The following is a 103,271-nucleotide window of genomic DNA, read 5'->3' on the forward strand; positions in this document are numbered from 1 at the left end:
AAAACACTACAACTTCAGGATTCCTTTGGAGAAATACGAAGTTTTTAATGTTTGTATTAGAAAAAGGAGAAATGTCTAAAATTAATGACACAAATGTCTACCTGAAAAAGTGAAAAGAAAACCAAATTAAACAAGAAGTAGAAAGTAAAATATAGAGAAAAACTAAAATTTTATAAAGACATAACAGAAATACAAAAGGAAAAGATGAAATTTAAAACGGATTCTTTGATAAAAGGAATAAACTGAATTAAATTCTAGATAGTCTGAGAAAGATACAAAGACAGAAATCTGTCAGCAAGCACTTTCAGGAAATAAAGTGGGCAAGGTTGGGAAGATGGTGGGTGTTGTAAAGATACTACAAATATCTAAATGATAATAACTTAAATTATAAAAACTTTATGCCAATAAATTTGATAATGGTTGAATAAATTGTATGGTTAGCAAAATAATCTTTACAATTACTCTAGAATAAATAAAATTTCTTCATATCTTTAGATTTATTAAAGATACTGAATTTTAATTTAATACCTTCTTAGGGGAAACAAATTCCAGACTCAGGTGCCTTCACTGTTAAATTTCATTCTTTTTAAATAGGTAAATGTTACAGTGATTATTACTCAAGTGTATATCCTGAGAATTTTTACAATAATTTGTTACATAGATTAACTTTTTTTTCTTCAAAATACAACTAATTTACTGATTATACTTTTTGGGTCTTCTATTAACATTATTAGCAAAATTTAGAAAATTTATTCATTTATATACAAAATTAATAGATACATTAAATACTCTGTGCCACCCAATGCCCAATTCACTGAGAGCATTTTACTGGATAAACAAAAAATTTTGACCCTTGATTACCTTATTGTTGGAGGTAACAAACCATAGAAGATAGACAATAGTCAATGTAAAAATAAATAAGTGGTTTTGACAATGGACAATAAGCAAAAATACCTGTTCACTTGTTGTATTGGTCCGTTCTCACACTGCTATAAAGAGCTGCTAGATGCTGGTTAATATATAAAGGAAAGAGGCTTAATTGACTCAGAATTCTGCAGGTCTGGGGAAGCCTCAGAAAACTTACAATCATGCCAGAAGGGGAAGCAAACCATGTCCTTCTGCACATTGTGGCAGGAAGGAAAAGTGCAGAGTGAAGGGGGTAAAAGCTTTTTATAAAACCACCAAATCTCATGAGAACTCACTCACTATCACGAGAACAACATGGGAGAACCACCCCATGATCTAATCACCTCCCGGAGATCCCTCCCCCAACACATGGGGATTATAAATCTGATTATAATTCAAGATGAGATTTTGTGTGGGAATGGAGCCAAATTATATCACTAGAAAAGATAATATATATAATACATAAGTAAATTTTATAGTATACTAGCAGATGGTTAATTCTACTAACAAATACAGAAAGGTAAAGGATGAAAGGGATCTCTTGCTTAAGAAAGGGATACACATTTATATGTGTTGATTTTAAGGAATCAACAAGGAATGATTAGCAAGACTTGAAGAGAAAGGAGAAGCCATGTGAGTCTCTGGGGTGGAATGTTACAGGCAAAGATAAAAGCCAGGAAAAAGCAGACACTTCCTATATTCCTGTATTCATCCATTTTTATGCTACTGATAAAGATATACCCCAGCCTGGGAAATTTACAAAAGAAAGAGGTTTAATGGACTTATGTTTCCACATGGCTGGGAAAACCTCACAATCATGGCAGATGGCCAGGAAGAGCAAGTCACATCTTACATGGATGGCGGCAGGCAAAGAGAGAGCTTGTTCAGAAAAACTCCCTCTTCTTTAACCATAAGATCTTGTGGGACTTATTCACTATCATGAGGATGGGATGGCCTGCCACCATGATTCAATTATCTCCCACCTGGTCCCTCCCACAACACATGGGAATTCAAGATGAGATGTGGGTGGGGACAAAGCCATACCATATCACCATCTCTGTGCAAATGCTCTCTCTCTTCTATTTACCTCTGCAATTCTAGCTAAATTTTCCTTTCTAAGCCCCAATCTTCAATTTCTCAACATACAGGGAGAGTTATCCTTTCTTTGGATTATCCTTTCACTGTGTCTTCTGGAAACTGAGAGAAAGCTTGGGATAAGTCAGATTTTATTTTTTCTTTTGTCAGGGATCAGCATCCTCAGCTTCTTGTCAATGGTTAAAAAATCATTGTTGATTATATTTTGTCTGCAGTTAGTTTTTATTTGTGTGTGTGTGTTTTTGTTTTTTGTTTGTTTGTTTTGTAAAGAATTTAGTTTAGTTCCTCTTACTGTATCATGGTGAAGTACAGCTATCTTCAACCTATTTTTTCTGACCAATCTTTGTCTTTATATTGATTTAACATTACTTTTTAAATTTAGTCTTAAAATTCTTACTTTAAATAGTAGTTTTAGACTACTTATATTTAATATTGTTATCTATATTTTGGCCTTAAATCTACTATCATAAAATTTATTTTCCATAAAATTTAATCTGTTCTTTATTACTATTTTCCACTTTTGATGCTTTATCTTGGATTAAGTGTTTAATTTTGAATTTTATTTTATTTCAATTAATAAGATTATTAGTCATATGTTTTTGCTTATTTTGTCCTGTTAGGTGCTCTAAGGTTTATACTATGTACCTTAACTTTCCAATAACATTAAGGTGACTGAATATTTTTGCCCTGATACCTAGAAAAAGACAAGCATGCTTGCTCTGATAAATTCTTTTGAAGCTTATACTACACGTCTTAGCAATGCATTGAGAGAGGTAAGAATACATACAATTTAGAAAGAAAGATGTCTTTCTTCACAGATATTATTATATTCTGTGCAGAAAATAAAAAAGATTTGCAAAAAAGTTAGTAAAATTGTGTGTTTATCTAGATCACAGGATATAATAATAATATACAGAAATCCATTATATTTTGATAGATTTGCAATGACCATTCATAATCTGAGATTTAAAAAAAAAAACAAGGAAAATAAGGGAGTGCTCAAATGCTAAGAAAGGCATGTTAAAAGAGCTGAGAAACTTGAATAGTTCCTACTAGCAAAATTAGCAAAACTGAATCAATAAAATAAGTAAAGGAACAGATCATGGGCCACTGAAAGAAATAGGAATCCATGGGTCCACGTGAGATAAACCCATGAATTAATGAATGAATAAAAGAAGGAAACACTATTATTTTCCCACAGAGTGCCAACCAATAAAAGGAAAAGGGTTGATATTGTATGTTAAAAAATTATCATTTGAAAATCTTCACATTGTAATTTGATTGAGTGTTGAGGCATCAATGGATGCTAAACCTAGTGGGTAAATGTTGGAGAAGAAATGTATCTCTCCACAAAACACTTAATTTTAGATTAATTACATGTATATATACATGTATACAATAGATAGTCTATATATAAAATATCATTTCATGTCATGTTATATTAATATAAAGAAAATGAGGAGTACCTCTGCAATAGAGAAATCTGGAAGACATTACCTTTCAAATGATCAAAATTAAAATCACCACTGATGGGAAAAATTAATTTCATATATAACCTGAAGAAATATGATAAGAAGAGCATAGCACCATGTTGGTGATTTTATTGCCAATAATGCATGTCTTGACACCTCATTATGAGAAAACACCAGACAAATCGAAATTGGGAGACATTCTAAAAATAGAATCCATTGGAATATTACCTTCAAAAAATGTTTAGGATGCTATGAAGGGTGAAGAAGGACTATGGAATGCTTCTGATTTAAAGAAGTTAAAGAGACATAGAAACCAGGAACAACACATTATCCTGAAGTGGATTGTTTTTTATAAAAAGCATCAGGGCAGTTTGTGAACTAGAATGGGTCCTCTCTTGGTGATTGTTACATGACAGCTGTTTGCATCACCTTAGCAACTTAAAGATAAATTGTTTAAAGATAAATTGGCGTCGTTTCATACAAACATTAAAGAAAATGGTAATGTCCAACAGGCACAGAGTGCCCACCTAATTACTGTTCCAGGGGTCCTCAGAGGCTGTTTTCCTACTGTCTTCTTGATTTTTAAAATATATTTTAGTTGATTGGTTTTATTCATGCCATAATTGGTGGAAATTAATCCTTGATTCTATAAATTTTTACCTAGTCCGTTTCCAATGTTTTTTGTTTGTTTGTTTCTCTTTCCTTACTTATTTATTTATGCTTTTCTTTTACTTTTTTTGTAAAGTGGAATAAGTTAGGAATGAGTATATTATGACCAACTAAACTGAGTAGTTTTATGTCAAGTTGCAAATTATGTTAAGTATCAAATATTTGATTTTTTTAGATTTCAAAATAGTCACGTTTTCAGAAAAAATCATTAGTAGTTTTCTAAAAATAAAATCCTCTTGATTCAACAAAACATACTTGATGTGGTTTTTCCTCCCAAAACAGGCTCCTCCTTGAGTTATTGGGAATAAGTAATGCTTCTCAATAAAGCTTCGTGTCAACAAATCTGAACATATAACATCTCAGCTAGAGCAAGTTACTAAAAATAGGCTCAATTTGTAGCTTGCAGTCATGCCTTCATAACCACTTTTCAATTAATCCTGCTTAATTCAGAGAATGTATAAATATGTAATTTTGCATGACTTTTAAGGCAGCCATTTTATTTTGAAACGCAACTAACGTTATATGCATAAATTCAATAAATATAAAGCTGTTTTCAAAAATTGAATGTTTTTACTTGTAAGTTATTCTTTCAATAATAATAAAGAGATGATCACTAGTCAGTTTATTTTTCATAGTTGAATTGATTTAGTTGAACTTCATTGGGTGTTCTTATGTTTTAGTCATGAGTCCATGCTCTTTAACAAGCTAAAGGAAACCATATTATATGCTAAAAGATGTCAGTTTGTGAACAATTTAATGAATATATAGAGTTACAACATTTTTCCCGATTGGATGTTGGGGTTTACTATAATTCTTTGTTACTTTATATGTGAATATACTCACTACTCACTATGTTTATGTATGTAGGAAACATGCTAGTGATGAAAATTCAAGCAGTTATTACCCTAGTTTTCTTTCATTAACAAAATACAGAATAGAAATTATCTACTTATTCTTGGAGGTCTTAAAATATCTTTTCAGTTGACTGATAATTCTGCTATCAAGAGCTACAAGTAGGTGCTCTGGCCGTCTATATCTGTATTTCCATATATTCAATTCCTTACTATATATTTCTCATTTGATATTCTATACCCAATTCAAACAAAACCATTTCATGTATACAATGTACTTTTATTTATGCTTTTCTCTATCATTAAGTAGAAAGCCATTTGCACCTTAGTCTAAATCTGAAATGTGCCTCTACCTAACCTTTGTAATACATTTTCACTATTTCTTAGTTATTAGAATAAATTTACATAATTTCTGAAACAACTTTCTCTATGGAGTATTCCCTTTAGTTTCTTTTCCCTTCCAAACAATTTAATGAATTACAAATATGGGGGAGATATTTTTTCAATGGGTAAGACTTGACTTCTACAAATACATGTTTAATTCCTTCTCAAAATTATTTCTACTTCCTCTTATTCAACACTGTGCTAGATTTTAGGGATATATAATAAGACAATATATGAGGTCCTTGCTGTTGTGAAAGGTACATTCTTATCTTTGGCAAATTGTAGAATCTTTAGCTTTGGTATGCAAGGGCATTGGTGTTTGGTACATGCTTGGCTCTTTGCCTTAAGAATTGCCTCTTTCCACCATGCATATTTCACCTGTGTGGGAATTCTTGCAGATCTCTATATTATTGATAGCCATTTTGCTCCGACATTTTATACAAAGCTGAATCAGCAACAGTATGACTAAACACAACCAAAAAAGAAAGCTAGAAAGATTATATTAGACACTTACATGTATGGATCATTATGGTGAGGACTGCTAAAAAACAAAACAAAACAAAAAAAAACACCTTCAGCCAAAATAAATTTACAGTTTAATTGAGTAATGAATGATTGATAAATTGGAAAGCCCCCACAATCACAGCAGATTCAGAGAGACTCCAGGGGTGTCTCATGGTCAGAATGAATTTATAGACAACACAAAGTAAAGTGACGTATAGAAATCAGAAGTGAGGTACAGAAACAGCTGGATTGGTTACAGCTTGGCACTTGCCTTATTTGAACACTCAGCTGTACGCCACTAGTTGAAGTATGGCTGCTGGAATTGGCCAAGACTCAGCGATTGTTACAGGCGCATATTCCTAAGTTAGGTTTTAGTCTTGTGTACCTATTGAGTTAGGTTGCAGTTCATTCACAAGGACTGAAATATAGAAGTATGGCATTTTTCTCAGGCCATATTTAATGTGCTTTAACAGGACTTTGGGTATGTCATTGTATTTTACTAATATATTTTACAAACACCCCATGTTATCTTAATCTATTTAAGTTCACACTTTTTAATCAAATTTTACTTTAAATGTATCTAACCTCCTAAACTTCTGCCTTTGTGAACCAATAATACTTTTTCCAAATTCTTATTATAGCACATATCAGACTATATAGCTATAGACACTTTGGCATCATTGTTTTCCCATACAAAACACAATACATTTAATGAATTAATGAATGATGCATCAGCAAAGAAGGTTTTACTGAAAGTAAGAAAAATTATAAGCCAGTTTGGGTTTCCCAAGAATCAGACACCAACATGGAATTACACATATAAGAGAGTAACCAGAGAAAACACCTTTGAAGAATAAAAAGAAGATAGAGCAAAAGGAGGCTGCAAGAGCCTCCAGATCATGATGCAAGCCTGGCACCTCAAAACAAGAGAGAGCATGAAAGATAATTGGAAAGGAGGAGCCTCAGAGAAGAGTGCACATCTGAGAAATTGTCAGCCACACTGAAAGAGCACCAAAGTGAACTTTGACCTTTAGATGAGTCCATGTGGGACAAGAATGAAAAGCCCTATAATATCTTCCTTGCTCAGCATTGGCAGGGAGCAACCTAAGGAGAGCATGGCACCTGCATGTAAGCCAAAAATAAAATTCAATGTCCGTTAACCAACTAAATGGGCCCTTTATCTTGGCCAAGGGCATTTTAAACTAAACCTGAAACAGTAATGGCCATGATGGAAATGGGTGGTTGAACATGCCTCGTTATTTACTTTCATCCTTTCGGAATTCATGCATAGCTGAACAGTGTTAACATTAAAGTAGAGACTTAAGAATGACAAAACAGACTCTTCGTAGCAATAAGATATCAACATGACAGATAGCAGGCCTTGAAAGAAATCAAAGTATTTCACCACAAAAATACATTTCTTTGACATATTTTGAAATGGCCCTACAAGGCTGTTTCTGTGGGGAAAATCTCCATTTTGTAGAGAATCCCCTTCTCTTTCCAAGTCTTTTTCCTGATTTTTCCTGATTCCAAGTCCTTTTTCCTTTTTATGTCTGATAAAAATCATTTACAATCTATTCTCAGTGAAGCCTGCTACCTGCAAGCTTCATCTGCATAAGAACCTTGGTCTCTAAAACACCTTATCTTAACCCATACACTCCTGTCTATTGATTCCGGTCTTTAGATAAATTATTTTAGCCACTTGTCAAATGCCAATCAGAAAATCTTCGAATTCACCTTTAACCTGGAAGCCTTCACCCACCCCACCCCCACCTGCTTTGAGTTGTCTCACCTTTCCCAATTTTACCAATGTGTATCTTAGGTATACTGATTGATGTCTTATGTCTCCCTCACATGTATAAATCCAAGCTGTAGCCCAACAACCTTGGCACATGTTCTTAGGATCTCCTGGGCTGTGTGACAGGCCGAGGTCACTCATATTTGCCTCAGAATAAATCTCTTCAAATATTTCACAGAGTTTGACTCTTTTCTTCAACATGCATTACCACTGTAGTAGCTCTGAAGTGGTTGAGTTGGAGGTAACCCACCAACAACCCTCCTCATGGAAATTTCTCTTGAATGAAAATATGGGAGGAGTAAATTCTTCACTGCCAAATACTATTTCAAATTCTTTCAAGCATAAGGTAAATTCATTATTTAACATAAAAGTCAATCAAGAGGTAAAAAGAGGTCACAGTTTGCTTACGTATTTTCTGGCACTTCTTTGCTATTGGCTGTGTCACTTTTACCCTTAACATTTCTGCAAAAATGTCTGCAGACATTTAGGGTCATCATATTCAGATACAACCTTACCCAGAAGACCAAGAAAGAGACACCAAGAGAAACATTTATCTTAAAAACTCTTAAGGTAATTTGCCCTGATTTGCCTTTGTACTGAATTGGGCCATATGCGTATTTTTGTTCTTATTTTTGGCAAAGAATCAGGCTATACTTAGAGTAATCACATCATACCTGAATCTGAAGACGAGACAGTAAACTTAGAGAAGTACTGAAGCCTTGGAAGCCTTGGATATATTGAATATGTTCTATTTTAGAAAGAAAAGGTGAGATAATGTATGCTGGCAGTCAACCAACAGCATATGCTCCTAATGAACAACTGGAGAGTCATTTAAGTTCAATGTTGGGGATTTTATTAGAAACTGTAAGATGAACACACAATTCATTTTCTCTTTCCTTGTAAATTTGGACAATATTTGCTATATTCGCCTATATTTTGGCATAGAAATTTAGGTTCTAAGTATATAGTAGTGATGTAGCCTTCTTACAGGGTCACATAGACCCAGAATTAATAATTTTTAACACTCTTTTTATTCTCTCTGGTTGGCTAACATTAAAACAATCCACAGAAAACCCCCAAGAGCTATGTATTGAGGATGGCAAAACCACAGATGGGAAAATAATAAATCTTTGAATGACCCTGCAGGAAATCACAGATAGCATTCCTATTATTTAAGCAAGCAATAACTTTTATTGTTTTAAGAGTTGGAGGTTTAATTTTTTCAGCATTACTGTTACCACAATTATTACAGGAAATGAAACCAGTAAAAAAAAAAATAGAGGGAACAAGGTTTATTGACATCTATGAGGCATTTTCTTTCCCCTAATATTACATACTCTAGATTTTATTTCTGCACAAAAAATATTCTCTATGTCTAGCCTAAAGAACTATGTCTTATTCATATTTATACTCTTCATAGATCAAAAGTGTGCTTAAAATACTGTACATTTAATGAGTTATTTTTGAATGTAAGCAACTTTGAATTCATCTTTGCATTTTTAATCTTATGTTTCTATTAAATGTATTATTAAATTCTACTAACACTTTCCTCAAAATAATTCTCAATATTTTGGTTTTTAATTTTTTACTGCCTTTGCATTCTCCTGGCAGAGACCCATTTCACCTCTCCTATAGATTATTTCATAAAGATTTTATCGTCTGTATCATATATATTTACAATATTAAAAGTTATCTGTAGCACGCTCTCATTGTTGCTTATAGATTAGGTTTGCTTCTCTATGTACTACTCTGGTAGGCAGTGGTTAAATATACTGCTTTAAGCCTTTTCACAGTACCTTCTATAATATCATCATGCACAATTTTAGGCACACAGCAGAAAATCAATGAAACATATTTAACTGACTAAAAATTGAAAAACATTGGTATATATGTAGGACAGATACTGATATTTTTATAAGCCCAACTCTGAAATGGTGATGCATAAAAAGTTGATAATTCCTTTTAGCAGAAACTATTAATAGTCATTTTTCAACATAATGCAAAATATATTTGAGATTGATAAATATTTTAGAACTCAAGTGCAAGAAAGCCATTAAGGGAATCCCACAATTTTTGTTGTTTCTAAAACCTAATATAATTTAAGATTATGAACAGCCTTCTTTCTCAGAAGAAAAACATATCACCAACCCACCACATTAAAAAAATGCATTATTCCAATCAATCTTGTTAATATACCATAGAAATTGAATTTTTTAAAAAAATTCAGAACTTTAAAAATAAATACTAACCATAATAGCTCAATTAAAATTATATCTATATTCTTGGAGGTTTTCAAATGCCATATCTAAAAACAGGATATAGTAAGGTATATCCAGGGATAAACTAGCTGTTAAAAAATAATTGATTGAGACCTGTTATTATTGGCTAAGTAAACTTCTCTTACCTTCCAAAACATGTTCCATTATTTCATAAGATCTAGAAATGATATCAAGTTTGAAATTTGTTGAAATGTTTTCCTATTGACCTACTTATAAATGGGTTATTTACATATTCAGCGTAATTACTTGTGCTTAAAACTGTTTTCAAGATAAATTTGAACTATGTCATTGTTCATATAAAAGAAAGATGCTTCTTTTCAATTAATTTCTATTAGTTAATAATTCTACAAATTGTGTTTATTTCAATGGAGATTAAAGAATATAAAAAGAATAATGTTTCTGTTTTAGACTATACTTTATTAGTAAACCATTTGGGGGGTGGGGCAATGAGGATAAACTCCATCAAAGGAACATAAGTTAGAAAAGCTGTAACATAAACTTAGGTTATAAGTCTGAATTACCCTAGACAGTTAGTCTATGGAATATGAGACTGTATGCAGCCTCAGCTGGAAGCACTGCCCTTAAGCAAAGACCATGAAAGAGATGCTGAAATAATTATTCAGGCAGAAATTTAGTATAATATTTCTTTGGGAATGTTCTCCAATAGTTGGAAGTCAAAATAACAAGTAATTCTCACTTCCATTCTTTGTCTTCTCAATATACATCCCTATATCTTGCAAGGCATTTAGCAAATTAAAGTACATTTACCAGCCTCTTTGCACTTTGATGAGTCAATGTAACTAATTTTTGGACGATAACGTGTGAACAGAAGCAATATTTGCAGCATCTAAAAGAAATGTGTGTGACCTTTTACCCGTTACCATGCTTTAGAATTCATAGCTGTTTTCAGCTATTTTGTATATAAAATAAGCATATAAAAGCGACAAAATAAATCAACATCGTAGAGCTATCGTGACATCACTGGACTTCTCCTAAAACTTTTACATGAAAAATATGTGAATTATTTCAAGCTGCTCTACTTGTTTTTCATAGACTCTGTCATTAATTAATTTTTTATGTACCACTAAAAAGCATTTTAAAATGCCTCTAAACTATGGCACACTGCTAAATATTTTCTAGATGCCTCAAAAAAGTTTTTATATGCAGTAATTTTGTTTTACATACACATGCACACTTAACTGATTTCAAGTTTTTTCAACTTTCATATGAAATTGAAAGTTGAAAAGGCACATGAAATGTCTTTTTGAAATTCCTAACTCAATTTAATTTTTTTTTACATTTAGGTTTACCATACTGTTTTAACAAAATGCTCCGTATTTATTCTAATATTTTTAAAACTTTAGGAATAAATTAATATTTTGGATTGTTCTACAGTATTGTATCCTGAACTGGAACTTTTTTACTGATTTATTAATTGAAATATGAAATATGATATGCACATGTGAAAGACACAGATCTTGAGCATATAGCATTAAACATTTTTAGAACGTAAAATACTAATGTCATCACAACCTACATGAATATGAATTGAGTATTACTAGAATCCAGGAGTCTCTATTGTGAACCTCCAATCATTACTATAGGCAACCACTGTTCTTACTTTTATCTTTATAAATTACATTTGCTTGACATTGAACTTCATAGAAATTGAACCATACAATAGATATTAATTTCAATCTGGTTCAAAAAAACACAACCAACAGCGTGGGTGTCAGTGTGATATTCTGTGCTGCTTCTCAGCTGAATCAATGGTGCTGACAGCTGCAATAGCAACAGCAGTGTCTTCAGAAGTTTTACTGAGAGTTTGGAGTCCAGAGTTTCTGCCTAACGGCAGCTGCGCTCAAATAGGGCCAATGGTCAGTCTGGAATCATGGGACCCAGAATGCACCACCTTCTCCTACTCATTTTTCACAGTTAAGGATGGAAGTGGCTTCCTTCATTTGCTCATCATCTGGAGTAGCAGGCCTCTTTTGCTCTTTCAGTGTTTCTAACATTGTTGTAACCACGCCCCCAACCCCTGTATTATATTGTCTATGCTTTAAAAACTATTTTGTGGACTTGAATAAAATTTATTTTCCCATTCCCGATATAAAATAATTGGGTCATTCTTTACTCATGTATCAATTCAAATTTCTAAGACTCTATTTATCTCTTCTCCTCAATAATGTTTCTTTTTTCTTTTGCTTTTTTTTAGACAGGGTCTTGTGCTCTCACCCAGGCTGGAGTGCAGTGGGTGGAACACAGCTCACTACAGCCTTGACCTCTTGAATTCAAGTGATCCTCACACTTCAGCCTCCAGAGTAGCTTTGATGACAGGTGTGTGCCACCAGGCCCAGCTACTTTTCTTTACTTTTTGTAGAGACATGGTCTTGCCATATTACCCAGGCTAGTCTCAGATCCCTGGGCTCAAGTATCCTCCTGCCTCCACCTCCCAAAATGCTGGGATTATAGGTGTAAGCCACCATGCCCAGCTAATGTTTTCTATTTACCATCTCTTTTCGCATACATATGTTATATATATATATATATATATATATATATATATATATATATATATAATATAGTATGGATGTGTATATACCATATTATTAACAATTAGATCTAAAATATAGAAAGAATTTTAATACCTTTATTTTCTGTACCTTCATAGTTAATCTCATATTTTCCAAATCTGTTAATGTGGCACTGGTCACAGTTATAGCTCCAAGGAATGAGCATCTGCTTAGTCTCATAACCAGGACCCAACCTGCAACATTAGTATTACAAATTACTTTCTAATTCCAGTCTCACTCTTTCATCACCAGTTCTATCTCTGCACACTTACTAATCCCAATTATTTCAAAGCAAGTTGCTTAACCTGCTGTGGCAGTTTTCCCCTCTCCTTCAACTTTCTCTCTTTTTTTCTCCTAATAATACCTGCCATGTAAGAATCCCTTTCATTACATACATCAAATAGCCACTTCTTCCAACAATTTTATTCAACCTAAGTATTCAACCTAAGGGCTTAGATTCATGGTCTGTCCTTACAATGCCGTTCCATCTTTTTAAAGCTAATTGCGATGCACCTAGTCATTTTTATTGCGCACTATGTATGATAGCCAAGATACAGAATAAGCCTAAGTGTCTGGCAACAGATGAATGCAAAAAGAAAATGCACTATCTGTATACAATGAAGTACTCTTTAGCCATAAAAAGTAAAATCTTGCCATTTATGACAATATGGATGAATCTAGAGGACATCGTGGTAAGTGAAATAAGCCAGACACAGAAAGACAAGTACAGCATGATCTCACTCATAAGTGGAGTCTAAAAAAAAAAGAAAATACAAACATTTTAAAAAGTTAATAGCATAGAAGCAGAGAGTAGAAAAATGTTACCAGAGACTAAAGACAGGAGGACAAAAAGAAGGATGAGGAAACTTTGATTGATGGTATAAAATTACAACTAGATAAGAGCAATAAATTCTGGTGTTCTGTTGCATGTAGAGCAAGTATGGTTAACAGTGAAATATCGTATATTACAAAATAGCTTGAAGAGTTGTCTTCGAATGTTCTCACCACAAAGAAATGACAAATATGTAAGATAATAGATTCACTCTGAATGGATCATTATACAACATGGATAGGTATCCAGGTATCAAATTGTACCCCATGAATATGTACAATTATTACATGTCAATTAATAAATAAATAATAAGATCACTAGATTTAATCAAGAGACTCTTATTGACTTGTTCTCATTTTAGAATTTTAAAACTAGTCTGCCCTATTGCAAACTACCTATTTTTAAAACTACTCTTCTCCTGCACAAAAATCTCTCAAAGTCTCCTTTCTCCTGAAAGAAAAATGACCTATTTAATTTACAAATATTTCAAAAATTAGTACACAACATTTTATGTATGAAAATAATGCTGTAGACTGACTTGCAAATAACATTCTAAGATTCCCATTACCTTTAAGAGGAGTCAGCTGTCATTTTGGAAAAATTAAGATTTCAACAATTTTACACATATTATGAAAATATTTTTGATAACGAAAAATGTTCAATCTTAAATCGTGTAAATAAGTAAATAGAGAGGTAAAATAAAAAGCTTAATGTTTATGTGATATTGAGAAAAAATCTTTTTTAAAAATAAAATACAGATTAAAATACAACTTGGTGCTTTAACTGAAGGGTGTCCCTACTCCCTGATGCGTTTGAGACTGTCACAAACCTGAACCCATTTGGACAATACATGAAATAATCATTTTGCATCATTTCACTATTGGGGAAATGATAACTTCTTACATTAAATGAAAAAAAAACTGAAAAAGTAGTATTACTTTGTCTTTTAAGTGGCAAGATAGGGTTGATATGATGCCGAAGTACAAACAGTAAGGACTAAGTGAGGATGGAGGATATATGAATAAAAGTATCAAAAGTCAAGAGAAATGATAAAACAGACAATTCTGGGGAACACTAGTAGAAGCTATGCATGGAATATGGTTAGACAAACAGTGATATTTACTTTTGAGTTTTGCTTACATATTTCTAACATTTCTTGATAGGACTGGCATTCTAACAGTTATTCTTATTGTTATAAATTCTTTCTCTGGACTCATTTCAACTGATAAATGCCAAGGTAGGCAGTTGGATGCTAGGATAATCTGGCCATAAATCATGATTCAGGGTTATAAACAAAGTGTATGCTTTATTTTGTTGTGGTGGTGGTTCCTTCATAACTAGGAAAAGGGAGACAAGCTTTCTTACTTTTCAACAAAAAGTTTCTCTGTAATCATTTACATGCTGACCTTCTTATATAAATACACAAAGTGACTCTTAGGAACATGTAAGTGATTATAGGAAGTTAACATATACCAATGACTTATTTGCCACCAACTTTATAAGTAGGCTTCTAGTTACTGCAGCATATTAAATAATGGTATCATTTGTTTTTCTGAAACAGATGCAAAACACTGTGTTCAATTTTTTTTTTTAAGATGGTGTCTTGCTCTGTCGCCAGGCTGCAGAGCAGTGATGCAATCTTGGCTCACTGCAACCACATTGCTACCACTGTAGCCGAGTTGTGGTCTCTGATGTCACCAACAGCTGCAGCGAGGTAAGCCACGGAGGCGCAGGCTCTGGCTCCAGCCTCCAGCATGCAGCGGTGTCTCTTCCTTCTCCTCGTCTTCCAGCCCGGCAGGAGAAGCTCCCGCTGCTAGCCTCCCTCCTACCGCTCCGTCACCAACACAACCAACAGGGAGGCAGCGCCCCAGGCTCCAGGCTCCAGGCTCCAGCGGGTGAAAACTAATGGACCCTTCTAGTTCTCTAACCCAGGTACCTAGCAGCTGAGCACACTGACACAGAAGACCCAAAAATGACGCACCACTTCCTCAGCACGCTTTATATACTGAAGTTACGGATCCTGGACTACATGTTCTGATTGGATGAGAGAAAAACCTCTAGGCCTACTCTGATTGGACTTTATTTTCATGCTGTGATTGGTTATTTTAAGACTTGCTCTCATGCAATCAGAACATGAAGTCTAGGAACCGGCATGCGCATAACCTCCGTATATAAATGATGCTGAAAAACTGTTACGGTTTTTTTTTTTTTAGGGTTCGGTGTTTTACTGTTGAGCTGCTCAGTGCCCAGCTTAGAGGACCAGGAAAAGGAGTCACCGGCCGTATGCTGGAGGCTTGAGACACGGCACAGCGGCGCAGCTCGCCTCGCTATGGTTGGTGGTGGCAGTGGAGATTGCGATTGCCGCGCGGCTGGAGGGATAGGAAGAGGAAAATAGTTTTGGGATAGATAGAGGGGTGGGTAAAGAGTTTGGTTATTGCCAAAGGGAAAAAAGGATAGCGAGGAGGAGAAGGCGTTGCAAAAAGACGATGGGGAAAAGATGGTGGGGAAAAAAGGTTTTGGGTAGATGGAGGTGGAAAGACAGGGTGTGGAGCGGGAGTGAGGGAAGGTTTTGCAGAAAGACGGTGGATAGAAAGTTTATGGGTGGATGAAGGGGGAAAAGATGGTGGCAATTGGGGAGAGGAGAGAGTGGTGAGGTGGGGGAAATGGGCTAGCAGTAGGGAGAGAGGGTTTTGTGAAAAGACAGTGGGGAGAGAAGTTTTTGGGTAGATAGAGGAGCAGAAGAAGATAGCAAGTGGGAGAAGGAAAAAGGGTAACTAGCGGGAGGAAGACAAGGTTTTGCGAAAAAACAGTGGCAGAAAAGAAAGATGGTGGCGAAAAGACGGTAGGTAAAAAGTGTTTGGGTAGATGGAGGAGGGAAAGAGGGTGACGAGGAGGAGAAGGGAGGGTGGCGAGAAGGGAGCAGGGAAAGAAGGGTGGGAAAAAGACGGGAAAATAGTTTGGGATAGATGCAGGGCAAAAAAAAGGGTGACAAGCAGGATAGGGGAGAGAAGAGGACGAGTGGGAAGAGGGGGCAGACTTTGTGAAAAGATGGGGAAATTTTGGGGGGTAGATGGGGGGAAGAGAGAGGTGAGCAGGAGTGGGGAGAAGGCTTTGAGAAAAGATGGTGGGGAAATGTTTTTGGGTAGATGGAGAAGGGAAAGAGTGGCAAGGAGGAGCAGGAGGAAAGACAATGAGGAAAACAGTTTTTGGGTAGATAAAGGGGGAAAAGAGGGTGGTGAGCAGCAGGAGTAGGGAAAAGGCTTTGGGAAAAGACGGGGGGAAAATGTTTTTGCTTAGATGGAGGAGGAAAAGGGCATGATGACAGCAGGAGGGGGAAAAAAGAGGGTGGCCAGGGAGAAGGGGGAAAATACGGTGGGAAAAAACGGGAGAAAGTGTTTGGGTAGATGGTTGGGGAAAAGCGTGGTGAGCGGGAGAATAGAGAAGGCTTTGCGAAATGACGGGGGTGGGGGCGGGGAGAAAACGAAATGATGGTGGGGAGAAAACGATGAAAACGGTGAAAACGTTTGGGGGTAGATGGAGGAAGAGAAAGGGTGGTGAGAGGGAGAGAGCGAAATGCGGTCGGGAAAAGAAGGTGGGGAAATAGTGGGGGACAAAAGTTTTGGGTAGATTTTTAAAAATAAGATTATTTGTATTTTCACTTTTGAGTAGTTTGAGTTCTTTAGATATTTTGTGTATTAACCTCTTGCCTGATGCATAGCTGCAAAGACTTTCTTCCATTCTCGGGTTCTGTCTTCATTATACTGATTGTGCTTCCTCTGCTTTGGAAAAGGTTTTAAGTTTAATGTAATTACATCTTTGCTTTTGTTGCTTGTGCTTTTGATGTCTATTTGAAAATTCCTTGTCCTAACCAATTTCATGAAGCATTTATCCTATGTTTTCTTCTCTGGTAGTTTCATAGTTTCAGGTCCTGTATTTAAATCTTTTATTTTGAGTAGATTTTTGTATATGGTAAGGTAATGGCCTAGATGTATTCTTGTACATGTGGGTGTTGGGTTTTCCTAGTACAGTTTATTGAAGAGATTGTCCTTCCCGAAGGTGTGTTCTTGGGGCCTTTGTTAAAAATGAATTGACCGTAAACGCGTGAATTTATTTATGATTTCTCTATTCTGTTTCACTTGTCTATGTCTGTCTGTCTCATTCGTTCATCTCTCTTGTCTCTCCCCCGCCCCTTTTATTGAGAGTACCATACTGTTTTGATAGTACCATCCTTACTATAAATTTGTAGTATATTTTGAAATCAGGTAGTGTGATGCCTCCAGCTTTTCTTTTTATTCCAGATTCTTTTGTCTATCTGAGGTATTTTGAACTTCCATGTGAATTTTGAGATTCTTTTTCTATTTCAATGAAGAATGTCTTGTAATTGAACATGGATTGCATTGATTCTGTAGATCACATTGGGTGATACACATATTTTAACATTCTTCTAGTGCATAGAGATGGGATATCTTTCCATTTACTTGTGTCTGCTTTAGTATCTTTCATCTATGTTTTATGAAGTTTTCATTTTGGGATCTCTTGCCTTTTTGGTTAAGTTTATTCCTAGATATCATTTTTTTGGTAATGAAATAGCTTTCTCGATTTCTTTCTTAGATATTTCACTATTGGTGCATGGGTGTAGTATTCATTTTTATATTTTGATACTGTATCTTGGAACTTGACTAATTTATTATTTCTAGTAGGTTTTTTGTGGAATCTTTAGGGTTCTCTCTATATATGTTCATGTCACCTGGAAACAGACAATTTGACTCCTTTTTTCCAATTTGGATGCCTTTTATTGCATTCTCCTAATTGCTCTAGCTAGGACTTCCAGTATTATGATGAACAAAAGTGGTGTAAAAGTAGCCACACTTGTTCCAGATCTTAGAGGAGAAGAGCTTTTAACTTTTCCTTCTTGATTATGTTAGCTGTGGGTTTGTCATATATGGCCTTTATTGCACTGAGATATGTGTCTTCTGTACTCATGTTGTTGAGTTTTTATCATGAAGGAATGTTGACTTTTATTTTTTTCAGCGTCTACTGAAATGATTATATGGTTTTTGTTGTTGATTTGCTGAATGTGATGTTGCATATTTATTTGTGTTTATTGAATCATCCTCATATTCCTGGGTTGAATGAAATCCACTTGATCATGGAAGATGATCTTTTTATTGCATTGTCAAATGCAATTTTCAAGTATTTTGCTGAGGATTTCTTACACCTCTGTTCATCAGGGATATTTGCCTGTGGTTTCCTTTTTGTGTTGTGTTCTGGTCTGGTTTTTGTACCAGGGTCATGCTGTCCTCATAGAACAAGTTTTGAAGCCTTTCTTCCTCTTCATTTTATGGGGAATATTTTGAGTAAAATAGATATTAGCTATTTTTAAAATGTTTGGTAATTCAGCAGGAAAACCATGATTCTTGTGTTTTTCTTTGCCAGGAGACTTTTTATGACTGCTTTAATTGCATTCCTCATTATTGGTCTGTTCAGGTTTTTTATTTTTATTTTTTATCATTCTATCTTGGGAATTCGTTATGTGTCTAGAAATGTATTCACTTCCAGATTTTTCAATTTGTTTGTGATGTTTTTAGTAATCTTTTAATGCTTCGTATTTCTGGGTTACCAGTTCTAATGCCTTCTTTATGACTTTGTTTTCTTTTTATCTAACTTCATCTAGTTAAAACTCGTCAATTTTGATTTTTTTTAAAACACCCCAGCTTTTGTTTCATTGACTTTTTGTATTTTTTGTTTCTATTTTTAAAATTTCTTCTCTAATCTTTATGGTATTTTTTCTGCGAATTCTAGCATTTGATTGTTCTTGTTTTTCTCATTACTGGAGGTGTACTGTCAGGCTATTTGAGATCTTCCTACTTTTCTGATGCAGGCATTTATAGCTATACACTTTTCCTCTTAGAATTGCCTTTGGTGCATCCCACAGGATTTATGTTGTGTTTCTATTCTTACTTGTTTCAATAAATATTTAATTTCCCTTGTATTTTTTTCATTTCTTTTATTGGTTGTTCATGAGCGTGTATTTTAATTTCCATGTATTTGTACAGTTTTTAAAGTTCTATCTGTTACTGATTTCTAATACTATTCGACTGTGGTCAAAAAAGATACTTGATATGAATTCAGTTTTTAAAAATGTGTTGGGTGACCGAGGCGGGATCACGAGGTCAGGAGATCGAGACCATCCTGGCTAACACGGTGAAACTCCGTCTCTACTAAAAATACAAAAAATTAGCCGGGCGTGGTGGCCGGCTCCTCCGGAGGCTGAAGCAGGAGAATGGCGTCAACCCGGGAGGCGGAGCTTGCAGTGAGCCGAGATAGTGCCACTGCACTCCAGCCTGGGAGACAGAGACTCCACCTCAAAAAAAAAAAAAAGTGTTGTGACTTGTTTTTTGGCCTAACACAGTCTGTCCTGTAGAATAATCGATGTGCCACTCAGTAGAATGAGCATTGTGCAGTTGCAGAGTGAAAAGCTGTGTAAATGTCTGTTAGGTCCATTCTGTATAGAGTACAGTTTAACTGATGATGTTTTGTTGTCTGGATGATCTGTCCGTTCGCGATAGTGGGGTGTTGATTACGGTGGAGTGTTGAGGTACTCTATTATTGTATTGCAGTCCCTCTGTCCTTTAAAGCCTGTTAATATTTGCATCTATATTTAGGTGCTTCAGTGTTGGTTGCATATGCACTTAACGGCTGTTTACTTGTTTCTCATTATATAATTATCTTTATTTTTTCTTTTTTTGAGTTAAAGGCTATTTTATCTAAGTATAGCTACTCCTGCTTTTTTTGTTTCCGTTTGTATGGAATATCTCTTATCATCCCTTGACTTTGTCTGTGTATGTCTTTATAGGTGAACTGAGTTCCTTGTAGGCAGGACATAATTGGGTCTTTTAATCCATTCAGCCACTCTGTCTTAATTTAATTTACATTCAAGATTATTACAGATAAAAACATACTACTGCCATTTTTTACTTTTTTGATTGTTTTGCTTTTTCTTTTGTTCTTTCTCCCTTCCTCTTTTCTTTCTGATCTCTTTTTATTTCTTCTCTTTCCTCCTTGCCTTTCTTCCTGTCTTTATTTGTAGTGAAGTAATTTTTTCTGGTAGTGTTTTAATTCCTTGGTTTTTATGTTTAGAGTGTCTGTTGATTTTTGTTTTCTGGTTACCATGAGGCTAAACAACATAACAAGTTACTTTAAACCGAAGAAAACTTAACTTTGATTGGTCTCAGCTACTCAGGAGGCTCAGGTGGGAGGACCGCTTGAGCCTGGGAGGCCGAGGTTGCAGTGAGCTGAAATCGCACCACTGCACTCTCCAGCCTGGGTGACAGAGTGAGACCATGTCTCACAAAATAAATAAATAAATAAAAATGCAATAGCTTTATAATGAATTCTGATTGTAAATTTGGAGATGATATATTAAGGTATAAAGAGGAAAGTGAAAATCATAATCTCATTACCCAAGGATAACTACTTCTAATGTTTTGGTACATACGCTTCCTAATTCATAATCCCCTCTCTTTTACACACACACAAATGTACACGTAAAATAGATAGACTTTACACACATAAAATTTTATTGTAACATTTTGAGAAACACGGTTTTGTAATTTTTTCTTTAAAAATATTGCAAATAAGTTCTGTGAATAACATATAATAACATACATCTTAGTTTTCAGATTTTGTTTTTTGCTCTTTGGGGTGGCAGGTTCGCTTTTGGCTAAAATGAATCGTCTCAGTATCTTTGATTTTCCTTCTCTCCTCTAAGCTGTTGCTTTTGGAAGGGGCGCCTGGATCTCCCTCCTATTTACTTGGGGGCAAACACATAGTATCAAGGGGTTTTGAAGACACGTTGCCTGTGGCAGATAGCAACACTGGCTGTAGTTCTGAAAATATTAGCGTTTTTGTCCTGTGATTAATACTAAGATGTAAATGAAGTGGTTTAGATCACTGTAGCAAATGACCTAGATATAACTGTGTGTGTGTTTTAGATCATTGTAGCCAATGATTTAGATACAACTCTGTGAGTACCTTTTAATTAAGGGCTCAAGATTTCTACACAGTATGTTCATTGTCTGCTTTATTTGTAGAAGTGTAAAAGCTGATACTTGGGTGATGTAAGAAAATGGATAGGTTTTACTATCACAAGGAAAAGGTAATATCCATACACTTTTGCCAAGGAGGCATGGGTTACTTAAATTGGCTTCTGGATATTGGAGTTTGGGTATGATAGCCTTACGTTGAATTTTTTGGTTACTGCTTGATAATATTTATTTCAGTAATTGTGTTTAGTAATTGATTGTGTGTGTTAATGAACAGTCCTGTCCTAAAAGCAAAAATGAAGTGGTTCAAGGGAGCATGAATTGTTAACATCTCCTTTAAACAAATAGGCTAGGTTAAAATTTTTTTACAGAGCTTTACAGTATTACGTGTGAGTTTATTACACTATTACATGTCAATAAAAATGGCAGCAGAAGCTCTCTTAACTGACTTGCCAGATGGATTAGATCTCTCCATTCACTCAATAAAATGTCCATTTTATTGAGTTTTAATCCATTCAGAATCCATTTAGAAATACTATCTTATTTAACCTGTACCCTGTTTCAACTAGCAACTGGATTATAAGAGATGTGTATTAAATATTTTAGAAGACAGATTCTTTTAAATAAATAAAAATTATCACACAGGCTGTCTTAAACTTTTAAAAAAGAGATCTGATTTTAGATTTGGTTAAAATACTAGCCTACATTAGTATTCTTTCTAGGAAATAAATATTCACATAAATTGTTTTTCCAGAAATTGGCCTTGAATACAGATTTCAGATCGTTGAAAACGGAACCATTTGAAATCTGCATTTCCTTTCCTTTTCCTAATTTATTTCAGTCGCTCAATAGGATTTTCTCATGGAATTAACTTTTCCCTCTCAGCGTAGTTACATAAGCTTGCTGTTGTAATCATGAAAAATAATTACCCATTTCAGCACTTACTAACGTGGACTTTACTTGAAGGGTCTCTGGTTTTAAAGTCAGAGCACATGGCTAGAGGCAGATGAAGAGTACCTCATCATTCATAGCCACTGAGTCTCTATAATTTTTAAATGCCTTTGGAAAGCTAGATCTCATACTCAAAAGCATGCTTTTGTGTTACAAATCTTTTAGTGAACTACTTACTCAGGTCATAATGCTTTTAAAGCCCTGTTTTTCTTTCCTCAGAATAAACTGAATTACATGTTACCAATAACAATGCCACATCATTTCAAAGGAAACTGAATTAAGTAATCCAAGTCCGGGTTGCTGAAAACTAGATGACACAGGGTAGGCACTGTTTTGGTTACCGTGCAAAGGATCTCTATTAGTCAGCTTGGGCTGCCATAATAAAATACCATAGAACTGGGTGGCTTAATTTTCTCACGGTTCTGGAGGCTAGAAGCTGTAGATCAGGGTGCTGCTGCTTCGGTTCCTGATGAGGGCTTTCTTCCTGGCTTATAGGTTGGCTGGCATCTTGTCCTCACATGGCAAAGGGGAGAGTACTGTAGTCTCACCTTGTCTTAAAACGACACCAGTTCTATCAGATTAGAGTCCCACCCCATGACCTCATTTAACTGTTAGTACCTCCTCACAGGCCCTGTCTCCAAATTTAGCTATATTAGGGATTAAAGATTCAACATATAAATTTTGAGAGGGCACAAACATTCAGTCCATAAAAGAAACTAGTTGTTTAATTAACAAGGATTGTTGAGCCCTGATATCTTGTTATACCTGCCTGTGTCCTTCCCCCATTCCCCTCCACTCTCATTTCCTCAAAAACACTCAGATAAGGATTTTTTTCAGATACTGTTATTGTTACTTATCAAACTACGTAGTAACATTATGAATTATAAATGTTATTAGCCATTGAGAAAGTAGCTGTGCACTGACTGACCCCAATTGACTGGGAGGGCTAGATGGTGCCTTCTCTGTGGTGGAAGATAGGTTGGAGAAATGTGGTTGGTAGCAAATGCTGTCTGATTTGAACAGCTTTGAAGAAGGCTGGTTCTAGTTGATTTCAGTTCTCTCCAGATGCCATTTGAATCTAAACCAATTTTCTAGTTCTTATCATTACAGAATTGTCTTCTGGAACAATTATTTCTTTTTGTGACTTGGTAGCAATATGGATGTAGTTTTCTGAATCATTAAGGCATTTTAACTCATCTTCCATTCTCTTATTTTTTAAGTCCTTTAGGTTGTTTGAGGGACATTCATCAAGGAAACCGGAGAAACTTAAAATGCTCTTCCGCTTCTTTGGAACAGTCACAGAGAAAAGTGAACTCCTTTCATTCTTGCAGTAATTTTTCTTGCTGATGGGAACAGTTCAAGTCAAGTGACATGTGAGTAACATTTTGTGTTTAACGTAAACCTTCCTGTCCCAACTACATTGAAACAGTAATGATGCGACAAGGTAACTTCGGTTTTATGCTTGTGTTGTGTATAAGCATAAATGTGTGCTATAAATGTAGGGGGGCGGGGTTTACATACTCTGAAATCGGACACATATTCTATACATCAAAACATTTTCATGAATAAAAACCAGAGAAACTATATTGACCAGGAAATAAATTTTGGATGCTCTTTATTTAAAGAAGCATTCACTAGTTTATTTGTATAAGTCAACTAACGCATTGCTTTTCTACCCATTCCTCTCTTTTGCGCCCCCCTAAGCCCTTTGTGGAGTTCTCATAAAACTGTTTTGTACTGAGTTTTATATCCATCTTCCTCTATTGAACCTTAACATTCTTGCTTCCCCAAAACCTGAAAGCAGCTGAGGCAGTAATAGTAAATGTCCAACAAATACTGGTAATGACCAACCGATAATAGATTGGTATTGCCACTCTTATCTCAGAAGCTGAATGACCGTGGTCAAGTTTCTTGACACCTCTAAGCTTCAGTTTTATCACCTATGAAATAATATAATAATGGTTATTATCTTACAGGGTAGTTATAGATATTAAACAAGGAGATACATGCTTAATAAATGTAAGCTATTATCAATGGGTAGCCTTTCCTACAAGTGGATGTAAACCAGAACACCTTAAAAGTTTCTTTGTGCTAAGTAGGTAATGTCAACCTGGTCAAGTGAAATGGCTTTTTTTCAGTTCTGGGTTGTAGGATTGTCTTAAAACATGTCTTTGAACAATTTTAAGGTCATTTTTCTCATATCCTTCTTTTACTCTTGCATGACAGTGTACTTGGCATCTTCCCCCTTGAATGTATTGCTATTGGACATTGTTAAATTTTTAGAATGAAATCAATTATCAGGATTTTAATATTTAAGGGAACATTATATGCTTCTCTGATACGGAATTATTTATCTCATAGCTTATTGAATTTCAGTTTTGTGCCCTGTACTGAATGAAATATTAAAATGCAGAATCATTTGGACCTATGAGACACAAAATCAAATTAGAATTTGTAATGACTTGTTAAAAAGATGACTACGTAAGGCCAGGCGTGGTGGATCACGAGGTCAGGAGTTCCAGACCAGCTTGGTCAAGATGGTGAAACCCCGTCTCTAATAAAAAATAAAAAAATTAGCCAGGCGTGGTGGCAGGAGCCTGTAATCCCAGCTACTCGGGAGGCTGAGGCACAAGAATCACTTGAACCCAGGAAGTGGAGGTTGCAGTGAGCTGAGATTGTGCCACTGCACTCTAGCCTGGGTGACAGAGCAAGATTATGTCTAAAAAAAAAAAGACTACTTTTTTTTGGCTATTCTAGGTCTAAGTAGAATTATTACTGTTGGTCTTTTTTGTTTTGTTTTTACAGTACTTTGAGTTGCCGTTTTAAGTAGAATTGTTATAACTAAGTAGTACAGAGTTTACTTTTTTGTCCTGGGAGTCAAATCATGTATGTCTTCTCTAAAAACTAACTTGGCTTTCTACATTTTAGGATTTCAGATACTTTGAGGAAAAAGCTAAAAGTTTGTTTTTTAAACTAGAAATGTATATGCCATTATAAGTATTTGGAATTTGAAGAAATAAATTATAACTAGACATTTTATTTTCTGACTTTTTTACTGTACATGTTAATTAAGTTCTTTGTAGAAATACAGTACAACATTGCTCTTGGTCTGCAGTATGTAAAGCTAACGGTTTAAAGAGGAAATCCTAAAGAGAATAAAAGAGGTTGCAGTATAATGAGTCGTTGTGTAGAAGTTCTGGAGCCTACTCAATAGACTTGAGAAGCTTATTTAAGGTACCATATTTCATCGAATCTAAGATGTCATAGATTATTTTTAAAAAGTGCTATTACATTATATACCTCTAAGAAGGAAAAAACACTCAGGACAGGGAGTTTAGTAGGAGACCTAACCCACAAGGCTGGTACACCTAGGGATAAATGAGAAATTAACTTGACCATCCAGAAAAGGGACCATAAAGAAGCATGCAAGTCTCAACCTTGACACTAAATAGAGAAAGAAAAAAACATTTCTCTGAGAATTTGAACCACAAGCCCTAAGCTTTGGGTGTGCAGCCTTACCACCAGTGTGGTCCACAAAGGCCTGCCACAAAGGATTAATTCAGATGGTGTTGGGCTGATAGTGTTCCCAGATGACAGCAGAAGCAGATGCACATCTTCTCTGGGAAAATTCTCCTCTAGTCTAGACCTATGGTAAGATACCTCCATTATAAAAGATGTATTCCAGTTTCAGAAATGTAGTATGTGGAAAAACCCGCCTTTTAGAATTGATAAAATAGAATTCCATCAGGACCAACTTTTCAGTGTTGTTAAACGTGTATTTTATATTTGATGAGGATCTTGAGACTGAAATGTTTTAAAAAGCCTTCTGAATTAAATTACTTTTTATATAGTTTTAGATAAAGTATCTTATAGATCAGATTTTTGAAAATTTATGACCTGTATGTAGTATATATTGTGATTTTATTATGGGAAGTATTTGATTAATCAGAGTATCCTATTCTGAGATGAAAGTTGCCTTGTTATGAAAAAGAAAGCTAACAGACATGCTCTCAAGGCATTTTTTGTTAATCTGAGAAACCATGTTCTTCTGCCTTTTCTTGCTTTGCCAGCAGTGTTTACGAATTTCTCTTAGCATCTCTTAGTATATATGAAGGACATTTGGTGTTCTTACTTCTCTGCTAAGTTACCGAATGACAAGAGAGATGTTTTCTATTATATTCATGGAATTGCATCTCTAGTGTTAGAGTTGTTTGACCACTTACTCGTGAGTTTTAAATATGTTATCCGTTTATCTTAAAGTTAGATATCTAAAGAATGTAAGACCTATGTTAACAAAAAATTTTGTTTTCTTCTGCAACTGTTCCGTATGGTTTTTGAGTGGTTCCTGCTTTTGACTGAGAACAAGGAAATGTGGAATTGTGCATAGGAATGAAATGATGGCCAGGCTTTCACTGGGTTATACACTGTCATCAGTAATAGTTCCTGACATCTCTCTCTTTCCTTAAGAGCTTTTTTCTATTCAAGAAAACAGAAATGGCATGGCCTTTTTAGTTTGCTCTTTGATTTGAGTCAGACAAATTACTTCTGGCCAGCTGATATATTTGTTTCTTTTGCTACTAGCTTTAAAAAATAAATAAATCTGACTAGAAAAGGATCTCATCCTCTTAAAATTATTGACTACATTAATACTACTCCATTTTGATCCTCCCAAATGTATTGCTTCTTGAAAAATATGTCATCTTTATTCTGTAAACTCTTAGAACCAGTAATTTCTTCTCTGGCTAAGACTGCTACTAACAAGTAGAGTGATTGCCCACTATCTAAGCCTGAAACTTAGCTTTACTAACTTCAGAGGATGTGCAAATGATTTTCTTTTTAAAGCTGTGGCATTTCACTTTACTACAAAGTACATAAATGTGTCTTTATTCACCAGTCTTTGAATGTAGGGTTAAGTCCTTTCTTTGTAAAGGAGTCTACAAATTTGAATTCAGTTTTGTCTTTACTGCATAAGCTGTACCAGTTATACATCCTTTTTTCCAATGGTTTTGTTTTTAAAAGTGTATTCAGCTTCAAAACTTTACCAAAAAGTACCAGCACTCAAATCCTACTGTTGTGCTGTTATTTGTATAGTTTCGTTTAGTGAAGTCTTACTGTTTTATAGGAGTTTCTACTGTAAGGATAATATTTTCAATCAATATTCTGTTATTTTCCAATGCTAGGCTTTGTATTTCCTGGTTAGTTTTATAGTCAATGTTAGACCTATTCTTTTATCGAGTGTGTGTGCGCGCGCATGCACGTGTGTGTGTATAATGTTTTCAAAATTGAAACTTATTTTGGGTATGTTTTTCTTTTATTGCTTCTGTAGAACCTACTGGGTTGGTGACATTTACAAGACAGAGTCTTGAGGATTTTCCAGAACGGGAAAGGTAACAATAATAATAAAAATAATCCTAGACCCCTAGAATTAGAAGGACTCTTGCACTATGAGAGGATTCTATTTTAGAGCACCTGGAAAGATGGTTTTCCAACCTCTATCCTAGTGCCAGGGAATTTCTTCTCAGAAGTGATCCATCGATAGCTCTCATTTTTGAAAAGGTTATGCCTTTTAAATCAAAGTCTGTAACCCTTTGATTTCTACCATTTTGTCTTGGTTTTGTCTTCTGAAAGAAAGTGGTGTTTAAAATTGAGGAGTGTTGTATGTGAAGACACTAATAAAAGGAACGCCAATATATAAACGTTTCTCCTTACCCTTTTTTTGGTTAGTGTTTGAACTTTATGGCTTTTCTTTCTGGAGGACAAGATTGAGAAAAGTCTTTTTATTATTTACATTTTAGTAAATAGTAACCGTCTAGAGTTTGAGTGGCAAGAATTTTGAAGTTTGGCTGCCCTTGTGTACTACTGGTAGATTTTCTGCAAGTTGCTATTTACTGTTTGTTTCTTATTTATCAGAAAATAATTGAGGAGATAGCAGCCAATCTGAGCTAATTCAGATTTGTAAGGTCCTTAGTGTCCTGAAATAGTTAACATATTTCTTAATCTAAAGCAAGTCCCCCAATGCACTTAAGTGTGGATTAACTTTTTAAATATGTTTGAGGACATGGTGAAGCATACTAAACACATATTTAACCAATGCTTCCCATTTTCACTTTCTAATAATTTTATGATAGTTTGTAATTGTTTTGTTTGGAATTAGTGATGAATGGAAATCACTTAAAAAAAAAGTTGAGAAGTCATATCTGCTTAGGTGGCTTTCCTGCGGTGTTTTCATCCATCAAAGATGTTTATTTGTGAAGGGAAAGATAAAGAAATTTACTTCAGAAGACTGAGTGTATGGTTTAGGTGATTATTAATAGAGGGAAGTAGATAAAAGGTTAAGAAACCTGAAGAGAGAAAAAAAATGAGCCAGAAAAAGATGAGAACATGTACAGCATTTTGGCATCATGCCATGTCAGATCTGAAAGGAACCCCAGCCGCCTACTAAAACTCTCAATAGCTCTGTAATACCTGCAACAGTTGGAAACTGGATAGCTTCAGTGACGGCAAATCCGCTGTTGCACATCAGTTTGTTCCATTGGTGGCTGCTTGTGTTATCATCTCATGCTTTCATTCACTAAAAATGTTTTCTACATTCATTCTCCACTATTCCTGGTTCTTCCTTCTAGAGCTATGTAAATAAATCTGAATTTCTAGTTTTCTTTAAGATTTGACCTTCCTTCATGTATCTTAATGGCTTCTTGACCTATTTTCCTCTCCAAAAGTGCATACAAGTTCATACTAAACTGATTCATTTCTTCTATTTCACATGTAATATGGAGTCTAAACCCTTTATCTCTGCTCTTAACAGAGTAGATTGGTTGCAGTTTCTTGGGTGCAGGAATGAAAAAATGAGTACATTTGCCTCAGCCTCCCATATAGCTGGGACTGTATAGGTGCATGCCACTACACCTGGTTAATTTTTGTATTTTTTGGTAGAGACGGTGTATCACCCTGTTGGGCCAGGTTTGTCTTGAACTCCAGACCTCACTGCCTGCCTTGGCCTCCCAAATTACTGGGATTACAGGCATAAGTCACTGCGTCTGGCTTGGGGGAGTTACTGTTGAAGTATTGTCTTTGTATCCCAAAGCAGGCCCTTCTGAAACTGATGATGTTGATGAAAAACTCCTTCTACTGAAGTCTTTGCAATGTATAATCTTTTCACTTCCATTTTCCTACATACTGTTTCTATTGGTTCTTTGTATTCCACAGACTGTGTTTTAGTATTTATAAGTATAGTGTTCCTTTTCTATGTGGAAAAGGGAAAATGTATTGGCCTTTTTTTAACATATAAATGAACTTCACAAGCAACAATTTTTCAAATCAGTTTTCCCTGTTGTGAATCTCGAAGTGGGTACATGATGCACTTTCCCATTTAAGGTAAAGTACACATTTATCCCTTATCTCAGAACAGTCAGAAGTCAGGTTCTTATTGTATGGTTAGTAATGCAAATATTGATAAGGTCATGTCAATACTTAGTATTTAGAAGAATTCTGAAATAGCACTTGTTACTCTGTAAGTTTTATGCATTTATTACTTTTTTTGAATTTTGTATAATGTTCCCAAACTTGACTGCCTTACTTCTATCTCTTCTGGCCTCAAGTACAACAAGATGTATTTTCTTTAGATTTAGCATATAATATAAATTCAATTGTTTATTTCAGATTTTGAAAGAACAAAGAGGAACTACAGAATCATTGCTTACATTGACACCGGCCCTGTTGTCCCAATGGATGGGTTTTTTTTGGATGAACGTCAAAATTGACCCTGCTGTTAAAGCTTGAAACTTGGATCTGTTGTATCTGAGTTCTCTCCTCAAAAAAAGACCTTCAGGAAGTATCAGATAACTGAAACATACCAGATCACAGCACCACATGCCTCCTGCCCCTCCCTAATTTCTGTTCTCTTATACATTGTTAAATTTTTTTCCTGCCCCTATTAGTCAAGCCCATGGATTTGAGACTGAGCTCCCAGCTCCTGGGCCGCAGCACCAGGTTAAAGCTTTCTTCCTTGGCAGTACTTGTCACCTCAGTGACTGGCTTTTTCTCCGATGAGCAGGAGGACCTGGACGAAACCCCTAGTGTTTGGGTAATAACATGAACGACCATCTTAACTGTTATTCTTTATTGAAATTTTACTTTTTAACTACTGGCCTCTTGTTCATTATCTCCCATTCTTTTGACTTCATATCTCTTTTTTCGTTGACTTTACAGTCAAGGAACTTGATGCTCCCTAAATCCAAATATTACGGTTAAAAGAAGAGAGAGGAAATGTGTGCAGAGAAAGTGTATTTTACAAATGAATTAAAGGTGGATTCTGAGATACAGGTTTATAGATTTACCTAGAGTTTTGAGTTCAGGTGAGTTTTCACAATATGCAGTAAGTGGAAAAGAATCCCAAAATAATTGTGACATGAAAAAGCTAGATGTTGAAAACCAAAAAGATTTCACTTTGGTATGGCACTTTTAATTCAAGAATACTAGCCACCAAATGAGTTTTTCTGACTGTAATCATTGCTCTTTAAAAATTGAGATGTATTTATAACTTTTGTTTGACTTTTAGTACAGCTTCTGAATTTAGTTATCAACAGATAGGACAAAATAGATGAGCATCTGCTTCCCTTCCCCCTAAACAATGTATTCTTACCGAAATGTAATATATTTTTATTTATACTTGAAGACAGTGTTTTTCAATCTTTTCCATGTTAGTAGCTCAGATCTTTAAGGACAGAGGATGTGTACTGGGGGCAGTTTGTGGTCTTAATCCTAAGTGGCACTCTGATATTTTAGATTATTTCTTTCATATTTGTGAGTAAAACTTCTGCTCCAGTAGGATGAGCCTGTTTACCTTGTGACTGCCTAACAGATCTGTTGCTTTATATGCCAGTTTTTAGAAGCAGGCAGATTACGTTACTTGGATTAAAATGTTTTTGACACTAAAGGTAGTATCTTAAATTTTTACATATGAGTTACTTTAAGTACAACTTTGCTTAAATTATGGGGATCGAGTTTCCATAACTTTCACCATAGTGAAAATGGAAAGCAGGGAACATTCCACAGCAAATCCTGAACTTACTTACAGAGTTAATTGAGCAAAGCAGGCATTCACACTTGTGTGTGTGTGTCAGTGACAGATGAGCATGGTACTTGAAGCATAATTGTGCTGCTTCAGATTCCAATATCCAGTAATTTTATCATGTAGCTAGAGTAACTAATATTAAGTCCCCAAGCCTACTTGGGTCTACTGTATTTGTATTTTAAAAGAATGTTTTTAAGCTACCAAATAGACATGTTATATATTTCTTCTGAATTAGAAAACGTTATTTGGATTAATAGAGTTAATAGAATCATATTTTATGTTTATTATGTCTTTTTTTCTTTTTTCATGAGATGGAGTTTCACTCTCGTCACCCAGGCTGGAGTGCAGCAGCGCGATCTCAGCTCACTGCAACCTCCGTCTCCTGGGTTCAAGTGATTCTCCTGCCTCAGCCTCCCGAGTAGGTGGGATTACAGGCCCCTGCCACCACGCCTGGCTGATTTCTTGTATTTTAGTAGATATGAGGTTTCACCATGTTGGCCCAGGCTGGTCTCGAACTCCTGAACTCAGGTAATCTGCCCTCCTCAGCCTCCCAAACTGCGGGGTTTACAGGTGTGAGCCACTGCACCTGGCCTATTATGTCTTAAAAGTGCTTGCATCGTCACCTAGATTATTTTTTATCTTTCAATGTGAGTTTTTATTGGTTTATATGTTGTTTGTTTTCTTTTTAGGAAGCCATCATTCTTTAGAGGGCAATGACCAAACAGTACCAGCAGAAATTGAAGTACCAGCAGAAGGCTAAGAAGGTTAGGAGAAAAAGACATTTTGTATTTTACTGTTATTTTCTTTTTTTTTTTTTAGACGAAGTCTTGCTCTGTCACCAGGCTAGAGTGCAGTGGCACGATCTCGGCTCACTGCAACCTCTGACTCCCTGGTTCAAGTGATTCTCCTGCCTTAGCCTCCTAAGTAGCTGGGATTATAGGCACAGACCACCACATCCAGCTATTTTTTGTATTTTTGGTAGAGACCAGGGTTTCACCATGTTGGCCAGGATGGTCTCAATCTTTTGACCTCCTGATCTACCCACCTCGGCCTCCCAACATGCTGGGATTACAGATGTGGGCGCTTGGCCACCTCCTCTTGGGAGAAATGCACTGATTCTGGTTGCCACGTGGATTTATTTTGGGAGTGATATTCATCTAACTTCATGGAAATAGTACTAGATAGAAAGTTAGCGGATGAATTCTCTATCTGATGAGAGTTTTGGGCAAATCGAATACCAAGTTACCAAGTTTTGTTTTTTTCTCTGATGCAAAAAAACAATTTGCCAGCCAGTGAAAAACTCTCACAGCTCTGGATGTGAGTTTAGGATACTGGATTTCTACCATTCAATTTCTTACTACTTTTCTTGCACAGGGATCATGGCACAAGCTGCAGTTTCCACCCTGCCCATTGAAGATGAGGAGTCCATGGAAGATGAGGAGTCCGTTGAAGATGAGTCTGTTGAAGATGAGTCCGCAGAGAACAGGATGGTGGTGACATTGCTCATATCAGCTCTTGAGTCCATGGTGAGACCTTCTGTTCTAACATTCTGTAATTGGGTAGTACTGGGTGGTAGATAAGGTTGATTTGTTTTTGTAGAATTTATAATTTTATGATTTATAGTTCTAATGAGTAGATCTTTTTCTTGAATAGTAGTTACGGTCAAACACTTCTGACCAAATGTGCCATGTTGTCCAGCCTGGTCTCAAAATTCGGGGCTCAAGAGACCTGCCCACCTTGGCCTCCCAAAATACTGGGATTACAGGTGTAAGCCCCTGAATCTGGCCAGATATTTTTCTTTTTATGGCTGAATAATACTCTGTGTATGTATATATTACATTTTCTTTATCCATTTACCTACTGATGGGCATTAGGGTTGGTTCTACCTTTTGGCCACTGTGAATAATGCTGCTGTTAAACGGGTGTACAAATACCTGTTTGAGTCCCTGCTCTCAGTTATTTTGGGTATATACACTTAAAGGGTGTTGGTGGATCATATAATTCTGTGCTTAATATTTTTAAGGAGCTGCTAAACCATTTTCCACAGTGGGCTGTACCATTTTACATTCCAAAAGGCAATGCATACAGCTTCCAATTTCTCTATAGCATTGCTGACAGTTAATATTTTCTGTTTATGTACTGTATTTTTATAGTGTTTGAAATTAATCTGAGGGTTTTTGCTGATACCAAAATATTAGGAAAGGTTTTCCAAAAATAATACTGCTTATTATAAAGAATTTTATGTGTTACTTGATGCCCTGTGATCCATTTTCTCAGTAAGAAGAGGAACTACTCGGCTGGGCGCAGCAGCTCATGCCTGTAATCCCAGCACTTTGGGAGGCCGAGGCAGGTGGATCACAATGTCAGGAGTTCAAGACCAGCCTGGCCAACATAGTGAAACCCAGTCTCTACTAAACAAACAAACAAAAATTAGCTGGGTGTGGTGGCGGGCACCTCTAATCCCAGCTACTTGGAAGGCTGAGGCAGAGAATTGGTTGAACCTGGGAGGCGGAGGTTGCAGTGACCGAGATTGCGCCACTGCACCCAGCCTGTGTGATAGAGTGAGACTCCATCTCAAAAAAAAAAAAAAATGGAAAGAAGAGGAACTTCTCTCCATTCAACCTCATTCCACTGCACCAACTCTTCTGTGTCGGGTTGTGCAGGGGAGAAAGGGAGCTTGGCACCTCTTTGCTGTGTTGAGTTGTGGTAGCCCATCACTGGGTTGTAAAGTGCCTTGCCTCCTCCCCCCACCTTTTTTTTTGAGACAGAGTCTCACTCTGTCACCCAGGCTCAGGTGCAGTGCTGAGATCTCTGCTCACTGCAACCTCAGCCTCCTGGGTTCAAGCGATTCTCCTGCCTCAGCCTCCCAAGAAGCTGGGACTATAGGCACGTGCCACCACACCTGGCTAATTTTTTTTATTTTTAGTAGAGACGGTATCACCATGTTGGCCAGGCTGGTGTTGAACTCCTGACCTCAAGTGATCCACCCACCTTGGCCTCCGAAAGTGCTGGGGTTACAGGCATGAGACACTGCGCCCATCCACCTCCTCTTTTACTTGGGAGAAATGCGCAGATTCTGGGTGCCATGTGCATTTGTTTTGGGAGTGATACTGATCTAACTTATGGAAATAATACTAGATAGAAAGTTAGTGGATGGATTCTCTATCTGATGAGAGTTTTGGGCAAAACGAATTCCTAGTTTCTGAGTCTTATTTTTCCCCTGATTCAAGAAAACTGTGAATTATCCAGCCGGTGAAAAACTCTCACAGCTCTGGATGTGAGTTTAGGACACTGGATTTCTACCACTCACTTTCTTACTACTTTTCTTGTGCAAGGATCATGGCACAAGTTGCAGTTTCCACCCTGCCCATTGAAGATGAGGAGTTTGTTGAAGATGAGGAGTCCTTGGAGAGCAGGATGGTGGTGACATTCCTAATGTCAGTTCTCGAGTCCACGGTCAGACCTTCTGTTCTCACATTCTGTAGTTTGGTAGGACTGGGCAGTAGATAAGGTTGATTTATTTTTGTAGAACTTACAATTTTATGATTTTCAGTTGTAATGAGTAGACCTTTTTCGTGAATAGTAGTTATGGTTAAACACCTCTAACCAAATGTGCATGTGGAGTTTCTACACTGATTTTCAGACAATCTGGATCCCAACTGGGTATCCCACAATTCCATCCTGACACTCCCTGGAGTTAGTGCAGACCCCGCAGGATGGGGGCTCAGTCCCAGGAGTCTACCCTCACTCCACATGCCAATTGCAAGTCTTGGGTTGTCACATGTAGTTTTGACCGACCAGTTAGAAAACAGGGTTTCATGACCCCGTTGCTGGGTGGAATCATTTGCTCGGACAGCTTGCAGAACTCAGAAAAACAGGTTTTTTTTTTTTTTTTTTTCTGAGATACAGGGTCTCAGTCTGTTGCCAGACTGGAATGCAGTGGTGTGATCAAAGCTCACTGTAGCATGGGACTCCTGGGCTCAAGTGATCCTCCCACCTCAGCCTCCCAAATAGCTGAGACTACAGGCCCGCACCAGCATATCTGGCTAAGTTTTTTTATTTTTTGTAGAGAAGGGGTCTTGTTATGTTGCCCAGGCTGGTCTCAAATTTCTGGGCTCACATGATCCTCCCACTTCAACTTCACAAAATGCTGGGATTATGGGTGTGAGCCACTGCATCTCACCAATTTACTTTCTTTTACTGGTTCATTTTAAAGGCTATATCTCAGAAACAGCCGGTGAAAGAGATGTACATGCTGGGCACAGTGGCTCATGCCTGTAATTTCAGCTCTTTGGGAGACTGAGGCGGGAGCATCGCTTAAGTGCTCAGGAGATTAAGACCAGCCTGGGTAACACGGCGAAAACACATCTCTACAAAAAGGTTTTTCTAAAAATTAGCCAGGTGCAGTGATCTATAGTTCTAGCTACTCAGTGCCTATAATTCTAGTTACTCAGGAGGCTGAGGTGAGAGGATGAGAGATGGGGCTTGAGCTAGGGAGGCATAGGTCGCAGTGAGCCACGATTGTGCCACGGCACTCTAGGCTGGGGGACAGAGCCAGACCCTGTTTCAAAAAAAAAAAAAAAAACCACAGGGCAAGGTGTGTCGGGAGGTCGGGAGGGGTGCAGAACTTCCATGCTCTCTATTGCGCGTGTTACCTTCCTGCTATCTCCCTTGTGTTCAGCAACCCCGGCATTCTCCAAATCTGGTTGTTGAGGTCATTTATGAAGGCTTCTTTAGGCAGGCATGATAGATGAAATCATTGACTATTGGTGATTAAGTCAGTCTTCGGCCACTATTTCTTCCTGGAGCCCAGTGGGTGAGGCTGACAGTTCCAAGCCTCTAATCACATGGTTTGTTCTTCTGGCAACCAGCCCTTTTTCTTAAGCTGTCTAGGAGCTTTCAGTCACCCAGTCATCTCAGTAACATCACCAAATGCATTCTTACTATGGTGATCCCAAAGGTCTTAGAGGCTCTTCTGTTAGAAACCTGGGACTAAGACCAAATATTCAAACAAAAGATGGTCCTATCACCTTTATCACCAAGGCCTTTATAAGAACTTGAGAAGCTCTGTGCCAGGACGAGGGGCAGAAACCAAATGTGTATTTCTTTTCTTTTTCTTTTGAACACAGAGTCTCTGTTTCACCCAATCTGGAGTGCAATGATGCAGTCGTAGCTAACTGCAGCCTCAACCACCTGGGCTCAAGCAATTCTCCCGCCTCAGCCTTCCAAGCATCTGGGACTACAGGTGCACACCATCCATGCCCAGCTGATTTTTGTATTTTTTTGTAGAGATGGGATCTTGTTATATTGCCGAGGCTGGTCTTGAACTCTGGGGCTAAAGCAATCCTTTCACCACAGCCTCTCAAGTAGCTGAAACTACAGATGCATACCACCACGCCCAGCTAATTTTCTCTTATTTCTTTTTGTTGTTTAATTGTGGGGGGGGATCTCACTGTGTTTCTCAGGCTGGTCCCGAACTTCTGGCCTCAAGCATTTCTCCTGCTTTGACCTCCTAAACCGTTGGGATTATGGTTGTGAGCCCCGGCCTCTGTGTCCAGCAATCACAAGAGGTCTTTATAAGTGAAAGAGGGAGGTAAGAGAGTCAGAATTGAAGGAGATTTGATGATGGAAGCACAGGTCACAGAGGGAGATTTGAATATGCTTTGCTTCTGGCTTTGAAGATGCAGTTAGGGGCCATGAGGCAAAGAATAGGGGTGGCTTTCGGAACTGGGAAAGGCAAGGGAACACCTTCTCTCTGGAAACTCCAGAAGGGATGCAGTCCTGCTGACACCTTGACTTTAGCCTTAATAGACCTATTTTGGACTTCTGGCCCCCAGACCTGTTAGGTAGTAGATTTGTGGTGTATTAAGCCACTCAACATAGGGTAGTTTGTAACAGCAGCAAGAAGAAATGAACATGAAGCCAGGGGTAGTGGCCCACACCTATAATTCCAGCTATTTAGGAGGCTGAGGCAGGATGGTTGCTCTGGCCCAGGAGTTCAAGATAAGCCTGGGCAACAAAGTGATACCCTGTCTACATGGGGAAAAAAAATTAGCGGGTGTAGTGGCATGCACTTGTAGTCTTAGCTACTAGAGGCGCTGAGGCAGGACGATTTCTTGACCTAGGAGTTCCAGGTCTCAGTGTGTTGTGATCGTGCCATGGTGCCCCAGCCTGAGTGACACAGCGAGACTATATCTTAAAAAAAAAGTAAAAAGAAATGAGTGAGCATGGCAGGAATGGGGACACATAGCAATATTAAATAGAGTGGTCAGGGTTGGCCTCCTAAGTGAAAATTGAGCAAAGACTTGAAGGAGGGGAAGGAGCTGGCCAAGGTACTGAGGGAAGAGCATTGTAGGCAGAAACAACAGAATAAAGGTGCTAAGAGGGAACTCCGTGGTGTGTCTGAAGCTCAGGAAAGAGGCTTGTCGAGCAGAGAGAGGGAGAGAAGGTAGGGGAGGAGGCCAGGGAGTTGTGGGACTCAGATCAGTACAGATTGTGCAAGCCCTGGGAGGCTATTGCTGGGGCTTTGGCTTTTATGCTGAGATGGGAGATGCGGAAGGGTTCTGAGCAGAGAGGTGACACGAACTGTCTATTGATTTAAAAGCATCCCATGGTGGCTGAGTTGAGAAAGATTGTGGGAAGATTTGGGTAGAAGCACGGAGGCCAAGCTGTGGCAACATCCAGGTAGGAGATGATAGTGGTTCTGACCAGGGTCCTGGCAATGGTGAGAGATGGTTGATTCTTGTTGAGATACTAAGTAATTAAAAAAAAAAAAAAAACATTACTGCTTTTCCTGATTATATGAAGTATGGGATGCTAGATTAAAGACATCTTAAGTCGGGCCAGGTGCAGTGGCTTATGCCTGTGGCGTCAGCACTTTGGGAGCACTTTGGGAGGCACAGATGGCACAGATGGGAGAATTGTTCGAGTCCAGGAGTCTGAGACCACCCTGGGCAACATAGCAAGACCTCCTGTCTATGCAAATAAAAATTAATAAAATATAATTATCATGGGATAGTGGTATTTTCCTGTAGAACCAGTTACTCTGGTTGTCGAGATGGGCAGATCTCTTGAGGGTGGGAGTTTGAGGCCAGCTTGGGCAACATAGCAAGGCTCCTCTTTCTACAAAAAAAAAAAAATCATCTGGGTGTTGTGGTCCCAATGAGGGACAGCATTCCTGAGACTTTTTAAGTACTTTGTGTGATGGTCTAATAATCATAGCCTTAAAACTTTCTGGCTGGGCATGGTGGCTCACACCTGTAATTCCAGCACTTCGAGAGGCCGAGGCGGGTAGATCATCTGAGGTGAGGAGTTCGAGACCAGCCTGGCCAATATGTGAAACCCTGTCTCTACTAAAAATACAAAAATTAGCCAGGCATGGTTGCAGCACCTGTAATCCCAGCTACTCGGGAGGCCAAGACAGGAGAATTGCTTGAATCCGGGAGGCAGAGGTTGCAGTGAGCTGAGATGGGCCACTGCACTCCAGCTTGGGCAGCAGAGTGAGACTTGGTCTCAAAGAAAAGTTATTGTGATATGCTGTACACATTCACAAATTCAGTGTCTCCCAGAAGTGTGAGATTCTTTTTTTTTTTTTTTTTTTTTGAGACAGAATTTCACTCTTGTTGCCCAGGCTGGAGTGCAATGGTGTGATCTTGGCTAACTGCAACCTCCACTTCATGGGTTCAAGCAATTCTCCTGCATCAGCCCAAGTAGCTCCTGCCTCCCAAGTAGCTGGGATTACAGGCATGTGCCACCATGCTCAGCTAATTTTTTATTTTTAGTAGAGTTGGGGTTTCTCCACGTTGGTCAGGCTGGTCTCGAACTCCCGACCTCAGGTGATCCACCCGCCTCGGCCTCTTGAAGTGCTGGGATTACAGGTGTGAGCCACCATGCCCAGCCAGAAAGTTTTAAGGCTATGATTATTAGACCATCACACACACACAAAGTACTTAAAAAGTCTCAGGAATGCTGTCCCTCATTGGCCTGGTATGACAAAGATAAGAAGTCGGTCGTGAAAATTTCTGAATGTGGTTTAGGACAAGGAACCCCAGTAAGATTCAGAGACAACCTAGAAAATTGAAAGAAAATTTTACTACTGAAATCATCCTTCTATAAAAAATAATAGAAGATGTCAAATATGAAAATAAAACTGTCCTCTGGGCCCTCAATTTTCTGTGTTATGGGAGAAGGCAGACAGCTACTCAGCAGTTATATCCCATAAGAATGGATAATACTAAAACAACTGACAGCGTCAAGTATTGGTTAGAAAGTGGAACTGATTCTCTCATTTTCATTGTAGTTTAAGATGGCATAACCACTTAGGAAAATGTCTCCCCATTTCATACAATGCCAAATATATACTTATTTTATAACCCAGAAAATCCACTCTTATGTACTTAAACTCAAGAAAAGTGAAAATATTATTACAGAAAAAAATATGTATATCTGATTTGTTCGTAGCAGGTTTATTCATGATAGCCTCAAATCAGAAACTGCTTTTGTGTCTATCAATAGTGGAATGGATTAAAAACAAAACAAGCAAAGGCCTCAAACCTGTGGTATAGTCATAAAATTGAATATTACAAAATAATGAATAATCAATAGGAGCAAAATGATGTGTCACAAGCATGTTTAGTGAGTGAACATAAAAATTATATAATTTATAGTTTCACTTACATAAATGGTGAAAACAGACAAAACTAACCTTTTGTGGAAAGAATCAAAACCGTGGAAGCCTCTGTGTTCAAATACTGACTGGAAATGGGCAGGAGAAAACATGTTTCTGCCAGATCTTCTATATGCCTGATGTGCATTCACTCGATGTATTTTGCGTATACTATTTTTGCAAATAAAACTGAGATAAAGGCAAAATAACTCAAGAGAAAATAGGTAGAAATAGGTAGAGTTGGGATAGAAGCCTTTGAAGCTACCCCCGTACCTTGCCCACCTGGCACAGGCCGAGGAAGTCCTGGGACAATGCTGTGAGCGACCTGAGGGCCGTCCAGGGGAGCCCCGCCAGCCCATGCTGGCGCCCGAGCTGCCCGCCGCCATCTGAATATGTTGCAAAGACAGTGCTGGCCTGGCAACCGGTGACGCTCCACGCCCCACCCCGACCCCCACTTCTACCCAAGTAGTGGCTACGCTAGAGACAGATTCCTGGGCGGCAGCGGTTAAGTCTGGCAGTTGGCCAGGTGGCCAAAGGACGGGAACTGGCCGTTCACCCCATCCCAGTTCCACAGAGAACTCAACCACTATGGCCCCTGAGCGGACCTTCAGGCCTGGTGGGCTGTGCTCTGTGCCCGCAAACCTGACGCCATCCAGGGGAGCTCCGCCTTCCCGCGCCAGCGCCTCGGCTGCTGCAGAAAACTGCAAAACTGCAAGTTGCACACGGGCAGAGATGACGGAGCAACCCCCGACCCTCCGCGCCACTCACCCTACCTGCACACCTGCCGCGCGGACCCTGGGGCGGGTGCCTGGGTGCCCAAGTCAGGCAGTCCGCACAGCAGTGGCACCAGGGTGAAAACCTGCTGCTCGGTACCATCCCGGTTACCACGAAGAGCCAGTCCCGGCGGCCCCTGCGTTCTTGGAGGAGGCCAAGTCAGAGCAACCTCTCAAGTGGGAGGGCGATGCACTTGACCCTGAGGACATCAGGTACCAGGCCCGCCAGCTCACGCCGGCATCGGAGCCGCAGCTGCAGTCTAGACGTGGTGCACCGGCAGCAAGTGACTGGACACTCCAGACCAGGCCCGCCCCGCAGTAGCGTGGATCCTGAGGCCAGACCCCCAGGCGGCAAAATCAGGCAACCGGCCCCGCCAGCAGCCGCTGTTTCATCCGTGTGGACACAGAGTGCCCAGCGCCAGGGCCCAGGATCCAGAAAGATGTCCAAGAGGAGCGGACCTTGAGGCCAGGTGGGCTGTGCGCTCTGCGGCCCTGAGGCCATCCAAAGGAAGCTCCGCCATCCTGCGCCAGTGCCAGATCTGCAGCTGCAAACCGCGCGTGTGGCACTGGCAGCAGTGAGGGCGGGTGGGGGAAGGAGCAGCCCCTGACTCTGCCTCCATCCCTCTCCAGCTACCTGACACTAGCCACACAGACTTCAGGGCCAGAGCCTCAGCGTTCAGCCAATCCGCGAAGCCACTCAGGTGGCCGCGGAGTGCCCTTGCCAGCACCCTATCTCCCTTCTGAGGAGGAGCGGGGCGGGCTGCAAGGCCAGACAGGCCCTCTTTCTCAGGCCGGGCTGGCTGCGCGCCTGCGATCCTGGGGCCGCCCGGGCGATCCCAGGAGAACCGGCGAGCCCATCGGCGCACGCCCAGAGCTGCAGCCCCACCTGCTGGCGCGCGCCGCCAGGGAGCGTCTTCCGGGAGCCCGGCAGCAACCGCGGTGCAGGCGCGCTCCGCCAGGGACCGTCTTCTGGGAGCTCGGCAGCAACTGCCGTGCAGGCGCGCGCCCAACGGCTTTGCGAGGCTCACTCGGTCTGAGAGGTCGGAGGCTGCGAGTGTCGCTGCTGAAGGCTGTGGTGGACCGGGCTGGATCGCGGATTGTGGAGTAGACCATAGATTTGAAATAGCGGAGTTGGGGTTGGATCGGGGCTTTGGGGTTGGATAGGGGATTTGGGGCTGGGTCGGCCGGGGTCGGGGAGGGGGGTGGTGAAAAGGTGACAGGGAGCTGCCCCCGCTCAAGAGCCGGTGGTTGGGGGTCTGAGAAGAAGTCACCAATATGAAGTTATTCGGCTTCGGGAGCCGCAGGGGCCAGACGGCCCAGGGCTCCATAGACCACGTCTACACGGGTTCCGGATACCGAATCCGGGACTCCGAACTGCAGAAGATCCACAGGGCAGCTGTCAAAGGCGACGCCGCGGAGGTGGAGCGCTGCCTGGCGCGCAGGAGCGGAGACCTGGACGCCCTGGACAAGCAGCACAGGTAGCGGGGGCTCAGCCCGGGGTGGGAGGGGGCCCCCAGGCCCGGCTTCCCCGCAGACCCTGGGACGGGGCCTTGCAGGGCGCCGGGCACCCTCGGAGCGGCGGAGCCAAACGGACTCTCAGCTGTTTTCCATCCCTCATAATTCCCTGGCTGGAGCAGTTGGAGAATTTGAGTGATTTAACTCACAAAGTTAAGCATATACAGCGTTGTTATTTTTAACGTACACGTTTAAAACATGGTTTATATACATTATAGGAGGTGCCTAATGAGAGAACTCGTTCCCCTATCAAAAATAACCGTGAGTTGTTTCAGTGGGCGAAAAGTTCTCAGATAAGAGAGCTTACTTGAAAAATATTTACTATATTATATATATATATTTTTTTTTCAGATGAAAAGTATGTTTTCATTTTATAGGGAATTCATTATATTCTTTTTTTTTTTTTTTTGAGTCAGAGTCTCGCTTCTTTGCCCAGGCTGGTGTCCAATGGCACAATCTTGGCTCACTGCAACCTCTGCCTGCCGGGTTCAAGCAATTTTCCTACTTCAGCCTCCCAAGTAGCTGGGATTGCAGGCAGGTGCCAGCATGCCTGGCTAATTTTTGTATATTTAGTTTCACCACGTTGGCCAGGCTGGTCTCGAACTCCTGACCTCAAGTCATCTGCCCGCCTCCACCTCCCAAAGCGCTGGGATTACAGGTGTGAGCCACCGCGCCTGGCCTATGTTGTTTATTATATATCATAAGATATATATATATTACTGATATGTATACATATATAACACATATGTTATATATATCAGTTATATATACACATTAGATGAAAAGTACCTCTTCATTTTACAGGGAATTCTTTCAAATCAAATCATCAAACACTCTAAAAGTGGGCAAAGTACCTTTTTCCAGATCTACAAGTTACTTATATACATAGGAAAAAATCCTTCGCATTTCTGGTATAAGAATTTAAACTAAAAGAGGAATGAAACAGTTTTCTATCCACAATATTTGTGAGGATGTTTTATACTGCTGCTTAAAGTTGCTGATTACTTTTCAAAGTACTCATTTGAAAATGGTAAGTACTACATTTAAAAAATGTGTATGCCCTTTACCCACCAATTCCATTATACTAAAATACCCTTAGGAAATAAAGATACATGCACTTTATTTTTCACAGTACTTACTTTAAAGAGAACCCATAGAATGGATCCTATAAATAAATTTCAGTTGCATCCATAGGATGGAATAATATGTGACCACTGAAGGTGGCAGTAGATACAGAAGTACGTTGATGTGCAAAGATGTATTTTGTTATAGCTAGCAAGGAGAAAAAAATTAGTTAAATTATACATACACAAACATACTATGGTCTTGTTTTAGCAAAAATATGTACAAAATATAAAATTTGTAATTTCTGAGCATTTGTATTTTAAGTAAAGTTTTTTTCCTTTTTCTTATCTGTGATTGCTGCAGTGAGTACAAAACTTCTAGTAAAAGTTTATTATTAATGGACTAATCCTTGGGAAGAGAGGAATATGAATCTTGCGCTGATGAAAATAATTTCTCACTTTCTATTCTTTATCATTATTGTGTGTGTTGTTATCTTCTTTGAGCTTTTAGCCTCTTCAGAAGTAAAAAGGGAATGTTTTTATCTGTTTCAGATTTTATTATCTATATATTTTATTATGTACATATGTTTTGCTTATATACTCATTCCATTTATGCAAACATAATCATTTCATTTTAATTGTGTTCTTTAAAAATAAAACAACACATATAAATAATTACTATTGCAAAAATATTGCTTTATAGGAGTTTATTTAAAAATAATGAACTCCCCAACTGTATTTATCCATTCTTTCATTCCATTTATGGATCAAGCATAACCTGAGTACCTGCTATGTAGCAGACATATTCTGTCATCTCTCAGGACCCGTCCATCCTTAAACACTTCATGTTTACCTGCCCCACCTGCACAAGCTGAGAGATTTAAAATAGGAATATTGGGACTTAATCTCCTTGAAACTTTATCTCCCACCTTTCAAACAAAAGCATTTCTGAAGTTAGAAAATAGTAGAAGATAACCTTTAACTGCTCTTTCGAAAGTTTATCAGTCTTAAATACTAATATTAATCATTGGAAAGTCTTATTTGCATATATTTTCTAAGTATAAATATTGAATACAATGAGCCATATGTATTCATTTGAATCATGAGTTTCCTTTGGTTTCAAGTTGTTTGAAAATCAAAGAATTAATTTGTTTAAAAAATGCATTATTGTTATTTCAGTGCTCTTTCCCCATAGTACCTTTAAGAACTAAAATGTATTTAAGTTTCAGTTACATGCCTAGAACTGCCCTAGACCTGCTGAGTATACCATATTCTACTTAATGTAAGGTCTCATGGATTGCGTGATGCCCCGATATTTTATATATCAATAAGATAATTTTTAAAATGCTACCAATTATAGTTATAACAAATCATGAATTATAAGTGGCATTCCAATGTCAGAGGTGTTAAAATGTGACCTACTCGTTAAGTCATCTTGCAAAGTAGGTATAATTGTATCATTCTACCTAATTAAAATGGTTTTGTTAAGTAGTAGTAATAGTAATAATTATAATATCTGGCTGGGTGCAGTGGCTCACACCTGTAATCCCAGAACTTTGGGAGGCTGAGGTGAGAGGATTGCTTGATGCCAGGAGTTTGAGACCAGCCTGGGCAACAAAGTGAGATTCTTACTCTACAAAAATTTTTAAATAAATAGCTGGGCATGCTGGTGCTCATCTGTAGTCCCAGCTACTCAGGAGGCTGGGGATGGAGGATCATTTGACCCAGGAGTTCCAGGTATAGTTACACCATTGCACTCCAGCCTGGGCAAAAGAGTGAGACTTTGTCTCAAAAAACAAAAATCTTACAATTATTGAGTTGTCGTAGGAACTGTTCTACATACTTTACATAGCTTCTCATTTAAGCATCACGATGGTGTCCTATGAGATAGCTACTATTGTCATCTTTATTAATGAGGAAGTTGAGGTACAGAAAGGCTAAGCAATAGTTGGTAAGTGTCAAGGCTTAAAGTAGGACTCAAGCCCTAGTTGAACCGAATCCAAAGACTGAGCTCTTTCTACTCAAATAGGCTGCTGTTTTCATTAAGGCAGTGAGCAATAAGAGCTAGTAAGTATTGTACTTTCTTCAAAAAATTTATTTGTTTTGAAGGCAGAGGAAAAACATGCTATTCAGTTTTTACATTACATGAATGATTGTATGTTTTGAGATATTGTACTACAGTTTCTTAAAAAATCCTCTTACTCTCATAGAACTGCTCTACACTTGGCCTGTACCAGTGGCCATGTGCAAGTGGTCACTCTCCTGGTTAACAGAAAATGCCAGATTGATGTCTGTGACAAAGAAAACAGAACGCCTTTGATACAGGTATATTAGAGCCAACTCTTTTAGCATGACATGGATTTGATTTACATATATAGAATTAAAATAAATTGATCTCATTTACATATAACTAGTTGGTGAAACCTGTGGAATGTGTATTTTGAATTCTTGGAATTTACAATCTGTTTCTTGGTCTAACACGGACAGGCTGTCCATTGCCAGGAAGAGGCTTGTGCCGTTATTCTGCTGGAACATGGCGCCAATCCAAACCTTAAGGATATCTACGGCAACACTGCTCTCCATTATGCCGTGTATAGTGAGAGCACCTCACTGGCAGAAAAACTGCTTTCCCATGGTGCACATATTGAAGCACTGGACAAGGTATAGGTCAATCAACTTTCTTTCCAAAATATTTGTTTTAACATTGACATAGGTAAGGGTCAATTTTTTATATTTGGAAGATCAACCATTCCCTGAATGCAAATACAAATTAAGTTATTTTGAAATAACTTGTCTAAGATTTTATTTTAAATATTGATATTTTTAAAGAAGCATTAAAGGGCACAGCTTTATAAAATGCACTTTGGAAAATATTTGTGAATTTGTTAAAGGTAAAACCTTTTCAACTTTTTTTCTACACAGGCTTATTCTTTTTTTTTTTTTTTCTTAATTAGTGTAAAACAACACAGGAAATAAAATATTCCCCGGAAATAGGCTTTATCTTAAAACTCAAACAAAACTAAAGCAACTTACAATAAAGGGACATGTTGCTGTTGCTGCTAATTTTCTGAAAAACTGATGTATCATCTTTCAGTGGCAAGGCTTAAGAGGGAAAAATGGGAGGGGAGAAAGAGAGCAATCAGAAATATGCAGGTCACTTGGATATTAGATAATGAGGGAAAATGCCAGGAAGAGGTTTTTTTTTGTTTTTAAGTTTGTTTTATGTGTTGAGACAAGGTGCTGTTTAGCTTTGGGTCTAATAATTTTTGGTTTGAAAAAGAATGAGTTGCAACTTGCCTAGAGATGAATTTTAGGAGGACTCTGAGGAAACCAGATTGGCAGTGAATATGTGGTGACGAAGTGAGAAACACTTCAGCAGAAGGTGGAACAAATTATTAACTGACTTATTGCTCATCCTGGCAGAAACAGCCACTTAGATAAGAACCTAAAGCCTCCTCTCAAATCTAGAATGTCTTAGTGGGAAGGTGGGAGATAAGGAGCTTGTAAATAGCAAAATCAAGTGGGATTTTGAGTTTACTTGTCCCTGTTCTACCCATAGCCAGGAAACTTAACTGGAGTTTTAATAAATGACACTATCTCTTACTCTTTTCTCTTTTTGGCCACATCTCCAACTGATAAAGGAATTAGCCATGTGGGTGAGAGGTGAGACTGAAGTGATTGTCTGCTGCACTGATTCTCAGAATTGTGCATTACAGTGACCTGAGGACATTTTGTTAAAAATCTACAATTGTAGGCTTTCCCCTGAAGATTTTGATGTAATAGACCTAATAAGGCCTGAACGTGTTTAAAAATGTTTTCTTGAAGCTGGGCACAGTGGTGTATTCCTGTAGTCCCAGCTTGAGCCTAAGAGTTTGAATCCAGCTTGAGCAACATAGTGAGACTCTTGTCTCTAACAACAATAATAGCCAAAAAAAAAAAAAAAAACCCCAAAAAAACAAAAAACCTTCAAGGTTGGGATACACTCTTGATTAAAAACCCCAGAATAGATAAGTGCAATATATAAATTTCTGTATCTCAAAAATGTAAGAAATCTCTAGAAGAGTTGGCATTTGATAGTTGCCACTTCCTTCAAAATTCTCCTTTTCAATTATATTAGCCTGACTTATCTGTCTTTCTCTACATCTGTGACTGGGAAGTGAAAGGAAATATCATTGGCAATATCTCTCAGCTTGCAGAATAACATGTTTTGCTTCCCACCATGAATCATTCACTACCATTCAGAGAGTCTTCAGAAATTTGCTTATGAGTAATCTTTCAATAGGTAGAGGCTGACCCTTTCATGATTTCATGTCCCTTTGTCACCACGCAGGTGATTATGTGTCAACAAATGTTCATTACAAGTTTGGCTTTCTCAATTAGAATAGTAGCAAATCCTAAACTATTTTTTTTAGTTGAAGTTTTATTATGAACTATCTCAGTATGTTTGTTAAGTTTATAGAACTTTAGCATACCCAAAATGTCAGTTTTAAACACTGAAATCCATGAAGTTAATAAGAATATAGATAGGAATTCTTTTAATAATTTAGTTTTAGCAGTCTTGTGAACCAATTATCTATTTGGTTAACAATCTGGGAAAATTATATACAAACATATTTTAAATGAATACATGTTGGAAAAATTCTTGAAGCAGGTATTGTGAGTCTTTTTAGCAATTTTTATTATATATGAGAGCCTGAATTTTTGGTAGAACATATGATACCAGAGAAAGAAAATATTTTACATGCAAATACTTGGATTATACACAACCATTTAGTAACACATTAATAGCGAATATAAAAAAAACAAGGGCTATATTCTAATGTGGTACACAGATTTGTTTGTTTGCCTCTATAAGTTGAATCAACATGTAAAATTTAGAAGACTCGTGAAGAAATGTGGACTTCAGGCATATCCTAAAAAATCAAATCTGGTGTCCCCTGAGTTTCTATCATTGTTTGGTCTGCTGTGCAGAAGTTGCCCCTTTATAGAAGGCAGGTATTCTCCAGTTTGCTACTGTGCCCACCTTAGTACTTCCCTTACTCAGGCAACCTTCCTTTGTCCTTGTAAGTATCTGAGTTTACAACTCCTATGTTATAGTATATTTTGATAAAAATTTCAAGGTTTTTAAGTCAGCATGTATTTGTTTATAATATATAGTCTATAGAGTATATAAATCCCTCAGTTATGGAGTTGAATTTTAGAGTTTAGAAGCTTTTAACTCTTTTCTTTATATATACCACAAATAATTCTCTGCCCATAAGAATGCCTAGAAGCCTTTTTAGGTTATTCCTGGTTATAGTTGGATAATTTATGAATATTGCAGACAGTACATCTTTCTCCTCAGTGCTCTTCCTTAAGGATGCAAGTGACTTATTGGCTTGTATTATGCCAGAAATAATCCATATGGATCAGTATGAGAACTTCTATTGATAAACCATTATGTTTTTATTTCCGATTTATATTTTGTCTAAAATAAAAAATAATTTTAAGTAGCCATTTAAGTGGAAGCCAGTAAAAATGGATTTAAAAAGTAGAGCTGCACTAGGGTCCCGGGATTACCATTATAATTGAGAATAGTATTTCTTACTGAGTTTTGGTTTTTAAAATATTTGTTCTTAAGTTTTTTAAACCTATCTCTCTTACACAGAATATACTGAGCTTTCTAACAGTAAAGATAAAAATCTCTTCTCTTGTATTAGGGGAAAAACCCATGGACTATTTAATAATAAGGAAAATAAATGCATTTGAAGCCAATCTGTCTTAATTCAAAGCTCATTTCCATGGTGACCCATTTGGAGCAGGAGTGCCTGACATTGGCATCTGGGATCCTGACACCATTGATAGAAGTGAATCAAGCAAGTTTGTACCACCCAGAGGGAACTGCCACCTGTATTGGGAAGCTCTGGCAACTGTATCTCTGAAACTCTTAATTCCTCAAATGTTAATGTTTGCCACAAATAGTATTGTGAAAGGGGATTAGGTGAAATTAAAGAGATTTCTTGATTATTGGACATAAAATACAGTTTTGTAATACTTCTCAAATACAGATGGTCATGGAGTCTTTCTCTTGCGGTATAATACTTCTGATAAAGCAAATATTCTTTGGAATATAGTTTAAGAGACACTGCTTTAGAGATAGTAATTTAGATCATTAATTAATGTAAAAAACTTAAAATATTTGCTACTGTGTCTTAGGGTTTTAGGCCCTTGCCTCAAGAAGCTCTTGGTTTCAGTGGGAAACAGTGAAATGACTGCAATGTACCATGATAAGTGCTGTTATCAAAGCAAGGATTCTTGGGACTAGTAAATGTTTAAAGTGAGTTTTGGCAATGACCACAGTTAATCCGGGGAGACAGAGGAGGGTTGTTTGCAAGGCAAAGCACAGCACATCAGAAAGCACAGAGGAGTGAGAATGAAGGGAATGCTTTTCATTTACTTCCTTTCTGTATTGTATGTTGAAGTTCAAAGCATCCTAGAGAAGATTTTCAGTTCAGTTGAGAAATATGTAATTTTGTGAATTATTAATTTTTTTCTGCTGTTTTATAGGACAATAATACCCCACTTTTATTTGCTATAATTTGCAAGAAAGAGAAAATGGTGGAATTTTTATTGAAAAAGAAAGCAAGTTCACATGCCGTTGATAGGCTGAGACGGTACAGTAGTTCTTTTTTTAAAAATAAAACCTGAGTATTCTAGAGTGGTCACTCAAGTCAGAAATATTAATAAGAAGATTAACATAATTATTGGCATATAATGAAAAATATCACCATGAATAATCAGGTAGACCAGCAAATATTTGGACTGAGTAACATAAAGAATAGTATATAGTAGGATTCATCTTCTCTTATAATATACAGTGTTTGGTATTTATAATCAGATGTTTTTGGTACTGTAATCTTTTATTAGCTAAAGGGTTTTGTATTAGTTTTATTAATTTTTTTTTTTTTGAGATGGAGTCTTGCTCTGTTGCCAGGCTGGAGTGCAGTGGTGTGATCTCAGCTCACTGCATTCTCCACCTGCCAGGTTCAAGCGATTCTCCTGCCTCGGCCTCCCAAGTAGCTGGGACTACAGGTGCACGCCACCATGCCCAGCTAATTTTTGTATTTTTAGTAGAGATGTGATTTCACCATGTTGGCCAGGATGGTCTCGATCTCTTGACCTCGTGATCTGCTCTCCTTGGCTTCCCAAAGTGCTGGGATTACAGGCATGAGACACTGCACCTGACAAGTTTTATTCATTTTTAAAGTGCGGACTTTTAGTTTATGACTACTAGCATTGTCATTATTATTATTGTTGTTGTTGTTGTTTTCAGCCTGCAGATAACTCTTATCTGACCCCTAGCTGATTTGACTAGGAAAGCAACGGGGAAATCTTCATCTAAATCTTTGCCTACTTTAGATAAGTGACCTCAGCACAGTTTCTTGGCCATCAAAGGACTATAAGTTAGCAACTTGTATTATGTCTTACCCCAGTGGGACAAGAGGCTTCCCTGTTGTCCCTTTCTTTTAGCCTTGGTGACAATTTACAAAGATGAACACTTGAGCACCCTAGATGCTTATAGACCCAAGCTAGTACATGCAAATGGTTATTACATCTATACTGACAGGCAGATATTAAACTGGTAAAGTGTATCAAACTAGCTTTTTAAAAAAGTCTTTATTAAAGTTCTTGAGTGGAGTTATTTCTTTGTTGTTTTAGGTCAGCTCTCATGCTTGCTGTATACTATGACTCACCAGGTATTGTCAATATCCTTCTTAAGCAAAATATTGATGTCTTCGCTCAAGACATGTGTGGACGAGATGCAGAAGATTATGCTATTTCTCATCATTTGACAAAGTAAGTGTTTATGTTAAAAGGCCAGTTAATGCTAAATTGAAGTTTAAAATAATTGCAACTACTCCATCTTATACATTAGGTGAGAGTTCATAGTTTGGTTCAGATAGTTGGAAATAGCGAAGAGTTAGTCTACCTTTTAGCCAGAAATCAAGCAGAAGTCTAGATTAGTTAGAAGTAGAGTGCGAGATTTTTTCTGGATTTTTGAGACATTTATCCCTAGGGATCTCAATGTTATTCATTTTATTCTAAGTATAATCCCCATGCATGGGATAAAAAGAGCCATGTCTTTGATTTCTTTTCCTTTCCTTTCCTTTTTTTTTTTTTTTTTGTAGAGACAAGGTCTCACTCTGTTGCCCTGGCTGGTCTTGAACTTTTGAGGTCAAGTAATCCCCCTGCCTCGGCCTCTGAAAGTGCTAGCCACCATGCCTGGCCTTACTTTTCTAATTAGTTATTGAGTCTTGTAATGTCCAGTTTAACAGAAAATCTTGTATTGTCCCCTGGGGCTCTCTCCTGTGTCTTCCTTCTTTGAATTTTCCAAGAAGCTAAGGGGTTTCCTAAGTCCAAGGAAGGCAATCTTTCTTTACAAGTCAGAAGAAGGGGAAAAAAGGCCATTCTAATCATTCTGTTGTTTCCATGGACTCACTTGCTGTATTATTGCCATTATAACCGGTCCTGCAATCTGATAATGATTGACCTTTGCCACCAGGATGCCTTCACTGATTCAGACCCCTCAGTTTTCATGGTGATTCATATATAGAGGTCAAAGCTACGGTGTTTATTAGTTTATGTACTTGTGCTCAGTCATTGTTCCCAGCACCCTGCTCTGGCAGCTAGGCCTCCTAGCTTTATCCACACAAATATTGAGCAAGTTGATGCTCACCCTACACTAAAAACCTTATTTGGAGCCCACGTCTTAGCTAGACTTTGCCTAGGCCTTCATGGTATGTTATCCTTTGAGAGCCATGTTTGTCTTTCCTTTAACCAATATTAGTTGGGATTGTTCTCAATAGTCAGGGATGTTCAAATAATGTTGCAGGAAGAGATCAGAGTTCCCTGTCTCTTTTGCTATCAGATCTGTACCTTGAGGCTTTTTTATATCCTGTGCAGCAGCTTTGGTTAGATAGCGGAATGTTCCATGTTATCTTTCCACTGAGTAGTGGGAACCAGCTTGCAGTTGGCCCCTCAAGTAATGTGTCTCTATAATCATGAAAATCTCCTGGGCTACTTGCAGCTCTTCCTCAAGTTTTCAATATATTTTAAAATTCTACCTCACAGGAAGCCATTCAATAAAATTCTCTGAATCTGAAGTAAGTGAGTTGGATTTAATAGAGCTAAGCCTCATCCATGACTCATGAATATCCATGTATCAAACAGGGCTTTGTACTTATTTCAACAGCACATATTTTAAAATTGGATCAATACAGAGCAGATAAGCATGGCTACTGCCTAGGGATGGCACACAAATTCAGAAAACATTCCATATTTTGCCTAGTCCCAGGAAGGCCATTTGACTATTTGTTGAGTAGCTCCAAGGAAGCAGTGTGAGCAAAACCAAAACAGGTGACACGCAATATTGAAATTGTGATTATCGCTATGAAACTATTGATGTATGGTGATCTCTGAAATGGGAACAGAGCTGAGTAATAAGGGGATGTTACATGTTGTTAGTACATGTCTTGGAAATGAGAAAATGTCAACTTGTATTTCCTTCATGGAACTGAAAAACAATCAAAGCAGGGTTTTGTCTTGTCTGTTAGTTGGAGAGGACCATGGAGATCCAGCAGCCAAGCACAGATCTGCTGGCTCAGAGTTTGAGGAGGTAGAGAAGGAGTGGTAGTTGTCCAAGCCAGGTTTTGACACCTATTAGTTTTCTGCCCTTGGTGTGATTGAAGAGCTCAGTGATGAGCTCACTAAATTTATATATATAGAAATTTAGTAATAAGTTATGAATTAGGTAAAATGCCCTGAATTACAAGCCACAATGAATACAAGTAATAACCAAAATTAGCACTTAATAACATTTTCTGAAAACTGCAACATTTGAGTATTAGAACTTACAGAAAAACACACACCGAGCATTATTTGGGATTCCAAAATGGTTTCAGCAATAAAGTTCAAGAATAAATTATTCCATTGCTTTACTATTTCTCTGAACATATAAACATGTAATCTCATTACATCTTCCAAACAACCTAGTGAAGTAAGGTAGCAGAATCCTTGTTTTTTAGAAGAAACCATGGAGCCTAAGAGAAGCAACTTGTCTGAAGACAAAATACCTACAGAGCGAGGTATTTTGGTTACAGAGCAAGGACTTACTCTGAGTGCAGGACACTTTGCATGATATCCAGCTAACTAGAGTTCATTTACTGAGCTGTGCTTCCTCCATTTATGAGTACTTCACTTTCTTTTCTTCTTTAATTATAAGCTTAATAAGCTTGTAAGGTTTACAAATTTGAAGTGTATGGGACATTAAAATTCTGATATTAGGTCTGATATTGCTTGAAAGTGTTTTGGAATTTAATATGTTTGGTGAATATTTTTTATTTCATTATAAAAATAGCAATTTTATTTATTACTTTTGTATACATAGAATTCAACAACAAATTTTGGAACATAAAAAGAAGATACTTAAAAAGGAGAAATCAGGTAAGACTTCTGATTGTGAATTTCTTACTTCTCTTGGTGGTCCTACTCTTGATAAGAAAATACAAAGTAAGATGTAAGATTAAGGTAGTTTCAGTCAAAAAAGACCAGTTTAAAAATATGTGTAAATTGAATGTGTATATATGTATATACATATGTAAATTAATTTTTAAAATTTAACTTCTTTAGTTTGAAATTCAGATTTATTTAAGAAGGTAGTTGTAGCTAATTTATAATCTCAAACATTATTGTCTGAAAACATTCATTTATTAATTATGATCCCTAAAATCCTATATAATATTTTTGCATAAATAAGAAAAAAGATTTTTAAGTTAGTATGTTGTATGTTTCCTCTATAGTCACATTATAACAAATTGGACTTGTTATACAAATGGATCTTCGATTTCATTTTTATAATAAATTGTTTATATTTAGTAAACAAATAACTACAGTTGACCCATGAATAATGTGGGGGTGAGGGACTCTGATCCCTGTGCAGTTGAAAATCTGAGTATAACTTTTGATTCCTTCACCTTAGCTACTAATAGCCCACAATTGACTGGAAGCCTTCCTGATAACATAAACAGTTGATGAACACCTATTTTGTTTGTGCTGCATTATTATATACTGTGTTCGTACAATAAAATAAGCTAGAGAAATGAAGCTGTTAGAAAGGAAATCATCAGGAGAAACATATTGACTTTTCATAAAGCATAAGTAGTCCTGACAAAGGTCTTCATGATCTTCAGGTTGATTAGGCTGAGGAGGAAGAGGAGAGGTGGATCTTGCTGTCTCTCTGTTGCAGAGGCAGAAGAAAATCTGCATATAAGTGAATCCCTGCAGTTGAAACCCTTGCTGTTCAAGGGTGAACTGTATTACATATTGATTTGTGTCACTAAGAAAGTAACTATCTTTAGAACCAGGAACTCAGCAATCCCTTTCTGGTACCATAAGTAAATGGCAATAAGAACTGTAGAACTGAACCAGTGTGCACCCATACAAATAGGAGATTATTTTTTGAAGACAGCTACTGAGCACAGGAGACGGAAAAGCAATTCCTTTGTGAGAAGCACAAGTTATATTACATATTCGTACACAAGCAAAATGATTTTATCTGTCATAGTTTACATACATACACATACACACACGCACATGTGCACACACCTGTGCACACAGACACAAAGTTAAAAGTCCTGCTGATTCTTAATGACCAAATCCAACTGTTCACAGAGAGCGGTGGATAGCGCATCCTACTGTTTGGATGCAATTCTTTTGACTTTTTGACTTGTTTTGTGATGAACTGCCTTTAATGGGTTTAAATCATGTTTTCAGTTTTATGAGAAATGAAGAAAAAGATTAGAAGCAAGTAAACAGGAACTCTATGGTCAGTGGTAGACTATAATAGTATATTCAATAGTCATATGTTTTTCTCCAGTTATACAATTTACTTGAATGATGCACAATTAATCAATTATTATTATCATAGGAGATGGGGTCTCTCTATGTTGCCTAGGCTAGAATACAGTGTCTATTCATTGGTGCAATCATAGCTCACTGTAGCCTTGAACTCCTGGGCTCAAGCAGTCCTCCTACTTCATCCTCCTGAGTAGCTGGGACTACAGTTTTGTGTGGTTACATCTGGCCTGATACACAATTATTTATTTGTTTATTTATTTTTAATACAGGGTCTCCCTCTGTTGTCAGTACTGGTGTGCAGTGGTGCCATCTTGGCTCACTGCAACTTCTGCTTGCTGGCCTTAAATGATCCTTTCACCTTAGCCTCCCAAGTAGCTTGGACTACAGGCATGCACTACCACACTTGGCTAATTTTCTTTTTAAGGGATTTTTGTTTGTTTGTTTGTTTAATAGATGAGGTCTCACTATATTGCCGAGGCCGGTCTGGAACTTCCGGGCTCAAGTGATCCTCCTGCCTCAACCTCCCAAAATGCTCGGATTTACAAGTGTGAGCCACTGCACCTGGCCTTCAAAATTATTATAAAAAGGAATGAAGCCCAGTTGAGTTGCAGAAAATTGACCACTTTTTCATTTTTTTTCTAGAAACATTCATATTGTAGAACATATTGTCAATCACCCAGATTCTCTATTTTTTATTCAGATAAAAGAGGATTGCTGCTCATTTCACATTATTTTCTGACATTATTTTTTCATTTATTCCTTCTATGGCTTTATTCAATTGGATAGATATAGAAATACAAGAATCTCCAAGTCAAATATCAAGGCAAAAAAAGAAAAGAAAAACAGATTAGGTAAAGTTATTCTGTGAAATAACCATCTGATTACAGTTACACGTATCATATCAACTTAATACAAATCTTACACAATGAATTTGTGTCAAGGTTTCCCAAGACCACCCCAGGTTTGGTGGTTCATTAGAAGGACTCACAGGACTCAACAAATAGTCATACTCAGATCTTTAATTGATAACAAGGAAGGGGACAAGCAAAATTAGTAGAGGAAAAAGGTGCATGTGGTCAATTCTGGAGGAAACAAGGCACAAGCCTCCAGGAGTTCTGTCCTGTGGAGTTCCCGGGATCTGCTTAATTCTCCCAGGCTCACATTTTGACAACATATGTGCAGTGATGTCTACCAGTACCAGAGTTTCATTAGAGACTAAGTGCCCAAGTTTTTCTATGGAGGTTACTCTCCCTCACATGTACCCAAATTCCAGACTCTTACAAGGAAAGCAGCTGTTTAGAGTAAATACACTGTTTCTATAAGCACTTTAGACACAGTGAGCCACTCTTCTCAGGGAATGGTGGAAACCCTCCCATTTCCAATTTCCTAAACACCAGCCAAGGGCCAGCCTTGCATGCAGGCCTTTCTAAGGATGGCAGCCTCTTGCCTGCTATATGAAATCTTTTCTGCACAACACTTGTAACCCCAACTTAATTTTTGGTGTTGTTTTAAAATTTCATTTTAATAACATAATATTATAAGATAAGGTAACTTGGTACTAATTTCTGTTGTATGATCCATCTTAAGTTGCAGTGCTTGTTACTTTTTTGACTTTTGGTGATGAACAGCTATTTGTATATAAGTTACCATAGCAATGTTAGGTAATTATAATCTGTCCTATTTATCTCATTAACCTTTCAGTAAAATTGTTAAATTAAATAAGCAAAATAATTTCTGAGTTAACATTAGAATAAAAATTGTCTTTTATTTTGATTACATGAATAGTCTAGTTTTCATATTGTGCTAAATCCCTGTTTAGAATTATGAAATAAGATAAAATATTCAATTATTTTTATCAATATTTTCTTACCTAAGCATGCAATTAAATTTATTTATTTTATATATTTTATATAGTTCAATTTGAGAAGTAATGACCACATGTTGTTACTTTGGTCTTCAATGATCTCTAATTTTTAGGGTCACCGTGTCTTGCTTAAATATATCATAGTAACAGGTTCAGTGAATATCTTTATTTTTTATTTTATTTACTTATTTTTTTGAGACGGAGTTTTGCTCTTGTTGCCCAGGCTGCAGTACAATGACATAATCTTGGCTCATTGCAACCTCCACCTCCCAGTTTCAAATGATTCTCCTGCCTCAGCCTCCTAGGTACCTGGAACTACAGGCATGCACAATCATGCCTGGCTAATTTTTTGTATTTAGTAGAGATGGGGTTTCACCATGTTAGTCAGGCTGGTCTCGAACTCCTGACCTCAGGTGATCCACCTACCTCGGCCTCTCAAAGTGCTGGGATTACAGGCATGAGCCACTGCCCCCAGCCATTTATTTATTTATTTATTTATTTATTTATTTATTGTAATTGTTCTGGAGATCCTGGGATGCATAGACAGTGAATATCTTTTTGTTTTTTGAGATGGAGTCTCACTCTGTCTCCCAGGCTGCATTGCAGTGGTGCGATCTCAGTTAACTGCAACCTCCACCTTCTAGGCTCAAGCGATTCTCCTGCCTCAGCCTCCTGAGTAGCTGAAATTACAGGTGCCAGCCACCATGCCCAGCTAATTTTTGTATTTTTATTAGAGACGAGGTTTTGCCATGTTGGCCAGGCCGGTCTTGAACTCCTGACCTCAGGTGATCCACCCATCTTTGCCTCCCAAAGTGCTGAGATGACAGGCATGAGCCACTGAGCCCAGCTGAATATCTTTTTTTAAATCAATAACCTTATTTCTTAGAGCAGTTTTAGGTTCACAGCAAAATTGAGAGGAAGGTACAGAGATTTCTCATATATCCCATGCCTCCCACACATGCATAGCCTCCCCCATTATTACTATTTTCCACCAGAGAGTGGTACATTTGTTACAACTGATGAACTTACATTGACACATTATAATCATTCAAAGTTCATAGTTTACATCAGGCTTCACTCTTGATGCTGTACATTCTGTGAATTTGGACAAGTGTATAATGACATGACATGTATCTATTACTGTAATATTATCGACAGAACAGTTTCACAGCCCTAAAAACTCTCTGTGCTATGCCTGTTCATCTTTCCCTTTCTCCCTAGTAACTCGTGGCAACCATTGATGTTTACTCTGTCTTCATAGTTTTACTTTTTTCAGAAGAGTCACATAGTTGGAATAATACAGTGGATATCTTTTTGAATAGTTAAAAAATTAAAGCTCCATGGCAGTTGAATGTAGTCATTTAAGATGTTCTTTGTCCTTTTGTTTTTCTTTTGCTTCTTTATCATTGTAAAGAATGATATATTCTGATGACATATGCTTTACATACTTAGAAAACATGATTTGTATAGATATGTGGCACATAATAGAAAGGGTTGAGGAAAAGGACACCATGCTGTACCACACAGCACAAACTGGAGCATCTTGCTCTGTGAGGTGGGTCCAGATAGATTCTCTATCAATGGAAGGGGACAAGTGCAAGGGGTTGTACTTTATAAAACTGGAATCACAAAGTCTTTCATACTTACCTTCGGTTGGAAATAAGACCAGACAGTGAATGCTATAGGTAAGTACATAGGTTCCTCACTGATCCTCTTCCTTTGAGGGATGAGGTTGACAACAGCCTGTATTATGATGATGTGACTCACCTACAACTAGATTCTGTCATGAGGGATAGCAAGAGAGTTTTGCTTTCTGTGAGGTGAAAAAGAATTTTTTTCCCCTACTAGGGAGAAGGGCAAGCACTGGAACATTCTGGTAGTAAAAGGGCATTGATGGTTTTCTTTCTATATATTTTTCACATCATATAGTACTGTCCAGCAGCCTGCCACACCTCCCTGGTGTTTCTTCAGCTTCTCTCTGAATGTGAGGTGTGGTTCCTAGCGTATAAGCTCTTAAAGGAGTGATCTTTCCAGTGGTTTTTCTGTGGGAGGTAAAATGGCAGGTGAATTTGGGCCTTGCTATATGTAGGGCAGAGCAAATAGCTACAACTAAGTAAACCACCCAGCACCTTCCCCAAAGAGTAGTAGCCAGAGTAATACATTGATCTCTTTTGAGCTCTTTTCCACTAGCGGCTGGAAAGTCTTTGCAAGGATTCCTGTTTCTGGTCTGATTCCTATGTTTTGCTGACATCTGGTGTTAGGGTGTTTTATTCTAAACTGAGCAGTTTGAACTGAAGAGCTAGAGAGGCTGTGTTGTGTTATAACAAAATAAGTGCAGTAGCTCCCCCTTAACTGTGGGAGATACATTCCAAGACCCCCAAGTGGATGCATGAAACCATGAATAGTACTGAATCACAAACTGTTTTTCCCTATACATACATATCTATGCTAAAGTTTAATTTATAAATTAAATTGAATCTGATGTTACCAGCAGATAAGGTGTGAGAATTGAATTATGTCATCAGCAGGAATGATTGCTTGCTTGTTGGTGGGGAAAAACCCTCCACACATTTGGTCACAGAAGCCTTCTTTGTTGATGATTGTTGCTGTGGTGTGACAGCAGAGAAAAATGTGTCAAGTATGTCTTTCTGCACGTATAGTGGATAAGGGGTACTACTGTGTACTCTGTTTTAATGGCGCCTCATATTTTGGTCCAGAAATCATGCTCTTTGACACTGGTGACTCATCACACCTGTTCTGCTAACAATACCATTTTTACTCAACCTCATAGGGTTTGGCTAAGATGACTTGCATACTGCAGTTCACTTGTAGATACCAAATTTTAATAAATTTATTCTTCTTTGCATCTAATAAATACAAAGGGAAGAGTTCTTACTGCATTAATTACCTACCAATATGTATAACGAATGTTAATTCTAATAAGGTCCCAGGCATGCTCCCAAAGGAATGCTTTGTAACAAAGCATCAGTCTTATGCTTTAAAAAACCAAACCAAACCAAAACAAAAACAACAACAACAAAAAACAGGATCTAAAGCATACATACAAGTGTGCACAATTTTTTTATGAAGGTAGAGTCTTACTATGTTTCCCAAGCTGGTCTCAAACTTCTGGGCTCCTCAAGTGATCCTCCTGCCTCAGCCTCCCAAGTAGTTTGGATTAGAGGGATGCATCACTGTGCATTCTTATGCTTTTAATATTCTGTACATTTGTTATTGATTTAAAATGCATTTTACCTTTTTCTTTAATAGATGTTGGAAGTTCTGATGAATCTGCAGTCAGGTAGGATTTTATAGATTTAAAAAATTATGTTAACTAAGAAAATATAGATGGAAGAAATGAGTATCTGTTGAGTGTTGTATTCTGGGCTAGACATCCTAATATGTTCTATGCATTTATCATCTCATAAAGCCATCACAACATCTGTGTTCCTGTAACCTACTGTTTATTAAATAAACAACTATGGATTAGAGCTGATTAATTGCCTCATGATCCCATAGTTAACAAAGTAGCTGGCCTACAGTTTGACCATCAGCCTGCCTGCCTTCCAAATCCTGTCTCTTGCTCCTCAGCATAGATTGACAGATATCTGTGCAGCCCTTGGATCAAGGTATAGGTCTGAATCAGATTAGTCAGATTGATTAATTTGATTAATGTCTAAATTAATGAGAGTTTAAATACCTTGAACTCTCATTTAAGTTTATCATTAGAATGTGGTTAGTCCAAGAGTTTGTCCTAATAAATTTGACAATTTCAGTGGTAACCAGTATCTTATTTTTACCATCAAAGGCTCTAGGGCAGATCTTACTTAGCTTTGCCATAGGGGTGTAAGTTTTACAAAAGCAAGTTTAGGCAAGTCTTAGAGACAAATTATTTGACTTCCCAGTTTGGTTTTCCATTTAGGCAAGTATTTCTGCTTACTTCCATAATACATTTTTTAGTCTTGTTGCTTTTTCCGTGACTTTTCTATAATCTTGCCTTCATTTTTTAAAACTTTCTTCTCTGCTTTTCTTGGTATTTCTTTTGTTCTATTATTTTTTCAAACTCTGCTGGCTATGTATTCTAAGTTTTTCTATAGACAGAATCAAGAGGACATAGAATTACAGAATTTTAAGGAATCTTGGAATGAATTAAAATACCTTCTAGTATTTTTACCTGTGTTGAACATTCTGGTCAAATGATTCTCTAGATAGAGAATGTGAGGCTCAAAGAGTTTAGGATGCTTTTTTTTAGACATAGGAATTGGCAGAAATGAGATTTGAACTCATGTTAAAGCCCAGTACTCTTGCTTCTTTTTATATCCTATTGGCGTGTGTTTTAATAATACAAACAGGAGTGAGTCTGTGGGTAGAATGAGAATGGAATTAGCTGGGGAACCCAATGGAAGTAGATAAGAATGGAATGAGCAGGGAAGTCCAAGTTTGAAGATAAACAACACTGGATTGGATAGGAGTACAGACTCTTCTATAAGAGATCAAAATATTGGGGTTTATGACAAGTTTGATAAAGATAAATTATAAAAATGAAGGACACAAGATGTTGGGAATTATCTACGAAGGCACATTAAAATAGAAGGTTCAAGGGAGCTCTAAAAAGTTTGCTGCTTTTTTTTAAATCAAGGACTGACAAACTTGAAGATTTTTACTGAAAGATGCTAAAACATTTTGAGACACTGGGAGGAGCGTCTGCAGCAGATAGAAATGTGGTGTCATCTACTTCCATCCTGACTTAGAAAGGGGTGGCTTAGAGCCCCTGGAGTACTAAGGGGCTGGAGATTGCTGAACTACATAGATCTGTGGCCCAGTACAGGTGTCTCCTCACCTCTGCCTCTTTTCCCGATTCACTGATGTCCTTCCCATGTCCATGTGGGCTGGGTCAGGGGCATGATTGGCTGGCAAATCAGTCATGGAGTTCAGTTGGGTAGTTGGTAGTGTGTCTAGCTGGGGACAGGTGATGGAGACTCCAGTTAGCTTGTTTTTCAGGAGCAGGGATATAGAGAGCTCCTAGTCCTGGTCATTTGAGGCCATCCTTTCAGGAATCTGTGCTTTCATAGACAGAAGATTTAAAGATTGGAGACTTCTGTGGAGCCCTGCAGAAGTGGAATCTGGAAGTGGGAGCCCATAGGAAGACAGATACTTAGAGAGTACTTAGGGAAATAGAGGTACACCTACCAGGACTCTGTTTTTTTCTGACAGTCTCTCTCCTTGGGTGTCTGAGTGCCTATGAAAAGTTTTAAGGGCTTGCTAGTTTATGTGGACCTGAATAAGGTAGGACCTATAGGGTGAAAATAATGGGATTTTATAATTGTTAATATTTCAATCTTTCTGGGAAAAGTATTCTCAATAAGAACATACACCTTTGTTATTTGACTTCTGTACATTTAGCTTTCATACATTTCAAATATTGTAGGGGCTTTCCTGTACTGATTTAGGGCAAAGGAAAGCAATAGGACCTTCCTAAGTGGGTTCCATGCTGAGGAATCAAGACTGCCATATTGAAGTGATGCAGATTAGTCTTTTATCCAGAGACAGATCATGGAAAAGAGACAGTGGATCTTTCTACCTTGTTTTAGGTTATTAATTTTCTTCCAGTTTAGGTAACAAAATTTATGTCATCCATTAATTGAATTTTAAGTTCAGCTTCAGGACAGATAATTTGTGAGGGCAAATCATTGTCAGGCTCTGCCAATTTATTGACTGTCACTATTTGTTATAAAGCTCAAGGTTAGTTTTCATTGAATATTTTATAGATTTAGACAAGTGGAGGCAGAAATAGGTAACTAAAATCTATTTTTAGAAGAGGACATATTTTAATTATATCAAGAATCACTATTTAATATATAGATTGCTGACCTTTCCCTAGATTATGGTTTCCTTTTTTGAGGGGGAAGCTGGATATAAACTGGCAGTTAAAAAAATTGTAAAGAAATCAACTTGCTCATTTTCGTTGTGTGTTTTTGCTCTCAAGCATTTTCCATGAACTGCGTGTGGATTCATTGCCTGCATCGGATGACAAAGACTTGAATGTTGCTACTAAGGTAAAGTGGTCTCTTGTAAAATTAATTTTCTCACTCTGAATGTACTTTTGCATAGTATTTACTTTTCAAATTTAGCAGTGGTTTACCTATCATTGTTTTATGGTGGTAATGGAAAGTTGGTCAGAGAAAAACATACATATGGCTAGTTGATTCAAAAAATGTGTTTAACTTTGGTAACTAACAAAGATTGATAAGTACTGTGACAGGGTGGGAGCTGAAAAAAAATGAACTGGAAAATTAGTAGTGACAGGAAAATCACATTAGGAAATGCTTTCTCCAATAGAGGAAATATGAAATTTGCTTAAGGTTTATTTGGATAAATACTAATACTTTGACTTTTAAATCATACGAGTGTGACTTTCTTAATATTTATGCCTGTATAAATCTTCAGTGGATCAAATTATTTGCAGTAATCATGGGATCCTCCTGGTGATTTTTAGTGGCAAGAATATTCAGCACATAGCATATAGCTTTTGTTCTTGGAAACTTATTATTTTGGTATCATATTGTTTTTACGAGAGATTGTTTTTCTACTTATATTATTGGTTCTGTAGTGAGACAAAAAAATTAATAATTGTAGAAAAATAACTGAGTGTGGTGGTGTACACCTGTAGTCCCTGCTACTTGGGAATTTGAGGCAGGAAGATTGCTTGAACCCAGGAGTTTGAGAACAGCCTGGGCAACATCGTATCTGATTTAAAAATATAAATTGTGGAAATATAGAAATTTAAATTTATGTTCTCAAAATGTGTATTGCAAAGGAATTTTTGTGTGGTTTATGAGTTGTCCATGAAGAGTTTATATAAGGCACTTCATCTAATTGAATAACATGTATTTTGCTGCAAATAACCAGTTCTAGAAGCAGAGACTCTTAATACCAATGGATGGTAAGACTTTATCATCATAATTTTGTCATTGTAGTTTATTTAAAATATTTACTTCACCAGGCGTGGAGACTCACCTGTAATCCCAGCAGTTTTGGAGGCCGAGGTCGGTAGATCACCTGAGGTCAGGAGTTCAAGATCAGCCTGGCCAACGTGGTGAAACCCTGTCTCTAAAAAAAACCAAAACCAAAACAAAACAAAACAAAAGCAGAAAAATTAACCAGGCGTGATGGTGCATGCCTGTAACCCCAGCTGCTCAGGAGGCCAAGGTGGGAGAATCGCTTGAACCCGGGAGGCGGAGGTTGCAGTGAGCCAAGATCGCACCATTGCACTCCAGCCTGGGTGACAGAGCAAGACTACATCTTAAAAAATAAAATAACCACTCAAAGTCCTCATATCATATTCTGAAATTTTGAATTTCAGAAGGTTTTCTATTTAGTTGTTTAAATAATCATTGGAAGCTCCTGCATACCGTAAGCTACTGGAGGTCAGTAAACATATTTGTGTGTATCCTGGAGTACCTAGAATACAGTCTTCCATGTAAGAAGCATTTTACTTGTTGTTTTTTGAGATGGGGTTTCACTCTGTCCCCCAGGCTGGAGGGCACTGGTGAGATCTTGGCTCACTCCAATCTCCATTTCCTGGGCTCAGGTGATCCTCACACCTCAGCCATCCAAGTAGTTTAAACAATAGAGCTATGTCACCATAGACCTGTGTCACCATGCTCAGCTGAGTTTTGTAGAGACAGGGTTTTGCCTTGTTGCCCAGGCTGGTCTTTAACTGTTGGGCTCAAGTGTTCTGCCTGCCTCAGCCTCTCAAAGTGCTGGGTTACAGGCATAAGATATTCAGCCTTAATAATGTTTAATCTGAATAAATAGACAAATGAATTTTTATATAATGGAATGTTATAAGTAATATAATAAACCTAATGTAGCTAATAATTAAATATTGTATTTAAAATATTGCTTACATTGTATTTTTTAATATTTAAGGGTGTATAAGTTTTGATATGTTATGTTGAGAAATTATGCCATAATTAAAAAGGAAATAAAATAGAAATAGGTCATCAGTAGCAAATAGGGTTACAATATATTTTCTAGTATCATTCAACTGGAATCTTAACATTGAGATTTTAGATTAACATTTCTTAAGCTTTTTATTAGCTCCAACTCATGTTTTATTAAATATACTTTTTCAAGCCATACATTACTCTTTATTATTCTTATACTGTAAGTTCTAGGGTACATGTGCACAATATGTGGGTTTGTTACATGTGTATACACGTGCCATGTTGGTGTGCTGCACCCATTAACTCATCATTTACATTAGGTATATCTCCTAATGCTATCCCTCCCCCCTTGTCCGCCCCACGACAGGCCCCAGTGTGTGATGTTCCCCATCCTGTGTCCAGGTGTTCTCATTGTTCAATTTCCGCCTATGAGTGAGAACATGCAGTGTTTGGTTTTTTGTCCTTGCGATAGTTTGCTCAGAACGATGGTTTCCAGCTTCATCCATGTCCCTACAAAGGACATGAACTCATCCTTTTTTATGGCTGCATAGTATTCCATGGTGTATATGTGCCACATTGTCTTAATCCAGTCTGTCATTGATGGACATTTGGGTTGGTTCCAAGTCTTTGCTATTGTAAATAGTGCCGCAGTAAACATACGTGTGCATGTGTCTTTATAGCAGCATGATTTATAATCCTTTGGGTATATACCCAGTAATGGGATGGCTGGGTCAAATGGTATTTCTAGTTCTAGATCCTTGAGGAATCACCATACTGTCTTCCTCAAAGGATGAACTAGTTTACAGTCCCACCAACAGTGTAAAAGTACTCCTATTTCTCCACATCCTCTCCAGCACCTGTGGGTTCCTGACTTTTTAATGATCGTCATTGTAACTGGTGTGAGATGGTATCTCATTGTGGTTTTGATTTGCATTTCTCTGATGGCCAGTGATGATGAGCATTTTTTCATGTGTCTGCCATACGTTACTCTTTAGAATTCTGGTGACCAATTTTTTTCTGGGTGGAAAGTTGATTGAAAGTTCTAGTTTTCTCTCTGTGTTATAATAATGTTCTTTCAGGTAGTGGTCGATGACCATATTTAGCTAATTGAATGTCTTATAGTAATAAACTGTATCACAGAAGTACTTACAAAAAACTAATTGTAGCATAAATATTAATTAGTATTATCAGGGATATGAAAGAGCAAAAGGCTCTGTTATAGATCTATTTCCCCATGTACTTTATTGTACTTCATGTTGTTTCTTTTCTTTCTTGGCTTAAGCTCATATTTCATTGACCAATTAGGCTTGTTTTTTGTTTGTATCTCTCTTCATTCTCATATTTTAAATTGAAATTTTTGGGGAGTCAGGGTCTTGCTCTGTTGCCCATGCTGCAGTGTAGTGGCATGATCTTGGCTCACTGCAGTATCCACCTCTCAGGCTCAAGTGATCCTCCCACATCAGCTTCCCAAGCAGCTGGGACTACAGGCGCACACCATCATGCCTGACTCCTTTTGGTATTTTTTGAGTAGAGATGTGTTCTCATTATGTTGCCCAGGCTGGTCTCAAACTCCTGAACTCAAGCAATCCACCCACCTTGGCCTTGCAAAGGGCTGAGATTACAGGTGTGAGCCACCATGCCTGGGCAACATTGAGATTGATTTAAAGAAATTGATTAGGGCTGGGTGTGGTGGTGCACACTGCTTATCTCAACACTTTGAGAGGCAGAAGTGGAAGATTTACTTGAGCCCAGGAGTTTGAGACCAGCCTGGGCAGTATAATGAGGCCTTGTCTCTGCAAAGATAACAATAAAAACATTAGCATGGCATGATGGGACGCACCTGTAGTTCCAGCTATTCAGGAAGTTGAGGTGGGAAGATTGCTTGAGGTCAGGAGTTTGAGACAACAGTGAGCCATAATCAGGCCCCTGCATTCTAGCCCTGGGTTGACAGAGTGAGACCCAGTTTCATAAAAAGAGATTGATAAGAAACTCTTGATGCAACTCATTATAATTTTAAAATGGAAACTAATTCTTGATATTACCTTAGCAGTGTGTCCCCGAGAAAGTGTCAGAGCCTTTACCTGGATCTTCGCATGAAAAAGGAAACAGAATAGTCAATGGACAAGGAGAAGGTGAGAACCGTATTTTATTTAAAAAGTCATCTGATGGAGGCCGGGTGCGGTGGCTCACGCCTGTAATCCCAGCACTTTGGGAGGCCGAGGCGGGCGGATCACAAGGTCAGGAGATCCAGACCATCCTGGATAACATGGTGAAACCCCATCTCTACTAAAAATACAAAAAACTAGCCAGGTGTTGTTGTGGGCGCCTGTAGTCCCAGCTACTCAGGAGGCTGAGGCAGGAGAATGGCTTGAACCCGGGAGGCGGGGCTTGCAGTGAGCGGAGATACCACCACTGCATTCCACCCTGGGCGACAGAGCGAGACTCCGTCTCAGAAAAAACAAAACAAAAAAAGTCATTTGATGGAATGTTTCTTTGAAAATATGAGCACTAATAGAGTGTAATAGCTAAAGAAGGTGTCCTATTAACTGTATAATAAGTAAAGAAGTGAAATGGTGATAAGTTGTGTCTCTAACCAAGGGTCAGCAGTTGATTCTATTGGGAGTACCACTAAAGGAGCTGAGTTGTGAGTTCCATTTTAAGATACTCTAAGACCTGAGGCAAGTCAGGAGAGAGGGAAGAGGAAATGAATAAAGAGAAAGAAAGAATGAGGAGAGCGGAGTGTACATGGAATAAATAAAAAAGCATATGCAGAGGCAAGTAAGAGAGGATAGTAAAGGCAAATTGATCTGTAGAAGAAGGAAGAACATGGTGTTAGAAACAGGAAAGAAGATAAAGTGAGCTTCCAGTACCAAAATGTGTCAGAGAATTACAGTAACATTTTCCTTCTCTTGCTGTCATCCTCACTACTGGGGAGGCATTAAGGATTGAGGCACCTCACCACACAGACCTGTGTTTTATCTACCATAGATGAACATCACCAAAAATGGTCAGCCATGTATGGCTATAATTTGTTTTTATAGAAAATGTTGTAACCTCATAGGATAGTATCATATAGGCCAAATTAACATAATTGAATAGTGTTGGGTGATTTATGGAGAAGAAATTAATTCGAGAAGTTATTGCCTGATTAAAAGTTCATTAGAAACATTATGGCTTATAATGTAGTATTAAATTGAGGGACATAATAGGGAAGAAATTGAGGCTAGGCCAAAAGGGCAATTAGGGGAAACCAATATGGAAGCACATCAGTGTAGAACAGGGCATTCAAATTGTCATGAATGAGTTGAGGAGCTTCTGGAAGGTGCACATTCTGATTCAGCAGGTATGGGAGTCTGCATTTCTCATGAGTACTCAGGTGATTTTTGGTGCTGGTCCTTGGACACAGCTCTGAATAGCAAGGGAATAGCCTTCCTTTAGAGAACTCTGGAAAAAGAACCATTGGAGAGCAATTTAAAAAATAACAGAATCCAGGGAAAGCATTAATTTCCTTTTATTTCTGAGCATGATTCTAGCCACAGGGGAAGGAGAATGAGATGAAAACAGAGAGATTACAGGTGTATACTACTGCTGAATACAGATGAAAAAAGTGGTCACAATTATCCATAAAAAGCAGTTAGGAAGGGAAGCATCAGGATGACAGTTCTAAAAATCACTTTTTCAAAGGAAGAGGGATTGTGAAAGGACACGGAGGGAGGAAAGAAAGACATTTGCTGGGGTCTTGGGAGTTGAAGCCAAGTAAACTTGAGACAACTCACTTCCAGTTGCTTCAGCATATGCCCAGTCTCACAAAAGAGGTTATTGCTGTGGAGAGTACTGGAGGCAGGAGGGAGTGCTAGAGTTGGGGTAAACCACAGCAGCTCATTTCACTTGATAACTGTCAGGCCTCAGAGAGAGAAGTTTCACTGACATGAGTGAATAAGATGTGATTAAGTTGCATATAGATGCTTTGGCTAATTTTTTTTGATATTACAAAATTCATTCTGTGAATACCAAAATTCTCTTTTTCAATAAATACTGCACTGATTTTGAAATATAAATATGTATTCATATCCAGCAAGTCTGTGGTAATTCAGTGTTTTCTTTTTTGATAAATATTTTGATATCAGAAGCTTATTCGACATGGTTCATTTTATGTGATCCTTGCATGAGTGGATCAAGGAGCTCTAACTCAAGGCCAAATGAGGGGATAGGAGAAATGTAGGTGCTGCAGTAGCCCATGTGATCATGGGAAAAATGAGTAGTTTGATTAGCTGTCATTTCATAAGTGTGTATACTAGCTGATCAATGTAGAACACTTTCTTTGATGAGAGGTGAATCACACATTCACCTGAACTGTCATCCCAACTGTGTATTTCCTCAGTGACAAGACAAGGGGAATTTGTTTGTGGCATGCTGGCAGCAATGCCTCTGCTGTGTTGAGTTAAAATACTCTGTACATTCACCATCAGCTTTGACGTCGATTCCCTCAGGTTTGATTTGCTCCTCTGTTTAATGGTCCCTTTTCTCCTCATCAGTCCACGTGTTCACGGTGATATCCATGCTTTTCTATTTTAGGTATAGGCATTTGAAACATAATCTCACTACTGAAATGTAAACTGTGCATTTTAGGAATCCTATATTCCTATTTTTCTCATTATGTTTCTGTCATGTTGCCGTCCTAGGCAATGAAAAGATGCCAAGAAGAACCCTCAAAACCTTAAGTAATTATTTTTATAGCCAGGCATGAGAATTCAGCTCGATAGTACCACTGCATGAATGTTTGGTTGGCCCTGTCATACTTACATATAATTGATGACATATCCCCTTTGCTTTGTAGGGCCTCCTGCAAAACATCCTTCCTTGAAGGTAATTAATTATGTATATTTTTGAATCACTAACTCCATGTTGTATAAAATATATATGATTTATGAATCATTTTCTTTTAAAACCCATTCAGCCTAGCACTGAAGTGGAAGATCCTGCTGTGAAAGGAGCAGTACAAAGAAAGAATGTACAGACATTGAGAGCAGGTACATTTAATGGAATACTGGAAATAAGTACATTCAATGATTGGAAGTACTCACATTATTCTTATTCCTAATTCTATTTGTTCAAAATTGAATGGAAGGCATTGACATAAATGTTATTGTTGGTATCCATATTTGAATAAAAATAAATTTAGAAGCATAAAAAAGATTTTAAAAATGTAAGCTTTAACTCAGATGTTTCTCTTTTAATGTTTTGAATAGCATGAAGTTTTCAGTATAAAATTTTTATACCTGTCAGGGATTCAAAGCAGTGAATTTTGAGACTCTAAGATATTTCCAATGAGTTAAGTGCTACTTGGAGTTCTGAACTTTACCTAGAGGAAAGCTTTACTTATTAACATGTCAGATTCTGTTTTAACTTTAGAGGCTTGCTGCTAGTGTTATTACACTGATGATCTGAAGCCAATCAGATGTTCTAATGAGCAAGACTGTGTGTGTAGGTGTATATATAGCTGTGTGTATGTGTGTGTTTGTGGCATCTTTGACTATTAAAAATGAGGAAAGTAATGATTCATTTATAACTGATAGACACAGTCTTTTAAAATGGTGATTTTGAGACTTTTTGGTGTTAAGGTTTTTAAAACATGATTGCATAGAGGCTACCGACATCATAAGTTGGTTGTTTTTCATTTCAATGCCCTTTTGAAATCTTTAACTATATTGTGATGCTCAGAAATAATATGCAGAATTTTTTATTTGTGTCCCAAAATGGTATGTGAGTGGTTATACACTTTACATACCTTTCTGCCACTTTCTTTGGTGTATTTTGTATTATATTTTCCAGATGTATCCACATTGATATGATTATCTCTGGTTTAATTCATTTTACACTTTTCATTGTATTCCCTTATACCACTTTACCACATTTAGTTAGACTCTCCTGTTGCTGATAAATGAAGAAAGAAAGAAAAATAAAAATAATGTCAGATTAAGTGGGCTTTTCTTTAATCAGTTTGTATCTATTAATATTTACTATATGAGAGTTTAAAGTTGAAAAGTTCAGAATACAAGCATGCACCACCATATTTTATAAATGCCCTTAGAACTGTGACTCATGAGCCTTTAGCCTATGAAGTTAGGACAATTCATTTCTCTGAAGAAGTTTGTTGTGCTGTTCTCAGAAAAGAAAACTGAAAATAGCAAATGATATTGTCTTATTTGACCTCTTGGACATCTTTGAATGAAACTGCAACTCCAGGGATACTCAGATCAAAATTCAGAACTAATGTTTTGAACAATATAGTTTGTGAATGTCCAGTGGATCATGAGCCCTTGATGGGAAAATGACCTTTCAAGTTTCACTTTTGCATTTTTTGCTCTTTTCCTTGACTTGTCTTAAAAGCTTAAATTCAACCGTTTTATTTTTACAGAAACCGGGAATATAACTTTTAAAATTTATGTCTGTCCTGTCTCACGGTGTTGTGTACTCTTCAGATCTTGTGTGAATATAGACTTATGTGGGAACAATTAGGTGTTTTGTTTGTTTGTTTGTGTTTTTGAGACAGAGTCTTGCTCTGTCACCAAGGCTGCAGTGCAGTGGCTCGGTCTTGACTCATTACCACCTCTGCCTCTCGGGTTCAAGCAATTCTCCTGCCTCAGCCCCTCGAGTAGCTGATACTACCTGCATGTGCTACCATACCCTGCTAAATTCTCTATTTTTAGTAGAGATGGGGTTTCACCATGTTGGCCAGGCTGCTCTCAAACTCCTGATCTCAGGTGATCTGCCTGCCTCAGCTTGCCAGTATGCTTGGATTACAGGCAGGAGCCACTGTGCCAGGTACAAATAAGATTTTTAAGGCTATTATATTTTATACAATTCTTTGGTCTATGTGAATTCTGAAGGTATTCATGCATTGAGGGAAGATCATCTCAGTTTAATGAAAGCAGTTTTTAATGTATATTCGTTAAAAATTTTTTTGAAGTTTTTGTCTCTAGTACAGAGAAACACACAATATTGTCATGGGTATTTGACCTTAATGTGTTTATGCACAAACTTAGTTATTCAAATATTTTCTTATCCCTGAAGAATCCTAATTATTAATAAAAAAATTTCTCATGGAAAACAACATATATAATAGAGATTGTTGAGTGATAAAGTAAATTGTAGTAAATAACAGAAGCTTAGAACAAGTTAAGTAAACTTGTCTGAGTTAATAGCAATTACAGGACTTTTAAGATACATTAGACCATGAGGGAGTAGTGTGTTTGTGGGGTAGAGGACATCATGGTCCTGCTTCAGTGAAGAAAGAACTTTTACACCTTATTACAATTTGTATTACTATTTACATTCTAATAAAAACTTTATTTTCAGATATTTTAGATTATGTTTCTACTAGTTGAACCATCAATAGTAAGACTTTTCAAAGATTTGGGAAGTTGTGAGTTGATGATAAATATCTGTATCACCATTCGTGATCAAAAATCAGCAACTACAAGACTTTGGACACACGAACTTCATAGTTAAAGAAAGGATTAATCTTGGAGCTGTGTTTTTATCAGGGAATTATACTCTTCATTACCTCTGTGAATCGCAGTTATTAGAGTAGAAAGAGAGCAAAGAAGGGAAACAAACATAGAAAATTTTATTCTAGATTACCTCAGTTGGCTTCATGCTACCATAGTTCTGGCTTTTAAAAAGTCATTTTGTGGTCAAATGTACTTTGTGTTTACTCCCTTTATGCAGCCTACAACCAAACAAAATGCTTCTTAGCAAGGCATTTGTATTCTTCCCTTAAGGAAAGCAACATATAAATAACAAAGAGAATGAGGAGAAAGAGTAATTTCATTGAAGTTGGTATTTAACATAAATTTGTGTGCGGGTACCATGATTATATTTAGAATTTTGGGCCTGGAATAGAAAACCAGCTAGACATCTACAGATTTCCTACTCAAACACAATGTGCCTTTGTTTTATTTTTACATCTGTAATTTTGCAATTATTAGGTACAACTGTATGCAGTGTCACTAAAAATACCTTCCAAAACCAAATATTAAATAATGCCTATGGTTTTCTGTATTATAATGTTGATTTCCCCAATATTAATGGGAACCATTGAGCATTTGCCTTGTGGTGTCTCCTCAGCTGTATTCACACATTCCATCACCTTGTCTTAATGGATAATCATGCACTATGAGTATGGGTTTTCAGAAGAGCTGTATCATTTAAAGATAACACAGGAGCATCAAATTTAATTCTGCTAGAATACCTGGTCTATTGATTAACTGCAGCTAATATGGGGTCTACTTCACATACAAGTTAAATTCAGTGCCCTTAATCAGTCATATGGTCAGGTCAACAGTAATAAATTATGCAATATTTTTTCACCCCTATAGTTTTAATTTCTCTTTCCCCTTATGTCTAGAATTAACATTTTATTTTACAAAACATGATGATAATCTTCTAGAGTAGTGATGACAAAGTATAAATCCAAAGTTTCTTACCTATGCAAATGACTTGTTTGCTTCTATTTTCTCATGAGCTTGGTAGATCCAGGAAACAGAACTTTTAAAACAAAATCCCCATATGTGGCTGGGCGCGGTGGCTCGTGCCTGTAATCCCAGCACTTTGGGAGGCTGAGACGGGCAGATAACCTGAGGTTGGGAGTTTGAGACCAGCCTGACAAACATGGAGAAACACATCTCTACTAAAAACACAAAATTAGCTGGGCATGGTGGCACATACCTGTAATTCCAGCTACTCGGGAGGCTGAGGCAGGAGAATCACTTGAACCTGGGAGGCAGCAGTTGCGGTGAGCTGAGATTGCACCACTGCACTTCAGCCTGGGCAGCAAGAGTGAAACTCCATCTCAAACAACAACAACAACAACAACAACAGCAACAGCAACAACCACCACAAAACCCAAATGCATTTCCTTGGCACAGTAAAACTGAAACAGAAAAAGTGTAAAGTAAATACAAGTAACTGAAACAGTTTATGTATATTATTTTACTTCTCATTTGATAAAATTTGTAAAGTAATGAGCAGAGTGTATTTCTCCAGGGACCCAGATATATACATTTATTCATTCAATAAAAATTCATGCTTACAATGGCCACTGATACTTATGTCCTAAATATTTCTGAAAACATCTCCTCAGGCCTGCATCATCTTTGCAACACTGCCTTATATTTTATCTTTGTTCATTGATTTATATGCCTCAGAATTTTATGCTCCTCACAATAATTAGAGTTAATTATCTCTAATGCAAATAGATCTGTGAACCACTCCTGAATACCTATGTCCAAGCATCTTAAAGTTTTATATAAGGATTTCAGAAACTGATTTCTGGGTTGGGCATGGTGGCTCGTGTCTATAATCCCAGCAATTTGGGACGCTGAGGCAGGTGGATCATTTGAGGTCAGGAGTTCAAGACCAGCCTGGCCAACAAGGTGAAACCCCATCTCTAATAGAATACAAAAATTAGCAGGTGGTAATGGCACATGCCTGTAATCTCAGCTACTTGGGAGGCTGAGGCAGGAGAATTACTTGAACCTGGGAGGCCGGGTTGCAGTGAGCCAAGATCATGCCACTGCACTCCAGTCTGGGAGACAGAGTAAGACCTTGTCCCAAAAAAAGAAAAGAAAAGGAAACTGATTTCTGCCCAAATCTCCATCTGTAGCCCTTTCCCCATCTGCCTTTTTCTCTGGAATTACTGAGCTGCTGGTAATGGCCCCCTCACCATTCCTCTTTTGCAGAGAAATACATACTCTCTTGGAGGCTTCTCTCCCTCTCTTGTTGCTGCCTGGCATGTGCTCATCCTTTCCTGCCCTCTGCCTCACTTAATCTGGCTAACCTTACTCTCTAAGTCTCAGCTCATGCATGATCTTTAGGAAAGCCATCCCTGACAGCTTTTATTTTCCTTCCTTATACCCCAGTGCCTAACACTTAGCAGGAACTCAATAAGTAATTATTTAGCAAAATTAAGACTGTTTATACAAAGATGATTCAAAAGATTGTCCTCTACAGTCTAACAGCAAAGGGGATCAACATGTAAAGACATGATGTGCAGTTCAGGTGGTAAAGTGACGCTGGAAAAGTTGACAAAGTACTAAGGAACTCCAATGAAGCAGACACCTGTGTGTGTGGAGAAAGACAGCTAGAATCAAGGAAGACTTCACACAGCATTCTGAGCCTTTTTTTTTCTTTTTCTGTTGTTGGAGACAAGTTCTTACTCTATCACCCAGGGTGGAGTGCAATGGTGTGATCGAGACTCACTGCAACCTCAAACTCCTGGGCTCGAGGGATCTTCTCACCTAAGCTTCTTGAGTAGCTGGGACTACAAGCACATATCAACATACCTGTCCAATTTTTTGTAGAGTCAAGGTTATCTATGGTTCCCAGGCTGGTCTTAAACTCCTGGCCTTGAGCAGTTCCCCCATTTTGGCCTTCCAAAGTGCTGGGATTACAGATGTGAGCTATTATGCCCAGCCTACTTTCTGAGTCTTAAAAGATGAAAATAAATTTTTCAGAATAGTAGGGGAAAACATTTGCGATGTAAAAAATGGGGTGCACACTAATTAAGGTATAAACAACAATAATTTTGCAAATTATTAGTAACTGCCAACTCAATTAGTGTCTTGTTAAAAAGATACTGTTATGAAGTATAGTAAAGTGTTACATTGTATATTTTGACTGTATTTCAAAATTTTATTTTGTTTCTAACAGTTTTGTTGATTTATGTTGGGTGGAACAATTTGTGAGTGACCCTGAGATTTCATATGGCTTGAACCTGGTGATATCTAATGTCTCCCCAAGTGGTTTGTTGAAATTTTGGATGATTAGAAGTATTTCTTAAAGAACTAAATATTTCAGTAAACATTAAGCTTCATTGAAACTCTCAAAATATAAAATACAAAGAAATGTTATTCTCTATTTATTTTTATATAGATTATAGTCTTTATCTAACTGTTCTTAGTTCATTTGAACTAAACCAATGAATTTGTCAACAGAACAAGCCTTACCAGTGGCTTCAGAGGAAGAGCAAGAAAGGCATGAAAGAAGTGAAAAGAAGCAACCACAGGTATATGAAAATTCAAGTTTCTTGTTTAATATTGGGTTTTGTTTTTTTGCTTCAGTAACAAAGCATAGTCCAAATGACATGACCTTTTAGACTATACCTTTAGAATCCGATAGATCATAATTTTATATTTAATTTTTAAAACATCTTAACCAGTTATGAAACTTAAGATATTCTTACTATCTCTAGTAACTATTAGTTATTCTGGTAATTCTTACTATCTCTAGTAACTCATAGCTGTCTTTACCCTTGGAATTGAGGCAAGACATTTTCAGAATTATCTTGCTCTTTTATTGTTATAACCTTACTCATAATACAGAAGGTAACATGAAATATTGGGTCATATTATTAAGGAATAGAAATTGTGAACAATTTAACAATGATGGCCACTGAGTTAAACTAGTGTTAAAGGAGTCATCATTGCCAGTGGTTCAAATGTTGCAGTTTTATATTGCTGGTCACCAGTGCCGAGGTTAAAGATTTATTCTGTTTTGTGGTCACCATTTGACTTCTGTGTCTGTGTTCAGGGAGTGAATGGGGTCATAAAAGTCAACCCAGTTGCCTATTAAGAGAATCCTACCTTGTGGAATGGGACCTTTGGTGTCAGGGTACAAACAATAACTTTATTTTGACATAAATACATAGTAAATGTTACTAAAATTTAAAAAATCCATCCACTATCACTAGTGGAACTTAAAATATATTAGAAGTGGATATAAGCAGATAATCCATCTAGATACATAACACTATCATAGTATATTATTTGAATTAGAATTTAAAATTTTGCTTCCCTTTCTTATTGGTGTTCAGTTTGGCTCTTAATAATTCAGTGTTTGCCTAGTCTGTAGTTAATCTTCAGAAATATACACGTACTGTAGGGGCTCACTTTTTCTGGTATGCTGAGGTAAAATCTTTGTAAGAGAGGAAGATTTTATAATACTACCTATCAGCTTTGAATTCATTTCTGGTAGATTTTACACATAATGCATTAAGTTTAATCGAAACAAATGCTAAGCGTTCAGCTTGCCAGTTCATATTTCTGTCCTATGTTAAGCCAAGGCAAATTATTTTTCACTTTTTAGTTACAATCCCATAATTTAAGGGTGGCAACACATAGATTAAGTTTCACAGTTAAATTTTAATTATTTTCTAGTATTGTTGTTTATACTTGATTAAAGCTAATTTTAAAACATGCACTCTGACAGAAAAGGCATCTGAGAAACAAAACAAGCAAATTTGTTTTCCATTTTGCACCTGCCAAAAAAAAAAAAAGTCTCAAGAACCAGAACTGGGTAAGAATTGTGATAAAGGGAATAATCTGTCTGTATATTCACGACTTTCTTTAAAATTCATTACAAACAAGTTCAAGCTGAATATTGGTGAAAGTTTTGAAAACTCCAGAATTACTGCTTGCCCTGAGGAAGAGCTCCTACATAGTAACTCTAAAGAGGGACGAACAAAAAAGGAGTGCCCTCTAATCTGATGAATCAGGTCCCTGATTGTGAGGAGGAAGATGCATCTGGAGGGTCTAACTCTGTGGCATTCCAGGCAGCGCCTGAACAGAGGAAGCCCATGTCAAATGTCTTTTTATTCCATTCATACTCCAGGTCCCTGAAATACAGTTACCAGTCATCTTCTAAGCTTCATTTAAATGAAAATAAATCAGACTATAAAAATGATAGCAAACCAGACACATAGCTTGTTTCTAACACAGATGATGAAAATTTTTGTAATGATACTGAAACCAAAAAATTAAGGAACCCAGTAATTATGATTGAAATGAAAGATGATTAAGAGTTTGACATGCAAATGGCAAAAAATGTAAACCCAGATACCACTAATTGGAAATTGGACATTAGGCATTGGCCTCAGTCTAGAGATCCAGAAAGTCTTTTTGATTTGTTGTTTACCCACCCCAAAGAAATGAAGCATATGATTCAGATAGAAAGCCACAGTATTTCTGCTGCTACAGATACTTATAAAAACAGAAAACCAATACAGCGTTTATTCCAGCAGCCACTATATGGCAATCCCAGTGCTAACAACTACAGAAGCATGAATCTTGAATTATAAAATGTGAGTTATTCTTTGCCACATAGTGAGAGAACATCAAAAATATAGCTAGAAGACTTATGGGAAGATATTCCAAGGTCACCAACATGGCACATGAATAGATATGTAACAAACCTGCATGTTGTGCACATGTACCAGAACTTAAAGTATAATAATAATTAAAAAAAGAATGAGGTAGGCATGTTACAAGTTGAGTTCCTGGCTTTGGAGAAAAGCAAGTCCAACTTCAAAAAGACAGAGGTTCACTTGCTGCTTCTTTTTCCTCTTTATCAATTATTTGATTTAGTCAAATTTTCTGTTCAAGAAAATGTCATGTGTACAGTTACAGTGGGGTTATCTAAATGTGTAATTATGTGTCAAAGTAGATTAGTTCTGCTATCTAAATAATGGTTCTGGAGAATGTTCTCATAATGTTTGTTCATTAATCAACCTATGTCTCACTATCAGTCTTCCAAGTGGCGTATGAGCTGGGAAACTAATTAAGCCACATACCATGTGACCTTCTGAACCAGATCAACATAAAGAAATTGCTAAAGAAACAAGCTCTAGATTCTAGATTCTTTTTTCTTGTATTCATTTAGAGATAATTTACATTTATTTAATGATAGAATGGGAATACAATGGGAGGGAAGCAATGACTGAGACAAGCCACAAAAACACGTCTAGCCTTGAGAGTTGCAACGAATATTCCCAGCCAAATGAGTCTGTTTAATGTGTTTTCATGCATGCAAGTTTATCTGCTTAGCTCAAACTGTTTGAACTTACAGTCCCATCATGGTTATTTCCAATATTTTTGAAAACATATACTTACACATATTTTAAAAAATCACCACTCTGCAATATTTCTGTTGAATCAGACCTTACGTTATGTTGTTTAATAAAGTATGGTGAGTTTTGGCATGTATGATTTTTATCATATAAGAAGCATAATTTCTTAGCCAAAAATTTAGCCTTTGACTCTTTAGTAGAAAGTTGAGTTCTGTACATTGTGTTCTAAAGATAGACAAAAATCTAGAGATTTTCTTCTTTCAAAGTAAAAGCAGATGAGGCCTTTTTCCACCCTCTGAGGCATTAAATTGCTTTGCTCAAGTTAGACTTTTAATATATCTAATTTGATAAATTTATCTGGTAATTTATGTAATTCAGCAATATGGAATTGTATCATGTTATATGGTGCCATGAAATGCTAGTGAATGCCACCTCAAGAGCTCTGGATGAAACATTTAATATGTCTTGGTTGGTTTGACTCCCATTATCAGTAGATAATGGGGTTAAAGTAGGTAACTGTACCATATGTTTTCCACCTATAAACTTTTGTGGTAATTGAATGTGAAATCTGGGAAGCATCTCATTTTCCAGAATTCTGCACTAGAAACTCAGCAGTTTCACTCTGCTTCTTTTGTTGTGGCAAACGTTGGTTCCCATAATTCAAAGAGAACCTTTACTTTTTTGATATCACAGGATTCAAAAAAAAAAAAAGAGAGATAAAAGGCAGTGGGGAAAAGAGTAGCTCAGTACAGAAAAGGGAAAACTTCTTTACTGTTCCCGAAGGCCTACAAGGTCACATCCTCTTAATCTGGCTATTTCATGTAAAATCCAGGTAGTAAAGACAGAAGACATATATTATGCCTGTGTCTTTTTATTTCTCTGTTTCTGCCAGCCAGATAGCATAAAAATTTATACCAGATAGCAAAGAGTGGATGGGAATAAAAGCACAAAATGGAGAAGAGCCCTTTTTGAAATTTTGGAAAATTCTTCTATTCCCTCAAACAGAAATGAGCAGATTTGACAAAAATTTCGATGATAAAATAAGAGTATCTTATAATTATAATAATTATGTATAATGATAAAATTAAAGTAAGCACAAAATACTTTTATCATTAAAGTGGTGATAGTTAACCTGAATCAAGTAAAAAAAATCAGGGAAAAAGTTCTTTTTATTGAATAAAATAATAACAATTATTATTCATCTTTTATTAAAGGTCAAAGAAGGAAATAATACAAACAAAAGTGAAAAAATACAACTTTCAGAAAATATATGTGATAGTACATCTTCTGCTGCTGCTGGCAGATTAACCCAACAAAGAAAGATTGGGAAAACGTATCCTCAGCAATTTCCCAAGAAGCTGAAGGAAGAGCATGATAGGTAAGCCTATAGCAGTGTTTTTTTTTTTGTTTGTTTGGTTTTGGGTTTTTTTTGTTTGTTTTTGTTTTTTTGAGATGGAGTTTCTCTCTTGTTGCCCAAGCTGGAGTTCAATGGTGTGATCTCAGCTCACTGCAACCTCTGCCTCCTGGGTTCAAGCGATTCTTCTGACTCAGTCTCCCTAGTAGCTGGGATTACAGGCATGTGCCACCATGCCCGGCTAATTTTTTGTATTTTTAGTAAAAATAGGATTTCACCATGTTAGCCAAGCTCGTCTCGAACTCCTGACTTCACGTGTTCTGCCCACCTCGGCCTCCCAAAGTGCTGGGTTTACAGGAGTGAGCCACCGTGCCTGGCCGCCTATAGCAGTATTTCACAGGAGATAATTGTCATTGTGCTATAAACTAATTGAAAATTGGACTAATATTCCTTATGATTAACAAGTTTTATATTTTTACCAGGGGTATTTAGCCCTGCCTGGTAATCAGAAAAAAGCAAATTAACATAAAATAAGATATATTTTGTAAAGTCATGCTGATATTTAAAAAGTAATTATTAGTGTTGGCAAATGTGAGGAAAAAGGCATTCTCATACACTGTTGGTATAGGAAATTAGTAAATTATTTCTGAAGGGTAACTTAGTGCTGTGTATCAAAATTTCAAATAGCCTGACATCCCTTTAACTCAACAACTCCACTTCTGGGACTAGATTTCACAGGAAAACATAACTGGTGTAAACATACACACACTTATTAATATATAATTAACATGCATTAATTATATATTACACATAATGAACAATAGGTTAATGAATATATAAAATATATGTAATAAGGTGAATTGAAAGTATTAAGAAAGAAATATAAAAAGTGTGGGGAAACAGATGTTAGACTTTTTAGCCTAGTTTTGGATGACAGTCATCTGCAGATATAGTTTGTGTGAGAGACATCTGAAGGTGTCATCTCACTCTGTAAATCATTTGGAGAAACACCTGCAATATTTCATAAAGATGAAAATTTATTTCTAGTGAACTTATACGCTTGTCAATAAATAGTAACTTTAAAAATTTAGTTGATTGTAAATGATCTTTTCTAATTAGGGAGTAATTATGACTGTGTGATTTAAAAAGGTAATTTTGAACCTGTAACTTTACTGAATTATCTCTGGTATCCTTTTTTATAATATATATTAGAGTGACTAGTAACAAAAACTTTAGCAGAATATTCTTTCCTTACTACTTTTCAAGTATATGCATTCATTTGAAGATGTTGAAGTGAGAAATTAAATATCTGAGAACTGCAAAGGAAAAATAATCCAGAACATAGAAATTTTATTAGGATAATAAACAACATCTGCAGAGGTAGGTAACAGGATGAACTCCTTATTTTTTAACAAAATGAATTTTAAGACAAATGTCTTTATCTGCAGATGCACCTTAAAACAAGAAAATGAAGAAAAAACAAATGTTAATATGCTGTACAAAAAAAATAGAGAAGAATTAGAAAGGAAAGAGAAACAATATAAGAAAGAAGTTGAAGCAAAACAACTTGAACCAACTGTTCAGTCACTAGAGATGAAATCAAAGACTGCAAGAAATACTCCAAATTGGGTAAATCAATCTTTGGTAAAAATTCTATATTTTAAACTTTATCTTATCACTGTTACTTATAATATCCACTTGATTTAATATATATTGTTTAGGTCTAAAACCATAAATGTTATCTCATTTTTAAAAATGAATGATGACACTTACAGGTACAATTATTAATATTTATTATAAATCTTGGCATCCACATAGGATATTATTTTATTACAAAGAGCTTTTGAAAACAATAATATGCCATAATTTATACTTAGTGATAACCTATTGATAAAAATTTTGTTCCAGGTAAAATTTTTCCTTGTACTTTCCCCTATTTCATATTGATTACTGCACCTAATATTATAAAGAGGAAACAGAAATTATTGCAATCGCAAATAATCTCATGATATTCTAAGAAGAGCTCTATAAATTTTATCTTATTTACTATTGGCGTTTTGAAATAAAAGTTTTCTTTCGTATTGATGTATTTACACCACAGAAGTAACTGTGATCTGTTGGAGAACTAGAAGTAGAGTCAGAAGTCCTGGGGAAAATCCTGTAGCTTGCTTATATTTTTAACATTTCTTTTTCAAAATTATGGTAACTAGATGAGTTCATCAATGAATGTATATAGGAGTGACTAGTATAATGTCTAGTTTATGATTTAGTGAATGTAATTCTTATAACTGACTATAAAAGTGTTAAAAGAGTCAAACTGAAATAGAATGTTATCAGTGAAACAGAACTGTAATAACTCTGGGAAATTTTATCTGTCCAAATATGTGTGAACAAAAGTTCTTACTATAGGGTGGTGTATGGGTTAGGTATCAAAGTGTAAATGCAATTTTTTGATATATCTTAATTTAGTCAAATTTGTTAATGCTTTAATTTATGCTTTTGAGTTTGTTGTAATTCAGGGAAAGGCTTTTCCAATTCTGATATTCTTAAAAATTCTCTGGTGTGTGTGTGTGTGTGTTTACTTTTATAAATTCATTGACTCTAAATACATTTCTGAACTTTCTGGAATTTATGCTCTATAAGGTTCAAAGTTTTGCTTCAACTTTTTCTCCAGGTGGATATCCACTTATGGTAAACTTTTTAGTGGTACGGATGTGCAGGTTATTCTTTAACTTCAGAGGTAATCATGATATTTTATTGAGTACTAGCTAAAATTTTCTTTTGTTTTATTTAGGATTTTCATAATCATGAAGAAATGAAAGGTCTGATGGATGAAAATTGCATTTTGAAGGCAGATATTGCTATACTCAGACAGGAAATATGTACAATGAAAAATGACAACTTGGAAAAAGAAAATAAATATCTTAAGGACATTAAAATTGTTAAAGAAACAAATGCTGCCCTTGAAAAGTATATAAAACTCAATGAGGAAATGATAACAGAAACAGCATTCCGGTATCAACAAGAGCTTAATGATCTCAAGGCTGAGAATACAAGGCTCAATGCCGAACTGTTGAAGGAAAAAGAAAGCAAGAAAAGACTGGAAGCTGACATTGAATCTTATCAGTCTAGACTGGCTGCTGCTATAAGCAAACACAGTGAAAGTGTGAAAACAGAAAGAAACCTAAAACTTGCTTTAGAGAGAACACGAGATGTTTCTGTACAAGTAGAAATGAGTTCTGCTATTTCCAAAGTAAAAGCTGAGAATGAGTTTCTTACTGAACAACTTTCTGAAACACAAATTAAATTCAATGCCTTAAAAGATAAGTTCCGTAAGACAAGAGATAGTCTCAGAAAAAAGTCATTGGCTTTAGAAACTGTACAAAACGACCTAAGCCAAACACAGCAGCAAACACAGGAAATGAAAGAGATGTATCAAAATGCAGAAGCTAAAGTGAATAATTCCACTGGAAAGTGGAACTGTGTAGAAGAGAGGATATGTCACCTCCAACGTGAAAATGCGTGGCTTGTACAGCAACTAGATGACGTTCATCAGAAAGAGGATCATAAAGAGATAGTAACTAATATCCAAAGAGGCTTTATTGAGAGTGGAAAGAAAGACCTCGTGCTAGAAGAGAAAAGTAAGAAGCTAATGAATGAATGTGATCATTTAAAAGAAAGTCTCTTTCAGTATGAGAGAGAGAAAACAGAAGGAGTAGTAAGTATCAAGGAAGATAAATATTTTCAAACTTCTAGAAAGACAATTTAAACATTTGGTTCTGGATACATGTTGAACTTAGTTGAATATAAAAATCTAGATTAAAAGTGTGTTTACCATACTGTATAATTCCATTTACATGAAGCATCCAGAAAAGATAAATGTATAGGGACAAAAAGTAGATTCATGTTTGCAAGGGGCTGGGGCTGGAAGCTGGTAGTGACTGCTAATGGGCATGAGGAATCTTACAGTGATGGAAATGCTCTAAAGTTGGATTGTAGAGATGGCTGCACAACTCAGTAAATGTACTAAAAATCTTTTAACTTAAAACAGATACATTCTATAGTATGTAAATTATATTTCAACAAAGCTGTTTTAATAAAAAAAGGAAAAATGTGTTTACTATATCGGCTTAGAAACATGCCTCATTTCTAGGAAATAAAAGATAGAGGTGAGAGATGATTTACTTTGAGAAAAGACATTGTGTCACCTATGAAATTTTATTAGGCACAGAGTCATATTTTAAGGTAGATAGTTCTGTATTGCTGAAATAGTAATTTTAATGTCTTTATGTTGCCACATGTTAAGACCATAATGTAGTTATAAATGGAAATGTTTACACCTGAAGTGAGTATTTTCAAATTAAAATTTAATTAAGTGATTTTCTTCGACACTTAATTCTAGATTCCCCAGATGAATTGAAGTGTATTGCTGTGTCTTGTAATACCTTGCTTTAACTAGCTTTTTATGTATTTTAGTTGGTATAGCTTTGTTATTATTCATATTAACAAATCTGAAAATATGTCAAATTACGTGTTTTTATGACCATGTAATGTTTTAAAGGCACCTACTTGTTATAAAATCATAATTTAGGATAAATGTGGTAAAACTTAGCAAAACTATATTTGGTTTAGTTTTCCCACTGGTATTTATAGTTTACTTTGAATATTTATATTAATAATTAGCTCATAATTTTTATTGCAAGGCTCAATGACTGTCATTGGAATATAATTTTGTTCAGTACAAAGATACTTGTAGCTGTCTGTGATTTACGAGTTAGGCACTACATCTCCATTTTCAGACTGAGGGGTGGCAGGCTTCACATACAGTGGGAATGGAGTAATTACAGGAGGGAGTTGTAGGAGCTTTGAAGTCAGAGAGGGAGGTAGAGGCCTTTTTACCTAGGGCCTCAAAGGCCATTGGAATTTTACTTTTATTCTGAGATAGGAATCTGTTGGAAGGATTTGAACAGGTGATTGAATATGTTAGGAACTTTGAGGCTGAGTTGAGCTTCTGAGATGATTGAATGTTGGAATGAATCTGTTGTGTAAGTAAGAGAATACCAATTTGGCAGGAAGAGAACATATTCTGCATCCCTCACTGAATTCAGTAATAAATAAAAATGTGTACATGTGATTAAAAGAAGGTGAATTGATATGTGTGGTGATAATTTTCAAAGTAGATATGTTGGAATTAAACATTATTAACATAATTTAATAAGGCAGTTTATAAAATCAGTAACAAATATTTTATCAGGTGGTTGTGAGACAACTTCAACAAGAAGTGGCTGACAGCGTAAAAAAATTAACGACGTTAGAGTCTCCACTGGAAGGTATATCACGTTGTCATATTAATTTGGATGAGACACAGGCCTCAAATAAGAAATTATTTCAAGTGAAAAGTCAAGTATGTATGGAATTTAACATGTCAACAGTTATTCTGTAGCTAGTTGAATTATATAACGTGTTTTAGGATACTAATTTTGGCAGAAGCTTGATTTTTTATTTTCATTATAATGAATGATTTCCATTTTACTATCTTTATAATGTACTTTTTTTTATATTGTGACTTTCATTATACCATTTTGAAAAACCATTGCATACCTTTTCTCTTACAATATGTACCCTTGGAAAAGTTGAGAATTATACATCATTCCTCATAGAAAATTGACTTTTTTCCTGTTAAACAGTATTTTTAAGTAATTTGTGTATTGCTCTGATGAGGCAAGCCAGATTAAATCAGAGGAGAATGTTTCATGGAATGTTCCAGAAAATTGTCTTATTTCTTCACTTTTGTGAATGGACACAGAATCTGTGTCTATTTGTTTCACAGATTCTAGGTTAACTTGTACAGAAAGGCCATTATACTATTCTTTGAAATGTGCATGTTTTAGGTTAATTTACAAACTATTTGAAAAGTTAGGCATTTTCTTTATCTTTTATTTAAAATATACTGTAAAACTGTAGAAATATTTAGATTTGATATAGCATGTACATCAAAAATTAAGAGTTGAGAAAATTATCTTGATCCTGCCTTTGGATTTTAAAAAGATTCACTGAGATGTCATTCACATATCAGACAGTTCAACCATTTAAAATGTACAACTCAGTGTCTATTAGTATGTTCACAGCATTTTCGTCACCCTGAAAAGTGACCCCACATCTCCTAGGCATGACTGCAGCCTTCCTCCATGTCCCTCCACCTACCCCTGTTGTAGGCAACCACCGTCTACTTTTGTCTCCATATGTTTGCCTGTTCTGCATATTTCATATACATAGAGTTATACAATATGTAGTCCTTTGTGACTGGCTTTTTCACTTAGCATAATGTTTTCAGAATTCATGCATGTTTTAGCACACATTCGTAGTTTATTTCTTCTTATAGTTAAATGATATTCTATTCCATGGCTATACTGGTTTTCCATTCGTTCATCAGTTGATGGACCTTTAGGTTAGTTTCCACTTTTTAGCTATTATGAAAAATGCTGCTGTGAACATTCACTTACAGGTTATTATGTGGACACGGGTTTTTATTTCCCTGCCATTGGACTTTATCCTCAGAGTTAATTGGGCAGATTTCAGCACTTGTCTTGCTCATGCTATTCTTTCTGCCTTCTCAGTTTCTGTTCATCTAGCCTCATTCATTCAGACCTGGCAGACAATTTTTTTGTTTTCATGAAGCTTTCTCTGACTGTTCTGTCATTGACCTTATGTGTTAGCAATCGTTGTCTAGTCTGTGCTGAAAAACTTAGTCCTTAATTTTACATGGCTTTTATTTTTTTATGGAAGATAATTTTCTCTCATTATAAATTTGCTTAATGGGGGAATAATATATAATGTGTATGCCACCTATCCTTGCATACATTGAAAATATTTTAGCTTAGAAGTTTGTAGCATACAATTCAATCATTTATACCATACCAATTATTTCTTCTTTGAGACCTTGACACAGTAAGGTTATATTCTAAATATATTTTTAGCAATTAAATATCAAATCTAACCCAATTAGTCTAACACAGGAGATGCGTTCAATCACGTGTTTATGTTTTTCTCTCTATGAAAAAGAATATAAATTGGCCTTTTTTCACTATGCAGCCATTACTGTGTTTCTGGACTGCTCCCAGTCTGTCAGCTGAACAGTTCTGGGTGCAGCTTGTCTGATGAAGGATAGCACAGCCCCTCAATCTGAGTGCTCAGCAGAGTGCTTGTGAAGGCAGCACCACAGCAACAGTTGCTCAGAGGGAACGGATTCAGGAGCCTTGACTTAGCAATAGAGTCCAGGGTTTTCAGCTCAGTGTCTTTAGCCTGTCTCTGCTGGTCATGTCAGTTACGTACTATTCCATCCAGGAGGTGCTATTTACATTGTAGTACATACACAGTCATTGCCTAATGAGTCATACAGAGAGAAAAGTAAGTTATAAATTATGTCCCCCATTTGCTGCAACTCTCAGTGTTAAGAATGATTCAGTGCAGCTATAGGAGACTACTTCCATTGGCATGCCACCTGCGTAAATACACAATTTTGTTAAGATATACAATAAAATTATTATGCTAATAGCAAATATTTTATGTAGCTCACTATGTTCCATGTAGTCTTCTAAGTGCTTCATGTTAGTCCCCAGTTAAACACCTGGTTTTGGAAGGCTGAGGCAGGAGGATTGCTTGAGCCCAGGAGTTTGAGACCAGCCAGAGCAATATAGTGAGACTCTGTCTCTAAAAAAAAAAAAAAATTTTTTTAAACACTTAGCTGAGGCATGGTGGTGCATGCCTGTAGTCCCAGCTACATTGGGAGGCTGTGGTAGGAGGGTTGTTTGAGCTTGGAATATTGAGGCTGCAGTGAGCAGTGATCAAGCCACTGCACTCCAGCCTAGGTAGCAGAGGGAGACTCTGTCTCATAAATAAAACATGTTGTATAGATTCCCATAGAAGTGAGTTAGACATCAGGCATAGAATTATTAGCCGCTTTGATGTCTGCCTTGGGAGTAAAACACATAATAAGGGGCAGCTTTAAACCATCTCAATCAATAGCCTCTAACTTCTCCAGAAGGTTCTTATTTCATGAATTTCTAAGCAAGGGACTACCTGGATTAAGACATTTGGTAGACACCATTTTGAGATGAAGAATCTTGAATGGGAAGAAGGGAGATCTCTACTTACTGAAGCTTCCCGATGACATAGTTGAGTGTCCCCCAAAAAGAACTTTAGAACAAGATGTTCATCATGCCATATCTCTATGGAAAAGGAAATTATTTAAAAGAAAACAAAGGCAAACAATTGATAATCTGATTCTCATGGGAAAGTTTTCATTATCAAAGAAAAAGAGGGCTGGGTTCCATGGCTCACATCTGTAATCCCAACACTTTGGGAGGCTGAGAGGGGTGGATTACCTGAGGTCAGGAGTTCAAAAACAGCCTGGCCAACATGGTGAAACCCTGTCTCTACTGAAAATACAAAAATTAGCCAGGCGTGGTGGTGTGCACCTGTAGTCCCAGCTACTTGCCAGGCAGAGGCAGGAGAATCACTTGAACCCAGGAGGTAGAAGTTGCAGTAAGCTGAGATGGCACCACTGCACTCCAGCCTGGATGACACAGTGTGACTCCATCTCAAAAAAAGAAAAGGACAAAGTATATTGGTCCAAAAAAGAAGAAAGAATGAAAAAAAGGACAAAGTATACTGGTTAGTATCGTAACAGTGAGATAGTCCCCCTTTGAGATTAGAAAATAACAGTATACTCAAAGTAACATCAATAAGAACCAACATAAAATAGACAAGATTCACTATCTACAAAAGTAATCTGCACCAAGTAGCAATGTATGAGCATGTGGTGGAGAATATTGTCTATAATATGTGTACTAGAAGGAAGAGACCTCAAGAAAAAGGTCAGAGCTGGAAATGTAGATTAGGGAATCTAGGTCAAAGTTTTGAGATTTTAGGAGTCCTGAGAGAATTTAAAAAGCGAAATAGCCGCCGGGCGTGGTGGCCACACCCGTAATCCCAGCACTTTGGGAGGCCAAGGCAGGCAGATCATGAGGTCAGGAGTTCAAGACCAGTCTGACCAACATAGTGAAACCCCGTCTCTACTAAGAATACAAAAAATTAGCTGGGTGTGGTAGCACATGCCTGTAATCCTAGCTACTTGGGAGGCTGAGGCAGGAGAATCGCTTGAATCCAGGAGGTGGAGGTTGCGGTGAGCCGAGATCATGCCACTGCACTCCAACCTGGGTGACAGTGGGAGACTCCATCTCAAAACAAAAAACAAAAACAAAACAAAAAACCAGAAAAGGATAGGGCTGAAGAACAGAGGTTGCTAAATTTAGAAATGAAGTGGGGTCAGAGGAATAGAAAGGGATAGGGCTGAAGAACAGAGGTCACTGCATTTAGAAAGGAAGTGGGGTCAGAGGAGCAGAGGGAGCATTTGGTCACTGCTCTGCTGAGTAAAGCAGGATAAAGTCCTTCATGACCGTTGGACTTTTTTATTGGAATTATTAAAAATCAGATTTCAGTATAAAAAACACAATAATTGATGAAAAAAGATTTCTGAATGAAACCATGTGTCATAGAGTCCAATGGAAGGGGAGAAACAGGATAATAGAAAAGCCACAAAAAGTAGACGAAAGTTGTTTTTGTTTATTGTAGAAAAAATAAACTTTATTTAAAGAGAAATGGTTAAGAGAAAGGGAAAAACTGAAACCTGTGGGTGAATACTTAGAATGACAGTATTTAGCTCAGCCTGAAGACAGATGAGGATGAAAAATGTAATGGGAACTAGATAAGAGTTTTCTAAAATTTGTCTTAGTAAGATGTAATTTAAGAGAACTTGGAATATCTTAAACTGTTAAAAACAATATTTCTAGAGCATCTTTAAAAACTAAAATGTAAATATAACTACTCTTTTTTTTTTAACTAACCCTTAGTATTTTGTGTGTAAAAACCCTCATTTGTAACAAACATTGTTGGCAGTTTAAATTTCAGAAAAGATAATGATGAAAATTTGAATCATTTTTAGCAGTTTTAAGAAAAGTGACTATTATTGAAATCTGACCTTATTGGCATCAGGTTTATAAAATGCACTTTATACACCTGCATAAATACGTATTACTAATCCACTTATGAGAAATAATATTTTTGAGATAAAAGAGGGTCTCCAGATTTTACAAAAATAATTTTAAACACTTTTTTTAAGCCTAAAAAAGAAAATGAAGAATTAAGAAAACTTTTTGAGTTAATATCATCACTGAAGTATAATGTGAATCGAATAAGAAAGAAAAATGATGAATTAGAAGAAGAGGCAACTGGGTATGGTTTTCATATTGTAGAACATGTTAGCCATTTATTAATTGATTTAACTCTAATTTTACTTGACTAAAACCTAGATACAAATTCATTTTATGTTTGCATTTTCATAATTAAATGAATTCTATTTTAAAATGTATTTCAGAAACTCACAGCACAACTTTTTAGACGTGTGTCATGGGGGTGGGAGTCAGCTGAGCTGCTGGGGCAAGGTGAAATTTTTTTTGAATGCCAAAATATTCTTTTTTTTTTTTTTTTTTTTTTTTGAGAAAAAGTCTGGCTTTGTTTCCCAGACTGGAGTACAATGGCGCGGTCTTGGCTCACTGCAACCTATGCCTCCAAGCAATTTTCCTGCCTCAGCCTCCTGAGTAGCTGGCATTACAGGCATGTGCCACCACACCCGGCTAATTTTTGTATTTTTATTAGAGACGGGGTTTTGCCAAGTTGGTCAGGCTGGTCTCGAATTCCTGACCTCGTGATCTGCCCGCCTCGGCCTCCCAAAGTGACATGAGCCACCATGCCCAGCCACTTATTCTTTAATGATTTTGAAAACAATGACCACGCCTTGGACATATAATGTCCAGTGCACTCTTCATTATCTGGTTTGAATTTTTATTTCTGAAGATATTTTTTGCTGTCTGTGGTCATTTTTTCTTCCTTTTGTAGTATCCTCTGCTGCATTCAAATTGTTTAAAGAAGACCTGTTTGTGTCATTCTTTAACATCAAATTTATCTTGATATGTAGCTTATATTTTGTTTCTGCTTTTTCTTTTAGATATAAAACGTGGAAATTTACTCATTGTACATGAGTACCTCTGTTGTATACATGAAGTATACATGTTATTAAACTTGTTTTACATAAATAAATTTCATATATATAAAAATATATGTATAACTTAAAGAAAAAGTAAAATGAACATTCATGTTTTGATCACAGATTTTTTTTAAAACAATGGAATCTGTCTTTGAAGCCCTGAACACAGCTACTTTTCTATTTATTTACTGAGCACTTAATTTGGTTTTCTGATTAGAATCAACATTTTTCTGTCATTGCTTTTCTCTACATGGTTTTGTATCTCTTTAATTTTGTTGACATTATGTCAGCAAAGATGTCTAGATCTCTTCTTCAAAGTCTTTAAATCGTCACACATCTCTCTGCCCCTTTCCTTTTTTCTAAAACTGCCTGTATCCTTTTTCTCCTCAACTCAGATATTAAAGATGTTTTCTTCTCTTTTTCTACATTGAATGATCTCCTTGATGCTTTTTGTGTGTACTTTTTTTTCTTCTGATAGACTGTGGTCAGTGGGTATCAAAATGTACTTTTGTGTCTTTTTAAATGTATGTGTTTTACTTTTTTATCTTGGTTACTCATCTCTGGGTTATGGCTTATATTTAGTAATACGTTATTTTACTTAGCATACCAACATGGATATCAGTAGTTTATTTACAAAAAGTGTATGGTTAGGCCAGGTGTGGTGGCTCACACCTGTAATCCCAGCACTTTGGGAGGCCAATGTGGGTGGATCATTTGAGGTCAAGAGTTCAAGACCAGTCTGACCAGTGAAACCCCGTCTCTACTAAAAATACAAAATGAGCCAGGCGTGGTGGTACACACCTGTAATCCCAGCCACTTGGGAGGCTGAGACAGGTGAATCACTTGAGTCCAGGAGGCAGAGGTTGCAGTGAGCTGAGACCACACCATTGCACTTTGGCCTGGGCAACAAGAGTGAAATTCCATCTCAAAACAAAACAAAAAACAAAACAAAAACACTGTATGGCTATAATATCACTTTACCTGCCATATATGCCATAAAATTGTTCTTCATATTATTTATCTAAGATTATAATTTCATATAGAATGCTTTCAAACTATGTTCAGTTGAAACTGAAAGTAACATAGTTTATAGATTTGTTTCTTTGATATGCCATAACAGATGTTTAAACAATTATTAAATATTTACTCTTAAAAATACTTGACTTACTAATTCTGTACATTTCTGCAGATATAAGAAACTCCTGGAAATGACAATAAATATGTTAAATGTATTTGGAAATGAAGACTTTGATTGCCATGGAGACTTAAAAACAGATCAACTGAAAATGGATATTCTGATTAAGAAGCTAAAACAGAAGGTAATTTAAAAAAATTATTTTATCTTAAGGTCTAGATTACATGTGTGAGACGTGCAGGTTTGTTATATAGGTAAACGTGTGTCATGTTGGTTTGCTGCACCTATCAATCCATCACCTAGATATTAAGCCCTGCAGGCATTAGCTATTGATCTTGATGCTCTCCCTCCTGATCCTAACAGGCCCCAGTGTTTGTTGTTCCCCTCCCCGAGTCCATGTGTTCTCATCATTCAGCTCCCACTTCTAAGTGAGAAGATGCAGTGTTTGTTTTTTTCTTCCTGCATTAGTTTGCTGAAGATATCAGCTTTGAGCTCATCCATATCCCTGCAAAAAGCATGATCTCATTCATTTTTATGGCTCCATAGTATTCCATGGTGTATATGTACCACATTTTCTTTATCCCGTCTATCACTGATGGACATCTGGGTTGATTCCATGGCTTTACTGTTGTGAATAGTGCTGCAATGAACATACAAATGCATGTATCTTTATAATAGAATAATTTATATTCCAACGTATGGTAATTTTAAATCAGTTTTGGTATTAAAAATCATGTAATTTTGGAAAATATTGATAATGGAAAAACCCAAATTCTGCCAAAATATGTTGAGAAAATAGAGGGTAAATATATCTTTTCAGACTTTAAATGCCTCAGGCTCTTAGTTAATCTTCCCCAGATCTGGGAAGACCTAGAAGGGGAGAGATTGGGCTACATTAATGAGGACCATTTCAATCTCTTGGCCCTGCAGCAGCCATTTCAAAATATGACAAAAAATATATTTGGGGGTAAAATATTTTGATTTCCTTCAGCTTCTTCTCTCTGTGATGCTGCACCAGAATCAGGTTAGAAAGGAAGCCACATTATAAGAGTTAATAAAACCCATCTGATGAGATTTGATAGTTTGAAGGGTGTGATTCCCAGACCCTTTAGATAGAAATTGGGGCCAAGGAAAACAAGGTCTTATTCCTCAATATAAATCTGTCAGTGCTTTAAGCAGTGAAAGATTTTTCATTTAATTTTACAGACTTGAAACTAATGAAAAGGATAGCTTTTAAAATATCAATCTCTTTTTCTATGAAAAGGACATGCTGTTGATTCTCTTAGGCCTTGAACCCTGGCCAGTGATCTGAAACCAAGCAGTACCTGTCTCCAGATCACTACTACCAAAATCACTAGTACCAAATTAATTTGGGGTGGGGGGTAACAGGTTTATTGAGAAATAATGAACACACCATGCAATTCACTCATTTAAAATATACAATTTATTAACTTCAGTATTTTCAGAGAGTTATGCAGTCATCATTACAATCAATTGTAGAACATTTTCATCACCCTAAAAACAAACCCCACATCATTTAGCTATCTTCACTAGTTTTCCCTTCCTCCCTCAGCCCTAGGTAACCACCCACCTTCTTTGTATAGATTTGCCTATAAGCCTCTGAAATGAAAAGCAAGTGGTCTACTGTGACTGGCTTATTTCACTTAGCATAATTTTCCATGCTGCATCTGTGCTGCAGCAGGTATTGATGCAGGGTTTTTGCTCCTTAGTTCAGCTCAATCTGGGTTCTTCTCTCATGACCAGGAAAAATTAAGCACACAGACACATTGAAGGGTGAGGAGGACAGAATTTATTAAGTGAAAGGAAAGCTCTCGGCAAAGAGGGGCGTCCTGCAAACAGGTTTCCACCTCACAATTGAATACCAGGAGCACAGGAGCTGAAGCGGCCAGGCTCCTGCTCTGCATAAGGCGTGAATTCCTGGTGACTCCACCCCATCCCCCCAGTGCTTGTGGGCCTCGGGTCTGCTGCCGGCATGTCCAGGCAAGACAAGTCCAGGTTCCCTTATCTGCACATAACGTCTGGTGTAAACACTTGTGAGGCTTGTTGGGGATTCTCCGGGGACCCTTCCTTATCTGCCTAGGCATTTTGCTGTCTCCTCCTAATACAGTATCAGTACTTAGTTTCTTCTTATTGCTGAGTGATATTCCATTGTATGGATACATCAAACAGTTTATTTATCCATTCACCAGGTGATGGACCTTTGGGTTCTTTCCCACCCAAAGGTGATGGACATTTTGGTTCTTTCCACTTTTCACTCTTATTAATAATGCTGCTGTAAACATTTATGTATGAGTTTTTGTGCTTGCATATGTTTTTGATTTTCTGGAGTATATACTCATGACTGGAATTTCTGGGTCATATGGTAACTTCATGCTTAACCTTTTGAGGAGCTGCCAGTTTGTTTTCCAAAGTGGCTGCACCACTTTACATCCCCAGCAGCATTGGATAAGGGCTTTAATTTCTTTACATTTTTCCTAACACTTATTTTCTCTTTTTTATTGAATAAAGGTTTCATCCTGTGGTGTGAAGTGATACCACACGTGGTTTTGATTTACTTTTTCCTAATGACTAATTACATTAAGCATCTATTAATGTGCTTATTATCCATCTTTATATCTTCTTTGCAAATATATCTATTCAAAATCTTTGCCCATTTTTTAAATTGGGTTATCTTGTTATTTATGAATTGCAAAGGTTCTTTATATATCCTACATATGTAAGTCCCTTATCAGATACTTGCTTTTCAAATACTTTCTTCTACTCAGTATCTTACCTTTTCACTTCTTGATACTGTCTTCTCAAGCACAGCAGTTTTCAATTTTGAAGTTCATTGAATCCATTTTTCCTTTGGAGTCATAGCTAAGAAAACACTGCCAAATGCAGTCACAAAGATTTATGCCAGGGTTTTCTTCGTACTTTATTTATTTTTTGCATGTGGATATCCAGTTGTTGCAGCACCATTTGTTGAAAAGACTATTCTTTTCCCATTCTGTTCTTTTGTTAACCTTGTATAAAATCAATTGACTGTAAATGTGCAGGTTTATTTGTAGATTATCAATTCTTAGTTTGTTTATATCTATTCTTATGCCAAGGCCAAATTGAATTTAATGAGAAGATTTTTTCAAGCATGTTGCATATTACCAGTTGTCTTATATCATAATAAAAATTAAATTTAGTGGAATATCTTTAACTTCACCTTTTGTGCCTCAAAGGAATCTCTGGCCAGCTTATACCTTACTTACTCTAAGACATGATGGCAAGTCAGGCTTACAAGACACTCTTTCTTTTTTTCTCTATTCAAACCTTTAGTCTCTTTTCCATTGCCTCCCTCTATAGTTATATTTTCAGTAAGTTTTCATCACAGGATCTGCTGATGTAGTCTAATATTTAGTGTATTATGTTTTGCTAACTCATTATAATTCATAGAATCTTCCATAGATGTTTACCATCCAGGAAGGAGAAGTCTGAGCTGCCAGCTTTCCTCAGTGGAAATCATGTGAAGTCATCATGTTGTAGTTCGCAGATCCTCTTTCCACCTGGTAGCTGGTTCTCTTGGGTAGCTCTGCATCTAATCCTTTACTTGGTGCAGATCTTGCATTCTCAGAAACCACAGTTCCCTGTATTGACCTCCTTTTACTGAAACAGAGATGCACAGCTCTGCTTTCTAGCTCAGTAGAGGATTCTTGGGATATAAAGTTTAACTCATTCCAAGAAAAAGTCTTAGGAGTGCAGCACTTCAAAATCAGGTAATGTTCAGGCAATTTATCAGAGACAAATAGTAGATTAGTATTTTGACTTTTGAAATTTCGGAGCCAAGTTGTGTGCTGTAGAGAAGCATTGTGGTATAATACAGAGATGGGATGGTCTTAACTTCTCCATACAAACAAGCTTGAAGTAAGATAAAGGAGAAATTGCATTTGATGTCTTAACACTCAAAGCACTCTATGTTTATTTTACTTCTGTGAAGACTAAAAATCACTTCATAAAGTTCTCCTTATTTCCTCATTGAGAAAAGGAAAATGAAAATTGAATACTAGATTGATTAATAAATACTCAAAGCTTATTCTTTTAGAATTTTCATTAACTGAAATCAGGCAAATGTCTGATTTTGGTTATCTAACCAAGTATTTCTAGTTGTTTTTCAAATCATACTTCTTCTTTCTTTGCAGTCTTATTTCCTAACTTGAGGGGAAATTGTAAGGAGACACCCTTGCCTTGTTATCAGAGTTCATAATTGAAGGGGGTTTTAGGAAATGTTCCTCCTCAGCAGCTTATGTCTCTCTCCTGGTTATCTACTGCTTCTCAATAATGTTTGCCATCAATAAATTAATCTCAGCATTTATTAGATCCTACTTTAAAGGAGACTCTTTTCTCTGCATAAGTTATGTTTCCTGTTGTCTCTTTTTAAAACTTATTTTTCTAACAATTATCCAGGGTTTTGTGGCTTAAAAGAAAAACATTTATTTTGTTCATGAACCTATGGTTTGAAAAAAGCTTAGCCAGGACAGGTCATCTCTGCTCCCCTCAGCTTCCCTAGGAATAGCTGATCAGTTGGGGAAATGGAATCCTCTGAAGCTTTGCTCACCCATGTGTTTGATGGTTGATGCTGGCCATTGGCTGGAACCTTGGTTGGAGCAGGCAGCATGCATATTGACACTGACACTCCCAGGCTGTCTCTCTGGCCTGATCTCACTCACAATCTGGGGGCTGAGTTCAAAGGGAAAGCAGTCTGAGATAGGGAAGCCACATGATATCCCTTTTACTGCATTCTATTCATTAGAAGGAAGTCAGTAAGGATTGCCCATATTCTGTTTTTTTAATGGGATAAATATAGCTTCTCTTTTGTTTTAATTGACATGTATATACATAATTTTGGCCAATAGAGTGATATTTTGATACATGTATATAGTGTGTAATGATCGAGCTAACTAGCACATTTACTACTTCAACCATTTTTCATTTTTTGAATTGTGAACATTCAAAATCTTCTGCCTTTTTAAAAATATACAATAAATCATAGTTAACCATATTCACCCTACAATGCCACAGAACACCAGAACTCATTCCTCTTATCTAACTGTAATTCGGTATCCATTAACCATCCTCCCCTCCCCTACCTCTGTGAGCTTTTTTGTTGTTGTTAAGAGACAGGGCCTTGCTAGTCCAGTCTGGGCTCTGGGCATCTGTAGTCACCCAGACTAGAGACAGTGGCTTGATCATAGCTCACTGCAGCCTCAAACTCTTGGGCTCATGTGATCCTCTGACCTCACCCTCCTGAGCAGCTAGGATTATGGGCATGCACCATTGCATCTGTCTGATTTTTGACTTTGTAGAGCTATCTACCTATGTTGTCCAGGGTGCTCTGGAACTTTGGCCTCAAGTGATTCTCCTGCCTTGGTCTTTCAAAGTGCTAGGAAATTACAGGCAATAGCCATGTTGCCCAGCCCTCAGTTTTTCTTTAGCTCCCACATATGAGTGAGAATGTGCAGTGTTTATCTTTCTGTGTCTGCACTTAACATACCATCCCTCAGACTGATCCACATGGCCACGAATAACAGGATTGAATTCCTTTATACGGTGAATAGTATTCTACTGTGTTTGTGTGCCACAGTTTTTTGTCCATTCATTTGGTTATGGACATGCAGGTTGATTCCATACATCAGCTATTGTGAATAGTGCTACAATAAACATACGAGTACAGGTATCTTTTTGATCTATTGTTTTCTTTTCTATTGCCTGAATACCCAATAGTGGGTTTGCCGGATCCCTTGGCAGTCCCATAATTAGCTTTTTGAGAAAACCTCATGTTGTTTTCTATAGTGGCTGCACTAATTTACCTTCCCACCAACAGCATGTTAGAGTTTACTGTTCTCTGGAACCTCACCAGCATATGTTATTTTTTTGTCTTTTCAATGATAGCAATTTATTCAAATTGAAGCAAGATTGTATCACATTGAAGATTTGATTTTTATTTCCCTGAGGATTAGTGATACTGAGCGTTTTTAAATTTATTTATTGGCTATTTGTATTTCTTTTTTCTAAAGAAAAGTATAGTTAGATATTTTGCCCAATTTTGAACCCAGATTTTTTTTTACTGTCAAGTTTTTTGAGTTTCTTGTATATTTTGGATACTAGTCCCTTATTAGATGAATAGTTGACAATATTTTCTCCCATTCCACTGGTTTTCTCTTCACTCAGTTTGCTGGGCAGAAGCTCTTTATCTTAATGTAATACCATTTGTCTATCATTTGGTTTTTGCCTATGCTTCTGATGTCTTACCCATAAAAATCTTTGTGCAGACTAATGTCCTCAAGCATTTTTCCTCCATTTACTTAGAGTGGTTTCATAATTTTAGGCCTTAAATGTCAGTCTTCAATCAATTCTGAGTTTATTTCATTATGTGCTGTTACATAGGAAGCTAGTATCATTCTTCTCCATATGGATATTTAGTTTTCCCAGTGCCATTCATTTGAAGAGACTGTCCTTTCCCCAGTGTATGTTCTTGGCACCTTTGTCCAAAATCAGTTGGCTGTAAATATGTGGATTTATTTCTGGGTGTGTATTCTATGGCCTTTACCCCAAGAATCATTACTTCGTAAAATGCAATTCAAATTAGCATGAAACATTTGCAGTTTAAGGAAAGGCTTATGGCATCAGAATCCTTATTTACAGGATTCATTATTTTGTGTTTTTTTGAGATATGGTCTTTGTCTGTCATCCAGGCAGAAGTGCGGTGATGTGGTCATAATTCACTGCAGCCCTGAACTCTGGGTACAAGCCATCCTTTTGCCTCAGTCTCCCAACTAGCTGGGTCTAGAGGCATGAGCCACCATGCCCAGCTAATTTTAAAAAAAAAGTTTGTAGACATGGGGGTCTCACTATGTTGCTCTGGCTGATCTCAAATTCTGGCCTCAAGTGATCATTCTGGCACAGGCTTTTAAATTGCTACAATTACAGGAATGAGCCACCATGCCTAGTATAGAGTGTTATATTATTTTCAAAGTCTTATTCTGAGAGCCATTTATTGACTTTGGCCTAAATAACTCAATATGATATCTCTGAAACTTTTTTTTGACATATTATGGGGAATGATAATGAGGGAAGGTGGTTAGACACTTTTTACTAAGAGATAACTTAGTGCCATCTAAGGAGGAACAAAAATGAATTATCAGAAAAATAAAAGTAAGATGAAGTGCAAAAGTTCTGTGGCAAAGATGATGATAGCAAATAATATATTTTTGTGACTCATGGTAGCTTTAACTTTGTTCTTAAAATTCTGAGTAATTTAAGGGTTCACATTTGAAGAATCCACTGCATTACAGATAACATTTTATTGCAAGTAAATGTATTTCAAAATTTGCTATTGGTTTTGTATTAGATTATTCTCAGCCTACTTCATTATCAAGCTATATTATTTTATTCATGCAGTTTGATGATCTTACGGCAGAGAAGGAAGCTTTATCTTCAAAATGTGTCAATTTGGCTAAAGACAATCAAGTTCTTCAACAGGAGTTTTTATCTATGAAAAAAGTACAACAGCAATGTGAGAAACTTGAGGAGGATAAAAAGATGTTGAAAGAAGAAATATTAAATCTTAAGACACATATGGAAAACAATAGGGTAGAACTTAGTAAACTACAAGAATATAAATTGGAGCTAGATGAAAAGGCAATGCAGGCAGTAGAAAAATTAGAAGAAATCCATTTACAGGTTAGTTTTTTAAATCAGGTAAGTTTATCTGTAATGTGCTTTCATTTATTTCACCGCAGATTATATTTTGGATATGTATATATTATGTTTCCTCTGCCTCTCTTGTAGCAATTTGCTTTGTAGAGTTCTAGAAAAAAAAATGGCATCTGTTTTTTCTTTTAAATATTTACATTTCCATTATTATTATAACAAAATCAATCTTTCAGAGTAATGATTCTCACTGTGGAGTCATTTGATGATTAAGATCAGTTGGCATAAGAAACAATTGTGATTTCAAAATTATGTGATACTTTTGAATTGGTCTTAAGCTACATTGTTCATTAATCACTTTTTAAAATTATGAATGGATTCTATTACTTTTTATATGACCAGATTACATTAATACTAACATAATTATGATTTCAAATTTTTATAAATCGACAATTCTGAATTCAGTTATTAGTTTTGATCTTGCTGATAAATATTTTAAGCTTCAGCCTCTTTTACTAACATATTCACAATTGCTCTTTGAATCACTGACTCAAAATGAAAGGCAACAAACATATAATAATTAGGTTATAATTGTTTTAAAAGTGTATTCTTTTCCTTTGTTTTAGGAACAAGCACAATATGAAAAACAATTAGAGCAGTTAAGCAAGGATAATATGGCTTCACTAAATAAAAAGGAACTCACACTTAAAGATGTGGAATGTAAATTCTCAGAAATGAAAACTGCTTATGAAGAGGTTACAACCGAATTAGAAGAATATAAGGAAGCCTTTGCAGCAGCATTGAAAGCTAACAATTCCATGTCAAAAAAATTAACAAAGTAAGTCAAAACATACACTCATAGAAAATGAATTAAGCTCATTAATTTGTTTTGAAAGCATAATTTTTAGTGAGATGGCTTCAGGAGATTAGTAGGAAGTGAATGCTAATCTAATAATGTAATTTCAGAAAATAATGTTAGTAAATAATCTTACCTTTAAAATGTTAGTCAAGGATAGTTTCTGTCCCATTTCTTTCTCTCTCTTTTTTTTTTTTTGCTTTTGTATGGCTTTTTTCCCCTGAAAAGTCTCATGTAGTTAACCTGATCTGTTAGTTTTTGTCACTAAGTACTTTCGAAGCTTTATAATTAATAATGTGATCTTGTTATAAAATTGCTTGTCAGAATTTTCCTAAATAGAAATATTAATGAGTTTAATTTATTTTTTGGTAGATCACAACCTAAACCCAAAGTTTCAAGTGGTACTGCTACTCCGGGCACAATCATTTTTGATTGTGATCTTTAGTATTATCACTAGAGGGTGCCTCAAGAAAGACTATTTGTGTAACATTTTCAAGATGTTACAGAAAGGCATCCTTGTGAAATAGGGAATAATTATCAAGGAATTTAAAGAAGTGTAATTCACAAAGTGGTTAAAACATAACTAGAAATACCATTTGACCCAGCAATCCCATTACTGGGTGTATACCCAAAGGATTATAAACCATGCTGCTATAAAGACACATGCACACGTATGTTTATTGCAGCACTATTCACAATAGCAAAGACTTGGAAGCAACACAAATATCCAACAATGATAGACTGGATTAAGGAAATGTGGCACATATACACCATGGAATACTATGCAGCCATAACAAATAATGAGTTCATGTCCTTTGTAGGGACATGGATGGAGCTGGAAACCATCATTCTCAGCAAACTATCGCAAGGACAAAAAACCAAACACTGTATGTTCTCACTCATAGGTGGGAATTGAACAATGAGAACACATGGACACAGGAAGGGGGGAACATCACACACCGGGGCCTGTCGTGGGGTGGGGGGATGGGAGAGGGATAACATTTGGAGATATACCTAATGTTAAATGATGAGTTACTGGGTGCAGCACATCAACATGGCACAGGTATACATATGTAACTAACCTGCACGTTGTGCACATGTACCCTAAAACTTAAAGTATAAAAAAAAAAAAACTTGTTCAGCCTGAAGCGGTGTGTGGAAGGCAGAAGGAAAAAGCCCCACCTCCAGTGCCTTGGTCACAGTGCTGGGGGCTAATTGCCTTCAGACATGCTTTAGTTCTTTTTGATCACCAACCAGCCAATCTAGTTCTCCCCCAGGAGTTGTTGTTCTGAATTATTCCTCAGTGCCAAATGCTTAATTGTTCCTAGATAATGGGTGAAATGCACAAGGGTGAAACCTAAAATTTGTTTGCTAAACACAAGTATTCCTAAATTTTTTTGTTGTTGTTCATTTTAGTTTTCTTAACCTACATTAAGGAGTACAACATGATGTTTTGATACAATTATTTCAAGTGAAGTGGTTCTTATAATCAAGCAAATCAACATATTCTTTTCTCACATTGTTACCCTTTAAATATGAGTATTTCTAATGGAATCTTCAGAATCTCACAAGTAGAGCCCTTTTAGAAGGCAGCAAGTGTTACCTGTCGAGCCATATATCACTGATAGCCATTTCTCTTCCCTGTCTACTTTGTTTGTACTGCTTGTTCAGTATAAATCACCTTAGAAACACAGGTGCTTCTTTAGAATGATTTTAAAATTATACTTGCTTACAACAGGTATGCTCTCACACATCTTCAGTGTGAAAACACTGTTTAGTGGATAATTTGGTTTGCTCTCAGGGCAAGTTTTTAAAAACTGCAAGTCATTAAGAATCATTAGAGGAAAAATGAAATACTAAGCGTGTGTCTTTGCTATCTTTACAGATCAAATAAGAAAATAGCAGTGATCAGCATGAAGCTCCTTATGGAGAAAGAGCAGATGAAATATTTTCTCAGTGCTCTTCCTACAAGGCGAGACCCAGAGTCACCTTGTGTTGAAAATCTTACTAGTATAGGACTCAACAGAAAATATATTCCCCAAACACCCATAAGAATTC

General features: G+C 36.9%; 1 protein-coding gene, 1 long non-coding RNA gene and 1 pseudogene across 5 annotated transcripts; all 3 read left to right on the forward strand.

Moving 5' to 3' along the window:
* The first annotated feature begins 15,516 nt into the window (after positions 1-15,516).
* LOC101928608 (uncharacterized) lies at positions 15,517-37,980 on the forward strand. Of its 4 annotated transcripts, XR_007061900.1 has the most exons (9): positions 15,517-15,695; positions 23,580-23,732; positions 27,686-27,746; positions 30,019-30,442; positions 30,568-30,713; positions 32,122-32,196; positions 32,807-32,958; positions 34,768-34,888; positions 36,562-36,599. It is a non-coding gene; the product is annotated as an uncharacterized LOC101928608 (long non-coding RNA). The 4 variants fall into 4 exon arrangements; XR_007061899.1 differs by having other exon boundaries at positions 30,568-31,960; positions 34,768-37,980; XR_001746695.3 differs by lacking the exon at positions 36,562-36,599 and having other exon boundaries at positions 34,768-35,371.
* A 3,669-nt stretch (positions 37,981-41,649) lies between these two features.
* Positions 41,650-85,113, forward strand: ANKRD20A1 (ankyrin repeat domain 20 family member A1). Its single transcript, NM_032250.5, has 15 exons — positions 41,650-42,348; positions 45,660-45,774; positions 45,937-46,110; positions 49,996-50,102; positions 51,148-51,285; positions 53,876-53,931; positions 60,479-60,509; positions 63,195-63,264; positions 67,205-67,289; positions 69,995-70,023; positions 70,115-70,187; positions 76,155-76,225; positions 80,278-80,441; positions 81,866-82,046; positions 83,212-85,113. The coding sequence occupies exons 1-15, from the start codon at positions 42,146-42,148 to the stop codon at positions 84,184-84,186; spliced, it is 2,472 nt and encodes an 823-aa protein (NP_115626.2). The 5' UTR covers positions 41,650-42,145; the 3' UTR covers positions 84,187-85,113.
* On the forward strand, positions 52,666-52,772 carry RNU6-368P (RNA, U6 small nuclear 368, pseudogene; annotated as a pseudogene).
* Positions 85,114-103,271: the final 18,158 nt, after the last annotated feature.

The sequence above is a fragment of the Homo sapiens genome, chromosome 9 (assembly GCF_000001405.40).
Source record: "Homo sapiens chromosome 9, GRCh38.p14 Primary Assembly".
Lineage (NCBI taxonomy): Eukaryota > Metazoa > Chordata > Mammalia > Primates > Hominidae > Homo > Homo sapiens.

Excerpts from the sequence above, each read along its gene's own strand:
- ANKRD20A1 (NM_032250.5), top strand. The coding sequence starts at position 42,146 with ATGAAGTTATTCGGCTTCGGGAGCCGCAGGGGCCAGACGGCCCAGGGC. Across the intron at positions 46,111-49,995 it reads ATATTGAAGCACTGGACAAG|GACAATAATACCCCACTTTT; the intron begins GTATAGGTCAAT and ends GCTGTTTTATAG. Across the intron at positions 67,290-69,994 it reads AGTCAATGGACAAGGAGAAG|GGCCTCCTGCAAAACATCCT; the intron begins GTGAGAACCGTA and ends TTTGCTTTGTAG.